We start from the raw sequence: 135,756 nt of genomic DNA on the forward strand, positions 1-135,756 counted from the left end.
CAACCCTGTGGCAGCAATACTTTACTTTAACTTAATGCCCTGGATAATGTCCTGAAAAACAATATTTTCTTAGTTTGAGTTCAAAACTGAAAACCATAGACAAGTAAAATTGCATGTTTTATTGTAAATTCCCATGTGGTTTGGGTTACAATTGCGTATGGATTGCTACACACTTGTGACTGGTGAAACCATCCAAACTCAGGCACTGTGGAGCCCATAGTCATTGAGAAAGTGCCTCTGCCATAAAAGTTGGGGTGCATCCGCCAGTCGATGATTATTTGACACATCACGGCAGCAGACGATCTCCTACTTCCGAATAAATCTAACCAATTTTACTGCAGATTTGACTCACAAAGCCCCTTCAATCACCAGGACACCACCCTCCCTTTACACTTTCCCCGCTCACCTTTCTACCCTGTCCCTACATCTCCCATTCCTCTCCTCTCCAGGCTCCTCTCTCCTCTACTCCTCTGCCATCCCCAGTAACCCAGAACTGAACAAGAACCTGACACCCAAAGCACACAGGGGGACAAACATCTACCTGGACGTGACAGCATTCCCTTCCCAATATGCCCCCCATAGACACAACTACGATAAAAAAAATAAAAAATGTGTCACCACTCTGACGTACGCTGGGTCTGTACATAGTCAATGGTAGGCTTCGAGGGGACTCCTACGGTAGGTACACCTACAGCTCATATCAGGGCAGCAGTAGTGTAGACTACTTTATCACCGACCTCAACCCAGTCTCTCAGAACATTCACGGTCAGCCCACTGACACCTCTATCAGATCAGAGCAAAATCACAGCCTACTTGAACAGACCAGAGCTCCATCATGAAGCATCAAAGCCGAACAAACTGCATACTATTAAGAAATGGTATAAATGGAAGTAGTGTAGAAACTTACCAGAAAACAATTAGCCAACATTAAATTCAATCCCTTTTAGACAACTTCCTGGACAAAACATTTCAGGTGTAACTTGGCAATAGAAAGCATAAATAGTATATTTGACCTCTCAGATCTAAACGTTTCAACCAGACAAAATAAGAAAATTAACAACAATGACAAGGTGGCCCTCCTGAGTGGTGCAGTGGTCTAAGGCACTGTATCGTGGTGCTAGCTGTGCCACTAGAGATCCTGTTTTGAGTTCAGGCTCTGTCGCAGCCGGTCGCGACCGGGAGACCCATGGGGCAGCGCACAATTGGCCCAGCGTCGTCCGGGTTAGAGGAGGGTTTGGTCGGCAGGGATGTTCTTGTCCCATCGCACTCTAGCGACTCCTGTGGCGGGCTGGGCGCAATGCACTCTGACACGGTTGCCAGGTGAACAGTGTTTCCTCCGACACATTGGTGCGGTTGGTTTCCGGGTTAAGCGGGCATTGTGTCAAGAAGCAGTGCGGCTTGGCTGGGTTGTGTTTTGGAGGACGCACGGCTCTCGATTACATTGAATGAACCACAGGACAAAATAACAAACCTTCAACACAAAAAGACCTGTGGTGTTGATGGTTTTCTAAGTTAAATGATCAAATATACCCCAATAACTACCGTGGAGTATGCGGCAACAGCAACCTTGGGAAAATCCTCTGCATTATCATTAACGGCAGACTCCTACATTTCCTCAGTGAAAACAATTTCCTGAGCAAATGTCAAATTGTCTTTTTACCAAATTATTGTACGACAGACCATGTATTCACCCTGCACACCCTTATTGGCAAAAACTAACAATAAAAAGCTAAATCTTCTCTTGCTTTGTTGATTTCAAAAAAGCTTTTGCTCAATTTGGCATGAGGGTCTGTTATATAAATTGATGGAAAGTGTTGTTGGCGGGAAACATATGACACTATAAAATCAGTGTACAAAAACAAGAAGTGTGTGGTTAAAATTGGCAAAAAACACACAGAGCCCCATCCTCTTCAACATACTGTATATATCAATGAATTGGCGAGGGCACTAGAACAGTCTGAAGCACCCAGCCTCGCCCTACTAGACTCTGAAGTGAAATGTTTACTGTGTGTAGATGATCTGGTGCTTCTGTCTCAAACCAAGGAGGGCCTACAGCAGCACCTAGATATTCTGCACAGATTCTGTCAGACGTGGGCCCTGACAGTTAATCTCAGTAAAACAAAAATAATGGTGTTCCAAAAAATACAAATTCTACCTAGACATTGTTGCCCTAGAGCACACAAAAAACTAGACCTACCTCAGCCTAAACATCATCACCACATTTAACCACAAAGCTGTGAACGATCTGAGAGGCAAGGCAAGAAGTGCCTTCTACGCCATCAAAGGGAACATACAATTTGACATCCCAATTAGGTTCTGGTAAAAAATACTTGAATCAGTTATAGAACCCATTGCCCTCTATGGTTGTGAGGTCTGGGGTCCACTCAGCAACCAAGAATTCACAAAATGGAACAAACACCAAATTGAGACTGCATGCAGAATTCTGCAAAAGAATCCTCTGTGTACAATGTAAAACACCAAATAATGCATGCAGAGCAGAATTAGGACAATTCCTACTAATTATCAAAATCCAGAAAAGAGGAATTAAATTCTACAAGCACCTAAAAATAAACGATTATCAAACCTTCCATAACAAAGCCCTCACCTACAGAGAGATGGATCTGGAGAAGAGTCCCCTCAGCCAGCTGGTACGGTGGCTCTGTTCACAAACAGAAACAAACCCCACAGAGCCCAGGACAGCAACACAATTAGACCCAACCAAATTATAAGAAATCAAAAAGATAATTACTTGACACATTGAAAAGAATCAACAAAAAACTGAGCATAAAGTACACAGTAACAGAATACCTGACCACTGTGGTGATTGACCAGAAATTAAGTAAAGCTTTGACTATGTACAGACTCAGTGAGCATAGCTTTGTTATTGAGAGAGGCCGCCATCGGCAGACCTGGCTCTCAGTGGAATGAAGGCTGTGGGCCCACTGCCCACAAAATGAGGTGGAAACCGAGCTGCACTTCCTAACCTCCTGACAAATTTATGACCATATTAGAGACACATATTTCCCTCAGATTACACAGACCCACAAAGAAATTGAAAACAAATCCAATCTTGATAAACTCCCATATCTATTAGGTGAAATTCCACATTGTGCCACCACAGCAGCAAGATTTGTAACCTGAAGCCACAAGAAAATAGCAACCAGTGGAGCACAAACACCATTGTAAATGCAGCCTATATTTATCTGTTTATTTATTTTCCCTCTCATACTTCAGCTATTTGCACATTGTTACAACACTGTACATAGCCAATAATATAACTGTGAAATGTCTATTTTATTTTAAGACTTTTGTGAGTGTAATGTTTACTGTTCAATTATCATTGTTTACTTCCCTTGTTATTTTCCCTTTTGTTTATTCTCTATTCCACTTGCTTTTGGCAATGTAAACACACGTTCCCCATGCCAATAAAGCCCTTTGAATTGAAGCAGTTCTGCAACATCTTTAATTGAGCCTCTCATATCCCTTTATTTCTCTTTTATAAATAGCCCCTAAATAGCAGCTAAATATGGTAGGCTACAGTATATAGCTATAGATAGTAGGCTACCCTGCATAATGAAACAATCCCTGGTGAGCTAGTGTTTGGAGGGTGTATTGCTGAATAATTCGGCATTAATAGACTGGTTTTACGCACAACAACTTTCTATCCAAGCTGGGAGAGAGCACGAGACCTTGCAGGGGTCCATAGAAACTGCTTTACGCCAGTGGCCTCCACTACATCCTCAAACACCTTGACAACCCAAAGACATATGCAAGGCAAGGATATTGTTTGTGGACTTTAGCTGTGCGTTCAATACCATCATCCCAGAAATGCTACAAGATAAACTCTCCCAGCTGAACGTGTCCAGCTCCATCTGTCAGTAGATCACTGACTTCTGACCAATAGGAGCAAAACACGTGAAGCTGGATGCATGCTCTCACCTCTACTCGACTCACTTCATACCAATGACTTCAACTCCAACAATGCATCTGTCAAACTATTCAAGCTGAATCATTCAAATTCCTGGGGACCATCATCTCCCACAACCTCAAAGTGGGAGGACAACATCACAGCGGTCACCAAGAAGGCACACCAGCGGATGTATTACTTGCGGCCCACTCCAAGGGCAAATTGCAACGCACTGTCCAGTCTGCAGAGAGGATCATCGGCTGCCACCTGCCCTCCATCGAGGTCCTGCACAACTCCAGGGCAAGGAAGTGTGCAGGAAAGATCATCGCCTCCCACCCTGGTCACAGCCTTTTCCAAGAACTCTCCTCTGGCACGGGATTCAGGTCAATCATGACCAAAAAAACACCCGCTAACTGAATAGTTTCTTTCCCTGTGCTGTGTCCCTGACCAACCAGCAATCTGGCCAATAGAGCCTAAAGTACTATGCACTCTATGCTGCAAACATCATCAAGCCTTCTCTGAACTGTACACAAAATAACTGCACTATACTGCAGTTGTGCACTCTGTTCATCTCATTGTATCTGTCTGCATTTAGATATATTTATACTGATATTGTACATTTGTACATTCACTGTATATCAACTGTATATCCACTGTATATTTGTACTGTATATCCACTACTCATTATTTTATAGCTCTATGTTCACTCTACCTATTTGTATATAATGAATGTAAACTTCTGTCTCTAAATATTGTCTATCAGTAGCAGCATCATATCACCAAGTCAAACTCTGAGTATATGTAAATGTACTTGGTGAATAAAATTGATTCAGACTACAGAAATATTTTTTATTTTGAGTCCAGATGAGGGTGACATCATGCATGTCAACCAGAGCCATATAAACTGAGTATACCAAACATTAGGAACATCTTCCTAATATTGAGTTACATTTTACATTTATGTCATTTAGCAGATGCTCTTATCAAGTGCATACATTTTCATACTGGTCCCAGGTGGAAATCGAACCCACAATGCTGGTGTTGCAAGCGCCATGCTCTACCAACTCAGTTACACAGGACCTGCACCTGTACTGTTCCCCCGTGGGAATCGATCCCACAACCCTGGCGATGCACGCAAAATGAGCAGATTTGCATGAAATTAGTTATAAAATTGCTAAACTTCTCTCCGACCCATTGTGAAATTAGTAGAATTGCATGAAATTAACTTTAAAACTGAAAATGTTCTCTCAGCTGTCAAGAGGGGGACCACTAAAATGTTTTGCGCGTGACGTGGGGCGGCCCCCAATCAAATCTCGCTTAGGGCCCGCAAAAGGCTAGGGCTGGCCCTGCCCATAAGTCTTCAATTGGGTTGAGATCTGGTGAATGAGATGCCATGGCATATGGTTTACATCGTTTTCATGCTCATCAATACATTCAGTGACCACTCTTTCTCTGTGGATGGGTTCATTGTCATCCTATGGGGGTATAGCAGTGGTAGCCAAAATAATGGCCTGTCCAGCATTTTTATACATTTAAAATATATATATATATATTTTACGTTTATTTAACTAGGCAAGTCAGTTAAGAACAAATTCTTATTTTCAATGACGGCCTAGGAACAGTGGGTTAACTGCCTTGTTCAGGGGCAGAGCAACATGATCCTAAGCCTGATGGGATGTTAATTGCATAATTAACTTAGGAACCACACCTGTGTGGAAGCATTTGCTTTCAATACACTTTATATCTATAATTGACTCAAGTGCTTCTATTATTTTGGCAGTTGCCAGTATACTGCTCTGGCGTCAACATGCCGAGGAAGATTCTCGCGAGAGAAAATGTTGCGCTATCTACGTAGTTACGTACAATTTTTCTTTCTTTTCCGTACATCTTGCACGACGACAACACACTGACAAGTGAGAGAAGATTTGCAAACTTCGGAGAATTTTCACCAGGGCAGTGGAAACTAGAAACACTGTATTTTAACCAAAAAGCAGTGAAACCTTGGAAAAGACAGTTTTCCTTAGATCTACGATATTCTTTGGTCTGCACACGGGGTTTTCAACGATGAGCTTCCTATTGTAAGTAACGTTTGCTAGTTAGCAAACGCGTTAGCTTTGTTGCGTTGTGCTCGTAGCTAGTTAGCTAATTAGCCAGCTATGCTGTTAGCTATATTCGCATATTTTAGGATTCAGATGAAGACTAGCTAGAAATGCTGTAACCACAGATTATCATAATATTTGTTGAAACTATTGATCATTTTAGGTAACGGTAGCTAGCTTGTGACTGACTAGCCACTGACGTAACGTTCCTAGCTGGGTTGAGAAAAACTCTGCTAATTTAGCCACCTAACATTAGCTAAATAACAACAAGATTGTTATCTAGCTAGCTATGTGTCACATATCAGGGGAACTGATCATTTACATTTTTTTTACCATGTAGCTAACTAATAAACAAGTCAGTGGCAAGCAATTTATAGACAGCCTGTGTGCCTTCCTGTTTTGTTACAGTCAGCTACTCAGAGGAAAGTGTTAAACAGGAAGGTTCACACAGTATGGTTTCATATCTTGAGTAGTGAGCACATAGCTACCATCTATTCATCACAGTAGCCACAACTTGGAATATCACAGTTGATATTACTCTTTCCCCCTCATCCCTTGATCCAGTGGCAGTCGTTCCTCTAAAACCTTCAAGCCGAAGAAGAACATCCCAGAGGGCTCCCACCAGTATGAGTTGTTGAAGCATGCCGAGGCAACACTGGGGAGTGGGAACCTGAGGCAGGCTGTCATGCTGCCAGAGGGGGAAGATCTCAATGAGTGGATTGCTGTTAATAGTGAGTGAAAGGGGTGATTGAGGGAGGAGAGCACTGGAGATTGAAAGGACACATCTTAATAACAGCCTTCAGGTCCTATAGGCTGTAGCACAGTGTCTATATATGTGGCCTGAGAGGAGATTTGAGTCTGACTATTCAGTCTGTGGTAATTGCCTCTTTCATATCAAGTACTTTGTCATTGGGAATTTAGTTGCCTGTTCAGTTGTGCTTTTACATGAAATAATATGGGCCTTTGGTCTGCTCTCCGTTTCAGCTGTGGACTTCTTCAATCAGATCAACATGCTCTACGGCACCATTACTGAGTTCTGCACTGAGACCAGCTGCTCTGTGATGTCTGCTGGGCCCAGGTAAGACAGGCAGACAGACAATTCAAATGGAAAAGGAAGCTGCACGCTCATCTATCTTTGCTGTGGATTTATTTGACCAATGTTTTGGCTAAAGAACCTTCATCAGGGTAACATACAGACAGACATTTGATACATGTGCCCTCTATTTCAATTCTAGTATTCTCTGAAATTACCTGAAAAGATTGATGAAAATGTTAAACTTTAATAAGTTTATTTATCCATAAGCTACTGCTATGGTCAGCCCAGCGCAGACTCTCCCCACATACACATAGAAATGTTTTATTTTGGTCCCTAGTTTTAAACTTTGGTTCAGTGTGTTGGTTTCACTTCATGTTTTTACAATGTAAGTGCAGTACAAAACAAATAGTTTCTGGAGGAGGCTCGTATTCACAAAGCATCTCAGAGGAGTGCTGATCTAATCATGCAAACTTATTCATTATGATATTAAAGGGGATACTGATCCTAGATCAGCAGTCCTTCTCTGATGTGCTTTGTGAATACTGATTCCTCTGTCAACTGAATCCACTTAAGTACTGTCATTAGTTTAGTGGTATCTAGTTTAGGCACTTCCTCAGTTCCTTCCCCGGCTCTATTTTTGGTCTCTAATCAGGGGGAAGAGACCCGTGCCAAATACCTGCCAAAATGGCCATGATCAAGGTCACTGTAGCATTTGACCTAGTCTCATCTGCTCCTTTCCAGCTCCAGAAACTTACTCTAGCATACTCTGTACTAATAATTTATGGTCAATAATTTAAAGTAACTGATTTTAATGCTATAAGTGTGTAATAGGACAACGTTTTGACCCCAAACTGGCTCTTGCCAAAGTCTTCTTTAACACTAGAATCCCTGGGCCTCGCGGGACCCCCATTCAAACTAATGAGCAGTCATTCTGGCTGCAACATTCTAACATTGTAATTAATACATTTCATATATTCTATCACAAAATAATCATTTGGTTGTGTATATGAAGGTCTTAAGTAACAACAATTGAATTTTCATTCGTTTGTTACTGTAGACCAGGGGTTCCCACGCTTTTTTGGCCCACAGCCCATTTTTGATATCTGAAAATTATCGCGACCCCAACCATGTGAGAAAAAAATCTATGACAGTCAATTGCAAGATAGGACATCATGCTAGACTAAATCTCACTACCACTAATGAGATGGGTTTGCTTGATGCATGTCGGGGCGTGGTCGACGGTGCACACGTCATCTCTGCTGTCACATCCAACCTGGATTGATACTGTATTTAGTTTTAATGCAGTCGAGAGCACTGAATCCAGTTTCACGCAGATATGAGCTGGCAAGGGGAGCCTACCATGAATTTATGGTGCTTTCCATACAACTGGGAGGTCAAATCATGACGTCAGTGATCTTTAGGTCGGAGCTCTAGAAAGAGACCCGAGTTGGAATTCTGAATTGGATGACCATTCAAAATGTATTTTCTCAATCTAAACCCATTTTTTTCTGAGTTCCAAGTTGTTTTGAATGTGGCATTAATGCTCAGAGGGAGACGGCAGAGTATTCAGCTGTTCGATCAGACTTACCGGCATGTCAACTGAGCCAGGATCACGGTCAAACGGATTGGGAAGTAGGACCCAAAGTGCTCTTCCAAGCATTGGAGTTGGGCAGTCATCACTGGTGTGGGACACCTACTGATGCTGTTTTCTGTTCTTTTCTTTTCATTACACAGAAAGTCAACCAAGTCTTTTTTTATTTTATCTTTTATATAAATATTTCCTCAATGTGAAAAATCCAATAGTCCCCGTTGATAACAACCAAGCCTTGGTGTGAAATAGAACATTGTCATGCTCTGATCCCATATATCCACTTAGTTTTGAGAACAGGAGTGGGCACAGTGGATGTGGTTTGATGTAGTTTACAGTCCAAGTTACCTGCTGCAGTATTTCTCAAGAGTTTTGTGCTCAGCTCTTTTGCTGCCAGTTGCGCTCGGTGTATCATACAATGAATGTGTCCATATAGCAGAGGGTGATGCATTCATAACTAGAGTGCAGAGGCCTGCCTGCCATAGATGGAGCCCCATCTGTGCAAAAGACTACCATTTTGATCCCGAATTAAATCTGTTTTTCGGCAATATAGCCACGCAGAACACTGAACATCCCCTATGTCGTTTCATGCTTGGAAATCGTGAGCCAGAACAATATATCCTCGTGAATAGCATCCCCCGACATGTATAGGGAACAAAAATCAATGCATGGCCGTCTCGGCCCTCACAGCTAACGTCAATTTAGAGAGCAAAAGCTGGGGAGTTTTTGAGTCGTTCAGTCAGAGCATAAATTATTTTACAGTCTTATCTGACAAAGGTATTGATGTGAGTTTCTGTGCCTCTGCCTTGCCACACATTGTTTTCACCATATCAATTGTGGCCCGTAACATCAAAGTCTCTGCAATAGTGTGTGGTTTCATAGCATAGCGGGCCTAGCCACTCATCGTGGGAATGATTCAAGTGCTGCCTTTTCCCATGATCAAAGGGTGCACTCTGGTTGAATTTTGTCTTTTAGATTTGAATTATTTTCATTTAGATTTTTAAGGTTAATAACATTACAGTGATTTTGAGATACAAATACGATATTGTTCAATACATTTTATTTGTGGAGTGCCTTTGGTACAACTATGAAACAGAAAGCATATGTGTTGGAATGCGGTAACAGCTTATTTTTATGACAAAATAAATAAAATACCCCAACCACCAAGATGCACGGTCGAATGATAACATCCGTAGCCTCAACATCATTATAAGCGCCAAGTGTGCGTGATAGTGAAAATCAGCACACAAGCAATAATGGAATTATAATTAATGTGTCGATATGACAGCAGTCAATTGCCATCTTGTGCTTACATGGTGTGCGTCTTCACGCAATGGCATCAGTTGGAGCATATCCATGTCACATAAACAACTCAAGCTGGTGAGTGCGTTGCTGATGTTGATTTTTGCTTGAGATGTAGGGCCCGCTCTCTGTGATGACATTTTGTGCTCCCAATCGGCCCGGAGCATTGTCACCGGCTTGTTCTATCCAAACTGTGCTCTCCCTTCTTCTCTCCCGTTTCACTAATTTCATTTGGTGGTGGCGCGGGCACCTACTCAATGCGTACCATTCTGGCTTTTTTGCGCTTAGGCCTCGGTGGTGTAGGTTCAGGTTGAGGCTCAGAAGAATAATCATCAGAGATGTCATGATTAATTTCTTCCCCGCCATCTGAGTCTTTTTCATTCAGATTTAGTAGCGACGCTAACACGGCATGTGCATCCATTCGTCTTGGGCTTCTTGCCATTGTAAATTCCTCACGCTCTCACTGTCTACTCCCAAGTAGACCAGAGTAGACTGAGAAGACTGCTTGGATTTGGTGGACTGATATAAGGTACATACCACTTTGAGATTAGAAATTATAATGGCTCAACACAATAGAATGGCCCACCCTGTTCTTCATTCACAATTAGGGATTACATAACTATGCATGTTCACTTCCCCTTGTTCATCAACTCACCCATCATACTTAACTTTCATCTGTTGTGTGAAATTAGTTTTGGCATAGTTAAGGTTTAGTTTTGAATAAATTATTGGGGTGATTATCAACTGGGCACAATACCTTCAACTTTTGTGAGAAGGAGGGGAGCAGCAGGCCCTACTGTCAGGAAAAGGAGGGCAACAGGGAGGAAACCATTGCAAAAAATGACATGCCCTCCTCAATCTGGTTATTCCTCCGGGTTCTGTTTTTGATATTAAGATTCTAACAACGACAGTGTGTTATATAGACTTATTTTGTGAAATTCAAGGATAGAGGGGGGGTTTACTTAAATGGTAGAGTAATATTTTTGTTTTATTCATGAGCAGTCCAAATGACTGCTTTAGCAGGTCTAGTATTAAGCCAAGTGTGACATTGTCCAACAAACAGTGATGTTGAATTGTGCCAAAAACAGAGGAAGTCAGAATTGCATGTTATTAAAATTCCATCTCACCTCCCTCAAGGTATGAATACCACTGGGCTGATGGCACCAACATCAAAAAGCCCATCAAGTGCTCTGCTCCCAAGTACATAGACTACCTGATGACCTGGGTGCAGGATCAGCTGGATGATGAGACACTCTTCCCCTCCAAGATAGGTCAGTTGACATTTCACATTTGTGCAGATGAATTTTAAACCTTCACAACCTTAGCCTAGACCTTTGGCTTTGAGACAATGATAGAACTCCCCTGCTCTGTCTCCCCAGGAGTGCCCTTTCCTAAGAACTTCATGTCTGTGGCCAAGACCATTTTGAAGCGCCTGTTCAGAGTCTATGCCCACATCTACCATCAGCATTTTGACTCTGTGATGCAGCTGCAGGAGGAGGCCCACCTCAATACCTCCTTCAAACACTTCATCTTCTTTGTCCAGGTGACACTGCTAATACATTCGAAATATCAAATATTCTCTTTTATTGGTGTTTAGAAATGATTGTCATGATTCTATCACAGGGGTTCTTCATGTTTCCATGGATGTAGTAAATAGTATTATATTCCCATTGATGCATTGCGCAATTATTATTCTGTTAACAGGCGTAATTGTTACTATCCTGTGTAAATATAGCAGGAACCTTGATTTTATGTTCTATCACGGTCACGTATGGTCTTTTACCTTGGTTGTGTGTATGTTTAGGAGTTCAACCTCATTGATCGTCGTGAGCTGGCCCCCCTGCAGGACCTCATTGAGAAGCTGGGCTCCAAGGACAGATAAACTCCTTCCTCTCTCTCTTTTTCCTCCTCCCTCTCTCTATCTTGCTCTCTCTGTGCCTACCACCTCTCTGGGTTTTGATAATTGTCCACTCTTTCACTTTGTGCCTTTTTTCTTTCTCCCTCCATTCATTACCTGTATGTTTTTTTTGTTCTGTTCCAGTTTCTTGCTCTCTCTCTCTCGTTGTCTGTCCGCATTGTTTCAGAGCTTGTATTGTTAGAGTGAGCGCTATCTAGTCTTTAAGGTAAGATACCAGAGTGTAGTATATAAAAGGTGTATTTTGTAATTTTGGTAAACAAGTTATATAATTGGGACCTACTGACCTGTACTGTGGACCAAGATGTTTAAAGAGTTGAAATGGACACCAACGTTTCTTTCCTATAAGATTTGGGTCAGTTTAAAGTATATCTATATTCTAAAACAGTTTTACATGCTTTTTAATTTTTTTTTTTAACTCTCACGTTTTCAGTTGAAGTTTTGGTCAATAATGTACTAGAATACAGTTTTTTGGATCTGTATCTGACACAGTTTTAGATTTGTAGATTTTTTTTTTTCCTCTTAGGGTGAAAGAAGTTGCAAAAGCCAGGGAATGATCAATAAATATTTGCTGTGACACTTGATATACTTGTGAAATAGATAATCCTCCATAGTTCATAAACAATCAGTGATCATATTTGTATGCTTTACTTGACTACTTAGACATTTATAATATATGGTATTTTATGAGAAAGCAATCAAAGTATCAGAGGATACATTTGAAAATGTATATGAAATGTCAAAAATGAAATGTAGTATAATGTGAATATTTTGATCTTACTCATTCTGTCATTTCACTCAAATAGCACAAATGTGCCTCTGATGTTTTAACTGTGTCAAATTCCTTGGATATCTTTGTCCTACATGCTGGTACTTAATTTTAATATCAGTATCAAGTCAAACATTGTTTTATTGTTTATTAAACAATTTTACTTTACTCATGTATGCAAAATGCAATAATAGCAATAGTGCTTGCACTGATACATGACAAGGGTCAATGTACAGGATATTATTTTTTTTAGGTTATATTTTCTGTTATTTGTCTTATCTGAGTGTGACATGTAAATTCACCCAAGTCATTATCTATGTTCAATCTTGGCACACAGGGCTAAAGCAGCAGGGCTGTTTGTTGTGCCACCTTGACACAAATGCAATTTTGATCACCAAAATGGAATCTTAGGCAATGTAAATACATGTTACACTGCTTATCTCTCTTTTGGCCCCCAGTTTGGAAAATACATCCTTGTAGAAATATGGTCTACTAGTCAACATTAAGCAGTTGTGAGATTGGCGTGTCTTTTCAAAACCCCAGCATGTTTGTGATATTCATCTTTCCTAATATGTGCTCATATGTTTGATCTGTCTGGATAAAGTGACCTAATATACCGCCGGTATGTGTACTTAATGATTTTATTGCATTCAACATTGTAATTTTGAATCTGGAGTTAGTCCCTATAGGTAATGAGCTGTTGGGAATAATAAGACCATACACACTCCATATGTTTCTGGAATATATCAGGTGTAGTTTTCTTAATTTTGGGTGGAAAAGATGCGTACTTATGTTTCTTATTTTGATCTCATATGATTTATTTGACAGATTTACTTCATTTTGTCTACCTTTTTCTCCCATATATCCAATGCCATAGATTTGGAGTTCAATTTAATCTTTTTTTATTTTTATTGCTGTAAAATTAATTGTAACTTTGAGTAAAGAATTCGAAAAGGGTTAGATTTTTTATATATATATATTTAGATGGTTATAGACCTTTGAGGTAGCCTAATTTGTGGGAAATGAATGTTACAACTGTGAGTCCAATACTCTGCTGTAAATAAGATAATTTACAGTACATTTTGTGAACAAAACTGTGCCTTAGAAAAGAGAAAATAATGTGTCTGAAATTACAGTATTGATGGCACAATAGTTTGATAAACATTAAAAGGAATTTGTGGAGATTGCATGTGTCTGTTTTGAAAGTATTTTAAATGTGTATGAGAGCCTCACAAAACATTTAATTTGTTGCTCAAAGGATCAAAAAGAGTAGGGAAACTGAATTACACCTTTCTTGATAATAACTTTGCCTGGTGTAAGATCGCATCTACTATTTTTAACAACCACTCCCATCCATTATGTCCTAGGCTATTGGTTATTTATATCAACATTCTGTCAATTTAAATGTTTTTCTGAAGACAACATATTCACAAAGACAATATATTAATTTTGTCAAAGTCTTTGCTAGGCAGGACCTTGGGACGTCGGAACTCGGAAGTTATCCCATTGAAGTTTACATTTACAAGGGTTAATGAAGGTTAGGTAGGGGTTAAGGATTTAGGATATGGACGTCCCAATGATCAAATGAGAAAATTCCACTCGGGTGATCTCATTGGTCAACTGTCTTTCGATGACTAGCGAATCAGAGTTGTGCGTCAATAGTACTTTCAAGAAACGCTCTCACTTCGCTAGCTAGCACCCTAAAAATGGCTTGCATAAACGAGCTTGGAAAGTAGCTAGCTAGGGTCAAAATCATACAAAGTTAGCAGCAGAAGAGCGTTATTTTCACCCCGGAAGTTTACTCAGACATTTAGCTATTCAAAACGGGGATTTAAAGCCGCCCTCCATATTTAACTAGCGTCTAGAGATACCTAAAGTTACGTTAGCCAAGTACAGTAAACAAACAGGACTGAACTCACAGCATAGGTAGCTATGTGACTTTCTCATTTATAGATACCGGTACAATCTGGTAAATCGAAACTACCAGCATCGAACTGAAACAATAGCTAGCTACGTTCAATGTTCGCTTGGTCATTGTCAGCCAAATGACGATAGTAGCTAAATGGGAACGTTTTCTAGCTAACTAACGTTACTATTTATTTTGGGCAGATTGCTAGCTAGCGATAATGTGGGTCGTGGGTCATTGTAACGTTATCTGTACATTCTGTAGCAAACTAACTATAAAAGGCGATATTTGATGCCACATACTTTTTCGGGGGATTGTTTGCCACCAGAGTTTTTCAAATGCCTATTGACAATTTCAACCTATTTTTCTTTCCCTCTTTTTATGTCAATGCAAGCCATGGCAGATGAAAGCACAACGTTCTGTGCCAATTGGTAAGTATGAATATTCAGGGAGTTGAGGGACAATGTGGATAAATGGACATTAGGGCTCTTAATCTGTCTCATTTTTTCTTTCTCTCCCACTCTCTAGTCAGCATGACATTCCAGAGGCTAATTTCACTACTCATGAGATTCACTGTTGCCGGAACATTGCTCTGTGTGAGGTGTGCCAAGAGCCAGTGCCCCGTTCAGATCTTAAGCAGCACAAGGAGCAGGAGCATATGCAGGTACAGTGCTAAACACGGAGAGGGCGGGAGCCGGGAGGTGGTTAGGCTAGTCATAAGTTAGCATATTCAAAGCTAGGGAGACAACCCTAAGTTGCTGTACAGTTGTTGCAAAGGAGGCTTCAAACTTTTTCTTTAAATTTCAGGTGAAATGTAAGTGTGGTTTAAAGGTTGAGAAAAGCCATATCGAATCCCACCAGGTATGTGAAACTTGTATCAGGATGGAGACTTCATCTACCTGACATGTGATGGTCATGTATTATACATTACATTATCTGACCTCCTCTCTTTTCCAGAGCTCTGACTGCAATCAGCGGATGGTGCCGTGTCAGTACTGTGACCTGGAGCTGGTTTTCAGTCAGTCTAAGGAGCATGAGGATTATTGTGGTACGCGCACAGAGCCCTGTCCATTCTGCATGTGCAATGTAATGTTGAGGGAGCAGGCTGTCCACCCAGCCTGGTGTGGTAGCCTCACGCCTCCTCAAGAGAGGAACAACAGCCGGGCAAGTCACAGCCCAGCAGAACCCCAGTCCCCAGGAGCCTGGTTTGAAGCCTACTCCATCCGTAACCTGTTGAGGGCCAAGGAGGGAGGAGGCCACAAGAACAACAACGCCATTTCATCTGACCGCAGGGTCCTACCACGGCCCCTGGAGGCCAGAGTGCACAACAGCACCCGGGGGCAAGTGGGCCTGGGAGGAAGGGGGGACATTGCCCTGAGGAATACAGACTTCAGCCACTGTACGTCAGCCAATGGCTCATACAACGTGTTCAAGTTTTTCTTGTCCCTTTAAATTATCCAAAAAACATCTATTAGAATTTATATTCTGGTATTGACAAACTTCCCTGGCCTATATTAAAGTGGAACATTGCTTAAATGGAATATTTTTTGTGTGATTTGTAAAAACATATTTCACTTGTGGTTTCACCTCCCCAGTGCTGGAACAGGAAGCATCAGTGGTGGGCAACAACAATTACAGCATGGCATCATTGGTATGGCCTGCAGGCCAATCACTGGGAGAGGACTCTGCCAACCTGGACTACCTGCTGGCCCTCAGCCTGCAGAGTGATGGGGACACTGGGGATCTAGGGGGAGGAGAGGGGGCCTTGTGGACGGATGTCTGGGACCACAAACTTGGAAGGATGTCCAACACCGGCTCCCTCATCTCTCCCATCTCTCCCCCGAACAACTACCAACATATCACCACAGGCACCAATACAGACCTTGACCAGACAGGTGAGATACTATACAAAATACCACTTATTGTCCCAGTTTGTTTTCATGTGAGAATTATTTTCTGTTACAGTATGTTGCCCTCCTCTGCCTTTTACATTTTGATGTTTCCACCCCTCTTTACATTCAACCCTGTGATGTTTCTAAATAAATCTTGTGTTTTCTACTGTACCCATTATTCCTCTGCTATTTTTCTCCTATGTAGACACCATGTTGCCCTGTGAGTTCTGTGAGGATCTGTTTCCTGAAGTGGACCTCATTTTACACCAGGTTAGAAGGATCTTTTGACTCTTAGCCTACAAGTCAGGCTAACTCAATGGCGGCTGAGTCTGATGAGACCTGGGAATACATTTCCTTTATAGGCTGCATCAGTTAGTTTTAAACTCAGGCCCTCTCCTCCCCCGTATTTCCTTCCTGTGGATGTTGTTTTTCTTTTGTTCACTCCCTCTGGTCTAATTTCTTAGTTTTCCCTCCTGATAACAGTTCATACTTGGTCACCGTTCATTTTGTGTCCTGCACTTGGTATTAGGATTGGGCGATGTCAACCTTTGTCCTATCGTGATTATGTACGTATAAAACGTGATGTACGATGGTATTTCTCCCTTTTGATTCAGAGGGGTTGTGTTAAATGGGGATAACACCTTTCAGTTGAATGCATTCAGTTGTGCAACTGACTAGGCATCCGCTTTGCCCCCCCCAAAATACATTATACAAAAATAAAAACAGCTAAGACCACAGTAATGCTATAGCGTGAAATCACATGCTACAACTGGATGAATCAGGAAGAAAGATAATGTTGTTGAAAGCCTTGGCAGAGGCGAAGTGCAGGCAAATCTTTTCTAATATTCCTTTCTGGTAGAACGTGTGTGTCTGTCTCACGCACAATGGAGCAAAGTGACAGTCAACTGATAATGCACAGGCTGTCTTACCTTAGTGTGTTAGGTTATAGTCCATGAGCCAGGGCGTCGGTCGGGCTGACTTGGGCCGACGATGTCTCAGGGATTTCTTTGAAGGTCTATGTCTCTAGAGGTGGACAATGTGTGATAGCAGTGGAGCAATAGTAGCTCTCTTTGTGCTATCACTCTTTCTTTCATCACGCCATCAGATACGTTTTTTCCATAGGGATTTTACCCTATGACAAACAGTCAGTATACAACAAGCTATTGCTCACTTATACACTTTAGTCATATCATTGTAAAGCTTAGATTCACTGCTATCCATCAGTTTTCAGAACTTTGACCTCTGTTAAATATCATAATTACCTGGTATAAATGGCTTTTAAAAAGCAAACCATGATATATTTTAAACTTTGTTTGACAAGTGGAAATTATGTATATATACACTACCATTCAAAAGTTTGGGGGTCACAGAAATGTCCTTGTTTTTAAAGAAAAACATTTTTTTTGTTAATTTAAAATAACATCAAATTGAACAGAAATACAGTGTAGATATTGTTAATGTTGTAAATCACTATTGTAGCTGGAAACGGCTGATTTTTAATGGAATATCTACATAGGCATGCAGAGGCCTATCAGCAACCATTACTCCTGTGTTCCAATTGCACGTTGTGTTAGCTAATCCAAGTTTATAATTTTATATGGCTAACTGATCATTAGAAAACCCTTTTGCAATTATTTTAGCTCAGCTGAAAACTTGTGCTGATTGAAGAAGCAATGAAACTGGCCTTGCTTAGTCTAGTTGAGTATCTGGAGCATCGGCATTTGTGGGTTCGATTACAGGCTCAAAATGGCGGGAAACAAATAACTTTCTTCTGAAACTCGTCAGTCTATTCTTGTTCTGAGAAATGAAGGCTATTCCATGTGAGAAATTGGCAAGAAACTGAATATCTCGTACAACGCTGTGTACTACTCCCTTCACAGAACAGCGCAAACTGGCTTTAACCAGAATAGAAAGAGTGGGAGGCCCCGGTGCACAACTGAGCAAGAGGACAAGGACAAGCCTTAATTTCTCATCATAGTGATGTAGAATACACAACCATGTGTGCCAGATATATAAAGATTATTCACAGAAATGTGGTAATGTTCCCAAAAAGCTCTCTGAATCACTGATTTCTGAAGATGCTAAGATCAATAATTGCAATATTTAATCTTCAACCATAGTAAATGAATATGTACATGTGAATAGGCATGGATGTGATCTGATTAAAATGATATACGATGTTATCCAAGTAGTTGTTTTCATTATGAGGACTATACCGTGCATTCGGAAAGTATTCAGACCCCTTCACTTTTTCCACATTTTGTTACGTTACAGCCTTATTCTAATATGGATAAAAAAATCAAAAAAATATTAATCAATCTATACACTATACCCCTTAATAACAAACTGAAAACAGGTTTTTAGATATTTTTTCAAATGTATTAAAAATTACAAATACAGACCCTTTACCGTGAAACTCAAAATTGAGCTCCGGCACATCCTGTTTCCATTGATCATCCTTGAGATGTTTCTACAACTTGATTGGAGTCCACCTGTAGTAAATTCAATTGACTGGACATTTGGAAAGGCGCACACCAGTCTATATAAGGTCCCACAGTTGACAGTGGATGTCAGAGCCAAAACTAAGCCATGAGGTCGAAGGAATTGTTAGTAGAGCTCCGAGACAGGATTGTGTTGAGGCACAGATCTGAGGAAGGGTACCAAAACATTTCTGCAGCATTGAAGGTCCCCAAGAACAGTGGCCTCCATTCTTAAATGGAAGAAGTTTGGATCCACCAAGACTCTTCCTAGAGCTGGCAGTTCGGCCAAACTGAGCAATCGGGGGAGAAGGGCCTTGGTCAAGGAAGTGACCAAGAACCCGATGGTCACTCTGACAGAGTTAGTCTGTGTAGATGGTTGTCCTTCTGGAAGGTTCTCCCATCTCTGCAGCACTCCACCAATCAGGCCTTTATGATAGAGTGGCCCGACGGAAGCCACTCAGTAAAAGGCATGTGACAGCCTGCTTGGAGTTTGCCAAAAGGCGCCTACAGGACACTCAGACCATGAGCAACAAGATTCTCTGGTCTAAGGTAACCAAGATTAAACTCTTTGGCCTGAATGCCAAGCGTCACGTCTGGAGGAAACCTGGCACCCCTCATCACCTGGCCAATACCATCCCTACAGTGAAGCATGGTGGTGGTAGCATCATGCTGTGGGGATGTTTTTCAGTGGCAGGATCAAGGCAAAGATGAACGGAGCAAAGTACAGAGATCCTTGATGAAAACCTGCTCCAGAGCACTGAAGATCTCAGACTGGGTCTAAGGTTCACCTTCCCACAGGACAACAACCCTGAGCACACAGCCAAGACAACACAGGAGTGCCTTTGGGACAAGTCTCTGAATGAGTGGCCCAGCCAGAGCCTGGACTTGAACCCGATCAGACATCCTCTGGAGAGAGCTGAAAATTGCTATGCAGTGACACTCCCATCCAACCTGACAGAGCTTGAGATGATCTGCAGAGAAGAATGGGAGGAACTCCCCAAATACAGGTGTGCCAAGCTTGTAGCGTCATACCCAAGAAGACTCAAGGCTGTAATCACTGCCAAATGTGCTTCAACAAATGAAGTGAAGGTTCTGAATACTTATGTAAATGTAATATTTCAGTTTTCTTATTTTTAATACATTTGCAAACATTTCTAAGCCTGTTTTTGCTTTGTCATTATGGGTTATTGTGTAGATTTTAATCAATTTTAGAATAAGGCTGTAACGTAACAAAGTGTGGGAAAAGTGAAGGGGTCTGAATTCTTATCGAATGCACTGTATACCAAACACCTTACATTCCATTACAGTGTAGTAAAATCCAATGTTGTGCTTTTTGGCTTATTACATTACTTTAATATTCTAGTAACAGACCAATCTGCTTTGGCCCCATAGTAAGAACTTTAATGAACTACATATAATAGTTTGCTGCTCACATCAGGTGAAAACGAATTGGCATTCCAATGGAATTTTACGTTGTAATGTATTTAGCAAGTGTCTAGTACTCTACTACCGTTGCTGCACTGCTATCACACATTTTCCAACTCTATGGACATAAAACAAATTGTGGGCCCAAGTGAGCCTGAGAACACAAGTTTGGGGGTTTGGCTCATCGACTATTATATATCATGGTCTGGATAGAAGCAAAGTCTACCGTCTTCAGAACTGGATAATTGCTTTGCATCATCCTCTTCTCTTAAGGGAGAATTTACCCAAAATCAAATAACTCCAAAGTGATTTCATACATTGAAACTATTTCAGTGGAGTTTGCCCTCTCTCCCTGTAGTGCTGTATTGAAATGGCTGCAAAAACGTATGCGAAGTTTTAAAATCAAGTTATTCTGACAAAAAGTGATTGAATTCAAATGGATTGTGTCTGTTCTAAAACAGATTCTCGGTTTCAGCTATAAGGCCCATGCACCCGAGAGAGAGAAACAATATTTTCTGATTGGACATTTTGCACCTCCCTGTCTAGCCTACATTCCTCTGTTCTGTAGGCCTATATAACATGTGCTATTTATTGAAATAGGACTAGGTAGATTACTCAATGTCACTTGTGTGCTGCCCTTGCCAGTCAAGTTCAAATAGGACAAACCATCGTTCGTCACATCACGATGTCGTCACCATCGACGATGCCTGTCAATCATCGTCGATAGATGATACTACCGTAATATCACCCAACTCTACTTGGTATCCCACCCCCGCACCTTTTAAATTCACAATTATGTAATGTCGGTAGTTATGGTGGGATGCCACAATATGTAAATGTTTAACTGTTAGTCATTTTCTATCTGAGGGCTGATTTGATAGGTAATTACCACATGATCCACACTGAGGGTAGGTAGCTAGCCACCTGATCTATCTGGTGAGCAGAAATACATTTTCCCCCTCATGGCTGTTTTTGTCTTTCAGACTGGCTGTAGTCCAGCCTCAGCCTTTGCATCTTTCAGCAAGCGTCCTCCATCTCCACGCTATGATGACAGGATTGCTAGGGGTGCTGTTGGTCTTCTGCACATTCCACCTGACACCCCTAGCTTCCCCACCTTGCCCCGTTCAGTCTCCCCGCTCTCCTACAGTTCACCTGCCAGTCCACTAGAGGGGGACGTGGTCATTCCCTGTGAGTTCTGTGGAGTGGCCTTGGCGGAGGCCGTTGTCTTTTACCACCAGGTAGGCCTATGTTATTTGCTGTGCAAGATGTTGTACTGTAAGAACTAACGATCATATTCAAAGAGTGTATTCCAATAATTTAAAAAAGTCCTTAGTCACAATACAAATGAGAGAGAAAAGTCCTTTTGATGGGTAGAAAATCTGGTAACTTTGCTCCTATACCTGTGTATTAACATTGTAATTACTCAAGTATTGTTATTGCACTAACATGTTGCTCCATAGTAATTTCCTAGTAATCGAGTAGAGCATGACACTTTTTTTACAGGATAACTGTGACCTCCGACCCTGCTCTGTTCACTCAGTGGATAAGGTCAGCAAAGTGTCCTTTCAGAAACCATCTCTTCCTCCAAAAGAGAGCTGTGGACAGAACTCCCCTGAGGTGCAGAGGAGACTCAAGCACCAATGTAAGACACTGAACCCCATGTTCACCAATGCTCAAAATGTTTTACCAAAGTCAATGTTGCTTGGGTTACATCTATCCACCTATGTTTTATTAAACCCTTATTTTACAAGGTAGGTTGATTGAAAACACATTCTCATTTACAGCAACGACATGGGGAATAGTTACAGGGGAAAAGGGGGGAGATGAATAAGCCAATTGGAAGCTGGGGATGATAAGGTGGCTATGATGGTATGAAGGCCAGATTGGGAATTTAGCCAGGACACCGGGGTTAACACCCCTTCTCTTACTATAAATGCCATGGGATCTTTAGTGACCACAGAGAGTCAGGACACCTGTTTAACATCCCATCCAAAAGACTGCACCCTACACAGGGTTATGTCCCCAATTACTGCAATAGGTTATTGGGATATATTTTTTTAGACCATAGGAACGAGTGCCTCCTACTGACCCTCCAACACCACTTCCAGCAGCATCTGGTCTCCCATATCGGGACCAACTCTGCTTCGCTTCAGACAAGGCAGCAGTGGGATGCAGGGTGGTATACTGCTGTGTATAATTTGTACATCAAATTCAGAGAGACTGACTAATTTTGTGTGTGTACTCGCTTGCATCTAAAGTGGACTCCTTGAGTGGGCTGGACAGAGAGAGGCCCCCGGTGCGAAGCCCAAACGAATGGCAGAGAGACCACAGTGGGCTGCCCATTACAGGGAAGATCTCAAACTGTGATCCCCAGGTGAAGAACAGACTCCAGCATGGCAGAGAGGCAGATGGGGGCCACTCACTTTTCAGTGAAGGCCACAAATCCAACTCTGCAGCAGCTGTGGGGTAAGAACAATGACATACCTTCCATAATGTAAATTTAACAAACAATTTGTTTTGGTACAAAAACTTAATTTAAAATTGTTTGGATACCTAATATCTGGATTATGTTTTGTGTTACAGAATTAGTGTTAAAAGTTTTCATTAGTATAATATAGTGATGATAATTAAAGGATGTAACGATTAACCAATACACATCGATCCCTGGTTCAAATGTTTAATATATGAGTGTACATGTGGGAGCCCAAACCGATCCAAATTAAGCATGCATCGGTTAGAAAAAAATGACTCAAACGTTACAAATCGCCTGTTTACCAATGTGTTTTACTCATATTGTTTTATTCCAAAAATACCTCTTATCTGTTGTGACTGAATTGATGCCGCCTTCAGTTCAGTAGCCTATCGAACTTTTATGCATGTTTTGCATATGACTGTCAGATAACAACTGTGCTCAATGTGCAGGAGACACAGCTGCTCGCGCAAACGAGAGGTGGACCTATCCCCTGTTCTAATATCTGGCACTTCAGCATTCAGATGCTTGTACAATGGCTTTCACAATGTCAAATGATAGGCTTTATTAGTTACAACCTATGTAGTTTGCTGGATCATTGTTACCGAATGCACAGTAGAAAGTTGTTTTACCGGAGTTGTGTAGTCTACCAGAGTGGATGCAACTCACATCCAACTACTGATTGGGGTTTTAAATAATTCTGATTTTATTTAGATTGTTCAGGTTCACCATAAATCATTTTGGTAGTTTTGCTTTAAACAGTTAGTGTATTTGGTCATTTTTACATGAACATGGTAATTTCATAAAGGACAGCAATCATTTCGCATTCGTTGGTTAAAGCGGTAAAAACGGTCTTAACCATTCGCTTTCAAAAGGGGGGTAAAATCCAAAACTACATTGTTAAATGGCTAAATGAAATGCTAATATCTAAATATAAATTGACATAGTACTAGCTCAGCATTTTCAATCTGTTTAAAATGACAAGTTAATCAGTGGGTGATGGTGATCTCAGGTAAAAAGTGGGGGGGGACCGGACCAAAACCATACATTTACCCCACCCCTAATCTGATAGTGGGATTGTAGATACTCAGGATGCCCATTGGCTCGGCTCAGGTGTCTACACACACTAACAGAGGGCCTCTCAGTTTAGGGAAGTAATCTCAGACAGATCCACCTCCTAATCAAACCGAATTGCACCAAATCATTTCAAACTAAAAAGTATCGTTCCTGTATCATATTGGAGCCAATGCATCTAGATAGGTGTCGAATCGTTCATGAAAGGAGAGATGCACGTCCCTAATGATAATGCTTCCAAATGAAATTCAATATTTTTCCTCTATCCACCAGACCACCCCTAAGAGAAAATAATGGGGGAAGAAGGAATAAGTTACTAAGGAATGCCGGGCCATCAAAGGTAAACAAACAATCCTTGTTTCTTTAGAGCTTCTATGGGGGGTCATCTTTTAAAACATTCAAATTTACTTATGTGACCACATTCATTTTTAGGTGCCTAAGAAGCTAAACAAAGAACAGGACGAGGAGTGAGGTCGAGACTGTCGATGGAAAGAGCAGCAGGCAATCACCAAATGCTTTTGTGTGAGCTGTGGTCTGTCACTCTAAAAGTGGTGTTCCTGGCTGACAACATTGAAGACACCTCTGAGGTCTCACCATGCTTAAGTTGGTGTTTAACACTGATGCCCAACTGCGCAGCAGATTACGTGGTGCGCAACCAGTGGTTGATGCAATCCAATATAGTTGGCCTGGAACACAAACAGTCTCTTTATTGCCTGTGTGTGTCGGTATGTATCAGTCGCTCTACCTTTAAAAAAAAAAAAAAAAGTATAAACAGTCGAACTGACATTTTTGTGATTCCAATATTTTGTTATAACTTTAAGCTTCTTATTGTAATCCTTTCAGTTTTAAACTTTTAATATAAATTGTATAGAATTGAAAACCCACCTTAATATACTCTTGAAAAAACAATGTAAAAAATGTATATGTAAGACATTTTGAAGCGCCACAAAGTAATTGTACTGTTCTCTGAATAATGGAAAATCAATGACAAATAAATGCATTATCTAAGCATTATTTGTATTTCGGACTGCACCTATACGTAAAAAATAAATAAAAATGCTTTGATGTCATCTTCATACTTTTAATAAATCCTAGTATTGATGCATAGGTGCTTGTGGATTACTCTTAATGTAAAAGAATGTCCTAAATACAAAGTATTTATTCATCACATGGCCATCCTAGAATTGTAATATGCTAAAATACTTTGAAACCTACACATATCACATTGGTTACTGCAGTATGACCAGAGAGTGAGATTTGCAGAGATTCAAAATTAGTACTTGGTCAATGGTCCTCTATTTTCCCCACCTGTAAAAGTATAGTTTGCAGACCATTGACATTCATTTATTCAGTTCAGTGTTGGCTGTATCCCTCATTTAATAGGTTAAACATCATCTGAATTATACTGAACAAAAATATAATATAACATGCAACTATTTCAAAGATTTGACTGAGTTAGAGTTCATAAGGAAATCAGTCAGTTTAAATAAATTCATTAGGCCCTAATCTATGGATTTCACATGACTGGGAATACAGATATGCACCTGTTGGCCACAGATATCTTAACAAAAAAAAGGGTAGGGGCATGGATCAGAACCAGTCATTATCTGGTGTGACCACCATTTGCCTCATGCAGTACATCTGCTTCGCGTAGTGTTGATCAGGCTGTTGATTGTGGCCTGTGGAATGTTGTCCCACTCTTCAATGGCTGTGCGAAGTTGCTGGAAATTGGTGGGAACTGGAAAACGCTGTCGATCCAGAGCATCCCAAACATACTCTATGGGTGACATGTCTGGTGAGTATGCAGGCCATGGAAGAAGTGGAATTGTGTACAGATCCTTGTGACATGGGGCCATGCATCACGATGAAACATGAGGTGATGGCAGATGAATGGCACGACAATGGGCCTCAGGATCTCGTCACGGTATCTCTGCATTCAAATTGACATTGATAAAATGCAATTGTGTTTGTTGTCCGTAGCTTATGCCTGCTAATACCATAACCCCACCTACACGATGGGGCACAGTAGCCTAGTGGTTAGAGCGTTAGGCCAGTAACCAAAAAGCTGTCGTTCTGCCCCTGAGCAAGGCAGTCAATCCACTGTTCCCCGGGCGCCGAAGATGTGGATGTCGATTAAGGCAGCTCCCCGCACCTCTGATTGAGAGGTTGGGTTAAATGCGGAAGACACATTTCAGTTGAAGGCATTGTTGTACAACTGACTAGGTATCCCCCTTTCACACGATGCCAGACACATGGTCTGCGGTTGTGAGGCCGGTTGGACGTAGTGCTAAATTCCCTAAAATGACGGAGGCGGCATATGGTAGATAAATGAACATTCTATTCTCAGGCAACAGCTCTGGTGAACATTTCCACAGTCAGCAAGCCAATTGCACGCTCCCTCAACTTTAGACATCTGAGGCATTGTGCTGTTTAATCAGCTTCTTGATATGCCACACCTGTCAAGTGGATGGATTATTTTGGCAAAGAAATGCTCACTAACAGGGATGTAAATATTTGTGAAAAATTTGAGAAATAAGCTTTTAGTGCATATGGATCATTTCTAGGATATTTTATTTCATCTCATGAAACATGGGACCAACACTTTACATATTGTGTTTATATTTTTGTTCAGTGTAAGTCAAAAGTTAAGCGTTGCCTGCTGGTAGTTCACATATTGTTCACTGGTGGGCAGAGTCTACTCATCTATTTCTGCCATTCAGCACCTGAATGTTTACGAAAGAGGTTCATGAGGTTCACATGATATCTAGCCAACGATTCCATCACGTTTAGGCGAAACAATATTTTCCAAGCCAAATATATTATAGCCTACTTTATTGACCATATCTAGTACATATTGGATTTCAAAATTATTAGATAATATTTATTAAATACATTGTATCTAATAAAGGAAACATAATGATACTGTTTATCTAAATATTTTTGTCCTCTAGGCCTAGTTGTTTTTTTCAGAACGTAATTACGTTTTACTTACTGATTGTAATAAATACATCTTGAGTACCCACGAAGGGCCGCGGTTTTGAATAAGTTATTCAATTGGTCGATGAGTCTTTCAGGGGCGGGGCAGACATCAAATCTAGTGGGATTCCGTATTCAAACTCCTCAAACTCTGGTTCGCTTATTCTAAAAATGTTAGGAGTGAGAGAAAAGTGAAGGAAGCCAGATAGAGTTGAGGTTTTTAAATATGTTTTCCATCTCTAAATCACTCCAATCGTTTTTTATTGACATAATCCAAAAGTTATTTTGAGGCAGGGATTTTCATTGTGTTCAGACTCTCATAAATTATTTGTAAAGTTGCTTTGAAGAAACTCCGATTCGAGCAAGTGGAGCATCAATTCGGACTTGGATCTTCTTTTGGGATATAACTGTTTCCAGCATTTCTATGCTACTGGTCTACGTTATTACATTGATAGGTCAGTTATTTGTTTGAAGGACGTTTCCAAAACAAAAGCCTGCTTTTTGTTCGTCGTTGAGTTTGAGCTTTTTACCTTTCACCTGTCATTGTAGCCTAAAGACTGAAAATGTCTGCTGAAAGATATTCAACTTTGGATGAACCGTCGCTTCGGAATCTGGTGAGTATGGTGTGAAATACAAACTGCTTTATTTATCTTGTGTCTACCTCGGCTCATATAATAACACTTTACTAGAGGCTAATATGAACGTTTTCTTTTTTACACACCTGAGTATAATTGGGCATGGAATCTCAGGTTCTCCCCCAGTACCTATGAAAAGGGAGCCACAATGATTAGCCACAATAGTGGAATCTGCGATTTGCCTTCAAAATAAAAGTCACGCATTAAATGATGCAAACGGATACAAATAGTGTAATCATGCCGTATTTGGACTAGAATTATAAATTGGAATGTTACATAATTTAAAATGGAATCCAATTCATTTTACAATAAACAGAACTTTGAAATCACACTGTGGATGTATTAGACTGCATAATTGTATTGGGGGAATAATTACAGTGTCAGAAAGCATTCACACCCGTTTACTTTTTCCACATTTTGTTGTTACAGGCTGAATTTAAAATGGATTACATTTAGATTTTGTGCCACTGGCCTACACACACTACCCCCATACGATGAAAATGCATTTATGAAAACATTTTTATTAGTTAAGTCACAAGTTGCATGGACTCACTGTGTGCAATAATGGTGTTTTAACATGATTTTTGAATAACTACCTCATCTATGTACCACACAAATACAGTAAATTGTAAGGTCCCTCAGTCAAGCAGTGCATTTTAAACACAGATTAATCCACAAAGAAAAGGGAGGTTTTACATTGCCTCGCAAAGAAGGGCACCTATTGGTAAAAAAAAGATTTTGAATATCACTTTGAGCAAGGGGAAGTTAACAATACACCCAGTCACTACAAAGATACATGCGTCCTTCCCAGAGTAAGGAAACCACTCAGGGATTTCACCATGTAGCCAATGGTGACTTTAAAACAGAGTAGCAGGAGAAGAACCTAAAACACAAGGCTGGAGTTTCTGAGTGGCCTAGTTACAGTTTTGACTTAAATCGTCTTGACAATCAACAGCAATACTTGAAAATGGCTGCCTAGCAATGATCAACATCCAACTCGACAGAGCGTGAATCATTTTTAAAAGAATAATGTGCAAATATTGTACAATCCAGGTGTGCAAAGCTCTTACAGACTTAGCCAGAAAGACTTCCACCTGTAATCACTACTAAAGGTGAGTCTAACATGTATTGCCTCAGGGGTGTGAATACTTATGTAAATGAGATTTGTATATTTAATTTGCAATACATTTACAAAAATGTCTAAAAACAAGTTTTCACTTTCGTTATGGAGTATTGTGTGTAGCTGGGTGATAAATTATATTTAATCCATTTTGAATTCACGCTGTAACACAACAAAATGTGGAATAAGTCAAGGGGTATGAATACTTGCTGAAGGCACCGTCTATGCACTGTACAGCCTTACTCCGTTTCATTGACTCACACTCCATAGGTTTCAGCTTACTCGGTGACACCCACAGAACAACTCTGAAGAGTGTACACAAGTATTAGCGTCGTAGCTCTTATTGCAGGACTTTGACACCACGCTAACCAGTCAGCCTATTATATGTATTGAACATTCATATTGGACTGTACTGCTTTACCTATGGAGTGTGCACCAATGACTATATACAGTTGAAGTTTGAATTTTACATACACCTTAGCCAAATACATTTAAACTCAGTTTCACAATTCCTGACATTTAATCCTAGTGAAAATTGCCTGTTTTAGGTCAGTTAGGATCACCACTTTATTTTAATAATGTGAAATGTCAGAATAATAGTAGAGAGAATTATTTGTTTCAGCTTTTATTTCTTTCATCACATTCCCAGTGGGTCAGAGGTTTACATACACTCAGTTAGTATTTGGTAGCATTGCCTTTAAATTGTTTAACTTGGGTCAAATGTTTCGGGTAGCCTTCCACAAGCTTCCCACAATAAGTTGGGTGAATTTTGTCCCATTCCTCCTGACAGAGCTGGTGTAACTGAGTCAGGTTTGTAGGCCTCCTTGCTTGCACACGCTTTTTCAGTTCTGCCCACAATTCTTTTTATAGGATTGAGGTCAGGGCTTTGTGATGGCCACTCCAATACCTTGACTTTGTTGTCCTTAAGCCATTTTGCCACAACTTTGGAAGTATGCTTGTTCATTGTCCATTTGGAAGACCCATTTGAGACCAAGCTTTAACTTCCTAACTGATGTCTTGATGTTGCTTCAATATATCCACATAATTTTACTTCCTCATGACGCCATCTATTTTGTGAAGTGCACCAGTCCCTCCTGCAGCAAAGCACCCCCACATGATGCTGCCACCTCTGTGCTTCACGGTTGGGATGGTATACTTCGGCTTGCAAGCCTCCCCCTGTTTCCTCCAAACATAACAATGGTCATTATGGCCAAACAGTTCTATTTTTGTTTCATCAGACCAGAGGACATTTCTCCAAAAAGTAAGGTCTGTGTCCCCATCTGCAGTTGCAAACCGTAGTCTGGCTTTTTTATGACAGTTTTGGAGCAGTGGCTTCTTCCTTGCTGAGTGGCCTTTCAGGTTATGTCGATATAGGACTCGTTTTACTGTGGATATAGATACTTTTGTACCTGTTTCCTCCAGCATTTTCACAAGGTCCTTTGCTGTTGTTCTGGGATTGATTTGCACTTTTCGCACCAAAGTACGTTCATCTCTAGGAGACAGAACGAGTCTCCTTCCTGAGTGGTATGATGGCTGCGTGGTCCCATGGTGTTTATACTTGGGTACTATTGTTTATACAGATGAACGTGGTACCTTCAGGCGTTTGGAAATTGCTCCCAAGGATGAACCAGACTTGTGGAGGTCTACAATTGTTTTTCCTGAGGTCTTGGCTGATTTTTATTTTCCCATGATGTCAAGCAAAGAGGCACTGAGTAGGAAGGTAGGCCTTGAAATACATCCACAGGTACCCCTCCAATTGACTACAATGATGGCAATTAGCCTAACTGCAACTTCTAAAGCCATGACAAAGTTTTCTGGAATTTTCCAGCTGTTTAAAGGCACAGTCAACTTAGTGGTACATAAACTTCTGACTCACTGGAATTGTGATACAGTGAATTATAAGTTAAATAATCTGTAAACAATTGTTGGAAAAGTTACTTGTGTCATGCACAAAGTAGATGTCCTAACCAACTTGCCAAAACTATAGTTTGTTCACAAGAAATTTGTCGAGGGGTTGAAAAATGAGTTTTAATGACTCCAACCTAAGTGTATGTAAACTTCTGACTTCAACTGTATCCCTCGAACTCAACCCTGGACCTCGAAGCCAGTTCCACTCTAATCAGGGACTGATTTAGACTTGGGACACCAGGTGGGTGCAATTTAATTAACAGGTAGAATAGAAAACCAGTAGGATCTGGACCTCGTAGGGTAAGAGTTGAATACCCCTAGTATATATGAATGGACAATGCCATCAATCACGTGACACCAATTATTGCTATGTGAAGACTCAATAGCGCATTGAAACCAAATGAAGTCGGTTTAGATGGCGTCTCATTGACTCCAGCCACCCAATCCCATAGACTGTTCTCTCTGCTCCGCAAGCGGTACCGGAGCCGCCTGATACCAAGAGGATCCTGAACAGCTTTCTATCCCCAAGCCACAAGACTGCTAAAAAGCTAACAAAATGGCTACACTCACGGTCTGCATTGACCCTCTGTTTTTTGCTCTGACCATACATATTTAACCCTACCACTCCAGTATCCCGGCACATTGTAAATATGGTATTGGCATTGTCCCTGTATATAGCTAGCTTACATTCTCATGTTCTTATTTATATTTCTTGTGTTTTTGTTCTTCTTTACTTATTTTATTTTTTATAGTACTATAAATTACAGTGTTGAGAAATAGCAGGCAAGAAAGACATTTCACTGTGCACGTGACAATTGAAACATAACATGCGCAGTTTTAGCTACTCCAGGAAGTTACGTTGCAGGCTAGCTAGTATAAGATGGCGCTGCTGTGGATAGCAGCCGTTTTATTCTATTTAAAAAATAAGAATTTACGCTGAGCCTTACTTTTTTTTGAACATAATGTCTCCGCCATCATTTCCTATGACCATAAACAGCTTCTGGACATCAGAACAGTGATCACTAACCTCGATTTGGATGACAATTTCTACGAGTCGTCAGCTCTGGACGTTCTGCTTATTCCGGACCAGGCCCTAATACCCAAGACTCTAAAGAGGAAACAACGGCGCAAGAGATGCAAATGAGCCGGCATCGTGATGTGACTATGTTGGCGAGCAAATAAACTGCCTCTACCCACTGTTCTATTGGCGAACGTACAATCATTAGAGGACTAACTGGACGAGCTCTGCTTGAGACTATCCTGTCAACAGGTCCTGAAGAACTGTAATATTCTGTTTTTCTGAGTTGTGGCTGAACAAGGACATGGATAATATACATCCCTGTTTTTTTTTTTTCATGCCTTGTCTAGACCGGACAGAACCCTCTGGGAGCGGTGTATCTTTTTGTTAACAGCTGGTACGCAATCTAATGTTAAGGAAGTCTTGAGTTTTTGCTCGCCTAAGTTAGAATACCTCATGATAAGCTGCAGACCATACTATTTACCAAGAATTGTCATATTTTTTTGTAGCTGTCTATTTACCTCGCATGTCAAACTCATTCCACGGAGGGGCGAGCGTTTGCAGGTTTTCGCTCCACCCTTGTACTTGATTGATTGATTGAATTAAGGTTATTAATTAGTAAGGAACTCCCCTCCCCGGGTTGTTTAACCCGCAGACACTCGGCCCTCTGTGAAATTAGCTTGACACCCCTGATTTACCACCACAAATCGATGTTGAGCACACACATTCCTCAATGCACCCCTTGACCCCTTAGGATGCATGTATTTGTAGCAGTTTGAGCTACTGGTTCTGGAGTCTAGACACCCATTTAGAAGTATTTTAGCCAGATTGGTATTGCCTTGCTGAACACTAACAGACAGTACCTTTTTAAAAATCCCAGTTGCGGTGGAGGTGACATGACAGACAATGTTGCTCAACAGGCTTAGTCATAAAAGCTTCCAGACAGAAATGCTGATGGACAGGACACCCAGAGACGGGGCTTAATGGTGTTTACTTAAAGGCCCAGAGCAGTCAGCATTCAGTTTTCCTGTGTTTCATATGATATTGTACAACAGCTGATGACACCAACTGTCAAAGTGTGTTATTTGCTGATAATTGCTGGTTAAAAATACAATCTACACAGATTGTATCAGCAGGTTTGCATGGGGGAGAGTTCCGGCTTTTCATGGTGACATCACCATGTGATAAATTGGTTAATAGACCAATAAGAAAGAGTTCCAAACCTCTCTCCCAATAGTTTTCAGCTTTCCCCTCCCCACTCAAACCACCCTGACATTCCTTGCAAATGTCTTGCTTGAAAAAGTGTTTTGCTAAAAAGCCATTTTTGCCAATTTTTTTTTAATGGAAATCTGTTACAGTAAAGTACTTCATTGTTTCCCAGAAAATATGTGATATTGATATAAAAATCGCTGCATTGGGCCTTTAAGAAAACTGCCGTAACATTAGTGTCTTATGCCTCATAACACCTGTCTGTGTGTGATCATTGGAGATGTATTAGGCACCTGGGCCTTATCAGACACTCTTACTCTCTGTATCTCCCACACACATACAACCACACACATACAACCATAAAACCAACTACTGTACACACTTCTACACTTCCACACTCAAGGGTTGTTGAGGACCATTACACCTTGGAATGAGGAAGGTATAACTGCTCTATTTCCAGCATGTATTTGAGGAACACAATATTACATCAGTCATATCAGTATTTAAGTCACAGGTAATAATCCCCCAGTGACATCTGATACTGCTGAAAAAGAGAGAATCCCTGCCTTGTCTAGTGCTGTTCTATGCTGCTGTGCTGGTAAAACACTTAACATCTGGGCTAGCTGAGGTCAGTTTGATTAGCTGGCCAGCTATCAGATGGGACTCAAGTTCTCCTTTTGTGGCAAGAAATAATGCTCAGGGTTGTTATCATTATAGGCCACTTTCCCAAGAATTGGTGTTCCGATACAAACACAGTCTGTCTACACGAAAAAGCAAAAAGGCCATCTTAAAATAACGTTATGATTTGCACTGTTAAAATTGCTCATTTTGGTAGAGGAATGCAAGCTGTTTGTGCAGAGGCGGATAGGGGTGTGATGATTTGTTGACCTGCTGAGGCTTATTTGATATATTTTCCTGAATACCATGACTCATGAATCCCCTTCAGAAATATCAGATGGGAGGTATTGCCTGGGCAGGGACAGTGTTACTTTATCCTCGTAAATCTCGAGAGGGCAAACTTTTACCACAGGCAGGAATCTGACAGAGTGTAAACAGTACTAACGTAATATTCCCTCTCATGACTTTCTTTAATGTCCTCAGCTTGAAAATGATCTGAATTCAGTATGGACTATATATGGAATAGTTAGGCACGGGAATATGCACATCTGTAGCTTTAATCGTTTTTCCTCTTCGCACTTCCACACTTCCCGCGCCTTTGTTCTTGACTGATTATATTTCCCAAATGAAAGGTGTATGTATTTTCCAGGATGGGAAGAAGATTGGAGGTTTACAAAATGTTGATCAAACCACAGCAGAGGAGGAATTGGAGGAACCTTTCTATACAAATGTAAACCCATGAGCCAGTAGAACAAAAGTAGACTGACAGTGAAGGAAAATATACCCTAAGGAATATACAATATCGACTGAACAAAAATTTAAACGCAACAGGTAAAGTGCTGGTCCCATGTTTCATGAGCTGAAATAAAATATCCCACAAATGTTCCATACGCACAAAAAGTTAATTTCTCTCAAATGTGCACAAGTTTGTTAGTGAGAATTTCTCCTTTGCCAAGATAACCCATCCACCTGACAGGTGTGGCATATCAACAAGCTGATTAAACAGAATGATCATTACGCAGGTGCACCTTGTGCTGGGGACAATAAAAGGCCACTAAAATGTGCAGTTTTGTCACACAGCACAATCTCACAGATGTCTCAAGTTTTGAGGGAGTGTGGAATTGGCATGCTGACTTCAGGAATGTGCACCAGAGCTTTTGCCATATAATGTAATGTTAATTTATCAACCATAAGCTGCCTCCAACATTGTTTTAGAAAATTTGGCAGTACGTTCAACCCGGCCCCACGTGTAACCACGCCAGCCCAGGACCTCCACATCCGGCTTCTTCACCTGCTGGAACATCTGAGACCAGCCACCTGGACAGTTGATAAAACTGTGGGCTTGCACAACAGAAGAATTTTGGCACAAACTGTCATAAACCGTCTAAGGGAAGCTCATCTGCGTGCTCGTCGTACTCACCAGGGTCTTGACCTGACTGCAGTTCTGTGTCGTAACCAACTTCAGTGGGCAAATGCTAACCTCCGATGGCCACTGGCATGCTGAAGTGTGCTCTTCATGGATGAATCCTGGTTACAACTGTACCGGACAGATGGCAGACAGCGTGTATGGCGTCGTGTGGGCGAGCAGTTTTCCGATGTCAACGTTGTGAACAGAGTGTCCCATGGTGGCTTTGGTGTTATGGAATGGGCAGGCATAAGCTACGGACAACGAACACAATTGCATTTTATCGATGGCAATTTGAATGCACAGAGATACCGTGATGAGATCCTGAGGCCCATTGTTATGCCATTCATCCACTGTCATCACCTCATGTTCCAGCATGATAATGCACGGCCCCATGTCGCAAGGATCTGTACACAATTCCTGGAAGCTGAAAATGTCCCAGTTCTTCGATGGCCTGCATACTCACCAGACATGTCACCCATTGAGCATGTTTGGGATGCTCTAGAATGACGTGTGCGCCAGTACGTTCCAGTTCCCACCAATATCCAGCAACTTTCCACAGACATTGAAGAGGAGTGGGACAATATTCCACAGGCCACAATCAACAGCCTGACCAACTCTATGCGAAGGAGATGTCGCGTTGCATGAGGCAAATGGTGATACCTTTCTTTAAGGTATGCATCTGTTGGTGACAGATCTGTATTCCTAGTGAATTTATTTCAATTTGAATGATTTCATTATATGAACTTTAACTCAGTAAAATATTTGAAATTGTTGCATGTTGCATTTGTTTTTGTTCAGTGTAGTAGATACATTTGGTGTATTTAGGCAGATAATGGCCATTATAATCATAATAGACCCCAGTGCAGTATGTATGGGGCTGAGTTAGGCCTTCACTGGTGCCTGCCCCCCCACCCCCCTCCCTCCATCTTGGTTGTGACCACAAACAAGGGTCGCAGAGCTCCCAGACCCCCCTGAGCTCTACAAAGACGCTTGATGTTTTAAGTGTCACTTTTTTCCATGGAAGAATCATCTCCAAAGGAAACAAAAGGCTGTCTGGGGCTTATTGCTCCAGTTGAGTTGTTTATATGGAGGTCTGATCTGATTTGGCCCTGCTGCTGGAGAGAAGGATGAATGGCGCCAAATGTTTTTTTTTTTTTTTTTTCTTCAGCTGAATTATTTTCTCTCCCAATAAAAGATGGCCCACAGCATCCAAAGGTCTGTTTTTAAAAAGACTCCAGCAGCAGGGTAGCAGTTTGTGAACATAGGATTTGTAACATGTTGCTACTCAGGAAGATGGTAAAAAAATCCATTGACAAGAATTTAACGGTAGAACTGTGATTGGCCTATATTTACAACAGGCACTGTGGAGTGCGGGGTGTGGTTGATACAAAAACACATTTGGAATAACCTCACACACACACACACACACACACACTAACGGTACTTATCTCATGAATACTCTTGCATTCAGTTCACTGCCAGCTGCCTGCCTGCTGGTATAGTGCTCATTTGTTCCCCTCCACAGCAACCAGGAATACACTTTTCAGTTGGACTCAGCTCCTTGAACACACACACAATCAGTTGGTGTCCTCTCTGGCTTTTTGACACCAAACTACTGGAGGCTGGTTCCGAGAGCTTAACTACATCTGTCTAGTGTGAAATGCAGAAAAGAAGGCCATGGTCACAGAGCAGTGACAATTGCTAGGGTCAAGATTCCTTTGAAAACATGTCCCCTAATACTCATAAATGAACATGGTTTCCTTGCGATTTTTCATTTGTGACCTGAGTGTTTGTGCTGATCTGAAATATTTATGAAAGCAGCAGGGGGGAAATGCTAAACTTGTTATTGCTATATCTTTCATAATTAGCTGCCCCAAAGGAAAGAAAAAAGGAAGCTGTTTAAGAAAATTGGGAAACAGACATGTTTTTTTCCCGCCAATAGTCCCCATAGAGCCATTTTTTGATTACAAGCAAGTGTCACTTTCGAGTGATATGCACATCCCGGCACCAAAAAGCTCTGTAGCAGGATAGCTAATGCTAAAGTCAGGACCTTGATAAACTTAAAGATGCACTATGCAAAAATTGCTCCGCCATTTCCTAGTTGCAAAAATGTGAATAGTTCACATAATTTCAGTTTTCTGTGACCAAAACAAGCAAATATAGTGTAGAGAATCATTGTCATATCATATTTTCCATAATCCAAAATATTGCAATTTGAGCTGTTTGAAGCTGGTGTACAAACACAAAAACTAAACTTAAGAAAGGGAAGCATAGACATAGTGGATATAAAACAGATCAACTGCTTCTTAGACTTGCTTTTTTAAATGTAACCTTTATTTAACTAGGCAAGTCAGTTAAGATCAAATTCTTATTTACAATGATGACCTACCAGGGAACGGTGGGTTAACTGCCTTGTTCACGGGCAGAACGACAGAGTTTTACCTTGTCAGCTCGTGGATTCGATCCAGCAACCTTTCGGTTACTGGACCAACACTCTAACCACTGAGCTACCTGCCACCCAAAAGAGAATGATAGATCTATAACACCCATTTCTATGTTAATTTGCATAAGCTGCAATTTGAAGTTGCGTTTGATCGTATCAAAACAAAGATGTTTCTGATGACAACTTTTCATTTGAACCTTTCCACGCGGCTGGGAATATAATAACCCATGATATTAAATAAACAGTGACCCAGTTTTTCAGTTAAGCTGGTTACTAGCTAGCTGTGTATGATTATTATTAGTCATTATGCTCTAAGCTGTGAGCCAATGTGACAGACCTGTAGGATGGGCCAGCCCACAGGTGTTTTAGACAAGGGTACTATCAGTGCTGTGATCCCCTCCCTCTTGCCAGGGGCTGCTTTGTCACACCAGCACAGGAGGCAGGGCGCACCTGCTCACTCACATGAGATTGACAGTCTGACAGATCCCTGGCGTCAAGCAGCCTTCCCACCCTCTCTGCGATGCTTTGACCCTACAGCGGTTACTCTCTCCCTCCTTCCTTCTGTGCTCTAGCCTGTGTGCAGGTGATCATCTGACCACTTAGTTCGGATAATTAGCTGAAGATAGTGTACAAGCTTGGGCATTGAGCTCAACTTTCCCTTTGAACTGATGTTGGTGTTAAGATGGCACTTTCTGTGTCTCTAGTGCCAGATTTACAATACAGGGCTATTAGATTTTCTTTTCACATTGTCCTTGCCAGCATAAATCCAGCAACTATGGGAGACGCCTAACCAGGCCAGTCCAGTGCAGCTCGGTTCTGTTTTGCTCAGTGGCGTGAAAAGCGTATTAATCTGTATTGTGTTTTGTGACCGTGATGCATTTTTCGTCACTGGATAAAGGGAAGGAGGATACCTAGTCAGTTGTACAACTGAATGCATTCATCTGAAATGTGTCTTCCTCATTTAACCCCACCCCTCTGATAGACATGATTGATATGAGGTCTCTCTGTCCCAGGCGCCATGTGGGCTGATCAGCCGTGTAGGATGTCCTGCATGGTGATTTGTGACTGGGCTTGCAGGCTCTGTGACCCACCATTTCTCTCCAGCGAGAGATTCACATGTTAAAAATAGAGTAATTACACTGTGTGGTTCAGGTCCGGCGATATATGGGACCCCTGGGCTGGAGGTTTATGGCTCTCTGGGCCTTTCTCTGTGTTGACAGGGGCTTGGGAGGTAAAGAGTGGAGAGAAGGAATGGGTTTGTTTTGGAGACTCACACACCAGTCCCATGTCCTCAGGTCCCAAGAGGCCTGCTCGGGAAATGCCAGCTCCATCATCAGAGAAAATTGGAAGAATTACACAGAATTATAAAGTCAGTCTTTATTTATATATGTTTTAGATAAAAGTGGGTATTCTGTTTTCATGTTTGTCTTTCGCAGTAAGTCTGTTACATCCAGAGGCCAAGATTTTGGTTACAGCACACTGGCATTGGAAGGATAGAAATTCATTTTTGACTGAAGCCAACCTTTGAGGCATCAAGAAAACCAGCCCTGCCCTGGTTTCCCTTCTGAGGGGCTGTAAGAGGCTGAGGGAAGATGGTGTAGTTAATACTCACGTGTTGTCCAAGTAGGCTCCGGATTCAAGCTGCTGCATGCCTTACAGATACTCTCACAGCTCCAGGCTGACACGCACGCGTGCGCGGATAGGATTCCAGGTAGTGTCCGAGCAGAAACCATCGAGTCTTAGTTTACACCAACCCAGTAAACTGCTGATTAGTAGCTGAAATTACCTTTGACCTCTATGGCTGTTTAGAACGTTTTATGGCTGGTGTTTTCCTCACCCAGAGTGAGCAAAGCTGTAAATGATGTGAGCAGAGTTCAGACGGCAGACGTGATTCTCCACTGGACCTGTTGTCATTCTCAGGCGTTACTAGTCACTTTATGTTGGACACAGCGCCTCTATTATTATTCTCTACCTAGTGACCACTGTCTTACATCAGACAATGCCCAATGACTGTGTTGTCATTGGACTTGTGTGTGACAGCCACAATGCTTTGTCCCACTACTTAACTGACAACAGTGTATCACGTCATTGACTGACAGCAGTGTGGTGGTGGTGTCGTACATACGCTCTGACTATAACGTTAGAACACACTGGAACCAGAGCCAGCGAGATAAGGCAGAGCATATTTATTTGTTAAGATGGGACATTTCTGTCTCTGACAAGTGCTTAAAATAGTATTTTTGGCTCAGAAGTGGTGAGAAAAAATGCAATGAACTTTGAGATGGGCTATATTTATAGTAAGGGTTATTTTTAGTCCATTGTTTTGCACAATGTTTTTGATACAAGAACAATCGCTTTGAGTAAATATAGTATGGATGTTTAGTTTCATTTATTAAATATACTATGTGCTGTAGACTATTATGTATTAATTGAAACAAAATACCATGATATTCAGTCAAATATATTATATTTGTAAATCGTGACTCCTTGAAAACCATAAGTGTACATGAAGTTCTTTGTATATTGGCAACAGAATAAGTTCTGTTACCCATTTGTCCTGCAGTTCCTGGAGAGGTAACAGGAAAGGACCAGGCTTGAGCGATAAATTGAGGCTTTGGTCCCTTTCACTACCTGTCTCTCGGTACTCTGGATATCTGTGTGTATGTGTGCCTCCCAGTCTGACTATGCTTGCTGCAGTTCGGTGCAGTGTTGACAGACTAAAGGGAGGACATCCAGAAAGCTGCAGGTTGAAAAGCAAGAGAGACCTCTACACAGCTGGTCTCTTCTGCAAGACTCTTAACCTGAACCACATCTGTAAGTGGCCAATGCATAACGGCATGTAATAATAAAACATATGTATAATCCCTCTTGAGAGAGGGGTGTCAGACAAGCTCTTAAATCCTAATTGATAGGTTAGTTAGCACTAGATCTTAGAGATATTCCACTGTCAGGGCTCAGCCCTGGTCTGGTATGGCTCTATAAAGTGAAGCAGCAGGCAGGGCTTTGGGGGCTGCTCCCTGCTTGTCTGCAGCAACACCCAGTCAAACGGAAAGCTCTGGATAAGGGATTTTCTTCTCCTAGACGGATGGATAGGGACCTGGTTTGGCCCAGTGTTCCCAGTCTGACTTCATGCTTTGGGGGTGTTGAGTTTGGAAAAAATGTCTGTCTTCTGCTTCCTCTGGCAAATACCTGCGTCAGATTCATGGAGCAGGTGTTGTGATCCCAGTGGGGACATTCAACAGATATTTAGAGTCCTGTGTGACAACCCTCAGCCAGCCGTTGTCAGTGACTGCTGGTCCCCCAGCTGCCCTCTCCCTTCAGCCTGGCCATGACAGCCCTGACACTCCATGCCCAGCCAGCCTGGAAACTTATTGCATTTGTGGGGGGAAATGATGATGGATGCAGAACTCTCCCCTGTCCTCTATTACAATATCTTGTCTCTTTTCATCACTTCTAGGATCATCTTTGGCTATAGCTCCTTAGCAGCTCTCCTCTCTTCCACCAGGAGCTGTATATCAGACAGGCCTGTAAAGATCATCTCCAGGTGTAAGATGGGGATTTGCAGACCCCTTGTGACACACCACACACATAGTGATGTCATGGTCTCTACCCTCACTTGTCATAACCAATGTCAAGCATAACTTATTAACATGAAAAAACTTTTGCAAAAGAAGCCATCGTCAAAACTAAAAACAAACCGGACAGACAGGCTAGGTATTTACAGACAGGGAGAGAGTGAAAGCACATAACTGTGGTTTTAGCCTTCCTGTCTGGAATCCCTCAGGATAGAGGCATTTCCTGAGATCCACCAAAGATGTCCTCGAGCGGATGTTGATATTTTCCTTTCCTTGTTACAGTGTTTAAAATGGTGGCGCTCCCTAAATAAACACAGCTGATTTGTAGATTGTGTTTTTTTTTCTGTCTGCCTGCCACTCTCTGCTCCGATCCATGTTGCGGTGGAGGAGAGGAGGAGGCTGGTCTCACTGGGTTTATGGATCCAGCTGATCACCATGTTCCAGTTCTAGAACCTTCCAGTGTGCTACAATCACTGTGTTCCATCCCATGGTGCTTCCCTCTGTTGCCTCCGTGATTACGACAAACAAGTCATTCATGCAGAGCAACCCATCATGCTCCAGTTGGTCCAAGTTGCCGTGCTCTGGGACTTTAGAGTGGACAACGTCAGCAAGAGTTAAGAACCAGGCCAGCTTAGAAAGCTAATGTGACATGGTGTACAATGACGTTCTTTACAAAGATGAGGGGTCCTCTCCCTTTCTTTTGTGCCTGTTCACTCCTCTAATGTAAAGCCATGATGACAACATTAATACGTTGCTCTAAGCTGCGTGTAGTTGTGAACTTGGCAATACGTTTAAGATCACGTCGTCGTGAACTCCCATCTCATGTGCTGCACAATACGTTTAAGATCAGGTATGGAGATAATGGTCAGAAGAAAACGATATCAACAAAGCAAATGGAAACCGAGAACGTGGTGATTTTGAGTGGGAGGCAGAAGATTGACGCCAGTGAAGATGAATAGATATCGAAGACAAACTAGGCAGGTCTGAAATGTCTTTACTTGGATTGGATAATGATATATAGCGGACATTGGACTGGACAATGAATGCTAGTTTGATATTTGAGGGAGGAAAATGAACATGAGATATCAAGATTTTATGTTAAAAACAAAGAGATGGTTGAAATCAAGGAGGGAGGTGCAGAAGACTGAGGGAGAGGACAGTGAATGTGAAAATGTCTGAGCGTTGTAGGGATGAGGATATGGCATGGAATAGAACCATGTATCCTTGAACTCTCTTAGTTTGCCTGTACACCAGAGGAGGCTGGTGAAAGGAGCCATCCTTTTTAGAGAGTTGGTCCAGATCACGTGAACCATGTTTTCATTGGACATACAGTATTTAGAAAGTCTATACCCCCTTGGATTTCTTCACATTTTATTGTGTTACAAAGTGGTATTAAAATGGATTTAATTGTCTATTTTTTGGTCAACTATCTACACAGAATACTCATGTCAAAGTGGAAGACAAATTCTATAATTAGAATATTCATTTAAAAAATAAACTAATATACACTACATGACAAAGTGTGTGGACAAATGCTTGTCGAACATCTCATTCCAAAATCATGGGCATTAATGTGCAGTTGGTCTCTCCTTTGCTGCTATAACAGCTTCCACTCTTTTGGGAAGGCTTTCCATGAGATTTTGGAACATTGCTGCGGGCACATAGGCATGGCTAGCAGTCGGCATTCCAATTAATCCCAAAGGTGTTCGATGGGGTTGAGGTCAGGGCTCTGTGCATGCCAGTTAAGTTTTTCCACACCGATCTTGACAAACCATTTCTGTATGGACCTCGCTTTGTGCATGGGGGCATTGTCATGCTGAAACAAGAAAGGCCTTCCCCAAACTGTTGCCACAAATTTGGAAGCACAGAATCGTCTATAATGTCATTGTACGCTGTATCATCAAGATTTCCCTTCACTGGAACTAAGGGGCCTAGTCCGACCCATGAAAAACAGACCCAGACCATTATTCCTCCTCCACCAAACTTTACAGTTGGCACTATGCCTTGGGGCAGGTATTCGTCCTTCGGACTGCCAGATAGTGAAGCGTGTTTCATCACTCCAGAGATCGAATTTCCACTGCTCCAGAGTCCAATGGTGGCAAGCTTTACAGCACTCCAGTCGACGCGTGGCATTGCACATGTTGATCTTAGGCTTGTGTGCGGCTGCTCGGCCATGGAAACCCATTTCATGAAGCTCCAGACGAACAGTTCTTGTGCAGACGTTGCTTCCTGAGGCAGTTTGCAACTCGATAGTGAGTGTTGCAACCGAGGACAGACTTGTTACGTGCTACAAACTTCAGCACTTCAGTCCCATTCTGTGAGCTTGTGTGGTCTACCACTTTGCGACTGAGCTGTTGTTGCTCCTAGATGTTTCCACTTCACAATAACAACACTTACAGTTGACCGGGGCAGCTCTAGCAGGGCAGAAATTTGATGAACTGACTTGTTGAAAAGGTGGCATCTTATGATGGTGCCATGTTGAAAGTCACTGAGCTCTTCTGTAAGGCCATTCTACTGCCAATGTTTGTCTATGGAGATTGCATTACTGTGTGCTCGATTTTATACACCTGTCAGCAACGGGTGTGGCTGAAATAGCCAAATCCACTCATTTGAAGAGGTGTCCACATACTTTTGTGTATATATAACTCCCTGAGTCAAAACGTTATAAACACCTTTGGTAGCATTTACAGCAGAGTCTTCTTGTGTAAGTCTCATGAGAGATTAGCACACCTGTATTGTGCAATATTTGCCTATTTTCTTTTCAAAATTCTACAAGCTCTGTCAAGGTGTTGGGGATCATGGCTGAACAGCAATTTTCATATCTTGCCATATACTATATGTTCAAGCAGATTTAAGTCAAAACTGTAACTCGGCTAATTAGGAACATTCACTGTCTTCTTGGTAAGCAACTCTAGTGTAGATTTGGCTTTGTGTTGTAGGTTATTGTCCTGCTGAATGGAGAATTCCTCTCCCAGTGACTGGTGTAAAGCACACTAAAGCAGGTTTTCCTATAGGATTTTGCCTGTGCTTAGCATCATCCATTTCTTTCATCCCGAAAAACTCCCCAGTCTTTGCCGATGTCAAGCATACCCATACCATGATGCAGCCACTACCATGCTTGAAAATAAGGAGACAGTTACTCAGTGATGTGTTGGATTTGCCCCAAACATAAGGCTTTGCATTTAGGCCAAAAAGTGTATTCCTTTGCCATGTTTTATTTGCAGTATGACTTTAGCGCCTTGTTGCTTGCATGTTTTGCTATGCATGTTTTGGAGAAAAAAAATTCTGTATATTTGTAGTCTTCTTTTCACTCTGTCATTATTGTGAAGTCACTACAATGTTGTTGATCCATCCTCAGTTTTCCCTAAGCGGATACCTTTCTGTCCTGTAGCTCAGTTCAAGCAGACTACTGCATCATGTGTCTGGGTGGTTTAATACATCATCCACAGCATCATTATTAACTTGACCATGCTTAAAGATGTATTCAATGTCTGATTTGTTATTGTTACCCATCTACCAATCACTGCTCTTTGAGGCTTTCGAAAAGCTCCCTGGTCTGTGCTTGAAATTCAATACTTGACTAAGGGTCCTTACAGATGTTGTATGTACATGTATGGGGGACAATCCCTATTATTTCACACTGAGTGAGTCCATATGACTTATGTGATTTGTTAAGCCAAATTCTACTTTAATTTAGGGTTTGCCTAAACAAAGGAGGTGAATACTAATGCAACAACTATATTTTAGGTAATTAATTTGAAAAACATTTTTTTTTAATTTTCTTTTCACTTTGACATTATGCAGTGTTTTGTGTAGATCAATGGCAATAAATTACAATGTAATCTATTTCAATGCCACTTTGTAACACAATAAATAGTTCAAGGGGGTGTAGACTTTCTATTGAAAGGGTTGCATTGGACCTTTGAAGATGCCCTCGCTGTAGGACTGAACCTACAGTGCAGCTGTGGGCACTGACCTCACGTCAACACTCATGTCGGTGTGCCTCGCTAATGATTGACTACCTGCACATGCAACACTACCAGAACGTGTGACTGTACTTTGGACTCTAACACACCCAGCATGATCAGGCTCGATTACAGATCACACAATAGCATGAGGTCTCCAATCCTCTCTCAGTGCGTCATTACTCTCCCGTAGGGCTTTCCTTCATATCCTGTACTCTCCTCTGACACACACACACACACACACACACACACACACACACACACACACACACACACACACACACACATTCCTATATCTACCATATCTTTATTCATGCTCACAGAGTGGAAAGAGGGACACTGTTCCTCCTGGCCTGGTCCTCTGACTGTCCTGCCATGTAACTCTGAGGTGGGATAATTTCCCGCTTGCGTGGAACTTCCCTGACAACACAGGCCTGCATGAAGAGGATCCGTTTTCCCTCCCTCTTTCATATCTCATCTCTCTTTCTTGCTCTGTCTTCCCCCTCTCCAGACAATGGCTGCACAGTATAGTGAGGTGCAATCTGACCCTGGATTCTTCGGTACATATTAGAGGCCTTTGTTTTGGGTGTGGTACTGTATGTATGACTTGCGTTGTTTGCTAGTGGCACCAGGGAATGGTTCATAAGGTTTTACCTGTCTTTTATGATGGACTTTGTTCTCTTTTATGACCGTCGATGGCTAGTGGAGGGATGCCAAGGTAATAACATGATGTTGGAGAGCAGGACACCAAGGCCCTCCAGTTATATATGTTGTTTATCTCTGTTGTCTCGATCACTCTCTCCTCTTGTTTGTTTGTTTGTTTCTGTCTATCTCTTGGCTTGTGCCAGGCTGGCTTCCTCAGTGGCAGCTGGTAATCTGCTCAGGCTCTGACTCGCTTCGAGTGTCCTGTGACCTTATAAGGACAAACTGATTCTGGGCTAACACTGGATTCTAAAGCAATGATCCGATCTGCTGCTTTGGCTGCACTCTAACCCCCGTGCTGGAAATTATTACACCCCCTCCACCATACACACAAACACCCGCACACATTTTTCATCATTTGTTTTTAATGTTTTTTTTCAGCCGTATTCACTTGAGCTCTTGCTGGCTGCCCGTCAGGGTTCCCACCCTAAACACTCATTTTGATATACCTGTCAAATGATCTAGGTAAAAACAGTTGAACTGTAAATGAGAAATACTTTTTCATTTACAAACACCCGCTGTCAGTCAAAAGGTTAACGACACAGCCTGAGGGTCTGTTGTGCTCTGAGACCGTTGTGGGAGGAGGAGAGGGGGATTCCTGCCAGACGTAGGCTGTGATGTAGCTAGAGACTGGAGTGGAGCAGCAGCATGACGTTGCTCAGGCCGTGTGATTGTGAGTCACTCAGTACCATGGAGAGGCTGGTGGCTGGTCCTCCTCTGCCCTGACTCACAGCAGTGAGACACTGTGTCTTTGTCGGTTTGTTTGCCTGGCCGTCAGCCTACAGGGAGAGGGAGCAGAGCAGGGCTATATGTCTTTTGGTTAAGACACAGACTGCACTGAACATAAGTGTAGAACACTACAGAACATTCAGTCCTGACTATGTCTTACACGTTGTGGTGGTATGTAGACGCTCTGGTTTGTTTTCCCTACTGTAGTGTTTCACCACAGGCAGGCAGAGACTGGCATGGGCTGGGTGCTGGGCATCCTCAGGAGCCTTTCCCCAGCTGGTGGGCATTATGAGCGGGCTCTGGTGCACCATAATCAGCCTCTATTTGACCGTTATTGATTGAGCTACAGCTGAATGCCTTTATGGACAATTTGGGAGTTTTAATTCCATGGAGATTTATTTATTTGGTGTGCTGTTAATCTACAGGAAGTTGACTCACAGAGGGCTGCGTGCCTTAACGAGGTTTCTTATGAAAAAGTAGGATTGTCTGTTTTTTTATCCTCGTGTTTACCACAGTATATTTACAGAGACATTTGACAGGTTTCCTGTGGGCCATTCAAACAGGGTTCCCAGCTTTGCTCATAACTTCAGAGGTTTGATGGAGGAAATGAAAAGTGTTGAAATGTCATTTGTTTGCTACTTCAATAACCTGACTTCGAGGCTGCATGGTAGAATCCACTGGCTATCACATGATTGGCTTCCTGCCCATCTTCCTCACCCTCTTCTCTCCTGTCTGCGGCAACCCCCCCCCCCCCCCCCCCCCCCTCCTCCGTCCTGTTTCCTAACGCATCACTCTTCGTGCCCCAACCCTACCCCTAACCACCTGAATCAGGAGACTCCATCAAGGCCAGAGTTCAGTTTCCTGAGACACTGGTTGTGTCATAACATGTCTCTCTCTGTTGTGACTCAGCATGCTCACGTTCTAATGATGTTTACTGTAGCTTTCTACTGTGTGTGACCCATTGCTAATCTCTTGTACTTGACTCATGCACATTTCCTCCAGATGTCGTGAACTGTGACATAGCATTTTGGCTTCCTTCCTTCCCACCAGTGTCACGGTGCTCAGGACAGAACAATCCGGTAGAGCGGAGTGCTCTTGGTCCAGCAGAGAGCTCAGTACTGGCTACAGAACATTCAGTCCTGTGAGCATAGGGCCTTGGCTCAGGAAACGCTGCCTTCTCCATCAGTATTGTTTGGTTTGACCAAAGTGACGGTTGGTAATCCGGGAGCAACAGTGGTTCAGTTTGATAAATGCACGTTGGAGCAGGTTCTGAACTGTGGACCTGTTCAATACTTTCCTTCTTTGAATCTCCCTTCTCTCCTGCCATATTCCAGTACAGTGGGTTCCCTGTATATGGGTTATACACCTCTAGGGGACAAAAGTCAAAGAACTCTGTGTGTGTTTCCGTGTCTGGTTCTGCAACAGTTATTTTGTGTTTTTCTTGGCAGACGCCCAAGTGAAAGGTGTGTTTTATTTGCTTTATCATTACTCAACCTTCCTGTACCGGCCCAGTCATTGGCCTGCTGCCAACAGACAGTAATATCCTCGCCCCCGCATGTCTGGACCAATCAGCGTTGACGTTAGGTTAAGCTTTTTCAATTTACTGGCCAGTTGGAGGCTGTTTGGAACCCACCTGATGCTGTTAGTTGGTAAAGTGCTGTGGGCATGGGGGAAAGGTCAAAGTCCTGATGATCACAAGTTGTGGATTATGTTTCATCTTGTACCATCACCTTGTGATCTTAATCCCTGTCTGTCTGTTTGTGTTGGGCAGGATTGGGGTAATTCATCTGGGCAGCTGGTAATGCCAGCCAGACCACTGTCAATCTGCAGTCCATCGCATTCTCTGTTCATCGGATTAATAAAGTTTTTTATGGCATTCTTCATATTGGACTTGTTTTTTTAAACTGATCAACAGAAATTGATGTAATTTGGAAGTATTTGATGACCTCCCTCCCACACAGGCAGCGTGTGGTGGAGGACTTGGTGTGCTTGATTCATGCTCTAGCTAGACTACCTCTCACCTTTTGTCTCTCATTTTTCTCTCAGGCTCCAGGCGCTTTCTCTGTTATCTGAAACATGTATAAATACATCTCTAATCACTAGAAATAGATCACAAAATCCTGGTTAACAACTTGGCAGCATATTGGGACATGTAATCAAATTAAGGCATTCATGCAGCAATAAGCTCAATTGTGCAGAAAGGGAGAGCTGTCTGTGGTGTAAGTGTGTGAGAGAGAAACAGAGTGGAAGTGAGAGTGTGTTTTTCATTTACTCCTCTTCCTTCTGCACCCTCGACCCTCTCCTACTCTGGCCATGCTTCCAGCCCATGTGTCATCTGTGTAGGTCTGCCTGCCTGCCTGTCTGTCGGTCTGCCTGTCGGTCTGCCTGTCTGTCCCAGTGCCTGTCTGTAGCTGATTTCTCTCTCCTCCTGAGTCAGCAGGAATGTGAGGAATGACTGAACCTTTCCCACCCTACTCTTGTCTGCCCATTTTTAGGCATGACCGACTCTCTCTTTTTGCTTCATTCCTCTCTCTCCCTCTGTCATCCTATCCCACCATTAACTACTAATGTATTTTGCCTCCCACCTCTCCTTCCCTCCCCGTCATTTATATCCTTTCTCTTCTCTTAACCTCTCTGTCTCTACTCCTCTTACACATTTTCTCCTCGGCCAGCTCAACACTCCAAATTTCTCCAAATTACATGCGAGCCTATATTGGCTCTATATTCTACCAAACCGCAGAGAGGCCTCGAATCCAGCGACCCCCTCCCGTCCCGTCCCTCCCCATGAAGAGTACTGTACCTCCTCTGGTTCCTCCTTTACGATTACAGGGCTGTTCATGGGTGGTCTGTTTGATCTCCGGTTGTAAGTTAGTACACCATTATGACGTGGCTGGGCCATGTGGGCTGGTCCAGGAAAGTGTTAAGTCTCCCAGTGCAGTCTGTCTGCCAGAGGAAATGGAGCTGTTCATCCCTCGTGCGTTTGTTGACAGGTTTCTGCAGTCAATGCTGGAGTAGAGCTCTGCTACCTGTCATACCTGACAGAGAACTGCTCCCTCTCCTCCCTTTTCTCTCCCTACTCCCTCCCTCACTTTGTGCTGCTATCACTCACATTAATGCAGGCAGGTTGATTGGGATGAATCGTGTCCTGGAGACAAAGCGGAGCAATTTCCACTACATGGGCCAGCTGCAAAGTCAAAATTGACTATATATCCTAAGAATTCATGAATACAAAAATGTGCTTTTTGGTCTTAATTTAAGGTTAGGGTTAGGTATAAGGTTAACAGTGTGGTTAAGGTTAGGGTTAGGTTTAAAATCAGATTTTATGACTTTGTGGCTGTGCCTGCTAGTGACTACCCTGCAGAGCTGCCTCCAGTACATGAGTCATCCCAATAAATCTAGAAATCTAGAATTGGCTTCCTATTCCGCAACAAAGCATCCTTCACTCATGCTGCCAAACATACCCTTGTAAAACTGACCATCCTACCAATCCTCGACTTTGGCGATGTCATTTACAAAATAGCCTCCAATACCCTACTCAATAAATTGGGTGCAGTCTATCACAGTGCCATCCGTTTTGTCACCAAAGCCCCATATACTACCCACCACTGCGACGCCAAACCCACTGGCTCCAGGTCATCTACAAGACCCTGCTAGGTAAAGTCCCCCCTTATCTCAGCTCGCTGGTCACCATAGCAGCACCCACCTGTAGCACGCGCTCCAGCAGGTATATCTCTCTGGTCACCCCCAAAACCAATTCTTCCTTTGGCCGACTCTCCTTCCAGTTCTCTGCTGCCAATGACTGGAACGAACTACAAAAATCTCTGAAACTGGAAACACTTATCTCCCTCACTAGCTTTAAGCACCAGCTGTCAGAGCAGCTCACAGATTACTGCACCTGTACATAACCCATCTATAATTTAGCCCAAACAACTACCTCTTTCCCTACTGTATTTATTTATTTTTGCTCCTTTGCACCCCATTATTTCTATCTCTACTTTGCACATTCTTCCACTGCAAATCAACCATTCCAGTGTTTTACTTGCTACTTCGCCACCATGGCCTTTTTTTGCCTTCACCTCCCTTATCTCACCTCACTTGCTCACATTGTATATAGACTTATTTTTCTACTGTATTATTGACTGTATGTTTGTTTTACTCCATGTGTAACTCTGTGTTGTTGTATGTGTCGAACTGCTTTGCTTTATCTTGGCCAGGTTGCAATTGTAAATGAGAGTTCTCAACTTGCCTACCTGGTTAAATAAAGGTAAAATAAAATAAATGCCAACCTGCTTAATTAATGCAGTTGGCTTTCATGGCTTCTGTGTGTGCCTGCACACATACAGACACATGCACACATGTACACTTCCTGTCTCTGTATAATAAATACCTCTAACAGATGGAGCAACTTGAGGATGGGCACACAAACATTTTTCTCGAGGCAAGTCGAAGTTGATAGCCGAAGTCTCCACCCCTTCGTCGGTGATTGTTCAAAAGTAGGGATTCTTTAATGACGTGTTTTGTCATTTAACAAGAGACTAATTGTTTTCATGCACATTTTTCACTTGGGAAATACTGCACTAAACATCTTATTTAGATGTAAATTGCGCGACAAAGATCTCCATGGCAAAAATGTAAAAAATGTATGACAGATTTCTTGAGTTATCTTAGATTAACTCGGACTATGGGGGGAGGCTGGCCCAGCCTCCCTCCTACAGCCCAGTAAGTTTACAGTCAGCCTGGCCCAGCCTCCCTCCTACAGCCCAGTAGGTTTACAGTCAGCCTGGCCCAGCCTCCCTCCTACAGCCCAGTAGGTTTACAGTCAGCCTGGCCCAGCCTCCCTCCTACAGCCCAGTAGGTTTACAGTCAGATTGGCCCAGCCTCCCTCCTACATCCCAGTAAGTTTACAGTCAGCCTGGCCCAGCCTCCCTCCTACAGCCCAGTAAGTTTACAGTCAGCCTGGCCCAGCCTCCCTCCTACAGCCCAGTAGGTTTACAGTCAGCCTGGCCCAGCCTCCCTCCTACAGCCCAGTAGGTGTACAGTCAGATTGGCCCAGCCTCCCTCCTACATCCCAGTAAGTTTACAGTTAGCCTGGCCCAGCCTCCCTCCTACAGCCCAGTAAGTTTACAGTCAGCCTGGCCCAGCCCCCCTCCTACAGCCCAGTAGGTTTACAGTCAGCCTGGCCCAGCCTCCCTCCTACAGCCCATTAGCTCAGCAGCAGCTGGGAAGCTGTGGTCCTCACTCTGTGCTTTATTGAAGTTAAATCACTTGTCGCCAAACTATAAAAGCTCATGTAAGCCCCGCTGACCCCATGACTCCCCACCACACTCTGGAAGCTAAAAAACGATCCACCTGCAGCAACAGCACAATGCTGCCTGGCTCTCACAGACATATACTACTGACACTTCCTTCTGCTCATGCTCCATGAACCTCCTTTTGACTCATTAAAGTAGAATTCCATGTAACTTTGTGGTCTACGACTGATCAGAGATCAAGGATAAAATGTTGCTGGGGATTCTGCCGTGTGTGCTCGGCGGGGCAGGGGCGCCAAAACTCTGGCCTCATGTAAACGCACATGTCTTAGCGAGCTTGAGAGTGGGTTAATTACAGAGGGCCAGAGGGCTACCATGCAAAGCAGGCTGGGGAGAAGAGAAGAGGGTAGGGCCTGTTTCCCATGGAGAGACTGGGATGAACTTGAAGAGGCTGTTCCAGAGGGGCTTCGACTGCCCTGCCTGCCACAGTGGTTTGACTTTACAGGGCAGAGGACACGGCGTGATATAAGCAGAATTCAATATAATTCCAATGCAAGAACTGCCCCCAAAATTGTGCCCCCGCACTGATTTCAACTGCCCCCTTAGTAACTTTATCCTGGTGCTGAGTCTGTCTCTTAGATGTGTGTGTCCCTATGTGCTTGCTCTCCATTGCTGACACTCCTACTCTTCCCCTCTGTGTGTGTGTAGCTGGATGGGACGATGGACCTGGATGAGCGGCGGCTGATCCGTTCAGCCATCAGAGAGCTGAGGAGGAGAGAGATAGAGGACATGGAGGCAACCCTGGCCAGCAAACGCTTCCGGCACAAACGCCTCAACCAGAATGACGACAAAGAGAACCAGCTCACAAATAGGTGAGCCGCCTGAATCTGAATACACACACACACACACACACACACACGCTCTTGCACACAGACCCATTATCCATGACAGATTGTAGCAGTCCAGATGAGCTGCCTGGAAACTCTGAGACAACAAGCACACAAACCCAGATGCAGCACTCCCTCTCCTTCTCCAGGGAGGCCTTCTGGGAAGTTGGGCCACAACACTGCAGATCTGGAAAAACCATGACAGGGAGTCCATAAAAACAGGGGAGGTAGAAGAACTCATATGCAATTTTTCGTTATGCAAATACACACCTGTGTAGGCAACGTTTAATAAGTTGTGTGTACTGTATATATTCTCATACATTTACTCATACCGTTTAATTTCATATTCCTAACAGTATCACTGTCATGTAGCCTACAGACGAATCCACACACATTCTATTAGGCGGCTACCAGCCATATCCCTGGTGGTAAAGACGTCAATACAGTCGTTTACGTGTATTTTATTTCTTTTGTATTTCATTAGTCTTTATTGACCCGTTACAGCAGGCTTGAACGTTTTACCGGTTCAGCGATGCGTGGCCGCCAGAACCGGTCACGCCGCGCAGCCATAGCAGACGGAAAAACTGACGAGTCTGCAGTCGTTGCCTCCTGTCATCTGTTTTTTACACCCATTTGTTTTTCATTAGAACCCAATCAGAAACAGGACTAACAAGACAACAACATCCCTTCGTGTGCCAATCATCATCACCATTGTACTTTTTACTGGTTTTCATTTGGCTGTAATGGTAGTGAGTGAGTTCAGGCTGGAGTGTCTAGGCTGAACCCTGTGGGCCATGCTGGTTTGCTGCTCCTCTCTGCTAATTCATGACTGGCTCTACTACAGCAGCTTACTGCAGCCAGACGGGAAGGGCCCCAGCAGACAACTGCTCCTAGTTGACTCGTGTTCTGGGCTGCAGATCCACAACATGAGGAGGACGCTGGCCCTCCTACATCTCTGCTCCTACTGGATCATATTAGGGACAATGACTGTTAAATGGGATCCGTTCGCTGGGTAGTTGGATTACTTGGGTTACATAAATAACAGAGGTTCCCCTTTTTAAAGCTGGAAGAATATGTCTATTCGCCACATGCATGCACGTGTCCATACAGGCTTGCGAGCAAGCGAGCGCATGCACACACACACACACACACACACACACACACACACACACACACACACACATACACACAGCCTCCTGAAAGCAATATTATCCTTTTCTACTCACTGCGGGAATGTCAAATATTCTATTCCAAGTTCCACACATCCTCCAATCCCAATGAGGAGAGGGGGAATGAGTCCGAGAGGAAGAAAAAAGAGGCAGAGAAATGGAGAGCTATATGAGGATAGAGAGGAGGAAGATGTTTTTGCCTGGCAATGTGCTTCTCTCTCCTTTACATGTCTATCATGCTGTCACTTTTTCTAGGCTGGATTTGTGAATCTTTTTCTCAGAAAAGAAAAAGTTTTCTTCCCGGCCAAGAAAAACTGTCTGGCGTCTTGATTTACTCCAGGAGTGGAGCCAGTGAGGCCAACAACACTGCAGGATGCCTCTGAATGTGGATTACACTGCCCTTCTGGCCACCTTAACACATGAGCAGGGTCAAGCATCACCAACTACCATGAAAGCAGCACTCTGATGTGTCAGTGTGTGTTTCTGTTTGTGTGTCTGTATCTCAGGTCAGATTTGGCTGACTCCCTAAACATCCTCTCTGTGAAACTACAAGCCATCCAGGACATTGAGGAACTGTCTGGACTGGTGAGAACAGTGATGTACACCACACACATTACTTGTGAATTTACAGTTAGACATCATCAATATCAATCTTTCACAAACCTCTATGCACATACTGCCCTAGAGTCAGCCAGTCTCACTCATCTGTTTCTTTATCTCTCTTTGTGGCCCTCTGAGTTTGTCTCCCCATCCACATGAATGATTCTGAGCATCACTCTCCCTGTGCTGATGGCTGTCCTGCTGCCTGTGTATTCCAGCTGCGTGCGGCCACTGAGTATGAGGAGAGGAAACTGATCAGAGCTGCCATCCGCCGCCTCCGAGACGAGGAGCAGCAGGGTGAGTACAGAGGAGGAGGAGAAGGAACAGAGATGGAGGTAGAGGAGGAGAAGGAGAAGGAATGGAGGTAGAGGAGGAGAAGAAGGAACATAAATGGAGGTAGAGGAGGAGGAGGAGAAGGAACAGAGATGGAGGTAGAGGAGGAGAAGGAACAGAGATGGAGAAGGAACAGAGATGGAGGAGGAGGAGAGGGAACAGAGATGAGGAGGAAGAGGAGAACACTTACAGTACACACATCTCTCCAGGGGGGCAGGCATACAGCACTCCCCTGCTACCTGATAAGTTGAAGGACATGTTAGGATACTACTCTCTAATAATCCTATCCCCTGTTGCCCAGAGGTTCTCCCTTTCTCTTTTCCTCTCTCTATTTCCACCCTCTTGTTCTCTGTCCTTCTCACCCTCTCTGGCTTGTTCATTCAGTAGTAAGCCCCTGTCTTGACAAATAAACAACTTTAGCTTCTCTTCTCCGTACGTGTGTCTCCTCAGCTCCCATTTGAGATTTGATAGGTTTGTATTGTCTCCCCCCTCATCAGTCAGTGTGTAACCAGTTGGATGTGGTGTGTGTTTCAGGTACAGGGCAGAAAGGGAGAACCACCGACCGATGTCTAGAATCTGAGGGCCTGGATCTCCAAAACAGCCTGGGAGCAGGGGTGAGTTAAGAGAGAGAGAGAGAGAGAGAGAGAAGGGGTGAGTACAGACAGACAGACAGAGAGAGAGAGAGAAGGGGTGAGTACAGACAGACAGAGAGAGAGAAGGGGTGAGTACAGACAGACAGACAGAGAGAGAGAGAAAGGGTGAGTACAGACAGACAAACAGAGAGAGAGAGAGAAGGGGTGAGTACAGAGTGGAAGAGGAGGTGGCAAACAGGTTTGATTATGACAGCTGTATGAAATATAGATAAACGGGAAGGTGATGAACTGATTAGGGCTGTGATCTGACTGGCTGTCGATGCCTCAAACTTTTTTATATGAAGAGAGATCATGTTGCAACTTACACGTCAACTTTAATTAGCAGCACAGACTCAGTTGTGGGTGTTGAGTATATGTTTGCAGAGAACAGTGACCATTTAGGTTTTGTGCTGCCACAATGAAGAATGCAGACAACAACACCCAGGCATGTGACTCCGTCAGACACTGTCTGTCTCATGACTGTGTCTTCTCTTCACCATGTTCCAAACACATAAACTGACAGACACGCAGACGAGCTTGCGCCAAAGTGGCTGCCACGACGCAAGGAATGTATTTTCATTCTTCATACCTCATTCATTTCTGGCTAAGTACACCCAGAGACTGCGAGGAGAGGAGATTTGCTCAGGCTCTGGTGTTTGGTATAGGCAGTAAATCCTTGGTGATAAGAACACCCTGCGAGCCAGGCCTGTCATTCTACACACTACTAGTTACCCAGGCTGTCACTCTCCAAACTCTCACATCACACTGAAGGGAAATGATTATGTTTTGATTATGTGTGGCAACCAGAACTTGGGCGTGTTGTGCGTGCCTATCTGTCCATCTGTCTGTCGGAGATTGGAAGGGAAGAGTGATGGTAGTCTCTCTCCCATTCTATATTCCTCCTTCTCTCCTCTTTGGTTTTCTCTTTCCCCCTTTCAGACTTGAGGCTTTGCATGTCAAAGCCCTTTACACATTTGGTTAGGAGAGGCCCCCTTGTGGTCAGTGAAGTGAACTACTGTATTCATAACCCTAATAGCTACAGTTATATTCAATATGACAGTTTCCTGTGAAAGCATTGCAGATTGACTGATGAGTTTATGTGCTGAAAATGCTGAAAGACGTAATAGTAACAACGTAATAATTGCCTGGGGCTAGATGCTATCTTATCACTGTTGCTTGATCAGTTTGTCTGTACTCCCTGCTCTGTTTTCTGACAGGATCTCTGTTGGGTGAAGTTCATTCCTATTGTATGCCGTCATACCTGTAAGAATTGGGTTGGTGATGCGGGTTAGGCTGTATGCTCAGCCGGGAAGCTGTACCAACATGAAAAAAATACGACAGTTTACTATAGAATACGACAGTACTTATTATAGAATCCTATAGTAAACTGTAGTATACTCTAGAATACTATACTACAAATTGTAATATCCCTCGATCATGTGTAGTACTTAATATAGAATTTGAATGCTACAGTATTATCTGCAAAAAAGCACTGTTGTAAATACTATAGTAATGTCCAAAAAAACACTACAGTCCGTAAAAACACGACACTTTTAGTAGTGCTGAGCGATTAGTGCTTATTTTAGGTCGGTTCGATTTCAGTTTGATTATTAAAATTACTTGAATAAAAATTTCAGTTGTTTTGTATCAGACCTCAGGATAAGACCCAGATACAGACAGTTCGAAAGTAACACAAGTTTATTACTAGAACAGGGGGCAGGCAAATGACAGGTCAAGGGCAGACAGAGGTTCAATTGAAGGTACAGAACGGCAGGCAGGCTCAGGTTCAGGGCAGGCAGAGGTCAGTAATTCAGAGCAGAGTCTGAAAGGTACAGAACGGCAGGCAGGCTCAGGTTCAGGGCAGGCAGAGGTCAGTAATTCAGAGCAGAGTCTGAAAGGTACAGAACGGCAGGCAGGCTCAGGTTCAGGGCAGGCAGAGGTCAGTAATTCAGAGCAGAGTCTGAAAGGTACAGAACGGCAGGCAGGCTCAGGTTCAGGACAGGCAGAGGTCAGTAATTCAGAGCAGAGTCTGAAAGGTACAGAACGGCAGGCAGGCTCAGGTTCAGGGCAGGCAGAGGTCAGTAATTCAGAGCAGAGTCTGAAAGGTACAGAACGGCAGGCAGGCTCAGGTTCAGGGCAGGCAGAGGTCAGTAATTCAGAGCAGAGTCTGAAAGGTACAGAACGGCAGGCAGGCTCAGGTTCAGGGCAGGCAGAGGTCAGTAATTCAGAGCAGAGTCTGAAAGGTACAGAACGGCAGGCAGGCTCAGGTTCAGGGCAGGCAGAGGTCAGTAATTCAGAGCAGAGTCTGAAAGGTACAGAACGGCAGGCAGGCTCAGGTTCAGGGCAGGCAGAGGTCAGTAATTCAGAGCAGAGTCTGAAAGGTACAGAACGGCAGGCAGGCTCAGGTTCAGGGCAGGCAGAGGTCAGTAATTCAGAGCAGAGTCTGAAAGGTACAGAACGGCAGGCAGGCTCAGGTTCAGGGCAGGCAGAGGTCAGTAATTCAGAGCAGAGTCTGAAAGGTACAGAACGGCAGGCAGGCTCAGGTTCAGGGCAGGCAGAGGTCAGTAATTCAGAGCAGAGTCTGAAAGGTACAGAACGGCAGGCAGGCTCAGGTTCAGGGCAGGCAGAGGTCAGTAATTCAGAGCAGAGTCTGAAAGGTACAGAACGGCAGGCAGGCTCAGGTTCAGGGCAGGCAGAGGTCAGTAATTCAGAGCAGAGTCTGAAAGGTACAGAACGGCAGGCAGGCTCAGGTTCAGGGCAGGCAGAGGTCAGTAATTCAGAGCAGAGTCTGAAAGGTACAGAACGGCAGGCAGGCTCAGGTTCAGGGCAGGCAGAGGTCAGTAATTCAGAGCAGAGTCTGAAAGGTACAGAACGGCAGGCAGGCTCAGGTTCAGGGCAGGCAGAGGTCAGTAATTCAGAGCAGAGTCTGAAAGGTATTGAACGGCAGTCGGGTTCAGGGCAGGCAGAGGTCAGTAATTCAGAGCAGAGTCTGAAAGGTACAGAACGGCAGGCAGGCTCAGGTTCAGGGCAGGCAGAGGTCAGTAATTCAGAGCAGAGTCTGAAAGGTACAGAACGGCAGGCAGGCAAGGTCAGGGCAGGCAGAATGGTCAAAACCAGGAAAACTAGAAAACAGGGACTAGAGAGAAAAACAGGAGTATGGGGAAAAACGCTGGTAGGCTTGACGAGACAAGACGAACTGGCAACAGACAAACAGAAAACACAGGAATAAATGCACAGGGGATAATGGGGAATATGGGTAACACCTCGAGGCGGGTGGAGACAAGCACAAGACAGGTGAAACTGATCAGGGTGTGACAGTTTTGTATATTACATTTATTTTATTTGATGACTTTATTATTTAATTCCAAGTCATCATCTCATCTCTGCCTATGCTGTCTGACAAAATCACTATTTTGTAGTTCTTCAAAGTAAATAAGGCATACTTCTATGACTGCTGAATACCAACTATCAATCAAAGATCATGTATTTTCATTTTAGAGATACCTCACGAAGCAACTGTTTTTCTATCCCTCTCGATTGCTCTTTCTCACTTCTCTCAGTGTCTGCTCCACACAGACTGGACAAGTAGGCGGGCGCACAATGGATTATGGCTATTGTAGGTAATTACCATGGTTTCTGAGCTAAACTATTTCGAATATTGGCCTTTTGGAAACTACAACTCCCTACTACATTGCACAGTTTGGGTTTGATCTGATTTATCTCTAGAGAAACTGCGCATCGAGTTGAATACTGTAGTATTTATACCATATATTATTTATTCCATAGTATACTATAGTACGGGAAAAAAGTATGGAAATGTATGAACTCAGTACTGTAAGTTGCTCTGGATAAGAGTATCTGCTAAATGACTGATAGCCACAAGTACTCGTGGCTATACAGTAACTACGATGTAGCAATGCTTAACGCTCTAGTAGTCTTGTGTTGCTTCCTAACAAAATGCTTTAAGATTAGTTAGTCACCTTTTGCTCCTTCTTAAACTGTATTTCCTTTAGGTCTGGTTTTGTTTGTCATATATTTTGGCAACATATACTGGATTTAGTATTGTGTGAAACTATGCAATTGTAAGATGTTGGAGGTAACAATTCAGACCACACATTTAGCAGATAAGAATGATTGGTTAGAACAATCTAGAAAGGTTGTATGGTATACTCTGTATGTGGCTGTTCTTGTTCTTGGCTGTCTAGTTGTCAATGTTGGAGTGGGTCCCATATGCATTGGATATCTGAGCCAGTGTCTGTATGTTTGGAGTCTGGCGTTCTAGTCAGGAAGAAGCAATAGCTTTTTTCAGGTCATGGGGTACAATGCCTGCATCCTCTCAGGTGGAGGGGCTGATATGGCCCTCGTGCTGTCAGAGAGGGGCTACAGGTGTGGGTGGATGGGGTGAGGTGATGGGGGCAGACAGACATATCCAGCCCACCAGCTGTGCTCCAGCAGTCTGTCTTGAGTCAGTCTGCTCTGTCTGTAATGGAGCTGTAGCCAACAACAGCAGCAGCAACTGGCAGCAGGGCTCCTTCCATACATCACAGGAGCGGATCTCTTTGAGCTGCGCTCAATTGTCCCCAGGCAGATGGAGGCCCCAGATAATGGTCTATAGTTCACATAGATATACAGTACCAGTCAAAAGTTTGGTCAAACCTACTCATTCCAGGGTTTTTCTTTATTTCTACTATTTACTACATTGTAGAATAATAGTAAAGACATCAAAACTATGAAATAACACATATGGAATCATGTAGTAACCAAAAAAGTGTTAAACAAATCCAAATCTATTTTATATTTGAGCTTCTTCAAAGTAGCCACCCTTTGCCTTGATGAAAGCTTTGCACACTCTTGGCATTTTCTCAACCAGCTTCATGGGGTAGTCACCTGGAATGCATTTCAATTAACAGGTGTACCTTGTTAAAAGTTAATTTGTGGAATTTATTTCCTTCTTAATGCGTTTCAGCCAATCAGTTGTGTTGTGACAAGGTAGGGGTGTTATACAGAAGATAGCCTTATTTGGTAAAAGACCAAGTCCATATTATGGCAAGATCAACTCAAATAAGCAAAGAGAAATGACAGTCCATCATTACTTTAAGACATGAAGGCCAGTAAAAAAATTCTTCAAGTGCAGTCGCAAAAACCATCATGCGCTATGATGAAACTGGCTCTCATGAGGACCGCCACAGGAAAGGAAGACCCAGAGTTACCTCTGCTGCAGAGGATAAGTTCATTAGAGTTATCAGCCTCAGAAATTGCAGCCCAAATAAATGCTTCACAGAGTTCAAGTAACAGACACATCACAACATCAACTGTTCATAGGAGACTGCGTGATTCCGGCCTTCATGGTCGAATTGCTGCAAAGAAACCACTACTAAAGGACACCAATAATAAGAAGAGACTTGCTTGGGCCAAGAAACACAAGCAATGGACATTACACAGGTGGAAATCTGTCCTTTGGTCTGATGAGTCCAAGTTTGAGATTTTTGGTTCCAACAGCCGTGTCTTTGTGAGACGCAGAGTAAGTGAACGGATGATCTCTGCATGTGTGGTTCCCACCGTGAAGCATGGAGGAGGAGGTGTGGTGGTGTGGGGGTGCTTTGCTGTTGACACCATCAGTGATTTATTTAGAATTCAAGGCATACTTAAACAGCATGGCTACCACAGAATTCTGCAGAAATACACCATCCCATCTGGTTTGCGCTTAGTGGGAGTGTCATTTGTTTTTCAACAGGACAATGACCCAACACACCTCCAGGGTGTTTAAGGGCTATTTTACCAAGAAGGAGAGTGATGGAGTGCTGCATCAGATGACCTGGCCTCCACAATCCCCCGACCTCAACCAAATTGAGATGGTTTGGGATGAGTCAGACCGCAGAGTGAAGTAAAAGCATGGGAAATCCTTCAAGACTGTTGGAAAAGCATTCCAGGTGAAGCTGGTTGAGAGAATGCCAAGAGTGTGTAAAGCTGTTATCAAGGCAAATGGTGGCTACTTTGAAGAATCTAAAATACAAAATATATTTGGATTTGTTTAACACGTTTTTGGTTACTACATGATTCCGTGTGTTATTTCATAGTTGTGATGTCTTCACTATTATTCTACAGTGTAGAAAATAGTAAAAAATAAAGAAAAACCCTTGAATGAGTAGGTGTGTCCAAACTTTTGACTGGTACTGTATGTGTGTGTGTGTGTGTGTGTGTACATATATACAGTGTGTGTATACATATATACTGTGTGTGTGTATATGTATACAGTACACACACACACAGAGCGAGAGAGAAAAGGTCTACGGCAGCAAACTATAGACACACGGAGTGTAGTGATCAGCTGCTGACACATAGTGTATGTCAAAGCAGTGTAGCTCCTTCAAATCTCACATTCAAATTAGAAATATGTATATACATGTTCAAGAATGGAGGGAGTTTTTATTTTATTTCGACTGTTGATGTATGCTTAGTTTTTTGCCAGACACCAGTAGGCCTGCTAGTGGTTACTGATGACTATGTTTATAATGAATGTGCTTGAATTGAGAGAGGATAGCTGAGGTAACCGTTTCCATATGGTAAGGAAAGAGAAGTTTGCACACCTAGCAGCTCAAAAATGTAATTGCATGTATGGGTGAAGGAATGTTGGCAAGAAAAAACTACTTTTGTGGGACAAAAAAATATATATAATTTTTTGGGGGGGGGAATTCAGCTGTGCAGCTGTTTCATGCTAAATGTATCTTTTGTCTGAAGTAACATGCCAATTAAGGCAGACTCAGTCATCACAAAAACAATGGAGTATGCCTTGGTCAAAAGAGTGTGTCAAAAGTTAACTTGTCAACCAGGCAACCTGCTAACCTGTAAAGCCTGTCGGATGTTTCCAGTCGAAACTGCATATTTTGGGATGTTTTTGTTCATTTTGGTGTTCGGCAGACTGCGACCTCCTCCGCAAAAAACGTAAAAATTTAATACAGATTTCTTGATTTATCTTAGCTTAATTCTGACTATTTTGAAGAAGTGTTTACTGGCTATGTTGTTGCTACAGTGGCTCAAGGGGGACCAACAACAGTAATAGTGCCATTTTTCAATTGAAGGTCTTTAGGGAGTATGCCTAGAGTTCTGCTAGGTGCAAACCGAACCTATGTATGCGGACGTCTTAAGGGTTGCGATATCGAGAGGAGGGGGAGGGAGAAGGAGGCTTAGAAGGAGCCCTGTGGAGACAGAAGGGGAGGGTGAGGGAAGTGAAGGGAGTGGCCTGTTGGTGGGTGTGTGTGGTATGTAGGATTGTGTGGTGACTGAGGGAGTGGAGAGGTAGAGTAGAGGATGTCATGACTACTAGAGTGCGAGCAGAGCGAGAGAGAGAAGACAGACAGACAGACAGACAGGTAGCAGAGCCAGGGAAAGAAGGTAAATGACACATTCTAGTTCTTCCACTCTCACAGACCTAGTTCTCTCTGAATACTTGTCCTTTTTTCAGACTTTTTTCCTCCTTATCAAATTCCATCTACTTCTCTTTACACAATTTGTGCCTGTTTCTTTTTGTTTCTCATTGTGCTGAGATCCGAGGAGCTGCCTCTAAGGTTTAACTGAGGTTTAATTTTGGGATAATTGGGCAGTCATTTAGACCGTTTCTATCAGTTGGTTTCATAAATCCATAGTTAATAGTATACAGGTGTGTATTTTTTGGTACATTGTTGCAACTTTACAAAATGGTAATGTATCAGATCTGTCTCCATGGCCAGGTGTGTGTTGAATGGACCAGGTGAGGTAGACCAGACTGGGGGCAGAGACGCTGTTTGTTTACTAATCTGATATGATCATAAACCTGTAACAAACTGAGACTAGCAGTTTATGATGACAAGTATAATGGTAAGTAAGATCTGCTGTAGTGAGATGATGGAGAAAGGGGAAAAACCGACACGCAAAGGGAGATAGATGGCAAAAATTGAGAGTTGGAGGGAGGGAGAAACGGCTTTAACTGGACTTTGAATGATGTGTTAGTAAGTGAAAAACGGGAATGAGGCTTATGGGTGAATTCTCTGAGTGTGTGTGATGCAGAAAGGATTGCTACTTCATTCCTGCTAATGTACTTGACTTACTGGAGGTCGGCCGAGTGTGTGGTTCCTCAGGTTTTGCCATGAAGTCATGGAAAAGGACCCTGTCAGACTTCCCTCAGAGAGCCATGCAGAGGAGAGCCTGACCTCATTGCATTCTGATCTCATTTGCACAATAATGGATTCCGCTTCCTTGGAAAATGTGTCCATTCTAACCCAGGTGGCTGAAGTAATCCCTGGTTTAGTTGAGCTGCCTCTGCTCTGCTCTACTCTGGGTGGTGCAGTAATCCGTAGTAGTCTGCCTCTGCTCCGTGCCTGTTTGTTCCGCCTCATTGTTGTTTCTGTGGTTCTGAGGGTTCAGATGAGTCCAGATGGCCCACGCCTTGGCTGTGGTCAGGCCAAAGGACAGTTGTCATGTTTGTGCATTTACGGGCCAGAGCTTTCACAATTAAAATCCTGACCGACCGAAACAGACTCGTGAACCCGTATGATGAGGCCACGAGCACCACAGGAGAGGAGCTCAGCTCTGATTCTGAGGCCTAAGAGCTGATGAGGCCAGGGTGCTGCAGTGGGACTGCCTCGGTTCCACTCTGTCAAGTCTGCACTGTCAGTCTGGGCCAGAGGCCAGTGATGACAGCGTGGGATTGGCAACAGGTCCTGGGATGGGATTATCTTGGGTGTATTCATTAGTCGCAGACCATTGCAAAATGGTTGGTCTGTTTCATGTTTTACAACGGAGACCGTTTACCTCTTGCTAACAGAAGCAAACGGAATAAAACGGAACGAAACGCGGAGGGTCCTATCTGGATTTGTCCAATAGAAACGCAAAACGTTTTCCGTTTGGAGTAAACAGTTTCCGTTACAAAACATTTTGCAACAGACCAAACATTTTGCAAAAATCTGTGACTAATGAATACACCCCTGCTCTCTCTCTTTCTCTCTCAAACACCACTATCAATGTTTTCCTTCTTTCTGCCTCTGTGAGAAGTATGTTCCCTGTGGTATAAGGGAGCTGTGAAATGATCACTGTCTGGGTGTTTGTCTCCTGTTTGTGGCAGCTGAGGGGAGGAAAGTGAAGAAGAGGGGTAGATGGGGGGGTTATTTCCAGCTCAAACGTCATTATTTCCCCTCAGCTTCTTTGAATTAAGAACCTTCCTCAGGGAGAGAGTATTTTAAAGCAACTTCTCTCATTCTTCTACATTTTTCTCTCTGAGACTTTCTCTGGATTAGCTATTCAGTTTTTTTTGTTTTTGTTGCTATAGTCACATTCTGGTCCAGGCTCATCAGACACAGGCTAACAAGTGATTAAGCTCTCTATCCCTCTCTCCCTCCCTCTATCGCTCAGGTGTGTTTGTGTTGTACCAGGCTTTGTGTTTGTTCACTCCCTCACCTGACACTCTCTCACTTCTCTCTGATCACAGCCTGATTTGATTGACTCTACTCACAAGGCTGTGATTTTTAACCTCCTCAAACTCCTGACACCTTTATCAGCCCCAGGATAACGTACATTAAGCAAATGTGCCGTGTTTGTTTAAAGATGGTGGATTTGAATCAAGTATGCTCCAGGCCTGTGTCTTGTAATTCAGGTGTGTCCCTCCGTAACCACCACCACCTGTGTGTGTGTGTGTGTGTGTGTGTGTGTGTGTGTGTGTGTGTGTGTGTTTGTGTGTTTCGTTACACAAGGTATACATGTATTAGTAGTGGCACTCTGCTGTAATTCTGGCATTATGTCGTTTCAGGGCAGAGTATTTCTCATGATACCCGTTTATAGACCAGTGAACCAGACACAGATCTGGTTTGACTATTCTTGGATGCAATATGCCAAATACCTTGTGGTTATGAAGAAAAACTGGGAAGTTATTTATATATTTCTAAATAAGCGTGTGTAGAAAGCCCATAAAACCACCCAATCCTTTTCCACACAGATGCACTTCAGTGGAGAGGTTTGGGGTGCACTGGAGGGAGAGTGTGGTCGTGTGTAGGAGGGAGAGTGTGGTTGTGTGTGTGTCCGTGCGTGTGTTGGCCTTGGTGTTTGTACAGCTGCTCCTCCTGTAGAGTCTCTCAAGGTCAGGCAGCAGGGGCCTACAGCAGTGGCAGCCTCTACATTGCTCCCTTTCTCTCTCCTTCTGTCTCCACCTCCCATTTCCTTTCCATATGCCGAAACGTTGTGCTCTCGATTCTACCGTCTCCCTCCTACTGTGTCTTTCCTCTCTCATGGCAGATTTTGAGGCCCTGTGTGTTTCTCATGTCTGGGATGGCTGTGCAGTGTGTACTGCTCTGTCTGTACTAAGGACCAGATGTTACTAACACGGCAGCCCAAGGTGGAGGAGTGAGGGGTCAGAGAGGTCAGGCAGATGCTAACCCAACCCAGCACAGTTTAATCATTACCCCCAACAGAAGGCCAAGTCCATACAGCTGGCTCACTAACTCCCTTGGTGTATTATGGGATGGTTGGTTGGTTGATTTACCTGCCTGGCTCTCAAGTGTGTTGTGCTGCGCTGTGTCTCTCCCGGGGTGAACAGGGACAGGGTAGAGGCAGCCAACAGCTGTCTTATCATCTCATCCGTAGGCAGGGCCTCATCATGGCCTCTCTCTTTTGAGGAGCGTTTGACCCTGACACACAACACTGTTCTGATTGGCCTATACAGACAGAGAACTTTGTGCACCTGATGGTACAACATATCTTCTGATCAGACCACTGAGAGGGATGGGATGGGTTCAGCTCACTGTTGTAGCTGGGCTGACTGACTGTGTTCTATCTATGTCATACTGCCTGTGAAAAGAACTAAATGCCCTCGTCTCGACTCCGTTGTCTCTGCATTGATGCGATGATGTATTGAAAAGCACCGAGTGTCTCTGATTTACTGTGTTGTTTCTGCAGGACACAGAGAGGGAGAGCTTTGGCGAGCGAGAGAGAATCAAGTCACAGATCCGGGAGCTGCGCAGCCACCAGACGCAGCAGGGCAGAGAGCTACATAGGACAGGTGAGCAACGTCAAAGACCATCTGAATGAGTGGTTGACTGTTCCTTTCCTCTCAGCCTGTCCATAGGTCCAACACACACACACACACACACACACACACACACACACACACACACACACACACACACACACACACACACAGGTGCACTCAGACACATACAGTTTATATGCTTCCTGCCATTCAAATCTCTGTTATATATATGACATGCTTTTATGATCATGTTTGCATTAGTTTAAGGGTAGGCAATTCTACTTAAACACAACATTGATTGAAATAATTTCCAGTATTTCCACACTTATGCACTTAGATGCAATTTCCTCTGGCCTCCAAGTGAAAATAGCCAGCCAATAGAGCCATTCTGCTGTAGGGGAGGGGAGTGGAGCTGAGGCGGTCGGTCGGTCGGTCACATTGGTTTAGCTCCTCCTTTTTATTTTGAGGTTAGAGGCACCACGGTCATGGGACTAACACTGGTTTTGGGTGTGTAGTCATTTCATTAACCACTGTTAGCAAACACAGTGAATGCTTTACTGTAGGTGTGCTATTTTCATCCATGACCTTTTGACTTGTACACCCACTCCCTACACAAAGTGATCGAAATGTAAATGTTTAAATGAGAAAGGACCGATAAAAGGGCTAGAGTGAAAGAGCAGGATATAGGAGAGAGGAATAGTTGAGTGAAGCATGCAGTAGAATAGATCATTTGTTTACGCCCATACTGATTTGAATACCTGAATGTAAAGTGAGTATTTGTTGAACAAATATACCCGCCTCTAATACTTAAATCATTGTATGCGTCCCAAATAGCACCCTATTCCCTATATAGTGCACTACTTTTGACCAGAGCCATACGAGCCTATGAGAATAGGGTGCCATTTGGGACGCACCCCGTGTGGTCTGGCCTGCCCTTGGACCTCAGCATCCCACTCATCAGCCAGTGTCTGGTAGTAGTGGGGTTATGAGACGGAAAATAAATATCATCTGTTCAAGGGGGAACCCACAGCCAGTAGTGATACCTCTGTTATTTAAACCACATACCAGAACTAGAACAGAATCCTTTCTTGACATGGATCAGAAACACCCAGCTCTCCTTGCTCTGCCCTCGCCCTACAATTTGTACCGGGTTGAAGTCAGGGCCAGCAGCTGGCAGGAGCAGACCTCCACAGAGCAGAAGGATTGAGGGTAGGAGCTGTTTGAAATGGACGCTGATACACAAAAACACAGGAAGTTAGAGGCTGGGAACAAACAGGATAGGGTGGGGTGGGTTCGGCCAGTGGCAAGGGGGGTGAGATGTCCTTTTTAACAGAGAGAAGGAGAGAAGTGGCTAGAAAGAGAGAACTAAACTTTGAAGATTAGGGGGGTACAATGGCACACACATACCTCTCTCTCCCGTTTCACACACACACACACACACACACACGCTTAAATATACAGCAGCATGTCTTGCACACGTATACATGCTCACAGTCCACAGTGTTGGTGACAAGGCTGTGATTTAGGAAATTACCCGTTTGAGAGACATGGCACGTTCCACTGAGCCACTCTGAGTGACAGGGTGCCAGACTCCTCAAATTTGAACTTGACACTGAAAAGACTGCTTTTGTTGTTGTTGCTATTTAAAGAAGGGTTAGAGGAGGGGGGCTCTGCATTATGCACTAGTGTGGTTATTTAAAACCATTCTCCAAGAGCAGTAGGGGTTTTCCGAGAAACCCTCACAACAGGGCACAATGGACTGGACACAATGATTTACAAACATCATCCCTTTAACTATAGTTCTCTTTTCATTGGAGTTGACTGGGGCCTTCATTAGATCACGTGGTCTATTTTATAGGGCCTCATGTGAGAAAGGCAGCCATGTTGTGATTTTCGAAGTGAATGCATATAATAAGCACGTTTCTTATTCAGACCCCAGTCTATAACTATTTAATCAATCAATCAAGTGAACCTCATCCTGCTCCTGGCTCTGGGAGGCCTTTCGAGGGTCTTGAAAAGGCTGCGGAGGCTGTGGACGTCTTAGGCCAGAATGGGGCTTTCCCTCACTAATTTGGTTTGTAAATGACAGACCTGCACGCTTTGTGAACTCTGGATCGAACACATTGCTAGGGTATGCAGAGATGTGTTATCATACAATGATGTGTCTCTTGTAAGGACACTGTGATTTTCCACTCTGTCGGTGTCTTTTATGCAGCTTGTCTGTGGTCCCTGTACAGCCACCCAGAGTTAAAGGCACTGAGCAGTGAGCATCACAGGGTAAGAGGTAGGTTGAGAGAGCAAGAGACGAAGCGAGGTAATCTGGATCTTGGAGGGGGAGGATGTGGGCACTGCAGTGTTGTTTGGAGTGTGGTTTCCTGATGAATGGAGGATGTTGGATAGGGACCGGGGGAGGGGAAGTACTTATCCTAGTCTCTATTTCACCCCCCCACTTCCCCCTACACTTCCTACTGCTCGGTTACCACCTACTGTTGTGACGCTTTCTCTCTCACATACGAACACACACACGTAGACATCTGGTCCAGGAATTAAGTCAGACCTGGAGGAAATGCCTCCATCCTATTATGTCTCCATGTGTCTCCTCTCGTATACCCAGTGACGCTCACATGTCTCTCCCACGCTCTTGGGGATTTGGCATATGCAGAAACCTTTCATATCCATCAGCAATCCACAAGTTCTCCAGCAACCAACCTCTCACGTGACCCCACATTCCATATTTTTTTATGTTCGGTCAGAGAAACAAAAAAACTGCAAGAACAGAATTGTACAGAGCAGAGTTGTATTTCCATAGTGTTCCTCTGCACTATAATCAAATTAAATTTTATTGGTCACATACATATGGTTAGCAGATGTTAATGCGACTGTAGCGAAATGCTTGTGCTTCTAGTTCCGACAGTGCAGTACAGGAGAGGGCTGAGAATGCACCCTTGTGGGGGCCCCAGTGTTGAGGATCAGCGGGGTGGAGATTTTGTTTCCTACCTTCACCATCTGGGGGCGGCCGTCAGAAAGTCCAGGACCCAGTTGCACAGGGCGGTGTCGAGACCCAGGGTCTTGAGCTTAATGACGAGTTTGGAGGATTCTATGTTGTAGTCAATGAACAGCATTCTTACATAAGTATTCCTCTTGTCCAGATGGGAAAGGGAAGTGTGATTTGTAATTGCGTTGTCTGTGGACCTATTGGGGCGGTAAGCAAATTGGAGTGGGTCTAGGGTGTCAGGTAGGGTGGAGGTTATATGATCCTTGACTAGTCTCTCAAAGCACTTCATGATGACAGAAGTGTGTGCTACGCGGCGATAGTCATTTAGTTCAGTTACCTTAGCTTTCTTGGGAACAGGAACAATGGTGGCCATCTTGAAGAATGTGGGGACAACAGACTGGGATAGGGATCGATTGAAAATGTCCGTAAACACACCAGCCAGCTGGTCTGCGCATGCTCTGAGGACGCGGCTAGGGATGCCGTCTGGGCTGGCAGCCTTGCGAGGGTTAACACGTTTAAATGTTTTACTCACGTTGGCCATGGAGAAGGAGTGCCCACAGGCTTTGGTAGCAAGCTGTGTCAGTGGCACTGTATTGTCCTCAAAGTGAGCAAAGAAGTTGTTTAATTTGTCTTGGAGCATGACGTCGATGTCTGCGACGGAACTGATTTTATTTTTGAAATCCGTGATTGTCTGTAGACCCTGCCACATGCGTCTCGTGTTTGAGCCGTTGAATTGCAACTCTACTTTGTCTCTATACTGAAGCTTTGGTTGTTTGATTGCCTTGCGGAGGGAAAAACTACACTGTTTGTATTCGGTCATGTTTCCAGTTGCCTCGCCATGATTAAAAGCGGTAGTTTGCGCTTTCAGCTTTGCGTGAATGCTGCCATCAATCCACGGTTTCTGGTTAGGGAAGGTTTTAATAGTCACAGTGGGTACAACATCTCCGATGCACTTGCTAATAAACTCACTCACCGAGTCAGCCTATACGTCAATGTTATTGTCTGAGGCTACCCAGAACATATCCCAGTCCACGTGATCGAAGCAATCTTGAAGCGTGGAATCCGATTGGTCAGACCAGCGTTGGATAGACCTGAGCACCGGCATTTCCTGTTTTAGTTTCTGCCTATAGGATGGGAGCAACGAAATGGAGTCATGGTCAGATTTGCCGAAGGGAGGGCGGGGAAGGGCTTTATATGCATCGCATTCAATATGCTGATAGAATTTAGGAAGCCTTGTTCTCAGATTTAGCTTTGTAAAATCCTCAGCTACGATAAATGCAGCCTCAAGATATATGGTTTCCAGTTTACATAGAGTCCAGTTCTTTCAGGGCCGTCGAGGTATCTGCTTGGGGGGGGGGGGGGTATGCACGGCTGTGACTATAATCGAAGAGAATTCTCCCAATGTGGACGGCATTTGATTGTATGGAATTCTAAGGTCAGGTGTTGTTATGATTACACCATGAGTTGTTAATAATAAGGCATACACCCCCGCCTTTCTTACCAGAGAGATGTTTGTTTCTGTCGGCGCAATGCATGAAGAAACCTGGTGGCTGTACCGACTCTGACAACATGTCCCGAGTGAGCCATGTTTCCGTGAAACAGAGAATGTTACAATCTCTGATGTCTCTCTGGAAGGCAACTCGTGCCATATTTTCATCCACCTTGTTTTCTAGAGATTGGACATTGGCGAATAATATACTCGAAAGCGGTGGATGGTGTGCTCGCCTTCTAAGTCTGACCAGTAGGCCGCTCCGTCTGCTTCTCCTGCGGCGACCGCGTTGTTTTGGGTCGGCCTCTGAGATTAGATTCCATGTCCAGAGTGGAGGTCCGAACAAAGGACCCGCTTCGGGAAAGTCGTATTCCTGGTCGTAATGTTGGTAAATTGACGTCGCTCTTATATCCAAAAGTTCTTCCTGGCTGTATGTAATAACACTTGAGATTTTCTGGGCTAACAATGTAAGAAATAATACATAAAAAAACAAATTACTGCATAGTTTCCTAAGGACCTGAAGCGAGGTGACCATCTCTGTCGGCGCCATCTTGCACTCCAACTAGATCATGGGTATGTTCCACTGTGTCCACTCACTGTATTGTGGTGGTTGTGTTCCGTAGGCTCCAACTCAGGCATGGTTCTGGTTCTGGACCCCCTGGTGAGGAAAGAGGTCTCCGGCCCTCTGCTGAACCATCCAAAGATCTGGGACCCTGTGACATCATCAGAGCTGGATGTGGTCCTGTCCCACCGCCAGTGCTCTGATTCGACATCCTCGGACCACACCCTGGCCTCCAGGCCCCGTCTCGACTCAGGAGCCTCAGAGAAGAGCCTGGGTCTGGGCTCAGCCTTCAGAACCAGGGTAGACTCAGGAGCGTCAGAAAAGAGCCTGGGTCTGGGCTCAGCCTTCAGGACCAGGGTGGACTCAGGAGCATCAGAAAAGAGCCTGGGTCTGGGCTCAGCCTTCAGGACCAGGGTGGACTCAGGATCGTCAGACAGAAGCCAGTGTTCAGTCCACAGAGGCAGACTGGACTCTGGGGCCTCCGAGTCCCGCTTCAGACCGAGACTAGACTCTGGCACGTCAGACTCCAGCACGGAACCGCCAGCCCCTCTAGGCTCTGAGACTTCTGACAGCACAGGGCTGCTGTCACGGAAACGACGGGACTCTGGGACTTCTGACCTGAGCGTGGGTGTGTCTTCTGTTGAGCGGGGCCGTGTGGAAGAGCCAGAGGTGACCATGAGTAGCTCCTCCTCCAGCACAGATTCAGAGGCTGAGAGCACCAACCACCATTCAGCCCAACCCCGCCCAGACCGCTCCACTACCAACTGTGATCAGCCTGATGGGGCCGTCCTATCCAGGAAAGCCTCAGACTCCCACAGTACCCTGCTCAATGGCAGTTCCAAGGGAAGAGGAGACATCCAGGAACAGAAGGTACACTCTTGTTTAATCTTCCAGGGTGATGCTTGCTGGTATGATCTGCTGTGTCTCTAGGTAGAACAGGAGAATATGTAGGTATATGTACACCACTAGAGGGGGATGTTGAGCAATGATGATGAGGCTACAATGTTCGCTCACTCTCCTAGTGTTCCTCTCCTACACCTCTCTGATTCAGAGGGCTTGGGTTAAATGTGGACGACACATTTCAGTTGAATGCATTCAGTTGTGCGACTGACTAGGTATCCCGTTTCCCTTTCCTTCCATCCCTCCCTCTATTTTGAAACACCAGTTCTCAGTACCTTCATCATGTCGGCAACTATAAACATCTCATCTTTCTCTGTATGTCTTTAATAGCTTTGATAAGCTATGGTTAATTTGCTACACAAATAAACTCAGCACCTCAGAGCCGGGCCCAAGTCCTTTGTTGTGCTCAACTGGTTCTGGTTCCCCTCAGATCTCTGTCTCCCTCACCTTCTGTCAGAGGGAGAGCCGCTGGGGCTGGCTAGAAACAGCCAAACACACAGGCAGGGGAATGCTGCAGCATTCTGAGTCTCTCTATTGTTTGCTCAAAGCCCTCATCAGGGACTTGGGTCACCATGACACTAAGTCGTCGCCCTTATCGGGAGTGTTTACCCAACACAGGCTACAGGCTCTTTTATAGGGCCCTGCAATATAATATGCTTGTGTTCTGTATGTTTACATTACGCTGTGGAAGTTCAGGCACATCGTGGCCCCATGGTCCCTTGATCAGCCCAAAAAAGAACAGAGACACAAACTTGTCTCCCTTGCTCGAAACACTGTTACATAATGCAAACACTACCCTGGTCACCTGTATGTGTGTTCACGTGGTTGTCACCATGACCAGTCTGATCCTCCCTGCCCCCAGTGCCTTGCCATCCCATGGATCTGCACTATTGCCCTGTGATGCTTTACTGCGTTTTATTTTCATCTAAACTCTCTCTCTCTCTCTCATTTTCAGGTCAGAGATACTTTATTCACTACTGTCAGCAAAGCAAGCGATGCAGGTGAGCATGTTTACAGATAAAAAAAACGAATCTATGTGTGTACAGTGCCTTTAGAAAGTATTCCTACCCCTTGACTTAATTGACACTTTGTTTTTGCAACCTGAATTCAAAATGGATCAAATATATTGTTGTCACCCATTTACACACAATACCCCATCATGCCAAAGTGAAAATATGTTTTTAGAAATATTTGCTTATTGAAAATGAAATACAGAAATATCTAATTTACATACTGTACCTATTCACACGCCTTTGCTATGACAGTCCAAATTGAGCTGCATCCAATTTCCTTTGATCATCCTTGAGATGTCACTACAACTTGAGTCCACTTTTGTCCAAATCACTTGTTTGGACATGATTTAGAAAGAAACACACCTGTCTATATAACATCCCGCTGTTGACAGTGCATGTCAGAGCAGAAACTATACCATGAAGTCCAAATAACTGTCCGTAGAGCTCCAAGATATTATTGTGATGAGGCATATATCTGGGGAAGGGTATAAATCAATTTCTAGAGTGTTGACAGTTTCCAAGAGCACAGTGGTCTCCAGCATTTGGAAATTGAAAAAATACGGAGCTACTAGACTATGCCTAGAGCTGGCTGTCCGACCAATCTGAGAAACCGGGAAAGAATGACCTTTTTCAGGGAGGTGACCAAGAACCCAATGACCTCTGTTGTAGTCAGTTTCTATATTTCTTTGGTTATGCAAATATTTGTTTATTATACAACGGGTGGGTCTAATCCTAAATGCGGAATGGTTTAAACCGCATTCCAGCCGGTGTCTCAACAGCGGAGATTTGTATAAACCTTGCTGTCTGTCCCTCCGACATTTGCAACATTCTTTCAATATTCTAATTAGATCTCCAGCTTCCGCACAGTAGTAATAAACATGTCGAGAGTCAGGATGAGACAGACAGGCAGGCAGCTTTTCTCAGCCAGTCGAAATCATGAATCGGCCACATTTTTATGGATATATACAAAGAAATATCAATAGAAAACAGGTCAAATGAAACAAAGTGCAGCTAGTTTGCAGTCTTTGTAGCTTTAGTTTTAAGTGATTTTGTTAGCTGGTTTGTTTGGTAGCTCCTCTTAACAACCGTGTCCCGACGAGACAGCCCATTTTCTATGCCAGGTGAAATCATGCCTCATTATCTCATTGTTATGGATCTATCCAAATAAATGTCACTAGAAAACAGATTATGCAAATGTAGCTAATTTGTTGTTATTCTGGCTGCACTGTTTGACGTGACTGTAAATTAGCCGTAGTTGGCTAGCTAGCGAGGGATAAGAACGTTGCCAGCCAGTAACGTTATGCCAATAGAACATTTAGAATTAACAGCTGGGTCGCGTCCATATGTAAATCATTATTTTAATATGTTGGTAACCCGTTGTAATAAAAGTGATAATTTCTATCACTTTAATTTCTATTTCTATCTCAAGGCCATCAGACTGTTAAACAGCCACCACTAACATTTAGCGGCCGCTGCCAACATACTGACTCAACTCCAGCCACTTTAATAATGGGAATTGATGGAAATTATGTAAAAATGTACCACTAGCCACTTTAAACAATGCCACTTAATATAATGTTTACATACCCTACATTACTCATCTCATATGTATATGTATATACTGTACTCTATATCATCTACTGCATCTTGCCATCTTTATGTAATACATGTATCACTAGCCACTTTAAACTATGCCACTTTATGTTTACATACCCTACATTACTCATCTCATATGTATATACTGTACTCTATACCATCTACTGCATCTTGCATCCTCTATACCATCTTGCATCCTGCATCTTGCCTATGCCGTTCTGTACCATCACTCATTCATATATCTTTATGTACATATTCTTTATCCCTTTACACTTGTGTGTATAAGGTAGTAGTTGGGGAATTGTTAGGTTAGATTACTTGTTGGTTATTACTGCATTGTCGGAACTAGAAGCAAAAGCATTTCGCTACACTCGCATTAACATCTGCTAACCATGTGTATGTGACAAATAAAATTTGATTTGATTTGATAATGCCCTCAAAGCTGGTGTTTGGAGGATATATACCTTCATAGGATGCCACCTTTCCAACAAGTCAGTTCGTCAAATTTCTGCCCTTCTAGAGCTGCCCTTGTCAACTGTAAATTCTGTTATTGTGCAGTGGAAACGTCTAGGAGCAACAACGGCTCAGCCGCGAAGTGGTAGGCCACACAAGCTCGCATAATTGGACTGCTAAGTGCTAAAGCCCGTAGCGCATTCATTTTTTTGTCCTCGGTTGCAGCACTCACTACCGAGTTCAAAACTGCTCATCTGGAGCTTCATGAAATGGGTTTCCATGGCCGAGCACACAATCCTAAGATCACCATGTGCAATGCCAATCGTCGGCTAGAGTGGTGTAAAGCTTGCCCAACCATTGGACTCTGGAACATTGGAAATGCATTCTCTGGACTGATGAATCACGCTTCACCATCTGGCAGTCCGATGGACAAATCTGGGTTTGGAGGTTGCCAGGAGAATGCTACCTGCCCAAATGCATAGTGCCAACTGTAAAGTTTGGTGGAGGAGGAATAATGGTCTGGGGTTGTTTTTGATGGATCGGGCTAGGCCCCTTAGTTCCAGTGAAGGGAATCTTAAGGCTACAGCATACAATGACATTCTAGACGATTCTGTGCCTCCAACTTCGTGGCAACAGTTTGGGGAAGGCCCTTTCCTGTTTCAACATGACAATGCCCCTGAGCACAAATCGAGGTCCATACAGAAATGCTTTGTTGAAATTGGTATGGAAAAACTTGACTGGCCTGCACCGAGCCCTGACCTCAACCCCATCGAATACCTTTGGGATGAATTGGAACGCCGACTGCGAGCCAGGCCTAATCGCCCAACATCAGTGCCCGACCTCACAAATGCTCTTGTGGCTCAATGAAAGCAATGTTCCAACATTTAGTGGAAAGCCTTCCCAGAAGAGTGGAGGCTGTTACACCAGCAAAGGGCGGACTAACTTCATATTAATTCCCATGATGTTCGACGACCTGGTGTCCACATACTTTTGTCCATGTAGTGTGGGTTAATTGGTTATTTAGAGACATAAAGCCGCTACAACCACTCTGACAGAACTACAGAGTTTCTTGGCTGAGATGGGAAAACCTGCCGGAAGGACAACAGTCTCTACAGCAGCGTTTCCCAAACTCGATCCTGGGGCTCCTGCTCGGTGCACGTTAGGGTTTTTGCCCTAGCATTACACAGCTGATTCAAATAATCAAAGCTTGATGATGACTTGGTTATAAATCCGCTGTGTACTGCTAAAGCAAAAACCAAAACGTGCACCCGCGCGGGGCGGCGGGGCAGGACAGAGTTTGGGAAACCCTGCTTTAGAGACCTTCACCAATCTGGGCTTTATGGGAGAGTGGCCAGATGGAAGCCACTCTTGAGAAAAAGGCACAAGTTTGCAAAAAGGCACGTGAAAGACTTTGAGAGCATAAGGCAAAAGATTATGTGGTCTGATGAGAAATGTTATTCTTGGGCCTGAATGCAAAGCGCTATGTCTGGAGAAAACCAGGCACAGCTTATCACACGTCTAACACCATCCCTACCGTGAAGCATGGTGGTGGCAGCATCATGCTATGGGGATGCTTTTCAGCGGTAGGGACTGGGAGACTGGTAAGAAGAGAGGGAACAATGAATTGATGAGAACCTGCTTCAGCGTGCAAACAACCATAGACTGTGGCAAAGATTTATGTTCCAACAGGACAATGACCCCAAGCATACAGCCATAGCAACGCTGGAATGGCTTCAGAACAATAATGTGAAAGATCTTGAGTGGCCCAGCCAAAGCCCAGACTTGAATCCCATTGAAAATCTGTGGAGAGACTTGAAGATTGCTGTTCACTGCCGCTCCCCATCTAATTTAACAGAGCTTGAGGAATTCTGCAAGGAAGAATGGGAGAAAATCCCCAAATCCAGACATGCAAAGCTGATACAAACATACTCAAGACGACTCAAAGCTGTAATCGACGCCAAATATTATTCTACAAAGTATTGACTCAGGGGTGTGAGTACTTATGTAAATGAGATATTTATGTATTTCATTTTAAATATATTTGCAACAATTTCTAAAAACATGTTTTCACTTTGTCATGGGGTATTGTGTGTGGATGTGTGATTTATTTTTTCTCATGAATTTTGAATTCAGGCTGTAACACAACAACATTTGGAATAAGTCAAGGGGTATGAATACTTTCTGAAGGCACTGCAAGATCATGGATTTTTTGTCCTGTATACTTTGTAAATTAATCGTTAGGGTGAAATTGGTGGACAATGTGCACAATTATCGATATATTTTATACTAGTTATTGTACAAATAATTATTTAAAGTCCCACCCATGGCTGCACCTCTGCCCAGTCATGGGAAATCCATAGATTAGGGCCTAATGATTTATTTAAATTGACTGATTTCCTTATATGAACTGTAACTCAGTAAAATCTTTGAAATTGTTGCATGTGGTGTTTATTTTTTATCAGTACCTGACCAAATCCACATAGAAATGTGTGTTATATATATACACTGCTCAAAAAAATAAAGGGAACACTTAAACAACACAATGTAACTCCAAGTCAATCACACTTCTGTGAAATCAAACTGTCCACTTAGGAAGCAACACTGATTGACAATAAATTTCACATGCTGTTGTGCAAATGGAATAGACAACAGGTGGAAATTATAGGCAATTAGCAAGACACCCCCAATAAAGGAGTGGTTCTGCAGGTGGTGACCACAGACCACTTCTCAGTTCTTATGCTTCCTGGCTGATGTTTTGGTCACTTTTGAATGCTGGCGGTGCTTTCACTCTAGTGGTAGCATGAGACGGAGTCTACAACCCACACAAGTGGCTCAGGTAGTGCAGCTCATTCAGGATGGCACATCAATGCGAGCTGTGGCAAGAAGGTTTGCTGTGTCTGTCAGCGTAGTGTCCAGAGCATGGAGGCGCTACCAGGAGACAGGCCAGTACATCAGGAGACGTGGAGGAGGCCGTAGGAGGGCAACAACCCAGCAGCAGGACCGCTACCTCCGCCTTTGTGCAAGGAGGAGCACTGCCAGAGCCCTGCAAAATGACCTCCAGCAGGCCACAAATGTGCATGTGTCTGCTCAAACGGTCAGAAACAGACTCCATGAGGGTGGTATGAGAGCCCGACGTCCACAGGTGGGGGTTGTGCTTACAGCCCAACACCGTGCAGGATGTTTGGCATTTGCCAGAGAACACCAAGATTGGCAAATTCGCCACTGGCGCCCTGTGCTCTTCACAGATGAAAGCAGGTTCACACTGAGCACATGAGCACATGTGACAGACGTGACAGAGTCTGGAGACGCCGTGGAGAACGTTCTGCTGCCTGCAACATCCTCCAGCATGACCGGTTTGGCGGTGGGTCAGTCATGATGTGGGGTGGCATTTCTTTGGGGGGCCGCACAGCCCTCCATGTGCTCGCCAGAGGTAGCCTGACTGCCATTAGGTACCGAGATGAGATCCTCAGACCCCTTGTGAGACCATATTCTGGTGCGGTTGGCCCTGGGTTCCTCCTAATGCAAGACAATGCTAGACCTCATGTGGCTGGAGTGTGTCAGCAGTTCCTGCAAGAGGAAGGCATTGATGCTATGGACTGGCCCGCCCGTTCCCCAGACCTGAATCCAATTGAGCACATCTGGGACATCATGTCTCGCTCCATCCACCAACGCCACGTTGCACCACAGACTGTCCAGGAGTTGGCGGATGCTTTAGTCCAGGTCTGGGAGGAGATCCCTCAGGAGACCATCCGCCACCTCATCAGGAGCATGCCCAGGCGTTGTAGGGAGGTCATACAGGCACGTGGAGGCCACACACACTACTGAGCCTCATTTTGACTTGTTTTAAGGACATTACATCAAAGTTGGATCAGCCTGTAGTGTGGTTTTCCACTTTAATTTTGAGTGTGACTCCAAATCCAGACCTCCATGGGTTGATAAATTTGATTTCCATTGATCATTTTTGTGTGATTTTGTTGTCAGCACATTCAACTATGTAAAGAAAAAGTATTTAATAAGAATATTTCATTCATTCAGATCTAGGATGTGTTATTTTAGTGTTCCCTTAATTTTTTTGAGTAGTATATGTCATTCTCATCTAAGAAGCGGTAGATCTGTTTTATGTGCGCTATTTCTATACTTCCCGAACGTACATTTTGTTTTTGCCTTTCAATTCTGGTTTTGGACTCCAGCTTCAATCAAAATACAATATTTTTGGTTATAGAAAATATATTTCAGTGGTTTAGATGGTACATTGATTCTCTACACTGTACTTGCTTGTTTTGCCACAGAAACTGAAATTAAGCGAACTATTAGTATTTTAGCCACCAGGAAATGGCAGAGCGATTTCTGCATAGTGCGTCTTTAAAATATTTCTGAGATATGTGATGTAGTTGTTTATTTTCTCAAGCCTAAATGGTCAACAATGTTTTTTTTGTGTATGTTCTATAATTTATTGGACTGTACAAAATGTTCTGTACATTGTGCCACAGTAAAAGGGGTGTCCATTCTACTCAGGAGCACTTCTAGTTTCCAAATCCACAGAGTTTACACCCCAGTCATCGCTGCTAATTTTGCGGCCTGTAAAGCCCCCATGCAGTCTTTTTAATTGTATTTTTAAATGATCACTCTGTCTAATAAATCATTCTGTGTGTTTATTTCATGAAAACAACTCCAATATATATATTTTTATCATTTATTTCCCTTAGCCTCTTTTGGCCATTGGAATGCTCAGTCTGATCATGTGGGAGTTAGGAAACAAATTTGAAGATATTTTCATACTCGGCCCTGATTTTGTCATTATGGGGTATTGTTTGTAGATGGGTGAGAAACTAAATCTATTTAATCCATTTTGAATTCAGTTTGTAACAAAACAAAATGTGGATTGAGTCAAGGGTTATGAAATACTTTCTGAGGGCACTATAGATGTAATAACCTAACATTTAAAGTGGGAGCCAGCCAGGATGTGTGCCTCATTACTTGTGCTTTACTGTTAAACTCCACCGGCAGTGTTGATAACATCACACCAGAGGACCTGTGAGCTGGAAGCCCTTAGTGCTGCTGAGTTATAGCTGTTCCTCTAATATCAAGACGCCCTGCTCCCTAAGTCCTATCAGTTGAATGGCTTCCATTCGAAGGAGCTTTCCAGGGCCAGCATGGCCGTATAGGGCCTTTCATACAGGGGAGGGTGAGGGTGCACCACTAGAGGACTGGATAGAGATAGAATATGGAAGATACGAGTGCACAGGATCGTCTGTGTGTGTGTGTGTGTGTGTGTGTGTGTGTGTGTGTGTGTGTGTGTGTGTGTGTGTGTGTGTGTGTGTGTGTGTGTGTGTGTGTGTGTGTGTGTGTGTGTGTGTGTGTGTGTGTGTGTGTGTGTGTGTGTGTGTGTGTTTGCACGTTTGTCTTTTAACTCTCTATCCTGTGTAAACACTGGTCTGTGTCCGCAAATGTTTTGCCTCCATAAGGGAGACGTTGTCTTTCGCTCCCTAGTGCTTCTTTATAATCTCCTCTCTGTGGCCCCACTGCTCCTAAAAGCTTGTGATTCTCAAGCACACTAAATCGAGATTATTAAGCGGGAGGGAACTTCCCTAAATGAGTGTGGAGCTTTTCCCTATATGTGATGAAAGCAGACCATCATTTTACTGTACATAAAGTAGCAGGAATCCAGAAACACTCAGGCAACCTAGACATCTGTCAGCTTATGGCCAAAGCTGATGCACTAAAAAAAGAGGGAGAATGAGGGAGGACAAGTGAAGAAAAGGAGGGGGGCTGGAAAAAGGAAGAGAGAGAGAGGGAGTGTGAGAGAAGGGAAATAAAATAAAGGGATTTGCAGAGAGCTTTAGGATGAGGAGACAAAGGCAGTGAGTGTGCTGCTTTGAGTTTTGGGGATTTTAGTCATGTTGCCCTGCTGAAGACTTTGAAATGTTTCCAGTCTTTGTGTGTCAGCTGTACCGGGGAGCTGGGTAATTAACTACTGACTTTGTATTACTTGACTGTGTCTGTGGTCCTCTGTTCTTTGCTACTGTGTGTAAGTAATTTACACGAATGTGTTGTCTGTGTTTTGCAGTGCCTGAAAAGGAGCCGGTTGTCTTGGCCCCGTTTGGCCGGGCTAACTCTGTGCGGGACCGTATGCGTAAGTTCACAGAGCCCAGCCCAAGCCCCAGTGTCCCGTTCCTGAAGAGGGGCTCTCAGTCTCTAAGGAATGGGACAGCCCCCAGTGCCCGAGTCCTAGGCAGAGCCACCGAGCTGAGTGAGGGACGAGCAGCAGCGCCAGTCAACCAAACAGCAATGACCACAGCAGTATCCATCAGATCCCTTACAGACAGGCACGGGAGATCCCATGTAGGTTCTACATCGTACTCTTCATCCTCCTCCTCCTCAGAGAACCTTGTCCAATGCCAGGGCACAATTCAGCCAGGGGGCGTGGCCACCAAAGATCTGCAAACCGCTGCTCAATCCATGAGCACAGTAGGCGGGGCGAAGCAGCCGGCTAAAAAGCTGCAGCACTCCTCGGGCATCTCAAAGGAAGACAAGACCCTAGGGAACCAGGGAGAGGCAGACCCCGACATGAAGACCTTCCTAACTATCGAGATCAAAGATGGACACACCATCACCACCTCCTCCTCCTCCTGCTCCTCCTCCTCTTCCTCTAGAGGCAACCTGGCCTCCATGACCCCCATGGCCCCACGCATCACCACCAACTCCATGGGACAGAGAGCAGGTAGGAGCACTGCCTAATGGATGCTAGATAGACTTCTGGTTCCAGATTCTTTATATGTACAGACCATAGCTTTTGATAGATTTGTGTTAAATCCAAAAACAGAAGTTGATATTTGAAATGATGCGTTACCAGTGGTACCAGGCGGACTGAGTGCCTTGAGCCTACATCAGTCATATTTTTCTCCCTTTTAAATCTTAGAATAGATCAGCAAACATTAACAGTGGAGCCATTTTTCATCCCTTCAGCCCAGTGTACTGCAGCAGATCATAGGAACTGTGTCTGTTTGTGGAGACAGATCGTGTAGATACTGGATGTTTCCTGTTCTGTCCCAGCTCCACCTCTGCATGCTAATATCAGCCTTGAGATCAGGGACAGGGTTCAGTCCATAGAAATAGAATGCATTTGTATGGGTAAGTCAGCAGGGCTGAACCCCAGGCTGGGGACAGACCAGGGTTAGGGCCAGGGAGTGTGTGTATATATGTGTGTGTGTGTGTGTGTGTGTGTGGGAGCAGGGTTCTGCTGTGGACGAGCAGCATTGTCTCTATGATGAGCAGGCACGCTGTGTGGAGGTGGAGGGGGGATGGAGGGTGGTAAGGGATCAAGGACACACAACAATGGGCAATTATTGAGTAAACTGTATGGTCTAACAGCACAATACACTGTAGTCTTTCTGTTGCATTCCTGCAGAGTTGGCAACATCCACAACAGACTATGGTCTGTATACCACTCTGTAAATGCCATACAAACACTCACATTGTACTCCAGTACTCGGGCATACGTTGTCAACACAAACGTTGAAAACAGGTGTTATCGCTAAACGTAACTTTATCCTACTCCTGAGGGGTATCCTACGAAGCAGGTTTTGAGAAGTTGGCAAGGTAACGTTAGTCAACTCTCAGTTCAACTTGGGATAACCAGTCATATGAAAGTGGCTCACCTTTTAGCCAGGTACATTTCTATGGCAAGAAATCCTTCAGAACTAACCTGCTCCGGGGCAGGCTAACTCGTGGCTAACTCCACTTACCCTGAATGAAATGACTAAGCCGAGAGTTGAGGACCAATGAAATCGGATTCCTTCCCTCTTGCAAAGATCTCTTAATAAGGAAGACAACTGATTAAATATTTTATTAATAAAATGTTTTGTTTTTTATATGTTAAAATATATCACTTTACACATTTAGTAAACTTCACACAATGTAACACTTTCTTATGACTTAATAAAAATATATATTGATATGAGTGGGGGAAAAGGTGTTTGTGCATTGATAAGCACACCAAAGACTGTATTAACGATAATAATAAGTAATAAAATAAAGACTGTATTAACGATAATAATAAGTAATAAAATAAAGATTGTATTAACGATAATAATAAGTAATAAAAAAACAAAGACTGTGTTAACGATAATAATAAGTAATAAAATAAAGACTGTATTAACGATAATAAGTAATAAAATAAAGACTGTATTAACGATAATAAGTAATAAAAACACAAAGACTGTATTAACGATAATAATAAGTAATAAAAACACAAAGACTGTATTAACGATAATAAGTAATAAAATAAAGACTGTATTAACGATAATAATAAGTAATAAAAAAACAAAGACTGTTAACGATAATAATAAGTAATAAAATAAAGACTGTATTAACGATCGATAATACAGTCTTTATTTTATTATTTATTATTATTGATTGTTAATACAGTCTTTATTTTATTACTTATTATTATTGTTAACAGTCTGTTTTTTTATTACTTATTATTATCGTTAATACAGTCTTTATTTTATTACTTATTATTATCGTTAATACAGTCTTTATTTTATTATTTATTATTAACGATAATAATAAGTAATAAAAAAGTAAGACTGTATTAACGATGATAATAATAAGTAATAAAAAAGACTGTATTAACGATGATAATAATAAGTAATAAAAAAGACTGTATTAACGATGATAATAATAAGTAATAAAAAAGACTGTATTAACGATGATAATAATAAGTAATAAAAAAGACTGTATTAACGATGATAATAATAAGTAATAAAAAATAGGCTGTATTAACGATGACAATAATAAGTAATAAAATAAAGACTGTATTAACGATAATAATAAGTAATAAAATAAAGACTGTATTAACGATAATAATAAGTAATAAAATAAAGACTGTATTAACGATAATAATAAGTAATAAAAAAACAAAAACTTAACGATAATAATAAGTAATAAAATAAAGACTATTAACGATAATAATAAGCAATAAAATAAAGACTGTATTAACGATAATAATAAGCAATAAAATAAAGACTGCACTTCTAAAAGCCTATTTCACACCATGAATTTGCAAGATAACATTTCCATAATTTTGTTTTCGGCACAAATTAAAATATGATGTTTCAGCATTATCTCAGTTAAGATTTTCGACGTTCAACTAGCCATCTGCGACATGCACGCACAATTACAGACAAGCAATATCCACCTTCCTAATACGTACAGTATGAAGTCTGAGCTGGAATGTGAAGCTAACTGGAGCTGGTTAGCTTCAGAAAACCCTGAGTAGATCTACCTTTCTTCATAGGATACCCCTCTGGACACCTACTTGTCTGGTTATGTTTCTGTTCATCTTTCTGTGTATGTGGATGTTAGTGTTTTGGTGTGTCTCAGAAGCGGCCTGTTCACAGCTGCTGTGGACATCTGTCCAAACAACCAGTCTTGTGCTCCAGCACTTTCCAACCACCAGGACCTCCAACCCAAACAGTTTACTTAAGACCCTGTCTGGAGCAGGACTATTACAGCACCCAGTCAGACTCTGATTAGCCCCCTCGTCTCATCTCCCTCCACCCAGACCCTCTGACAGCTGCACTGGGCTTCTTCAAGAGGCCGGCTTTAAGCCCAATTTTGCTCTAATGCCTTTGGGTTCCTTTTTTGGAAGCTCCCTGCCACTGACTGAAGACCGGTTTGGAGAATGTCTTGTGTTCACCCAGCAGCTCCTAACAACAGTCCTGAGTGTACATTACAGAACACTGGTACGGATCAAACAGGCACTTCTGTTTTACAGATGTGGTTAAACTGACATAGCTGCTGTCTTATGTAGGGATTTGTCTGCTATTGAAATCCTAAGAGAAAGCCTAAGAGTTTCAGGAAGCCTAAGTCCAAACAGTGTAAAAATATATACAGTGCATTCGGGAAGTATTCAGACCCCTTGACTTTTACGTTACAGCCTTATTCTAAAATTGATTAAATTCATTGTTTTCCTCATCAATCTACAGACAAAACCCCATAATGACAAAGAGAAAAAACAGTTTTTTAGAAATTTTTGCAAATGTATTAAAATAAAAAAATTACGGAAATACCTTATTTACATAAGTATTCAGACCCTTTGCTAAGAGACTCAAAATTGAGCTCAGGTGCATCCTGTTTCCATTGATCATCCTTGATGTTTCTACAACTTGATTGCAGTCTACCTGTGGTAAATTAAATTGATTGGACATGATTTGCAAAGGCACTCACCTGTCTATATAAGGTCCCACAGTTGACAGTGTATGTCAGAGCAAAAATCAAGACAGAAGCTACTCCTCACTAAAAGCAGGTAGCCTAGTGGTTAGAGCATTGGGCCAGTAAACGAAAAGTTGCTGGATTGAATCCCCGAGCTGACAAGGTACAAATCTGTCGTTCTGCCCCTGAGCAAGGCAGTTAACCCACTGTTCCCTGCGCGCCGAAGACGTGGATGTCGATTATGGCAGCCCCCCGCACCTCTCTGATTCAGAGGGCTTGGGTTAAATGCGGAAGACCCATTTAATTTGAATGCATTCAGTTGTACAACTGACTAGGTATCCCCCTTTTGCTAACCCTAAAAGGCACATAACAGCCCACATGGAGTTTGCCAAAAGGCACTAAAAGACTCTCAAACCATGAGAAACAAGATTCTCTGGTCTGATGAAACCAAGATTGAAGTCTTTGGCCTGAATGCCAAGCGTCACGTCTGGAGGAAACCTGGCACCATCCCTACGGTGAAGCATGGTGGTGGCAGCATCATGCTGTGGGGATGTTTTTCAGTGGCAGGGACTGGAAGACTAGTCAGGATTGAGAGAAAGATGAACGGTGCAAAGTACAGAGAGATCCTTGATGAAAACCTGCTCCAGAGCGCTTAGGACCTCAGACTGGGACGAAGGTTCACCTTCCAACAGGACAATGACCCTAAGCACACAGGTTCACCTTCCAACAGGACAACAACAAAGGTTCACCTTCTAACATGAAAACAACCCTAAGCACACAGCCAAGACAACGCAGGAGTTGCTTCAAGACAAGTCTCTGAGTGGGCCAGCCAGAGCCCGAACTTGAACCCTATCTAACATATCTGGAGAGACCTGAAAATAGCTGTGCCTCGACGCTCCCTATCCAACCTGACAGAGCTTGAGAGGATCTGCAGAGAAGAATGGGAGAACCTCCCCAAATACAGGTGTGCCAAGCTTGTAGCATCATTCCCAAGAAGACGCGAGGCTGTAATCGCTGCCAAAGGTGCTTTTAACAAAGTACAGAGTAAAGGGTCTGAATACCTATGTAAATGTGTTATTTCATTTGTTCCTTTTTATAACTTTGCAAAAATGTCTAAAAACCATTTTTTTCTTTGTCGTTATGGGGTATTGTGTGTAGATTGTTGAGGGAGAAAAAACAATTGAATCAATTTTAGAATAAGGCTGCAACGTAACAAAATGTTGTTACATTCTGAATATTTTCCGAATGCACTGTATATTTTTTTAAATTCATTTTCAGAATGGAAAAACGCTTAATGAACTTATCTATATATTGTTTAATAATCTAATATTTGAATACTATCAATCACCTAAATAAAAGCTAGACAGTCAGGGAGAATTGAAAATTGCCAAAACAATGAATTTAGCAGTATTGATTTGATTATGTTTGAACAAAGGAACACAGCATTAGCCATGTCAAAATGCATAGAATTGCAGGAAATTAGATTTAAAACGGCTACATTTTCTCTGCTCTATGAGAAAATGTGTGGGATTGCAGAAAATGCTTTAAAACTGAAACATGAAACAATTCCTCTTCATCTTCATGGAGAAATTTTGAGAATTGCAGGTTATTGGCTTAAATATTAAAGCATTTCCCTACACTGCCAAGGTGGAGGACTCTAAAATGTTCTCCACCGGGCTGACCGTGCCCATTACCACGCCCCCCTGCCACTCCCCTTGCCACGCCCAACCACCTAAGCCCCTTTTTGATCCAGAAAAAAAACGTATTATGTTGGTCCCCAGTTTACTGTGTGTGTGTGTTGGTGTTGGTGCATAGGTCACATGACATTGTATGTGTGCAGAGAAAGATGGAACATGGGTGTTTGTATTAGCGGTGGCAGGGCCCATAGTGTGACTCACTACCATCCTTTATGACACCATTTAAAGTTTTTATTAGTCATATGCTCAGGATACACATGGTTTACCCCGTCCAAAGAAATGCTTACTCGCAGGTTCCTTCTCAACAATGCAACAACAATAAGAAATAATACAAGGTATGAATATTATATAAAGTAAATGGCTCAGTAGAATATTTTTTGGTTTGTTGCATAAGTATAATACAGGAAGGCACCATGACGGCTTATGTAAGTGAGTGATGGTCCCCTCATGGACACTCAGAGCCATAGGCACATCATCATGTACAATATACAAAACGAATACTGTATGCTTTGGGGACTTGAGTCCATTTAACATGTAACTATTTATGGTTAAACACTGGTGGTGTGCTGTGACATTGTTTTATAGAGCTTTTGACACGTCAGCTCCATGTAAGTCTCTCACTGTATGGCTCTCTCTCTCTCCCTGGCAGAGTTGACCATGGGTCTGAGAGCCACCCCCTTCAAGACCTCCTCCTCCAGCCTCACTTCTGGATCCTCTTTCAAGGTACTGTAACACTCCACTCCTCCTGTCCTGGCAGAAACGCAGGGTTAAAGACACACTACAGCAATATTTTGACTTTTCCAATTGAAAAACAGTATTCCAAGTATAAATACAGTAATGTGTACACACTGAAGGGTAAAAATATATATATTTTCAGCAAATCATTTTTTTTGACACAACTGCAAACTTCAAGGAATAGGGCATTTAAGTAGATGGTCTGATGTGATGTCATCGGCCTCCCCTCTTGCTTGACAAACAATAGAGGAGCAATAGAGAACAAAAGAGGAAAGCCCCCCACTTGTGCCATGACATGTCATACCTGGACCACCTATTGAGGTGTGCCTTTTGCTAAGTAAATCAGATGTTAAATGAGGTGAAAAGGAGACTGGAGTAGGACTTTAAATGACTGTAACGTGTCAAACCTGAGTTATGCATGTGATGCCTTTAAAAGCTATCAATAAATGTTGGACTCTAAGTTGAACAGTCATGGTTTACCTCTTGCCTTAAAATGTCATACTTATTTCTATTCTATTCTTAATTCCCCCAAAAATGTATCATCGTTGTCGCAAAGCACTTGCTTTGCCCCTGAAAGCAAGTGTCTCATGCGCCTTATAAGAGAGAGAGAGAGAGAGAGAGGGAGGGAGGGAGGGAGGGAGAGAGAGCGAGCGAGCAGGGCGGACTTGGTGTTTATCAAACAAAGAGTGTCCTTGTAGGGTATGAGAAACAGACAGAGAGGGAGGGAGGTGCACTGGGCACTTCATTCTGTCTATGCCCCATCCCTCCTGAGATTTATCTCTGCACCTTCCTACAGTCCATGCCACCTCCCTACAGACCATGCCATCTCCCTACAGTCCATGCCACCTCCCTACAGTCAATGCCACCTCCCTACAGTCTATGCCACCTCCCTACAGTCTATGCCACCTCCCTACAGTCTATGCCACCTCACTACAGTCTATGCCACCTCACTACAGTCTATGCCACCTCCCTACAGTCTATGCCACCTCCCTACAGTCTATGCCACCTCTCTACAGTCTATGCCACCTCTCTACAGTCCATGCTACCTCTCTACAGTCTATGCCACCTCCCTACAGTCTATGCCACCTCCCTACAGTCTGTGCCACCTCTCTACACTCTATGCCACCTCCCTACACTCCATGCCACCTCCCTACACTCCATGCCACCTCCCTACACTCCATGCCAACTCCATACACTCCATGCCAACTCCATACACTCCATGCCAACTCCATACACTCCATGCCAACTCCCTACACTCCATGCCACCTCCCTACACTCCATGCCACCTCCATACACTCCATGACAACTCCCTACACTCCATGACAACTCCCTACACTCCATGCCACCTCCCTACACTCCATGCCAACTCCATACACTCCATGCCACCTCCCTACACTCCATGCCACCTCCCTACACTCCATGCCACCTCCCTACAGTCCCATGCCACCTCCCTACAGTCCCATGCCACCTCCCTACAGTCCCATGCCACCTCCCTACAGTCCCATGCCACCTCCCTACAGTCCCATGCCACCTCCCTACAGTCCATGCTACCTCCCTACAGTCCATGCTACCTCCCTACAGTCCATGCTACCTCCCTACAGTCCATGCTACCTCCCTACAGTCCATGCTACCTCCCTACAGTCCCATGCCACCTCCCTACAGTCCATGCCACCTCCCTACAGTCCATGCTACCTCCCTACAGTCCCATGCTACCTCCCTACAGTCCCATGCTACCTCCCTACAGTCCCATGCCACCTCCCTACAGTCCATGCTACCTCCCTACAGTCCATGCTACCTCCCTACAGTCCCATGCTACCTCCCTACAGTCCCATGCTACCTCCCTACAGTCCCATGCTACCTCCCTACAGTCCCATGCTACCTCCCTACAGTCCCATGCTACCTCCCTACAGTCCCATGCTACCTCCCAACAGTCCCATGCTACCTCCCTACAGTCCCATGCTACCTCCCTACAGTCCCATGCTACCTCCCTACAGTCCCATGCTACCTCCCTACAGTCCCATGCCATCTCCCTACAGTCCATGCCATCTCCCTACAGTCCATGCCACCTCCCTACAGTCTATGCTATCTCCCTACAGTCCATGCAACCTCCCTACAGTCCATGCCACCTCCCTACAGTCTATGCCACCTCCCTACAGTCCCATGCCACCTCCCTACAGTCCCATGCTACCTCCCTACAGTCCCATGCTACCTCCCTACAGTCCCATGCTACCTCCCTACAGTCCATGCTACCTCCCTACAGTCCCATGCTACCTCCCTACAGTCCCATGCTATCTCCCTACAGTCCCATACTATCTCCCTACAGTCCATGCTATCTCCCTACAGTCCAATGCTACCTCCCTACAGTCAATGCCACCTCCCTACAGTCCATGCCATCTCCCTACAGTCCCATGCTACCTCCCTACAGTCCCATGCCACCTCCCTACAGTCCATGCTACCTCCCTACAGTCCATGCTACCTCCCTACAGTCCCATGCTACCTCCCTACAGTCCCATGCTACCTCCCTACAGTCCCATGCTACCTCCCTACAGTCCCATGCTATCTCCCTACAGTCCATGCTACCTCCCTACAGTCTATGCCACCTCCCTACAGTCCCATGCTACCTCCCTACAGTCCCATGCTACCTCCCTACAGTCCCATGCCATCTCCCTACAGTCCATGCCATCTCCCTACAGTCCATGCCATCTCCCTACAGTCCATGCCATCTCCCTACAGTCTATGCTACCTCCCTACAGTCAATGCCACCTCCCTACAGTCCATGCCATCTCCCTACAGTCCCATGCTACCTCCCTACAGTCCCATGCCACCTCCCTACAGTCCATGCTACCTCCCTACAGTCCATGCTACCTCCCTACAGTCCCATGCTACCTCCCTACAGTCCCATGCTACCTCCCTACAGTCCCATGCTACCTCCCTACAGTCTATGCTATCTCCCTACAGTCCATGCTACCTCCCTACAGTCTATGCCACCTCCCTACAGTCCCATGCTACCTCCCTACAGTCCCATGCTACCTCCCTACAGTCCCATGCTACCTCCCTACAGTCCCATGCCATCTCCCTACAGTCCATGCCATCTCCCTACAGTCCATGCCACCTCCCTACAGTCTATGCTATCTCCCTACAGTCCATGCTACCTCCCTACAGTCTATGCCACCTCCCTACAGTCTATGCCACCTCCCTACAGTCCCATGCCACCTCCCTACAGTCCCATGCTACCTCCCTACAGTCCCATGCTACCTCCCTACAGTCCCATGCTACCTCCCTACAGTCCCATGCTACCTCCCTACAGTCCCATGCTACCTCCCTACAGTCCATGCTACCTCCCTACAGTCCATGCTACCTCCCTACAGTCCCATGCTATCTCCCTACAGTCCCATACTATCTCCCTACAGTCCATGCTATCTCCCTACAGTCCAATGCTACCTCCCTACAGTCCCATGCTACCTCCCTACAGTCCATGCTACCCCCCTACAGTCCCATGCCACCTCCCTACAGTCCATGCCAACTCCCTACAGTCCATGCCACCTCCCTACAGTCTATGCCACCTCCCTACAGTCCCATGCTACCTCCCTACAGTCCATGCTATCTCCCTACAGTCTATGCCACCTCCCTAAAGTCCTAGCCACTCAACTAGACGATGACACAGGGATTGTTCCACAAAATAGGTGCCTTTTGCGTACCTATGATATTTTTCAGTAGAAATTGTGCACCAATATGGTATTTTAAAAGCCTGTTATATAAATTAAGTGACCTTTTATATAGACCACATAGAGAATTCAATACATCTACAAAATTCAGCAAATTCACAAGTCCCTCCGTCAACCCTGTGTCATTTCTAGGAAGATTTGAACCCACTTAATTCCAACATTTCTCCAAGTTTCACCATCATTGTAAAGCCCTAGATGCTCTGACAGTCATTTCTGAAGATGATTATTTGTTTCATGTGATTATTGATTCATCTACGTCTGTCCCTCATTTTAAGGTAATTCTGTCATGTGAACTAAACTCTTGTTTTAATGTGCTGAATCTATTCCTTACAAAATATATATTTTAAAAAGAAACTTTGAACCTAACATTGAATCCAATAGTCAAATCATATAGTAAAAGCATGTGAGCTGGTTCTACTCTATTTGGCCATTTCCTGGTGTTTTGTGGTGGGAAACTGAGTGCGTATGATCATAACATGTCAACCATGTTACCCATACATTTTTTTCTCAATTGCCACTCCCTGTTGCACACAACAAGCTTCATTTCCCCCTGTTACAAGGGGATTTATGTCTGACTTAAGAAATAACCCTGTTACTTTGCGGCACCTACTGTAATAGGCACTTACTATAGTCTTTTTGACATTTTTTATATGAAAACGTGTTATTTGCTATACATTTGAACATGCACTGTTAATGACAGAATGTTACAATTTAGATCAAAGTTACACTTCTTAAACGGCACTTCTTAAAAGGAAAAAGCTCTGTCATGAGTGAATGAAGGGAAGCGAATGTAGGGTAAGGGAAAAGTGTAGTCTAGTTTCCTCACTCCCCATGTAGAGCGGAGCAGTAATCTGGTTAGGGGATCAGGGCTGGGCTGGGAGGACGCTGCCTGGGATTGGGGCTGGGAGGTGCGGGGGGGGGGGATTAAAGATGTTGCATAGAGACTGTCTCTATCAGTTAACCCTGCAGTTACACACATCCAGACGGATACAGACACTGATAGGTGGCTCTTACACACAGACAGACTGAGCGAGATGAAGGGGCAAGAAGACATGTATTCATTCTGCAGAAGATGAGGTGTATGCTTGACCCGTGCTAGGCATAATAGGTAACTATGGTCGAGAGGCTTGCATGTCTGTGTATGTGATGTGTTACAATTTAATTGAAAACATTTCCCATTTTCAGTGGTAAACTTTGGTGGCTCGTTGTGAAAGTCATGGATACGACCATTGGATTCTTTTGATGCCCTTTTTGTAAGGATTTACACCAAGACAGTTGCGCTACATATGTGCACTTGTCCTTGTTTCCAGGTACTGAGACCATGTGTTGAGGTTTAGGATGTGTTTGTGAATAAGAGCACAAGACGTGCTCCTTGTTGTGTAGGCAAAACAGGGGACACTTTTTCAGCCCAAGCCACCAGCATGGTATATCAGCCGGGCTTATTCAGGTTATTAGACACACGTGGAAATAACTCCGCTAATGAGATTTGTGAAGGGAAGCTGGCAGATGCTATTCTCGCTCTAGGTTAGCATCAAGCAGGGCTGCTGCACTGTACCTCTGTCCTGGGTCTAGGCCCCACCACCTGTCCCGCATAGTCTCTCAGGCCCATGGAAGTTCAAGGGTGCGTGATAATGATGGACGATGGATTTGTCTGGATTGGCTTCCAGTCCCACCGTTAACAGGCATTGACATTGATCCTCATTCACATTCCTCTGTCCTCTATAGGATCGTAGGGTTGTATACACACTGATGGAAGAGTCCTATTATGGAGGTCTTGCAATCTAAGCTGTGTGATAAGAGGGTTGTTTTGGATGAGTTAGTCTTTATTGGTGTTTGGTAAAGGAGAAGCCATGGGGTACACAGACTGTTTGTGATCTGTGTGGGTGGTCCTCTGCTCCTCTCTGGTGGTATGTACTCAAACCTTATCATCGTTATCACCCCTATACACAACCAGTTACTTAATGACGGCTCAGGTTCAGATAGGCTTTTAGACTGGGATAATGCAGTGAAGGTAGCATTGAATCTTACAATGTGCAGAATAATAAAAACGCATCAACTGTGAAGAAAGCGAGCAAGAAGCGGGTTAGGGAGAGATGATAAATAATGGTAATGAGAAGGACAGAAAAGGTGGGAGCGTTAAGGATGGAAATGGAGGGTAAGATCAACAAACAGGTGAAAGGTGGAACGGAGACTTAAGCTAAGTGAGAGTGAGAAAGAGGGAGTGCTGTTGGAATAGCTCTGGGTGTGTGTAGCAGATGGGACCGGCCGTTGGTGTTATTGATGCCCACGTCGGCCCTGGATTAAGTACCCTCACCTGTGCCCACTCATCTCTGCCACCCGTCCAGGCTGTCTGCTGACCCGTGCCCTCGGGTGTAAATAATGCCGTTGTTCTATCTCTGCGGCGACGACGGACAAGCAGTGGCTCTCCTGCGGGCATGGAGATTACAGCAGAGCCCTGGGTCACGCTGGTAACGCTGGACAGGGGTTTATGGCCACGGTCCCACAGTGAAGGATCAACTGTCAGTCCTGGCCACTCACTGTCATACAGCACACTAATCTCCCTATTGTCAGCACAGCCTGAACAAACACTGAGCACGGGTTACCCAACCAGCACACATGTTCTCTAGTATATGGCCCCTGTACAGGGCTTTTATGGAGGACAGGAGAAAGGGAGAGAGAGATGAGGTCTCTGACTATTTTGGAGATGATCCTGGTCTGTGGATTTTGTTAGTGGAGCCATAAGTCAGATGCAGTGTGTTAATGTTTTATCCCTGGTGTTTTATGGCTATATGACTTAAAGCTGTGGCCTGAGATCATTTATCTCACTGTGCTGTTCTTCTCTGGAGGGGGGCCAGGGTGAAGTCCCAGATGAATTTTATTGGTGTGTTCTGGATAAAGCTGCTGACTATTTTTAGACACTCTCTTGTAAATAACTGCAGCGGGGTCACAACTAGAGGTCGACCAATTATGATTTTTCAACGCCGAAACCGCTTATTGGAGGACCAAAAAAAGCCGATACCGATTAATCGGCCGATTTTTATATATATTTTTGTAATAAATGACAATTACAACAATACTGAATGAACAATGAACACTTATTTTAACTTAATGTTCAATTTGGTTAAAATAATGCTAAAAAACAGTGTTGGAGAAGAAAGTAAAAGTGCAAGATGTGCCATGTAAAAAAAGCTAACTTTAAGTTCCTTGCTCAGAACATGAGAACATATGAAAGCTGGTGGTTCCTTTTAACATGAGTCTTCAATATTCCCAGGTAAGAAGTTTTAGGTTGTAGTTATTATAGGAATTATAGGACTATTTCTCTCTATACCATTTGTATTTCATATACCTTTGACTATTGGATGTTCTTATAGGCACTTTAGTATTGCCAGCCTAATCTCAGGAGTTGATAGGCTTGAAGTCATAAACAGAGCTGTGCATCCCAGCATTGCTAAGAGCTGCTGTTTGAATGAAGCCTGCTTCTGCCTACCACCGCTCAGTCAGACTGCTCTATCAAATATTAAATCATATACTTAATTTTAATATAATAAACACACAGAAATACGAGCCTTTGGTCATTAATATGGTCAAATCCGTAAACTCTCATTTCGAAAACAAAACGTTTTTTCTTTCAGTGAAATAGGGAACCGTTACCTATTTTATCGAACGGGTGGCAACCCAAAGTCTAAATATTACTGTTTGTTACATTGCGCAACCTTCAATGTTATGGCATAATTATGTAAAATTCTGGCAAATTAATTACGGTCTTTGTTAGGAATAAATGGCCTTTCAACAGTTCGCAACGAGCCAGGCGGCCCAAACTGCGGCATATACCCTGACTCTGCTTGCACTAAACGCAAGAGAAGTGACACAATTTTCCTAGTTAATATTGCCTGCTAACATTTATTTATTTTAACTACATAACAGGTTTAAAAAATATAATTGTGTACTGATTTTAAGAAAGGCACAGATGTTTATGGTTAGGTACATTATTGCAACGATTGTGCTTTTTTCGCGAATGCGCTTTTGTTAAATCATCAAGTTGAAGTAGGCTGTGATTCGATGATAAATTAACAGGCACCGCATTGATTATATGCAACGCAGGACAAGCTAGTTAACCTAGTAATATCATCAACCATGTGTAGTTAACTAGTGATTATGTGAAGATCGATTGTTTTTTATAAGATACGTTTAATGCTAGCTAGCAATTTACCATGGCTCCTTGCAGCCACAAGGTCCTTTTGATGCTGCACTCGCGTAGCAGGTGGTCAGCCTGCCACGCAGTCTCCTCGTGGATTGCAATGTAATCGGCCATAATCGATGTCCAAAAAGGCTGATTACCGATTGTTATGAAAACTTGAAATAAGCCATGTTGATTAATCGGTCGACCTCTAGTCACAACGATCAAAGACATTGTCACTTTTCTGAGACGGAGGCAATTAATGTCTATCTGATTTACACAGGAATGCCTTAGGGCATAAATACAGTCACTTGCTTATTATACAGATACATAACATTTAGAGATATAGAGAACATTCACACGCACAACACATGCTCTCTCTGTCTCTATTTGTCCCTCTGCCTCTTTCTCGCTCTCCCTCTCCAACACACATGCTCAAATATGCACAAACAAAACAGACTGTGTTTTGACAGACAGACAGACAGACAGACAGACAGACAGACAGACAGACAGACAGACAGACAGACAGACAGACAGACACATACACACACACACACACACACATACACACACACACACATACATACACACATACACACACACACATACACACACACACATACACACACATACATACACACATACACACACATACACACATACACACACATACACACATACACACATACACACACATACACACATACACACATACACACAAACACAAACCTTGTTGCAGTATTCAGATGTGTGTCTGTGTGTGTGCGTGTGTGTGTGTGTGTGCACCAGACTAAAGTGATGTCCTTGATGGGGTCTGACCCACTTCTCCTGGCCTGCCTGGCCACAGTCTCTCTGGCCTGCTCCCCGTTCCTGGAAGCCGTTCTGCTGTCCTCTAAATCCCAGGATCAGCAGCTCAGTTACACACTTAATATCAATATTAAGGAATGCCTAGGGGTTTGATGAAATCACCGGGGTTGGGGTTAATTCCATTTAAATTCCAGTCAATTCAGGAAGTACAATGATATTCCATTTCTAATTCTCATCAATGCTTTTCAATTAGGAACATTTTGAATTAGAATTAGAATTTTGTTTACGTTCTGAATTGAAACGTAACTGAACCCAACCCTGGAAACCACCATGCCAAATAACTACAAAAATGCTGGTTTTCAGTGAACACAGTTTTAGCTATATTGCTTAGGCACCATTAGTCAAGCACTATTTAGGTGTGTGTACCAGAGATTAAGAACAACATTACGTGCTAAGAGGGCTTGCTTGTATTGCGCTGACCTTGTTCACCTGATATCACTGTAGTTTGAGTTCAAATTATTTGATTCATGCAGACCTACAGTGCTATAATTTTCTAAAATTGGAATGGTTATAACCATTCCATACATATACACAAATGCATGCTGGAGGCACACATTCATATAGACACAGACTGTTCAACACTCTCTCAAAGCATTCAACTTGACACACAAAGCACTTGAAGAATGCACACGTAACAGCAGCTGGTCAGACCACTGTGATATTATATTCTATCAGCAAGTTCCAAAGCAAGCACACGGCAGAGAGCAGCTGGCCTTTAACAAGAGCCTTCCCCACGGCCAGGGTCAACCAGAAACAGGTTCAGGTTGTCAATAGCCCACCACATTGACCACCCTCTGTCTCTCTCTCACAGCTCGGTGTGCTTCTTAGGTTCTCCTAACCCCTGGTGACCTGTCCTCTGACATTTTTTTAAATTTTTTTACATTTTAGTCATTTAGCAGACACTCTTATCCAGAGCGACTTACAGTAGAGTGCATACATTTACATACTGAGACAAGGATATCCCTACCGGCCAAACCCTCCCTAACCCTCTGACCTGACCCATGCAGCTCAACTGACTCATAATGTCAAGCCTGAGAGGCTGCAGTTTGTCAAACACTTTAAGTAAAATTCTGTCGGCCCTCTCAGTCGGCCAGACACAGACACAGCCCATCCAAACCCCAGTCGCCTGCCAATCGAGGTGTGAAGGACAAGGGTTCTAAATAAAAGGGGAGTTGAGAGGGGGGGGGGGATCTATGAATTGTTGTCACCCGTATTTCCCCTCCGGCCCCCCACCAGACACCCAGGCCCTGACTGGCTCAGTGGAATAATAGATGGGGCTAGTGATAAATACACATGTCTATGGCACCTGAGGGAAAAAAAGGGGTGGGGGCCTCTGCTGCCTTGGAAACGGGATTCCGTGAATGCTCATTGGCTGTCGGGTTTGTGGGGGGTATAAAGAACTAGAGTTGTTTTGGAGGGTCTCTATAAACAGGCAGACTGAGAGAGAGCCTACTGTCCTCTTCTCCCAGGGGATACGTACTGAAAACTCAACAAACATCGCTCTTGGATTGTTTAACTCTTAGAGCTCGATTTGGTTCCTAGCGCTTAGTTGAAAGAGAGGGACTTTGCATCTCATTGTAACGAGATCCGACCTTCGGTGTGACTTTTGATATTGAGAGCAGTTACCCACCATGCCTGGAGTGAACCTGGACTTCCTGTCGGCCTCAGAGGCTCCACAGCCCCTGGTGGGCAATCCAGACAGCCTGTGTGCTGAGTCTGGTTTGGAGGAGGTGATTGGTGACCTGCTAGCCCAAGATCAGGTTGAGGAGGAGGAGAGTGAGGGTGGTGAGTGTGGGCTGGAGCTGACACTGCGCTGTGCCGTGGGGGAGATCCACAGTGACCTGCAGGCCTTTGGGAAGCGGGTGGATGCACGGCTCGAGGAGGCTGCGGCGCGTGTGGCTCCTCTGTCTACAGCTTTGGCAGCTCTGCAGGAGGAGAACTTGAGGCTGCGTATCCAGCAGGAGAGGCTGGCCCGCCAGGTGGAGGATCTGTGTCAGGCCCTGGGCCTGCCTGAACCACCACCTTACACAGCCTTCGTCCCGGAGCCATCACCCAGTACTCCCAATGACCTCCAACTTTCATCCAGCACACCCCTCAGCCCTAAAACACCCTATGGACCAGATTGTGAACCTGAGGCCACACCAGTCCCACACTGTCCCACCTTTGCCACACGTCGTTCTTCCTCCACCTCCTCACTGATAGGACTAGGAGGCATCTCGCACAGCAACATCATGGTATGCCTCTCTATGCCTGTATGGATCCCCTCCTGACAAAATATTTAGAATCAGTTCCAGCCTTTTATTCTTTACTGACACTCTCTTCCCTATCCCTCTTTGATGCCTAGATTTTCCTCTAATCTTGGATGACAGGTTTTCGCATCTATAAAGAGCATCTGATCAGTCTAGGTTAGTTTCTGGTTTTAGTGTTCAGCTTGACAGCAGATTAGAGCACATTGTCAGTACAGATGGCTGGTTACATCTCAGGGTTAGGGGTATCATTGTGAAGAAGGGGATTTAACCGTAACCAATCAACTCGCCAGCTTTATCTGCATGCCTTTCTGTAGCCCCTCCTTCTCCCCTGCTGTCTTTTCCCACCCTCTACTTATGAGGACAGTTCCAACAGGATCTCTATCATCCCACATCATCCCCTCCCATCCACATTATCCCCTCCCATCCACAAAGCATGACCTTTTCTCTCTTCCCTCACTGTTTCGTGCCAGCCCCTCTCTCATTGTCTGTGAGTGTGTGACACCTGCGTTTGTCACTGATATGCATTAATCCCATTGGGTGGATGTTGGGGTTTGTGGAGGTGCCCTCACTGCCCTGAGTGTTTGTGCAGGTTTTCTTGTTTGTTTCCGTGTTCTGTCAGGGGACACATCCTGCGGTGGGAGGAAGTATCCTGTTTGCTGTCATTTAATCTTCTGAGTAAACCGCCTGGTCATGATGAAAGCCTCTGGTCTACTGCCCAAACACTGGGCTCCTAAGATCTCTGTGGCACTCTCCTCCTAAAATAGGTCCCTAACATTGTGTTGGACTTGGACTACCCTTCAGTCTTTTAGGAACTCCTCACCTCTCTTTGACATTACCATTTGATTTGGGATACGTGGCTCAGCGTTCACACTTCACACACAGTGATCCTGGTCAGATACTGAACCATACCCTTACCCTGGCCAAATGATGGTTCACAGCCTGGGTGCTCTCTCTGATTACATCTCAGGTGTGTGACACACCAATGGCACTCCATCAGCCCCCCCCCACGTGGTCCAGACCCTTTGTGATTAGACGACTCTAGGGATTGGACCTGATGTGCTCCTCAGCCTTCTAGAGGCAGTCAGACTGCTCTTGAACCCTGCAGCCTGCTGTAGTCCAGGTCAAGAAGGTCAGCTCTGCTCTGTGTTTTGACTGGGGTAAAGGGAACCCAGCCAAGGAGCTGGCAATGTAGAGGCTTTCTCTCTGTCCTATATTATTTACCTTCTAATTACTCTGATGGTATTAGTCTGGTATTATGTACATATTCGTATTCATTCCTTTACACTTCTGTGTATAAAGTAGTTGTGAAATTGTTGGATTACTTGTTAGATATTACTGCATGGTCGGAACTAGAAGCACAAGCATTTCACGACACTTACATTAACATCGGCTAACCATGTGTATGTGACAAATAAAATTTGATTTGATTTTGATTTGAACACCGGTACCGCTAACACTGACACAGATAGGCTCTGAAACCTGTTGACCTCTCTGCTCTGTTTGTTGGGAAATCAGACTGTATGTTTCTGTAGATTGGTGTGTGTGAAGGTTTGCCAAGTATGTTATTCCTAATAATGTAATGTATTCTGAGCTGCTCTGAGTGACAGAGCATCCTGGCTCTATAGTGTATGTTTATTGTTGTATGTTGATGACATTTTGAGGGATATTGAAGGGAATTGATGTGGTATTATTCAGCTGGACAGGGTCCTTAGCCCAGTAATGCTCCCAGACCAGCTGGTCCTGTCCGTCAGGACTCTCCCACCCAGAGGGAAGCTGTTCTCCTTTAGTTCAGTCATGTCACAGACTGGAAGCTGATCTTACCCGACCCCTACGCTTCACAATGCCGTACTATATAGATCCGCTTCTGCTTCAACACCTCTTACATAACCGAGTCCTGTAGGTCTAGAGTGTACGCACACTCTCAATGGCGTAGTGTTAGACTCAACCGGACACCCTTAGCACAATGTCCACTCTCATGCCCATGAAAGAAGATAAGAAAGCCTGTCTCTTTCCAATCATCAATGAATTAGAGATGCGGTTCTGTTTTCCCAGCTCTTATATAACCCAGTGCTAAAGGTGTACGGACACGTCACACAATGGCATAGTGTTAGGCACACCAGCCACTCTTAACCTATGTCCACTCTCACAGAAGAAAATAACCCCATCTCTCGCCCTAGGGTACTATAACTGGTACCCTAATCACTAATTAATTATATAACAAGCCATTTAAAGTGGATCTGTCCTCTCCCTCACCGCTAACCCCACAATGCCCACACATGTCCAAGCATCTGTTCCAGTGAGGCCCTGTTTGTTTTGGTGTTTTGTTGCAGGGCTGTGTCCAATAACATTCCACTGCGGTCAAGTGGCTCTCACTCTGACCTGTCCCATGGGTCAGACCCCTGAGTCTCAGTCCAGACCTCCAGAACCAGAGGCCACCCTGGATCACACAGCTCTGTCTGCGCTGGGACTGGGTGGGGCACCCTCTCCCTGGCTGGTCTCTCTGGGAGGAGAGGGGGTGGGGGGGCTGATGGGGTCAGTGCCAGCAGTCTGGGGCTAAATCTGGACCTGGACATCTACAACAAAAGCATTAAAGTCTAGCAGACCAGCCCAGCCTCTATAGTCTGCAAAAGGCATGTGGCACCATATGAAAATCTATTTAAGAGGTGTTATCTATAGGCTTCATGGCCTCTTAAAAGAAATGGTTACAAAGCCAGTGGTATCTTAATGGAAGACTGTGCTGTGTTTATGTCCATGTCTCATTTCCTTTCTTCGTCTGTCAGCAGTGGGAGCACACAAAAAGCCTACATCTCTCCTGTCTGTAACAGCACTGACTGAGGTGCACCATCTGCTCCTGGATATTGTGCTTGTGCTTTTACAGTACTGTAGTGTGTATACTACTATAGGAGTAAAGCTGGCTTCAATCCTACACAGTTTACATTATTGCACCTCTACAGGCCCATAGCCAAAGTAGTGCTTTACTCCTGTCACATGACATGAGCCCTCTGTTCCTCATCATACTGCTTAGACAGACTGAGAGGGCCAATGATGGGGGAGCTAACTGTTGCTTGGCAGGGCAGGTCAAACCGCTGTATCTCTCTGCCCAATAATAATCCTCACGCTCTGTGGCAAGGCAGGAAGACCGAGGAGCTGGAGGGCCTGTGGAATCATGAGGGGTGCGAAGGTGTACATCAAGTTTCCCCAACTGGTGGCCCGCAGGCTGAATTTGAGCAACAAAAAAATATATATATAGTGCCTTCGGAGAGTATTCAGACCCCTTGAATTTTTCCAAATTTTGTTAGGTTACAGCCTTATTTTAAAATGGATTAAAATGTTTTTCCCCTCATCAATCTATACACAATAGCCCATAATGACAAAGCAAAAACAGGTTATTATTTTTGCTAATAAAAAAATAAAATGAATACTGAAATATCATATTTGCATAAGTATTCAGACCCTTTACTCAGTACTTTGTTGAAGCACCTTTGGCAGCTATTATAGCCTTGAGTCTTCTTGGGTATGACGCTACAAGCTTGTCACACCTGTATTTGGGGAGTTTCTCCCATTCTTCTCTGCAGATCCTCTCAAGCTCTGTCAAGTTGGATGGGGAGTGTTGCCGCACAACGATTTTCAGGTCTCTCCAGAGATGTTCGATCGGTTTCATGTCCAGGCTCTGGCTGGGCCACTCAAAGGCATTCAGAGACTTGTCCTGAAGCCACTCTTGCATTGTCTTGGCTGTGTGCTTAGGGTCGTTGTCCTGTTGGAATGTGAACCTTCAACCCAGTCTGAGGTCCTGAGCGCTCTGGAGCAGGTTTTCATCAAGGATCTCTCTGTACTTTGCTCCGTTCATATTTCCCTCGATCCTGACTAGTCTCCCAGTCCCTGCCGCTGAAAAACATCCCCACAGCATGATGCTGCCACCACCATGCTTCACCATAGGGATGGTGCCAGCTTTCCTCCAGACGTGGCGCTTGGCAATCAAATCAAATGTTATTTGTCACGCGTCGAATACAACAGTGAAATGTTTACTTACAAGCCATTAACCAACAATGCCGTTTTAAGAAAATACCTAAAAAATATATTTTAAAAATTCAAAAAGTAAGAGATAAGAATAACAAATAATAATAGTAAAGATTAGCAGTAAATAACAATAGCGGGGCTATATACAGGGGGTACAGTTACAGAGTCAATGTCAATGTGCAGGGGCACTGGTGTCGAGATAGTTGTGGTAATATGTACATGTACAGTAGGTAGAGTTATTAAAGTAACTATGCATAGATAATAACAGAGCAGCGTTCCAGAGGGGGGGTAGCCAAAGACTTCAATCTTGGTTTCATCAGACCAGATAATCTTATTTCTCATGGTCTGAGAGTCTTTAGGTGCCTTTTGGTAAACTCCAAGCGGGCTGTCATGCGTTTTACGGAGAAGTTGCTTCTGTCTGGCCACTTTACAATAAAGGCCTGATTGGTGGAGTGCTGCAGAGATGGTTGTTCTTCTGAAAGGTTCTCCCATCTCCACAGATGGTGACCATCGGGTTCTTGTTCACCTCCCTGACCAAGGCCCTTCTTCCCCGATTGCTCAGTTTGGCCGGGCGGCCAGCTCTAGGAAGAGTCTTGGTGGTTCCTAACTTCTTCTATTAAAGAATGATGGAGGCCTCTGTGTTCTGGGGGACCTTCTTTATTTTTCTATTTCACCTTTATTTAACCAGGTCGGCTAGTTGAGAACAAGTTCTCATTTACAACTGCGACCTGGCCAAGATAAAGCAAAGCAGTGTTACACAGACAACAACACAGAGTTACACATGGAATAAACAATAAACAAGCCAATAACACAATAAACAAGTCAATGACACAGTAGAAAAAAATAATGTATATATACAGTGTGTGCAAAAGGCATGAGGAGGTAGGCAATAAATAGGCCATAGTAGTGAAGAATTACAATTTAGCAGATTAACACTGGAGTGATAAATGAGCAGATGGTGATGTGCAAGTAGAGATACTGGTGTGCAAAAGAGCAGAAAAGTAAATAAAAACAGTATGGGGATGAGGTAGGTAGATTGGGTGGGCTATTTACAGATGGACTATGTACAGCTGCAGCTATCGATCGGTTAGCTGCTCAGATAGCTGATGTTTAAAGTTGGTGAGGGAAATAAAAGTCTCCAGCTTCAGCGATTTTTGCAATTCGTTCCCGTCACTGGCAGCAGAGAACTGGAAGGAAAGGCGGCCAAATGAGGTATTGGCTTTGGGGAGGATTAGTGAGATATACCTGCTGGAACGTGTGCTACGGGTGGGTGTTGTTATCGTGACCAGTGAACTGAGATAAGGCGGAGCTTTACCTAGCATAGACTTATAGATGACCTGGAGCCAGTGGGTCTGGCGACGAATATGTAGCGAGGGCCAGCCGACTAGACCATACAGGTCGCAGTGGTGGGTGGTATAAGGTGATTTGGTAACAAAACGGATGGCACTGTGATAGACTGCATCCAGTTTGAGTAGAGTATTGGAAGCTATTTTGTAGATGACATCGCCGAAGTCGAGGATCGGCAGGATAGTCAGTTTTACGAGGGTATGTTTGGCGGCGTGAGTGAAGGAGGCTTTGTTGCGAAATAGAAAGACGATTCTAGACGATAGGAGACCTTCAATACTGCGGAAATGTTTTGGTACCCTTCCGCAGATCTGTGCCTCACCACAATCCTGTTTCTGAGCTCTACTGACAATTCCTGTGACCTCATGGCTTGATTTTTGCTCTGACATGCACTGTCAACTGTGGGACCTTATATAGACAGGTGTGTGCCTTACCAAATCATGTCCAATGAATAGAATTTTCCACAGGTGGACTCCAATGAAGTTGTAGGAGCATCTCAAGGATGATCAATGGAAACAGGATGCATCTGAGCTCAATTTCAAGTCTCATAGCAAAGGTTCTGAAAACTTTTTTTTCTGTTTTTTTTAATACATTTTCAAAAAAATCTAAAAACCTGTTTTCGCTTTGTCATTATGGGGTATTGTGTGTAGATTGCTGAGGATTTAAAAAATAAATAATTTTAGATTAAGTCTGTAATGTAACAAAATGTGTGTGTGTGTGTGTGTGTGTACTACCGTTCAAAAGTTTGGGGTCACTTAGAAATGTCCTTGTTTTTGAAAGAAATGCACATTTTTTGTCAATTAAAATAACATAGAATTGATCAGAAATACAGGGTAGACATTGTTAATGTTGTAAATTACTATTGTTGCTGGAAATGGCTGATTTTTAATGGAATATCTACATAGTCGTACAGAGGCCCATTATCAGCAACCATCACTCCTGTGTTCCAATGGCATGTTGTGTTAGCAAATCCAAGTTTATCATTTTATAAGGCTAATTGATCATTAGAAAACCCTTTTGCAATTATGTTAGCACAGCTGAAAACTGTTCTGATTTAAAGAGGCAATAAAACTGGCCTTTAGACTAGTTGAGTATCTGGAGCGTCAGCATTTGTGGGTTCGATTACATGCTCAAAATGACGGGAAACTTTCTTCTGAAACTTTCTTCTGAAACTCGTCAGTCTATTCTTGTTCTGAGAAATGAAGGCTATTCCATGCAAGAAATTGCCAAGAAACTGAAGATCTCGTACAACGCTGTGTACTACTCCCTTCACAGAACAACGCAAACTGTCTCTAACCAGAATAGGAAGAGGAGTGGGAGGCCCCGGTGCACAACTGAGCAAGAGGACAAATACATTAGAGTGTCTAGTTTGAGAAACAGATGCCTCACAAGTCCTCAAATGTCCTTCTTTTTCATTGTTGCAAGTAAAAAAACACCAGGAAATCAACTTCAAGTGATTTAATTTTGGAAATCTGTTCCGAAGTATTACCACGCATAGACACGTGATCAAATACAAATGTAAACAAGGTTTGAAATGGTTATGTTTTAGTCAAATATTATCTGTTTGGCCTTCTTGCGGTCAATTTGCAGCCTACAACTTATTTATAATTATGTTCCGGCTCCCCGACCATCCACTCAAGAACAAATCATCCCGCGGCTGAGTCTAGTTGATCCCTGGTGTACATGCTCCCCCTCCCACCTCCAAAAGTTCCAGGAAGTTTTCCTGAAATCCTCCAGTGCTCATTCCATCCTAAATGTCAGCAAGCCTCTGTGTCTTTTCTGTAAACACAGCTGTAGGGGTTGACGGATCAGAAGCCTCCCTTTTCTGTCCCTCCCCTGGCCTTGTGTGTCCTGGTCCCATGGTTTCTCACCAGCTGGAGAATGGTCTTTGAGTATGAGCGACCACCTTTTGTATCTGTTTCTGTCTGTGCTGCCACTAACATTGACCCTCAGCTGAGGATAAAACATTATTAACACTCACAGTCTAAAATGGATACCAATCCTGATTTAAAAAGCTGTATAACCTGAAAATAACCCATCATTCCCTCGCCCTCTCTCTCTATCTGTCGGTGTAGATGGAGACAGAGCCTGTGATGGCCTCAGAGCCAGTGTTTGCAGTGGAGCCCTCGGTGCAGGTGGCATGCTGTCAGGCCCCGGCTACTGTACCCAACGGCTCTTCTGCAGCTCGGGCCAAAGTCGAAGAACGCTCCGGAAAACTGACTGCAGAACAGCTGGCCGCCATCGACGACGAGGAGCTCCTGGATAAAATGGTACCTCCCCCTCCCCCATATCACACATGCTTACAGTCCTCAAATCCTCAAACGTAAATGTGTTGCAATGTGGTGTTGTTGTTTTTGTGTATTAGTGAAGAGTTTAATCTGATCTGCTGAGAGAACTTATATTTGGGAAAGTCATACCTTTACATTTCAGTGTGTGTCTGTGGGTCTGTGTGTGTACACTACACTCTGTGTGAGTGTGCTGTGTGTATTTGGAGCTATATGACTGAGTTTGTCTGAAGACCGACCCCTCTCATTCCTTCCGTCTGTCCTGTTCTTTCCGACAGCTGGATGAGTCCAGGGACTTTGAGGAGAGGAAGATGATCCGACAAGCCATGAGAGATCTGCGTAAGAGGAAGAGAGGTGAGAGACCACAGCCAGACTAACCAACCTCGTGTCCCTTCCCTCTCTCCAACCTCTAACACCTTTCCATTTTTCACTCTCTGTACTTACTTGACCACTCTATACCTCAACCTCATTTCTTTATTCACCTCCTTTTTTTTCTTCCTTATCCATCTCTGTGTTATTTTCCCCCTCTGGTTTCATATTTGTAGCTGTTGTCTTTTCTCCATCGTTGTCTTATTTTAGTTATGATATTAACTGCTGGGTCTTTCTGCTGGTAGTTTGACCTTCATCAAATCTAGTCTGCATTATGTACCTGCCTCATCTCTCGCCATTTTCCATCCTTATTTTCTGATCTTATTTTCACGTTCTCCCATCCTGCTCTCAGAGGCCGTACTGGGATGTACACAGGAGGAAATAGGTAGGAACATCCTGTGTGTTTGCGGACTATGTTAATACAGTATATGCATCCGTGTTAGTCATTTATCAATGTCCCACTTGGCTGTATCCCCTCATTGTTAACCATACTGTCCCACCAGTGCTGTTTCGAGCTTGTCACTTGAGTTTTCTCAATGATACACATTGATCATGAACTGACCAGCAGCAACCATGAACATGCGGAACCTGTATGGTGGACGATGAGGGAACGCATGAGTCTTCATGTTTTCTGTAGATGTTGGAGTGACTACCCAGCACTCACTACAGTGCCATATGTGATCTATCAGGATGATGCGGGACTTTATGATTCACTCACTGTCTTAGGGCAAACACACCTCATGTTGTTCCACATATGGATGGCTGGGTGCAAAGTGCTGACTGTTTGTTGAGACTCCAGACAGGACTCGGAACTCTGTATCAGAGACGTTTCCATGGGCTTAGTAGCTAGCCACCCAGTTCATCCCTGTATTACCCTTAACCCTAGCCAATCTGTTGAAACAGTAAGTGAGAGACCGGAGGTATTTAGTTCCATTATAATGAGCGCTTAACTGTGTCTCTGGGGATTAGGAAGGTATATGGACAGGTAAGACTGCTAGAGCTCCCAGGCATCGGGTAACAGTAGTGTTGGACAGTGTTCAATAGCCTTTCTATGCCAGTGTCTCACTGGTCTGACGTGACGTTCAGGGTCTCTGTTTGCACTCTTTGATGTTTGTTCAGCACATGCCCCACCACAGCACAGCCTGGGGTTGCTTCTGTTTGTCTTTCACCTGTGGGTGGCTGTTTGTGTTCCAAGGCATTTGATGGTGCTTTGGAAAGAATCTTGAAATGTACCGCCGCAAACATTCAACCCATGTTTAGTTTGGCTTTGTAGCAGATGAGATGCTGTCAACTTGTTGAGTGCCTCTTCTCCCTCTTTTTCCACTGACCTTTTCCTCCTGCCATCCCTCCTCTCCTCTATCTCAGACCAGAGAGAAAAGGAGAGAGAGGTTCGTCTTGTGGAGCTTCGGCAGCAGAGAGAAGAGCGCGCTCAGAAGGGTCGTACGGGAGGAGGAGGAGCTGAAGAGGTCGTGATGAGGAAGGTGGAGAAGTCAGCTGATGGCTCCACCCTCAGCCAAGTCACCAAGACAAACCACTTCGCCCAGTCTGGTAGGCCAATCATACACCATGTCTTAGGCTGACAACATGGCTGATACATTTGGGCAGTACACTAGCTCGTGCATGATCTTCCCAGGTCAGTTGAAATGGTTCTAATGTGTGTGTTTGTGTGTCTAGGGGATGGCAGCAGGACAGCTCACAGCACCATCATGGAGGCCAGTTATGTGAAGAAAACAGACAGTGAGTCATCAATGCATCTTCCTCCTCATTTAAATCATCATCATCATTTGATTGCTATCTGTTCTCATCCATATATGGTGTTGTGTGATCTCACCACCACCACCTCCCTGTGTTCTCTAGTGGGGACAGTCCAGTCGAAGTCCTACAGCTACTCGTCTACCTCTTCCAGCTCCGCCAGGAAAGTGGGCAGGTGAGAACTGAACCCATATAATACTGTGCTGTATTGAATTCTGTCCCTAAACCCTCCTCCTCTGCAACCCCTATAGGATTAACGGACATTGTGTTGAACTGTAATTTACCCCTTCTCTATTTTCCTCCATCAGTGTGTTTGACCGTGAGGATGACTCGGCGTCCCGTGCTGCGGAGCGCCGGCAGGCAGAGAAGCGTAAGGAGCTGATGAGAGCCCAGAGTCTGCCCAAGACGTCCGCCGCACAGTCCCGCAAAGCCATGATCGAGAAGTTGGAGAAGGAGAGCGGAGGGTAAGGATAGAAAGAACTGAGAATAGCAAAGAATGAGAAGAGTTTAAACAGGTCTATACTAACATAAACCAATCCCCCTTCTTCAGTCCAGGGAATAAAGCGGTTGCCAAGGTGAACATGGTCCAGCGCTCCGCTAGCTGTGTGGTGCCCAATGCCAACTCCATCAAACAGATGCTGCTGGACTGGTGCCGTGCCAAGACACGCTCATACGAGGTGAGTCAACCCACCATGGCACTATGCTGAGTGTCCAGTCTCCTTAAAGATCTGAGGCATTCACACTTCACACTAGCTCATCCTGCTATGAGGCTTAGGCCTTTATATAACCCCTCTACTGCAATCAAAACCTGCCACCATGTCTTCTCTGTCAGCAATGCTGTGTTCTCTCACATACTCTTGAGTCTAGTCTATGAGGTGACTAATGACATTTGGAAGTATTGGTTAATGCTTTGTGATTGAATATAGTATTCCTCTCCTCTTCTTCTTCTTTCCTCCTGCAGAATGTGGACATCCAGAACTTCTCGTCCAGTTGGAGTGATGGCATGGCGTTCTGTGCCCTGGTCCATAACTTCTTCCCAGAGGCCTTTGACTACTCCTCTCTCACCGCTGCCAACCGCAGACACAACTTTGAGGTGGCCTTCAGCACTGCAGAGTGAGTACACACATACACTTGTAAACTGTACATCATGTGTGCGCTCATAGACGTACTGAATGTGATGAAGTATGACATGCAGCCAGAACTTCAGCCCTGGGTTAAATGGAAGCTTCACTCTTGGAGTTGTTCCATGGCCATTTACAGCAGAATGGACCAGGGTCTGAGTGAACCATCCTCCGTCCCAAAGACCATCAATCGCCTGACCACCCCAAGGTTCTGTAAGTGGGAAATTAGATCCACTGTAGCTGTCTAGCCAAACCCCCCCCCCCCCCCCAATTGAACTCAAAATCCGTCAAACATCTTGAGAACCAGAACTTCCCTCGCCTTTCTCTGCCCCAGACCCCCACACTCCTCTTTCTCTGCCCCAGACCCCCACACTCCTCTTTCTCTGAACAGATATGATCCCTCTATTGGGTATGTTTGTTTGACCTCTGTAAAATCAACACTGAGCTGCCAGTCTATGGATTCCTCAGGCTCAGCAGGACAGGACCTCTGGGTTCTCACCATCATCTCTTAGCCTTAATACCACCTAACTACCACCTAACTACCCATTCATGTACAGTAAGAATGCCTGCCTGAGGAAGGAAAAGAATGTGAATCCACAGGATACAGCCTTTGGATTCAGCTATTGGACTCAACTCACTGTTTCCAGAGGCCCTACAGTAAGAGGGTTGGGGTGGGCCTGGGCCCAGTGCTCTTTTGTTTTATCCCTCGTCTCTCTCATGTCTGTACTGTCAGCTCCTGGATCTGTTACCACTACTACTATCTCCTGTACCTTTAAACCTCCACTCTCCATCCACTCTCTCCTCTCAGAGACGTTCTCCTCAGTAACCGCTGTGTGATGTGACCCTCCATCCACCAACTCTGATCTAAACCAGGAAACTCCTGAGACTGACCCCTCCCCAAACAACAACCACCAGGTTACTACAGTACAGGAAGAGCACTCGAGTAACTTCCTCCCAGACCCCTCTCCTTCCCTCTCTCCTTTAATCTGTCCCTCTCCTCCTCCTCCTCCTCTTCCTCACTCCACCTCTGTCATCTCCTCTTTTGATGAGGTCATGTACTGCCGACCTCTGTCCTGTCACCCACCAGTGTCTGCTGTGTTCACCTGTCCTTAGAGCCACTGTGATGATGCTGCTCATGACGAGGACCATGATGACGTTAACCCCCGGATTGTCAAACACGTTTTCCTCCTAGCTAGACCTCCAACCCCCTCTTTGCCACTGTGCTGCACTGTCACTCCCTTACCAACCTCACCCCCCCGCCACTGTGCCTCATCTGGAACCCTCTCTCACACCCCTCCAACACAAACACACCACCCTGTGCACCACCAGTGTGCTTCTCTTCTAGGTTCACCCTGTGGTCCATGTCTTTATGTCAGTGTAGGATTCTTCTTGTTTTTTCCTTGTCTCTTGTTTTTGTACTGGACAAAACAAAGCCAATGTTCTACCGTTGATGTCTCTATAACCCCATGCCCAAGTCTTTTGTCTCAGTGCACAGAAAAATAGAACAAAACAAACAAAAAGGCAAAATGGACGTCGCCTGACGCTTCATTTGCCATTTTGTTGTGTCTGCGTGTGTGCACATATGTGTCATGTTGTTCATGAAGCATGTCAACTCATGGATATGTTTGTCAACACAGGGAATGTAATGTTATGGTGTGTTTTTGTGTCTTCTCTCTCCCTCTCTCCACACCCTGGCTATTCCTCTCATTTGGCTGCTCACTGCTCACTCTCTCATCCTCCTTCCTTCTGTCTCCCTCACTTTACTTCTACCTGTTCACTTTTCATATATCTGTATTTTCTCTATTTTCGGCTTTCCTCCCTCTTCTCTTTCTCTCCCCCTCCCTCGCCCCCCCTCTCTCCCCCTGCTCCCTCTCCGGGGTGCGGGTGCAGGAAGCTGGCTGACTGTCCCGAGCTGTTGGACGTAGAGGACATGGTGCGGATGCGTGAGCCAGATTGGAAGTGTGTGTACACGTACCTGCAGGAGTTCTACAGGGGCCTGGTGACCAAGGGCCTGGTTAAAACCAAAAACTCCTCCTAGAGTCACACCCCTAGGACCCCAAATGCACTCATGGTGAGAGAGGGAACAGGCCCACGGAGGAACCTCACGCTGGTGCTGGGGGTTTATGGGGTGGGATTGGTGTGAGTGGGAGATTCTCAATTTAGGGAAAGTCTATACTCTACTTGTGTCCTCCGTCCTCTTCTCCGCCATGACCCAGAAACCAATAAGTGGTCGCCATATGTAGGATAATTCATTAATTGGTTAACTGAAGAGTTTCCTCATCTCCTAGATTGCCTCATCCAGCGGAGGATACCAGAGTTTTCCCTCAAACCCTTGAATCAGCTGTTGTTTACTCTGAGAATAAAAACATACACACATTTGAAACAATACGCTACTTATACATTTATCCATAAAATGTCTAGCACAACTAGCTAAATGTATTTTTACCACTTTACACATGACATTTGCCTGATGACCAGCTAGTTGCGAAGGAGAGTCTTATTTCATACATGAGCATTTGTTTCCACGTTTCCTCTCCTCGATGACTCCTATCCTCGATTACCACTGACCTTTTTCAAAAGGAGGCGAGGAGAGGACAGAGAAGAGGACGTGAGGAATTGAACAAATCCAATTGAGATTCTCCCAGTGTGTGACTGTGGGTGTAGGAGTGCATGTTGTCGGGGGGGCAGGATCAACAACAGTGCCACCAGTTCCATCATATTGTGATGGTGAAGTCAGACAGGAGAAGAGTGAGCCATCCATTAATACAATCAAGATCATTATCCTGCAGGAAGTCATATGAAGTTGTAGGAAGCGTACTCTTAGTGTAGGTCAGAGCTCAGTTTTCTCCGCCCTGTGAGCCAGTGCTGGGGTCCAGAGGCCCAAACATGGACTGTGAGTGTGTGACTGCAGTCAGAGCCAGGTTCCAGGCTCCAGCCAGGCAGAGGGCCAGCCATCAGCACACCCCATCTGCAGCTCCACACTTTAAAAGGAGCTGCCGCAACACAACACTGGAGTGGAAACAGAGATTGGAAACAAAGTGGAGAGGAAAAATAAATGTCAGACCTGTGCTGTGTGAAGCATGTGTATCATCTCCCCTCATTTAGTGACTTCAGAATTACTGATGTTTTTCTACTTGAAGTGTATAAAGCCCGGTCAGTTTATATCAGCCATCCCTGAATGACATAAATAGACTTATCTCCTTAGTATCGAACACAACAAAGAAAAACTTCATACAGAGTTTTACAGGGTTGACATTTGTGTTTGTCTTTGAAGGGCTAGGTTACTATCTGCTGGTATAGTAGCTGTGCTCTCTCTGACTCCCTCCCACCTTGCAGCTGTTTCCCAGAGCTCTCCCTCTCCTCCTGCTCTGCGCTCCTGGTTGGGCAGCTCACACTGCCATACTGTTGTCTTTGTCAGTCAACTACAGTACTTTTAGGATTTAGTAGTCAAGTGTGCCTCCATGTGGTTATATGCATGCATTGCACATAGATTATTTGGTTTACCAAATGGCAGAATATGTTTGGAACAAATACTTTGTAGTGTCTCCCTCTTGCCTGGTTAGGTTGGGTGGATAAAAAAGCTTTTGTGAGAGCGGTGTTTGTGGAGAGTGTCATATTTTATCCTTACCATCACTCTGTTCATCTCTCTCTTTCGCCATCTCCCCACCTTTCCCTTTCTCCATCTCACCATCTCTCCATCTCCGTTCCTTAGGGAATGTGCCAACTGCATGCCCCTACTGGAAGTGGAGGACATGATGATCATGGGGAGGAAGCCTGACTCCAAGTGTGTGTTCACCTACGTGCAGTCACTGGTCAACCACCTGCGCAGGCACGAGATGAATCTCGCCAAGGCCTTTGCCAAACTCCAGGCCACCGACTTCTGATCTGCCCCTGAGCTCACAGTGTGTCCTCTCCCATCACACCACTATACTGTACCCCTCCTGTCCTCCTAAGCCCTGTCCCTCAACACCACCCCTGTCCCAACAGGCTGACAGCAGCCCAGACTCTGAGTGAGGGGTGTTACTGATTTGCACATCTCTGATGGCCAACGACAGAAGAGTGTTTGTGTAGAAGTGTCTATCTCTGATGATTATCTTTGTTGACAGTGGTGGCATGTCAGACAGAAATTCCCCTCCTCTGGACACACATCTATTCATGCTTTGGAAGTCCTAGGTTTATGGCACCAACAAAACCCTGCATGAAATGAACATGAGAAAAATATGCATTTTATTGTACTCACTCACCTTAATGCCTACATTTTTTTTTCTGTGACAATTGTAAGATGTTACTCAAGCTGTTGGTGATGATGAAGAAAAATAATATGCATCTGTTTTATATTCCTTCAGTCCCCACTCTGGTTCTGTTTAAGGTGTTAACAAATCTGCTTGCTTTTTAAAACACATCTACTTGAATTGTTTTAAATAGTCCTTATTCCTATTTTGTTGTTAATAATTATCATTATTACTATTTAAGTTTATTCATAAGCACTGGTATGGAGGGATGTTATTCAGTCATTGTGTTATATAGTAGTTAGCATTATGACATTGGTGGATCTGTTTGTACAGCCCTATGCTGAGTAAGAACCATATCTGAATCTACAAACCCAGATGACGTTAAAGCCAGACTAGGTTGTAATAGCCATTTTCTAATACTGAAATGTTATGAAAGTAGTTGTGTAACTATAATTAATTGTGTATTTACACCACTCATATTTACATCATTTTGGTCAGAGTGGAGAAACACCCGTGTTGAAAAGTAGGTTCCCAAGTGCTTCTCAAACAGGTAAAATCACACATTGGTGTTGTTTCTAGATTATCATGTCTTTATTTCAGCTTTTCTCCCTGTCCTTACCTCAGTTTGTTACATTGGGTCATCAAAAGAATCAGCATAGGGTTGTCACATTCATGTTTGAGATGCCAGCAAGAATAAGGCTGACCTCAACGATTTCCCTTCAAAATAAAAGTCCAGCAATGAAGATGGTAGAAAAATAATACAAATGGTCGAAACTCGTAACATTTTATTAGGACATTTTCTTTCCTAATAACATTTTTTTATTTTGTTTAACAATATATAAAAAAAGGAAAATAGTTTCCCAACGCCCATACGATCAGACTGAGCATTCCAATGGCCAAAATAGGCGCAGGGAAATAAATGATAAAAAATATTTTTGAGTTATTTTCTTTAAATAAACACACAGACTGATTTATTAGACAGAGTAATGATTTAAAAATACAATTAAAAAGACTGCATGGGGGCTTTAAGGGCCACAAAATTAGCAGCGATAACTGGGGTGTAAACTCTGTGGATTTGGAAACTAGAAGTGCTCTTGAGTAGAATGGACACCCCTTTTACTGTGGCACAATGTACAGAACATTTTGTACAGTCCAATAAATTATAGAACATACACAAAAAAACATTCTTGACCATTTACGCCTGAAAAAAAAAGACATATCATAGAAATAATTTAAATAATTATTTGTTTGATAATGTATAAAATATATTGATAATTGTGCACATTTTCCATAATTTTCTCCCTAATTATTAATATACAAAGTATACAGGACAGGACTCAAAATCCGTGACCTGGAAGTGCTTAGTTATTTTTGCCAGCTTCACAATGGTGTCACATTCACACTGCCAGCACCATATGCTTTGAAGTTTTGTTTCATGAGTGTTTCTTTTCTATGAATCAAACCTATAGCCAGAACAAAGTTTATGGTAATGTAATTATTTGATTGAATATGAAAGGTTTGTTGGCGAGGCCAACTTCTCTTCTCTACATCCTTTGGCCCAATGAAGGCTGGCTTTCAGCTCAGTCGATTCTATGACCGATGAACAGGAGAGTATTACTGATAAAGGCTAAATGTACTTTATTTCCAATGTATATTTTCTGAACTTAAGTGAAGAAAAAAAATATATATATTCCATTATATATTATGATTTATTTATCAAGAATTGTAATACTTTTCAGTTAGATTTAGAACTGGTTTTGATGTAATTAACTGCTTTGTTATCTGTAATTGAGACTTGAGAAAGTTACACTTTTTCGATATTCCGCTCCTGCCAATTTGGCAACCAGAGAGAGCTTTCTCAAACTAGTGAATCCTGTACTGTACATGCAGTGCATTCAGAAAGTATTCAGACCCCTTCACTTTTCCCACATTTTGTTATTTTACAGCCTTATTCTAAAATTGATTAAATAAATACAAATCCTCAGCAATCTACACACAATACCCCATAATGACAAAGCGAAAACAGATTGGTAGAAATTTTAGCAAATGTATAAAAAGAAGAAACATAAGTATTCAGATCTTTTGCTATGAGACTCGAAATTGAGCTCAGGTGCATCCTGTTTCCATTGATCATCCTTGAAATGTCAGGATCGAGGGAAAGATGAACTGAGCAAAGTACAAAGAGATCCTTGATGAAAACCTGCTCCAGAGCGCTCAGGACCTCAGACTAGGGCGAAGGTTCACCTTCCAACAGGACAACAACCCTAAGCACACAGCCAAGACAACGCAGGAGTGGCTTCGGGACAAGTCTCTGAATGAGTGGCCCAGCCAGAGCCCAGACTTGAACCCAGTCAAACATCTCTGGAGAGACCTGAAAATAGCTGTGCAGCGATTCTCCCCATCCAACCTGACAGAGCTTGAGCGGATCTGCAGAGAAGAATGGGAGAAACTCCCCAAATACAGGTGTGTTATGCTTGTAGCGTCATACCCAAGAAGACTCAAGGCTGTAATCGCTGCCAAAGGTGCTTCAACAAAGTACTGAGTAAAGGGTCTGAATAAATTTGCAGAAATTTCTATAAACCTGTTTTTGCTTTGTCATTATGGGGTATTGTGTGTAGATTTCATATATTTTAGAATAAGGGTGTAACGTAACAAAATGTGAATGCACTGTACATGCTTGGACACATTGTTATAATTCCTTGTTTTTGTAGAAGAGTACTGGCCACCCCTCAGAGCCTGGTTCCTCTCTAGGTTTCTTCCGAGGTTCCTGCCTTTCAAGGGAGTTTTTCCTAGCCACTGTGCTTCTACATCTGCATTGCTTGCTATTTGGGGTTTTAGGCTGGGATTCTGTATAAGATCTGTGTGACATCTGCTGATGTAAAAAGGGCTTTATAAATTCATTTGTACTCCACAATTAAATGTAAATTAACAATTAAAACCAATTTAAGACAAAATATTTGTTGTTGATTGTTTGTCTTTAAATTGTCTGTTACTGTAAACATTTTTCTTTTACAACTATTTGTCATCCCCTTCACTTTAATCCCCTTGTGCCTAAGCCCCACACACCAGGACACGTTACATCAGCCCCAAGCCAATCAGGAGATTTTACAGCTAGAGGCGTCATTCAGTTCCACAGTGTACAGGAAATCATTTTACACACGAGATCAGCAGAGAGACCCCATACTTGACACTTTGTGGTAAACCAACACATCACCAGAAATAAATGGACAAACAGCAGAAAAAAATGTACATGCAATTTTAGTGTGAACTTCAAAACCTTTGCTGATGCTACAGAGACTGTTCCCCCAAGTGCAAATCCAGGACCTGCTTGTCATTCTGATCCAAAACATTTCTGTTATGAGATGCAGAAACAAACTGGTCTTGGACCAGACCTGGGGGAGAGTAGCCCTGTCTGTCCAGGTCCACACTCCTCTTTACTGCTGTGAGGGTTATAGGTCAGAGTGTTTGGCCTCTCCGTCAGACTCTGAGGAAGCGTTGTCTGTGGGGGCTGAGGGGGAGGACTGGGACTTGGGGGTGCCTTTGAAGGGGCTGTTCTTGGCGGGGGAGAAGCAGAACTCCACTGGGACCTCATCCTCAGGCTGAGCCTTCTTGTAGAAGCCCAACTTCTCCAGCAGATCGCTGATCTCAGAGCAGGCCATGTCAGACAGGGCGATGCACTGAACAGGGCAGTCATACAGGTGAGACGCATATCCTCACAAGAACTCTCTATACCCTATTCTTTCACAAGATATATCATTGCACAAATAGGGTTTTCATACAATTTCTGTGCAATAGTAGGCCCACCCTTTACATGCTTGCATCTCTATGACAAATATTTTATTAACCATTATAACTCACTAGTGAGAACCTACAAACAGCACAGAAAAGTATTAACACCAGAGATGTGATAAAGATACAGTAAAACTTCAGGGTGTTTCAGCAGCTCACTTATGTCCAGCTCTTCGTAGTAGTGGTTAAGGAGGACAAGCTCAGGTTCGGCCCCAGGGATGTGCTACATTACCAGGTTATGGCTGGGGTGGCATGGGTCAGGGGTCACAAACATAAAAAGAAGGCAAACAGGGAAATGCAATGCCCGTGGACAGGCTTCTGACACCCCAGTCCAGAACAACTTCCTTCACGCCCTAGTGCCCTGCCTGCTGTCTTGTCAGACTAGCTATACTGAGCAAAACTATTAACGCAGCATGTAAAGTGTTGATCCCATGTGTCACGAACCGGCTCAAGGCCCGTAACAAAAGGGAGACAACGTGGAGATAAGGAGTAACAAAATATATTTATTAAATAAAGTAACCTAAATGCAATTAACAATGGTGTGTGTAATCAGTAGTGTAAGTGAGTGTTTTGGCATGCATGAATGTGATAATGCGGTGTGTTGAAAGGTGCTAAAGCAAACAACCAAAAAGTCACAAAAAGCCACAACAAAATCTATCAAGGTGTCTGCATGGAGAGAGTCTCCTCCATGAATGGGGAAGTGGTGTATTTATCCTGGGAGACACCGGGCCCAGGTGTTTGCCATGTATCTGACGACCCTCCCAACTCCGCCCACCGACATCCTAATAAGGAAACAAGAACAGAGAGAATACAGCAGACAGAGTGGGAGGGTCGTCACACATGTTTCATGAGCTGAATATATATAAGATCCCAGAATGTTCCATGCACACACAAAGCTTATTTCGCTCAAAAGTTGTGCACAAATTGGTTTACCTCCATGCTAGTGAGCATTTCTCATTTGCCAAGATATTCCATCCACGTGACAGGTGTGGCATATCATTAAGCTGCATGTTCATTACACAGGTGCACCTTGTGTTAGGGACAATAAAAAGCCACTCTAAAATGTGCAGTTGCCACAGATGTCTCAAGTTTTGAGGTAGCATGCAATTGGAATGCTGACTGCAGGAATGTCCACCAGAGCTACTGCCAGATAATTTAATGTTTATTTCTCTACCATAAGCTGCCTCCAATGTCGTTATAGAGAATTTGGCAGTACGTCCAACCGGCTTCACAACCGCATACCACATGTAACCACGCCAGCCCAGGATCCACATCCAGCTTCTTCACCTGCGGGATCATCTGAGACCACCCACCCGGATAGCTGATGAAACTGTGGGTTTGCACAAGTGAAGAATTTTTGCACTAACTGTCAGAAACCGTCTCAGGGAAGCTCATCTGCGTGCTCGTCGCCCACACCAGTGTCTTGACCTGACTGCAGTTCGGTATCGTAACTGACTTCAGTGGGCAAATTCTCCCCTTCGATGGCCACTGGCACGCTGGAGAAGTGTGTTTTTCACGGATGAATCCCAGTTTCAACTGTACAGGGCAGATGTCAGACAGCGTGTATGGCATTGTGTGGGCGAGTGGTTTGCTGATGTCAACGTTGTGAACAGAGTGCCCATAGTGGCAGTGGGGTTATGGAATGGGCAGGCATAAGCTATGGCCAACGAACACAATTGCATTTTATCAATGGCAATTTGAATGCAAAGAGATACCGTGATGAGATCCCGAGGCCCATTGTTTTGCCATTCATCCGCCGCCCTCACCTCATGTTTCAGCATGATAACACACAGCCCCATGTTGTACACAATTCCTGGAAGATGAAAATGTACCAGTTCTTCCATGGCCTGCATACTCACCAGACATGTCACTCATTGGGCACGTTTGGGACGCTCTAGATTAACGTGTACGACAGCGTGTTCCAGTTCCCACCAATATCCAGCAACTATCCACAGCCATTGAAGAGGTGTGGGACAACATTCCACAGGCCACAATCAACAGCCTGATCAACTCTATGAGAAGGAGATGTGTCACACTGCATGAGGCAAATGATGGTCACACCAGATACTGACTGGTTTTCAGATCCACGCTCCTACCTTTTTTTAAGCTATCTTTGACCAACAGATGCATTTTTGCATTCCCAGTCATGTGAAATCCATAGATTAGGGCCTAATGAATGTATTTTATTTGGCTGATTTCCTTATATGAACTGTAACTCAGTAAAATCTTAGACATTGTTGCATGTTGCGTTTATATTTTTGTTCAGGTAGTAGGAAGGTGTTTCATGTGAGGTTTGGACATTGTGCTCCATACAGGACAGGGATCCTGAAGTGTCAGCACAAGAACTGTTCTTCGGGAGCTTCATGAAATGGATTTCCATGGTCGAACAGCCGCACACAAGCCTAAGATCACCATGCGCAATGACAAGTGTTGGTTGGAGTGGTGTAAAGCTTGCTGCCATTGGACTCTGGAGCAGTGGAAAATGCGTTCTCTGGAGTGATGAATCACGCTTCACCATCTGGCAGTCGAACAGACAAATCTGGGTTTGGCGTATGCCAGGAGAATGCTACCTGCCCCAATGCATAGTGCCAACTGTAAAGTTTGTTGGAGGAGGAATAACGGATGGGCTGTTTTTCATGGTTCGGGCAAGGCCCCTTAGTTCCATTGAAGGGAAATCTTAACGCTAAAGCAAACAATGACATGCTAGACGATTCTGTGCTTCCAACTTTGTAGCAACAGTTTGGGGAAGGCCCTTTCCTGTTTCAGCATGACAATGCCCCAGTGTACAAAGCGAGGTCAATACAGAAATGGTTTATCGGTGTGGAAGAACTTGACTGGCCTGCACAGAGCCCAGACCTCAACCCCATCAAACACCTTTGGGATGAATTAAAACGCTGACTGCGAGCCAGGCCTAATCGCCCCAACATCAGTGCCGACCTCATTAATACTCTTGTGGCTGAATGGAAGCAAGTCCACGCAGCAATGTTACAACATCTAGTGGAAAGCCTTCCCAGGAGAGTGGAAGCTGTTATAGCAGCAAAGGAGGGACCAACTCCACATTAAATCCCATGATTTTGGAATGAGATGTTCGACGAACAGGTGTCCACATACTTTTGGTCATGTAGTGTAGTTTATAAATCAGTGAAAAGGCTGTTAATGATTTATTCTAAGGTGGCTAAATCAGATATAAACATGGTCAGCAAGTTAATCCAGACCTTATCCAGTGCATGGCTTCCATATCACGGCAGAGCCCCTACCTACCACATCTCTGCACGTCTGCCATCACAAGCACCAAAATGAAAAATATTCTAAAGAGGAATATCCTGTATCACAAAGGCTTTGACCTGAGGGAAGAAGAGTGTATGATTAGTGTATCTCTGCTTTTTTGGGCAAACCGCTATACATTTTACAAATCCTTCAGCACTTGCAATACATCAATCAACAAACCTATACAATGTTGGCTGGAGTAGTGTAAAGCTCGCCGCCATTGGACTCTTGAGCAGTGGAAACGTATTCTCTGGAGGGATGAATCACGCTTCACCATCTGGCAGTCGGACAGACAAATCTGGGTTTGGCGGATGCCAGGAGAATGCTACCCTCCCCTATGCATAGTGCCAACTGTAAAGTTTGGTGGAGGAGGGATAATGGTCTGGGGCTGTTTTTAATTTTTAATTTGTTTACAATAACCATATAAGAGATTAGAATATATGAACACAACTGCATACGATATCCTACCTCCAGCTTTGCTTCTGCGAGACCATCCAGTTTCTTCAGATCTACATCATAAACCGACACACAGTGAAGTAAGCTGGCAAAAATGAACAAAAACATAATTTCCTTTGATTCCTGAGCGACGAGTAGATTCGTGCAGAGCAGACGGTCTTGCTCATTCGGATTCGTGCCGAGCAGATGGTCTTGCTCATTCGGATTCGTGCTGAGCAGACTGTCTTGCTCATTTGGTCTTGCAGCAGGTACTCTTGAAAAACACAATGTGCTGCTAATGTTCAACTACTGTCTAGTCCGGACCCTTTGCCACGTCAATCGCATTCCTGGGCCACATTCAGTTGCAAAACGTTTTTGAACGTTGCAGATAGAAATCCCATGAATAGAGTTGCCGTGATTCCTTATTCTACATGTTGGAGTGGCATGTTTGTTCTACATAGCACATTTACAGTGCATTTGGAAAGTATTCAGACCCCCACTTTTTCCACATTTTGTTACGTTACAGCCGTATTCTACAAAGGATTAAATAAGTTTTTCCCCTTATCAATCTACACACAATACTCCATCATGACAAAGCGAAAACAGGTTTTTAGACATTTTTCAAATGTATTTAAAATCAAAAACAGATTACATAAGTATTCAGACCCTTTGCTACGAGACTTGAAATTGAGCTCAGGTGAATCCTGTTTCCATTGATCATCCTTGAGATGTTTCTTCAACTTGATAAATTCAATCGATTGGACATAATTTGGAAAGACACACACTTGTCTATATAATGTTCCACAGTTGACAGTGCATGTCAGAGCAAAACCCAAGCCACGAGGTTGAAGGAATTTGTCTTAGAGCTCCGTGACGGGATTGTGTCGAGGCACAGATCTGGGGAAGGGTACCAAAAAATGTCTGCAGCATTGAAGGTCCCCAAGAACACAGTGGCCTCCATCATTCTTAAATGGAAGAAGTTTGGAACTACAAAGACTCTTCCTGAAGCTGGCCGCCCAGCCAAACTGGGGGAGAAGGGCCTTGGTCAGGGAGGTGACCAAGAACTTGATGGTCACTCTGACAGAGCTCCAGAGTTCCTCTGTGGAGATGGGAGAACCTTCCAGAAGGACAACCATCTCTGCAGCACTCCGCCAATTAGGCCTTTGTGGTAGAGTGGCCAGACGGAAGCCACTCCTCAGTAAAAGGCGCATGACAGCCCGCTTGAAGTTTGACAAAAGGCACCTAAAGGACTCTCAGAACATGAGAAACAAGATTCTCTGGTCTGATGAAACCAAGATTGAAGTCTTTGGCCTGAATGCCAAGCGTCACATCTGGAAGAAACCTGGCACCATCCTTACGGTTAACCATGGTGGTGGCAGCATCATGCTGTGGGTATGTTTTTCAGCGGCAGAGACTGGTAGACTAGTCAGGATCGAGGGGAAAATGGGAAAAGTCTCTGAATGCCTTTGAGTGCCCCAGCCAGAGCCCAGAGTTGAAACCGATCGAACATCTCTGGAGTGACCTGAAAATAGCTGTGCAGCAACATTCCCCATCCAACCTGACAGAGCTTGAGATGATCTGCAGAGAAGAATGGGAGAAACTCACCAAAAAGAGGTGTGCCAAGCTTGTAGCGTCATACCCAAGAAGACGCAAGGCTGTTATCGCTGCTGTACTGAATAAAGGGTCTGAATACTTATGTAAATGTGATATTTCAGTTTTACATTTTTTATACATTTGCACACATTTCTAAAAACCTGTTTTTGCTTTGTCATTATGGGGTATTGTGTGTAGATTGATGAGGTAAAAAAAAAAACAATTTAATAGATTTTAGAATAAGGCTGTAACAAAAATTGTAGCCTAGAGCCGTTGCTCAATTCCTCATGTACATTTTACTACACCACTTTTATATTCAAGAGGGGAGGTCCACGGGACCAAGGTTGATTACGAATAAGACACAGTAATAAATACAAGTCATAGATCCCACAGTCACACACACACACTCACTGGCTAGACTTACAGTGCATTTGGAAAGTATTCAGACCCCTTGACTTCCTCCACAATTTGTTTACATTACAGCCTTATTCTAAAATTAATTAAATACATTTTTTCCTCAGCAATCTACACACAATACCCCATAATGACAAAATGAAAAACTGTTTTTTTTTAATGTTTGCACATTTATTTAAAATAATAAACAGAAATACCTTATTTATGTAAGTATTCAGACCCTTTGCTATGAGACTCAAAATTGAGCTCAGATGTGAGCTCAATGTTTCTACAACTTGATTGGATGCCACCTGTGGTAAATTACATTGATTGGACATGATTTGGAAAGGCAAACACCTGTATATATAAGGTCCCACAGTAGATAGAACATGTCAGAGCAAAAACCAAGCCATGATGTCGAAGGAATTGTCCGTAGAGTTCCAAGACAGGATTGTGTCGAGGCACAGATCTGGGGAAGGGTACCAAAAAATGTCTGCAGCATTGAAGGTCCCCAAGAACACAGTGGCGCTCCACCAATCAGGCCTTTATGGTAGAGTGGCCAGATGGAAGCCACTCCTCAGTAAAAAGCACATGACAGCCCGCTTGGAGTTTGCCAACAGCGACCTAGAGGACTCTCAGACCATGAGAAACAAGATTATCTGGTCTGATGAAACCAAGATTGAACTCTTTGACCTGAATGCCAAGCGTCACGACTTGAGGAAAATTTATAAAAACCTGTTTTTGCTTTGTCATTATGCGGTATTGTGTTTAGATTAATGAGGGGGGAAAACAATTTAATACATTTTAGAATAAGGCTGTAACATAACTAAATGTGGAAAAAGTCAAGGGGTCTGAATACTTTCCGAATGTACTGTATACATGGAGAACACACAAATCATTAGCAGCAGGGAGCAGGGTGGGATAAATAAAACATTATGCACACTCTTTAAGATGAACACACGATGATTAAACACTCTTGATATGATAGCACGCTGATGCAATACTTTTGTGGATAACATACTTGTGGTAATTAGCATGCAGGCACCCACTTGAATACATCACACTGGGCACACACTGGTTGAATCAATGTTGTTTCCACATACTTTTAACAAAATTACGTTGAACCAACGTGGAATAGATGTTGAATTGATTGTCTGTGCCCACTGGGATAGGACTCGCCTCTGCTCTCCAATCAAATAGCTTTCTCTGAAGAAAAGCCTGATGTAATGGACACAAAGTAAACCTGATAGTAAGAGCAGCAAAGGCTTCTCTGAAGCTCTGACAAATACAAACATAATTATACCCCGGCTCATTTACAAAATAGCAATACCAAAACTTTTATACTTTATTAAATACACAACATTATCAAATAGACTCAATTCACAGTATAATGTTACAAGCAATGCTGGTAGGCTATACTTTCCCGGCCTACACAATCAACAAAACGGTGTCAATACCACATCTTGCAGACAGCGTTGATCATGTCACTGAAACACAAATCATTGTTTTACATGATGGCTGTCATATACTTTAGCAAGCGGTATAACATTCACAGAACCAGAAACCAAAGTTATCTTACCCAAAGTTCGACAAACGTTCATAAACACAGTCAAAAGGTGTGAACAGGGAATGTGCACCCTTTGCTGTCCTCTGGGGTGGAACCAACACTCCTCCTAATAAGTACGCTTTAGTTATATGTGCAAATTGCTCAACTCATCTCATAGCAGCCGCTAGGTGCCACTGACTACACTCATTTTACCAAACAAAAGTGGGTCAGACTGTTGAAATTACATATTGTACCGTTGAAATGACAGATTGTACCTTTAAACAGTAGCTAATTGGTGGGTAAACACGTGAGAATAATAAAGTATACAGGTGCTATGCCCCATGGCCACATTGGGGATAGAACTGAGCCAGACTCATCCACAACAATAAATGGGGGAAGGTCATGAATTTTACAGAGGTTTTACACTGTCATTCAGGAAGTCATACAGTAGGCCTTATGTGGTGGACAGGAACCCTGGGATGTTGCCTTGGTAACTTAATGTTGCTGGTAATCACAGCTTCAGAACAAGGTTATATGTGGGTTATAGCTCATTAAAAGTGATAATTTCATTAGTGTTGATGCTGACGGTAGGATTCTGTTTTTTAAAGGTTTAAAGGTTCATAGGCCGTCATTGAAAATAAGAATTTGTTCTTAACTGACTTGCCTAGTTAAATAAGGGTAAAATAAAAATAAAAACCTGGAGTCTACTTAGTGTCATTTCAGCTCAAAGATTCATAGCTATTTGTCATAGGATATACACAGTGCTTATGCATACAGACAGTGGGTAAACCTATTCATGAATATGAATAATTAATCATTTTCAATTATGAATGCCTGTCTCCTTGTTGCATTGCAAATTATCTCTGTATTGTCACTAGAAAAGCAGAGCTTGTATTCTGTGACCATTATGGCCTAGGCCTACTCCACTATAATTTTACGTTATTGTCATTTTAATAGATGGTGAACATATGTTTAATGATAATACATTTTGCAATATTATAATGCTGTCGCTTTAAATGAGACATTCTATTCCCTCATTATCAAGAGCTTGATGGTGTAGCTCCGGCCCGAGGTAATTCTTTATTGTGTAGTTCGTGGGAACTGAAGTGTAGCCTACTGCCTCTCCTAACTGAGAAACACAAGAAGTCCACACTCGGCCCATGTTTACATAATAGGCCACATGAGACATAACAAAACCTGCTCTAGTATCAATATGACATTTAAATATGGATACGTCGCGCATGGAGTCTTTGAATGGATGCACGTGTAGGATAGTGGGCGGCCTGTAGCCTAGGTATACAGACCCCTGAGAGGGGTATAGACTAGCCCTTGCACACGGATAGGACTGAATGTAATACATTGTAAATAAAAGGTATCAAGGCACATTTATTATATTGTTAATAAAAAATAAAATAAAAATATTGTAAAGATGTGCAAAGACGCACGTTCCACCTCGCCAAATTGCACGACATTGAGCAACCTTCACGGTTCCATTTCTGTAAAGAGCCAGTTCACAAATCTAACCGCTGTGCGGCGGTAAAGCTCCACAATCGCTACTGTAGGCTGTCTGAGTAGCTACTCATCATCAACAGAGCAATGCGTAGTCGTAGTGGACGTTCGCGTACGGAACCGTCCGAAAGGGTGTTCACATTCACAATTTAAAGGGCAAAGGCTACCAAACAGTCCAAGAAATAACGGTTTAATCGACGCAGTACTTGCATTCGGCGTGTAACGGTTGTTTTATCATTCAGTCTATAAACTGATAACCGCAACGGGTGAATATGAACGTACGCCTGCTTTGTTTATGAAATGTAGCCTATCTTTTTCTCGTGAGCGTGGATTTGGAACCTTGCAAAAGTTCACTTGGTAGCTCACCTGCTCTCTATCGCCAGTGTGGAACGCGCTGTAATGCCGATGGTTTCATTTGAAGAACGTCAGGCAGGTCTGATATTATAACAGTATTGTAACCTGGAAGGCTATTTAAACCTCATCCTCTGACAAGGCGTAAATACAGTAATAGCTCAGACCTATTCATCCTCAGGAGAGGAACAAGCATCAGGCTATACTCTACATTAACTAACCAATCCTTCATTCGGAGGGTTTATCTCGTCGCCTGTCATCCGTTCATCTGTGATATTGACTGAACAGGTAATTTAGTTCTGTAACTGTGTTATAGTAAAGACACGTCATTGCATGCTGCCGCCAATCCTAGACATTTACATTTTAGTCATTTAGCAGACGCTGTTATCCAGAGTGACTTACAGTAGTGAGTGCATATGTTTTCATATTTGTTCGTATTATATTATTTCGGATGTTTAAATGTATTTAATCTGGTGTCCTCTGACTCACTGTAACATCCAGAGTTATTACCTAACATAACCATGACCACTACAAGCTGTACAGTAAAAAGAAAATCTAGCCCACTTGATGGTAGGGTACTAGGGGGTAACTAGCCCCCTGGGGTAACTGCCCCCCCCCCCCCCCCCCACACACACACAAAATATTTTGCTCTTGAATGTCATTTTAAAGACTGCTGGGATTCAATCTTGATTTATTCAAATAATATTTAGTGTAATTGTACATAATGGATTGTATAGAAAATAAACAAAGAAAATAAATGTGCAGGTGAGTTAAAAAGAGGATCTTTACATCAAATCTCCTCATAGTGTGGATATTAATGGTGACATATGCAACCCCATTTCCCCCCATATTATATTTAAATTATTATTACTATATAAGTATTACTATTAGTATTACTAGTTATTAGTATTACTAGCACTACTAGTATTATTATAAGTATTACTTACTAAAGAATTTCTAAATAAAACGGATTAAATTATATTAACACACTTGTGTGAAACCCTTAATCTTCTACCCATGGGGGGTGTCACAACCTGGCTTTTAGATGGTGACAAGCAAGGGAGTCTACACGTTGGCAGTTAAGGAGTAACAAAAATATTTATTTAAATAACTAACAAAGTGTAAAACTACAAGGGAAAACTAACCTGTGAAGTGTGAAAGTAGGCATGTGAGGGGTGTAATGGAGATGCATGGATGAAGGTAAAATGTGTGTAAGTGTTGAAGGGTGCACCTAATCCAAAAACATAATCAACCAGATCACAAAACAAAATGGTGCTTGTGGAGAGAGAGAGAGCCAGGACTGGGCACCAGGAACTTTTATCTCCTAGATCCAAAACCCAGGTGCAACTTGTCACCTTAACAACCCAATCAGCTCCACCTGTCCCCAATCTACAAATAAAAGCACAAAAACACAGTGAAGGAGGCAGGGAGAGCGTAACAGGGGGTACTTACAAGTACAGTTACCCTGGTATTTTAAAAAAACTCCCCTTTTCTAAAAACAACATTTCATGAAATAACTAAAAAAGTGTAAAATGTAGCCATTTATTTTCCTTTATAGTTTATTTGTCTAAGCATGACCTTAAATCACATACCAATTTTTTTCTCCAAACGTTGCTTTTTTGTGTCGGCAATTAGACGTTTTTGTTTTTTGTTTTTTGGGGGGGCTAGTTACCCCCTAGTACCCTAACATGCAAGGAATAATGTAAATAAACATTGACAGTGTTCTTCTTTACATTATCAGATTCAGTTGTCTTACTCAGAAGAGTGGTACAAATCATATTATGCTAATATGAATTTTATGTCCAATTACTTTATCCTATGTATAATCAGTTTGCAATAGGCACTCTACTATGTGCTATCATTATGCCACTGTCGGAAATCATGGTATCTATCCCTACTCTGCTTCTCTTTCATGTTACTTTTTGCATCTGATTGAGTTACACAGCTTCAGGAAGTGGAGCAAGAGGTTGGGGTTAAGATACAGGAATCGGACCACCGAGCCCATTATGGATAAACATTCAGCAAGTAGTCTGGATAGAGATTGTATAATAAAAACCTCATTGTTATGTCTAGTGGTGGAAAAATCCTTTGTGCAACTAGACTGATGTTCCCTCATGCATCCGTGTTTGTACACATTTGCACTAATTAACATGGTCTAACTCTTGATTGAAATAGCCACAACACCCATATACTGGTCATGATTTATAATCTCTGTTGTTATCTACCTGACACATAGACAAACATGCTCTGAGATAAGATCTGAGACTGAAACACCAAATTAAACCAACCTTCAATTTTTCTCTCACAATGCCCTTGAAATAGGAGCAGAAATAGGCCACACAAGCGACTGGCCTCATTCAGTCATTGGATGATTGGATTCCTGAAGAAATCCATTTATACATCTCTTCAGTCAGTCACTTAATTTAGAACATGCGGACCAATGGTTGTTGCACACAATTCAACTTGCCAAGAGATCTGTGTTAGGCTAAAGTACATGAGACTGAAGTCAAGATATCACCTCAGAATGGCTTATTTCATTCAGTTAGCTTTCTTTTTCTACTTTTCCTCGGGGTCATTTCAACCATATAACTTGCTGTAGCTTTTTTTCTTCTTTTTTTTCTCTCCGACTGGCAGAAAGCATTACAACCCCGGTTACTGTTATTTTATTAGCGTGGCCTATGCCCTCTGGCCTGATGAACTGGTGAACTCACAGTGCTGACCTTTTTCCCTTTTTCACATTTTATGGATTTTTTCAAAGGATTTACAGATTGATATTGTTTCCTGCTGACATTCAATTATTTTTAATGCCAAAAGTACATACAAAATACATTCACTATAGTTTGAAGAAGTAATTAACCCATTTACATGTACATGACATATTGCTACACGTGTTATAAGAACAGGATGTTTTTTATATCATAACTTCCAAACACAACTTCCAAAGGCATCTGCAATTCAAATAATGTATAGATAGTTTTGTGTTTCCAGTTTATAAATATGCTTATTGTACTGTATGTAATGGCTCCCAGACATTCACACCCCTAGTGTCTCATCATCAGCCTGTTAGACTCCTCGACTGGGTCACTGCAGCTCCTGCCAATAGCTCTGTCCTACAGGCCTCTCATGGTCTCATTCTGCTGCTCACAGACTGAACAACCCTTAGCAGATAGGGATTCACTTTTTTGTTGTTAATGTGCAGCTATACGCCTCTGTTTGCCTAAAGAGAGAGAGATAAAGTATTTCAGTAGGTGTCCTATTTTCTGTTCAAGACAAGACCCAAAATATTTTGTGCCTATCCAATCCTGCTCCTGTAACCACAGGCCCACCAGTTAAATTGTAGTGTCCAGATTATGAAGTCACCCCCCTTCACTCTCATCCACTATCACAAACCCAAAACCCCAAATCATGTTGTGTTGTTACATCCTCTGGCAAGGCCTTTTAAAGGGAATTCATATTTCTAATTTTAAAAGATAGCAGCGGGGCAAGAAGGAACTCTTGGGTATTTAATTGACTTCCCTTTAAGATTGCAAAAGCCTTTGATTCCACGCACATGCAGGCATTAGTCGTCCAGATCCATGGAGCCTGTCTAATGTTCCAGTCATCCAAGCACAACTTCCTTGTGTTCTGCCTCTACTGATTCTCCTTAATGACTGGAGCCCTTTATTTTATATTTTGACACTATCCGGTACAATTTGTTGGATTCCATCAGGTGACTGGCATCGGACATGGTGCCTCTGCATAAAGACCAAATCCTATTACCCAGACATGACTTGTCCTTCACAGTTAACATCATGAGCAGTCTTCTACTACTCTGTCCAGCCAAAGTATACCAGCTTCTCAAACCCTACTGAGGATCGTTTCTTCCATTTCTCGGGTATAGAATACCTACTCACTTTAATTTTCAGACAGTCATGTTGAGAGTTGTCAGGACTGCATGCAGTGGTTCTAGTTAGACTAGTTAAGTGAGACAAGAGGTACGGCCTGGGGTCTTGCAACGAAGGAGGATACATTTACAACATTATAGAATATCTCTGGTTCAGCCTCCCGAGTGGCGCAGTGGTCTAAGGCACTGCATCGCAGTGCTAGCTGTGCCACTAGAGATCCTGGTCAGAGTCCAGGCTCTGTCGCGGCCAGCCGTGACCAGGAGACCCATGGGGTGGCACACAATTGGCCCAGCGTTAGGGGAGGGTTTGGCCGGCAGGGATGTCCTTGTCTCATCGCGCTCTAGCGACTCCTGTGGCGGGTCGGGCGCATGCATGCTGTCACGGTCACCAGGTGTACGGTGTTTCCTCCGACACATTGGTGCGGCTGGCTTCCGGGTTAAGCGGACATTGTGTCAAGAAGCAGTGCAGCTTGGTTGGGTCGTGTTTCGGAGGACGCACGGCTCTCGACCTTTGCCTCTCCCGAGTCCGTACGAGAGTTGCAGCGATGGGACAAGACTGTAACTACCAATTGGATACCACGAAATGGGGAGGAAAAGGGGTAAAAATAATAAATAAAATAAAAAGAGTCTCTGGTTCCATGACGAGGTTCCCCCTTGTATTTGAGTTTTCTGAAAACCAGGGTCTGGGATGGGGGGGTGGTGGGTGGGTGGGGGCAGTTTCTTCTGAGTTCCAGTAGCACTTTCCAACAAAGACAGATTCACATGCAGTGGTTCTAGATAGACTAGTTAGATAGACAGTTAGGGCCTGGGGGGTCTTGCGAGGGAGGATACGTTTCCATAACAGGGTGGCCCTTCACCCCCATTATAATTGAGGTTTCTGGAGACAGAGGTCCTGGATGTGGGGTTGGTTTCTTCTGGGTCCCATTAGCACTAGGACCTTGAAGAGGTTGGTCTACAGTGGTGGCTGCAGCTGGAGGTGCCACTTCTTTGTTCCAGGACATCATTTGTATCTCTGTCAGGAGGGACATATGGCCCTGGAGGGCGGCAGAGCAGAGCAGCACGCTCTTCAGCTGTAATTTTAACCATGAGCACTGAAGATGTAGGCTGAATGTGATCAGTCTTAACAATTCTGCCAGAGTGATTTACTTTAATGAAAACCTGTGGAGAGACCACCACTGTTCAGGATAGGGGTTTATTGCTTTGGTTTAGGTAATGATATGCTACATAAGGACGTATATAGGACTTTATTCAGAATAACCTTGAATAGAATGAGATACGGTATTGAGTTATTTAAATCCTATATCTGGGATGGCCATTTCAAATCATCAATATAAGACACCTCGCATGGAAAGCTTTGGTTATGACTGGTAATGTAGGGCCATTTGTTTTTGTTATTTGTTCTACAGTCTTTACTTAAGCTATACGGCCTGAGGAGGTGTGGTATATGACCAATATACCACGACTAAGGGCTGTTCTTATGCACGGCGCAACACGGAGTGCCTGAGTAAAGCCGTTAGCCATAGTACAGTGCATTCGGAAAGTATTCAGACCCCTTGAATTTTTCCACGTTTTGTTACGTTACAGTCTAATTCTAAAATTGATTTTTTTTTTTTTTTTACCCCCCATCAATCTACACACAATACCCCATTATGACAAAGGAAAAACAGGTTTTTGGAAATTTTTGCAAATGTATAAAATAAAATAAACGGAAATATCACATTTACATAAGTATTCAGACCCTTTACTTTCAGGTCTCTTCAGAGATGTTCGATCGGGTTCAAGTCTGGGCTCTGACTGGGCCACTCAAGGACATTCAGAGACATTCAAAGCCACTCCTGCGTTGTCTTGGCTGTGTGCTTAGGGTCGTTGTCCTGTTGGAAGGTGAACTTTTGGCCCTGTCTGAGGTGTGAGGTGCTCTGGAGCATCAATGATCTCTCTGTACTTTGCTCAGTTCATCTTTCCCTCGATCCTGACTAGTCTCCCAGTCCCTGCCGCTGATAAACATCCCCACAGAATGATGCTGCCACCACCATGCTGCACCGTAAGGATGGTGCCAGGTTTCCTCCAGACGTGACGCTTGGCATTCAGGTCAAAGAGTTCAATCTTGGTTTCATCAGACCAGAAAATCTTGTTTCTCATGATCTGAGAGTCCTTTAGGTGCCCTTTGGCAAACTCCAAGCGGGCTGTCATTTGCCTTTTACTGAGGAGTGGCTTCCGCCTGGCCACTCTACCATAAAGGCCTGATTGGTGGAGTGCTGCAGAGATGGTTGTCCTCCTGGAAGGTTCTCCCATCTCCACAGAGGAACTCTGGAGCTCTATCAGAGTGACCATCGAGTTCTTGGTCACCTCTCTGACCAAGGTCCTTCTCCACCAATTGCTCAGTTTGGCCAGGTGGCCAGCTCTAGGAAGAGTCTTGGTGGTTCCAAACTTCCTCCATTTATGAATGATGAAGGCCACATTTTTTGGTACCTTTCCCCAGATCTGTGCCTCGCCACAATCCTGTCTCTGAGCTCTATGGACAATTCCTTTGACTTCATGGCTTAGTTTTTGCTCAGACATGCACTGTCAACTGTGGGACCTTATATAGACAGGTGTGTGCCTTTCCAAATGATGTCCAATCAATTGACTTTACCACAGGTGGACTCCAATCAAGTTGAAGAAACATCTCAAGGATGATCAATGGAAAAAGGATGCACCTGAGCTCAATTTCGAGTGTCATCGCAAAGGGTCTGAATACTTATTTAAATAATGTATTATGTTTTTTGTTTTTTGGGGGGGGAAAAAATGTCTAAAAACCTGTTTTCACTGGGGTGATGTGTGGGGTATTGTGTGTATGGGGTATTAGGGGTATTGTGGCGCAGTGGGGTATTGTGTGTAGATTGATGAGGGAAAAAAATAATTTAATCCCTTTTAGAATAAGGCTGTAAGGTAATAAGGTAATAAAAAGGAAAGGGGTCTTAATAATTTACGAATGCACTGTATACCACAAATCCCTGAGGTGCCTTATTGCTATTATAAACTGGTTCCAAATTTGTAGTAAAAAGTCTTTATTTTGTTAAATACATGGTATACTGTCTGATATACCACAGCTTTCAGCCAATCAGCATTCAGGGCTTAAATCAACCAGTTTATAATTAAGCTATAAAGCCGAAGGAGGTGTGGTATATGGCCAATATATGGCCAATATACTACTGCTAAGGGCTGTATCCAGACACTCTGCGTTGTGTCGTGCATAAGAACAGCCCTTAGCCGTGGTATATTGGTAATTTATACAATGGGTGGGTCTAATCCTGAATGCTGATTGGTTAAAAACGCATTCCTGGGCCTCCCGTGTGGCGCAGCGGTCTAAGGCACTGCATCGCAGTGCTTGAGGCGTCACTACAGTTCCAGGTTCAATCCCAGGCTGTGTCGCAGCCGGCTGTGACCGGGAGACCCATGAGGCGGGGCAAAAATGGCACAACAACACCTGTGCCAATATATCCTCCAAACACCGGCTTCTCGGGCATTATCACTTAAATACCACAAACCCCCAAGGTGTCTTATTGCTTATTATAAACTGGTTACAGTACAAATAAATACCAGTAGAAATAAATACCCATGTCAGCCAATCAGCATTCAGAGCTGAAACCATCCAGTTTAAAATTATTTTTATACTTATTTGTGCTGTATTCTTGTGTGTTGTTTGCTGTACGCACTCCCTCTCTTTTGCTCTCGCTGTCACTCTTGCTCCTGCTCATTCAATGGAGGTGCATGTAAACATCATAACAGATTTGCTATTATTAAATCATTCCGCTCTCTCTCCCTGTAGAACGTGTGTGGAATGAGAAGTAGCTGCTGTCAGTCAGAGCCTGTCTATTCAGGCCCATGTGTAGTCCTCAGGAGGAAAGACATTAGTAAATATTTTCTTAACTCTATTTTCTTTAAACTGCTTTGTTGGTTAAGGGCTTGTAAGTAAGCATTTCACGGTTGTATTCGGCGTTTCCTAGGACATTTACGCCTTTCCTAAGCACGCCTTTCCTATGCACTTCTAAGATGGCGCCGACAGAGATGGTCGCCTCGCTTCAGGTCCTTAGGAAACCATGCAGTAATTTGTTTTTTCATGTATTATTTCTGACATTGTTAGCACAGGAAATCTTAAGTGTTATTACATACAGCCAGGAAGAACTATTGGACATAAGAGCGACGTCAACTTACCAACATTACGACCAGGAATACAACTTTCCCGAAGCGGGTCCTTTGTTTGGACCTCCACCCTGGACATGGGATTTAATCCCAGAGGCCGACCCAAAACAACTTTGTCGCTGCAGGAGAGGCAGACGGAGCGGCCTCCTGGTCTGTCACGCCCTGACCTTATCTATGTTTTCTTTATTATTTTGGTTAGGTCAGGGTGTGACGAGGGTGGGTATGCTTGTTTTGTATTGTCTAGGGGTTTTTGTATGTCTAGGGGTTTTGGTAAGTCTAGGTATATGTATGTCTATGGTGGCCTGAATTGGTTCCCAATCAGAGTCAGCTGTTTATCGTTGTCTCTGATTGGGGATCGTATTTAGGTTGCCATTTTCCCTTTTGGTTTTGTGAGTTCTTATTCTGTGTTTAGTTGCCTGTCTGCACTAGCCATATTAGCGTCACGGTTCGTTTTGTTATTTTGTTCGTTTTGTTCAGTGTTCATTCTTTAAATAAAGAAGAATGTACGCTTATCACGCTGCGCCTTGGTCTCCTCCCTACGACGGCCGTGACATGGTCAGACTTAGAAGGCGAGCACACCATCCACCGCTTCCAAGCATATTACTCGCCAATGTCCAATCTCTAGACAACAAGGACGAAATTATGGCACGAGTTGCCTTCCAGAGAGACATCAGAGATTGTAACATTCTCTGTTTCACGGAAACATGGCTCATTTGGGACATGTTGTCAGTGTCTGTACAGCCACCTGGGTTCTTCACGCATCGCGCCGACAGAAACAAACATCTCTCTGGTAAGAAGAAGTGCGGGGGTGTATGCCTTATGATTAACGACTCATGGTGCAATCATAACAACATACAGGAACTCAAGGCCTTTTGTTCACCTGACCTAGAATTCCTTAAATCAAATGCCGACCGCATTATCTTCCAAGAGAATTCTCATCGATTATAGTCACTGCCGTGCATATCCACCCCCAAGCAGATACC

At 43.6% G+C, this 135,756-nt stretch overlaps 3 protein-coding genes across 6 annotated transcripts; all 3 read left to right on the plus strand.

Annotated features, from left to right (window-relative positions):
* The first annotated feature begins 5,793 nt into the window (after window positions 1–5,793).
* On the plus strand, window positions 5,794–13,803 carry LOC120023662 (MOB kinase activator 1A). Its single transcript, XM_038967749.1, has 6 exons — window positions 5,794–5,985; window positions 6,571–6,737; window positions 6,991–7,084; window positions 11,070–11,203; window positions 11,312–11,475; window positions 11,737–13,803. Exons 1-6 carry the CDS (start codon window positions 5,972–5,974, stop codon window positions 11,812–11,814), a joined length of 651 nt encoding a protein of 216 aa, XP_038823677.1. The 5' UTR covers window positions 5,794–5,971; the 3' UTR covers window positions 11,815–13,803.
* Window positions 13,804–14,276: 473 nt separating this feature from the next.
* Window positions 14,277–24,871, plus strand: LOC120023741 (TRAF-type zinc finger domain-containing protein 1-like). Of its 2 annotated transcripts, XM_038967931.1 has the most exons (12): window positions 14,277–14,542; window positions 14,917–14,953; window positions 15,051–15,186; window positions 15,330–15,383; window positions 15,480–15,921; window positions 16,118–16,417; window positions 16,620–16,684; window positions 21,303–21,557; window positions 21,823–21,961; window positions 22,578–22,785; window positions 24,137–24,203; window positions 24,296–24,871. In XM_038967931.1, exons 2-12 carry the CDS (start codon window positions 14,919–14,921, stop codon window positions 24,332–24,334), a joined length of 1,740 nt encoding a protein of 579 aa, XP_038823859.1. In that variant the 5' UTR covers window positions 14,277–14,542; window positions 14,917–14,918; the 3' UTR covers window positions 24,335–24,871. The 2 variants fall into 2 exon arrangements, with proteins under 2 accessions (XP_038823859.1, XP_038823788.1); XM_038967860.1 differs by having other exon boundaries at window positions 14,277–14,953.
* Window positions 24,872–26,975: 2,104 nt separating this feature from the next.
* On the plus strand, window positions 26,976–114,005 carry LOC120023884 (smoothelin-like). 3 transcript variants are annotated; one of them, XM_038968018.1, is made up of 22 exons: window positions 26,976–27,294; window positions 27,389–27,453; window positions 52,127–52,290; window positions 53,981–54,059; window positions 54,293–54,371; window positions 54,942–55,021; window positions 65,960–66,062; window positions 71,140–71,948; window positions 72,934–72,979; window positions 81,108–81,761; window positions 87,602–87,675; window positions 106,142–106,336; window positions 106,630–106,705; window positions 107,073–107,105; window positions 108,086–108,268; window positions 108,395–108,457; window positions 108,578–108,647; window positions 108,781–108,936; window positions 109,023–109,149; window positions 109,434–109,585; window positions 111,484–111,664; window positions 113,306–114,005. In XM_038968018.1, exons 2-21 carry the CDS (start codon window positions 27,403–27,405, stop codon window positions 111,629–111,631), a joined length of 3,342 nt encoding a protein of 1,113 aa, XP_038823946.1. In that variant the 5' UTR covers window positions 26,976–27,294; window positions 27,389–27,402; the 3' UTR covers window positions 111,632–111,664; window positions 113,306–114,005. The 3 variants fall into 3 exon arrangements, with proteins under 3 accessions (XP_038823946.1, XP_038824006.1, XP_038824073.1); XM_038968145.1 differs by lacking the exons at window positions 26,976–27,294; window positions 27,389–27,453 and adding an exon at window positions 28,459–28,586; XM_038968078.1 differs by lacking the exon at window positions 107,073–107,105 and having other exon boundaries at window positions 26,976–27,453.
* The last annotated feature ends 21,751 nt before the right edge of the window (window positions 114,006–135,756 follow it).

The sequence above is a fragment of the Salvelinus namaycush genome, chromosome 1, assembly GCF_016432855.1.
Source record: "Salvelinus namaycush isolate Seneca chromosome 1, SaNama_1.0, whole genome shotgun sequence".
Lineage (NCBI taxonomy): Eukaryota > Metazoa > Chordata > Actinopteri > Salmoniformes > Salmonidae > Salvelinus > Salvelinus namaycush.

Coding starts and splice junctions, on each gene's coding strand:
- LOC120023662 (XM_038967749.1), top strand. Junction 7,085..11,069: donor GTGATGTCTGCTGGGCCCAG/GTAAGACAGGCA, acceptor ACCTCCCTCAAG/GTATGAATACCACTGGGCTG. Junction 11,204..11,311: donor ACTCTTCCCCTCCAAGATAG/GTCAGTTGACAT, acceptor CTGTCTCCCCAG/GAGTGCCCTTTCCTAAGAAC.
- LOC120023741 (XM_038967860.1), top strand. CDS start 14,814: ATGCCACATACTTTTTCGGGGGATTGTTTGCCACCAGAGTTTTTCAAA. Junction 16,418..16,619: donor TACAGACCTTGACCAGACAG/GTGAGATACTAT, acceptor TCTCCTATGTAG/ACACCATGTTGCCCTGTGAG. Junction 21,962..22,577: donor GAGGAGACTCAAGCACCAAT/GTAAGACACTGA, acceptor TTGCATCTAAAG/TGGACTCCTTGAGTGGGCTG.
- LOC120023884 (XM_038968018.1), top strand. CDS start 27,403: ATGTCTGCTGAAAGATATTCAACTTTGGATGAACCGTCGCTTCGGAAT. Junction 71,949..72,933: donor GAGACATCCAGGAACAGAAG/GTACACTCTTGT, acceptor TCTCATTTTCAG/GTCAGAGATACTTTATTCAC. Junction 108,937..109,022: donor TTGGAGAAGGAGAGCGGAGG/GTAAGGATAGAA, acceptor CCCCTTCTTCAG/TCCAGGGAATAAAGCGGTTG.